General features: G+C 41.5%; 4 protein-coding genes across 4 annotated transcripts; 2 read left to right on the top strand and 2 right to left on the bottom strand.

Annotated features, from left to right (window-relative positions):
- Positions 1–5,323: 5,323 nt before the first annotated feature.
- On the top strand, positions 5,324–22,831 carry LOC131219508 (nuclear pore complex protein NUP133). Its single transcript, XM_058214679.1, has 8 exons — positions 5,324–5,607; positions 9,180–9,304; positions 9,390–11,240; positions 11,803–12,524; positions 13,931–14,089; positions 18,892–19,228; positions 21,521–21,588; positions 21,976–22,831. Exons 1-8 carry the CDS (start codon positions 5,414–5,416, stop codon positions 22,510–22,512), a joined length of 3,993 nt encoding a protein of 1,330 aa, XP_058070662.1. The 5' UTR covers positions 5,324–5,413; the 3' UTR covers positions 22,513–22,831.
- A 3,434-nt stretch (positions 22,832–26,265) lies between these two features.
- Positions 26,266–28,234, top strand: LOC131219509 (chlorophyll a-b binding protein 5, chloroplastic-like). The gene is made up of 2 exons (XM_058214680.1): positions 26,266–26,486; positions 27,452–28,234. The coding sequence occupies exons 1-2, from the start codon at positions 26,341–26,343 to the stop codon at positions 28,101–28,103; spliced, it is 798 nt and encodes a 265-aa protein (XP_058070663.1). The 5' UTR covers positions 26,266–26,340; the 3' UTR covers positions 28,104–28,234.
- Positions 28,235–40,437: 12,203 nt separating this feature from the next.
- Positions 40,438–80,224, bottom strand: LOC131219507 (probable LL-diaminopimelate aminotransferase, chloroplastic). Its single transcript, XM_058214678.1, has 10 exons — positions 80,005–80,224; positions 79,834–79,913; positions 58,834–58,901; positions 56,445–56,561; positions 47,647–47,709; positions 46,660–46,764; positions 46,384–46,434; positions 43,551–43,871; positions 41,774–41,980; positions 40,438–40,968 (listed from the first exon to the last, which is right to left on the bottom strand). Exons 1-10 carry the CDS (start codon positions 80,079–80,081, stop codon positions 40,675–40,677), a joined length of 1,383 nt encoding a protein of 460 aa, XP_058070661.1. The 5' UTR covers positions 80,082–80,224; the 3' UTR covers positions 40,438–40,674.
- A 22,336-nt stretch (positions 80,225–102,560) lies between these two features.
- Positions 102,561–105,700, bottom strand: LOC131219506 (pentatricopeptide repeat-containing protein At1g08070, chloroplastic-like). The gene has a single exon (XM_058214677.1). It carries the CDS (start codon positions 105,525–105,527, stop codon positions 103,563–103,565), a length of 1,965 nt encoding a protein of 654 aa, XP_058070660.1. The 5' UTR covers positions 105,528–105,700; the 3' UTR covers positions 102,561–103,562.
- Between the last annotated feature and the right edge of the window lie 13,426 nt (positions 105,701–119,126).

Genomic DNA, 119,126 nt, shown 5'->3' with positions numbered 1-119,126 from the left:
TGTTTTCCCCTTATCCATGTCCCTGTGACCTCTAATTCAAGGACGCTGATTGCGTACTGACAACATCAGTAGCAAGGTGGCTCTTGATAGTGCTCGGCACCACATGATATATTTGTGTTTTATCCAAGCCGTCCATCTATTTTTTCAAGATCATTATTGAGCATGAGCCTAAAAATGAGGGTCATCCAAATCTCCGAATGGACCACACCACAAGAAAAAAGTGGCAGTTTAATACCCACCATTATAAGCTTCTTGATTAGGTCACGCACACCTGAATGAAGAGAAAATATAAATACCAGCTTAATCCAAAACATTTGTGGCCCCTGAAAAGTTTTTAATGGTGAGTGTTCTATCACCACTCTTTCCTGTGGTGTCGTCTATATGAGATTTAGATCGACCTCATTTTTTAGCTCATGCCATATGATAGCATGGAAAAATGGATGGATAGTGAAGATAGGACACATACATCATGATGGGGGTATGCAGAGTACTGTTAGCAATCCAAGTACCTAATGCAAGAGCAAACATTATAACCAGCATAGTCACAGAGGGGACAGCACAGATACAATCCTGCTATGGTTGGACCAGGAAGGTGAATCATAAATTGACCGTAACTTTTGATTTGGGTATCATTATGGGAGCACAACCTGTCAGTCTTTACAATAATGGGCTATCCTGGTGTGAATTGCGTCTGTCCATTTCGTCATAAAACGCACTGCTTTGCTAAAAACAATGCCCATTTCCAATTCGAAAATGAAAATTTAGGAAAAAATTATTATTTTTAGTAATTTAGATTATTGTAATATTTTCTTAATTTTAGAGTGTGGATTAAACGCCTACAGTTGAAAATTTGGGCTCCACCAATTGAGAGGTTATGATCGAATGGCCCACCTGCGTTGGCCCAACAGACCATGGTCGTGAGCATTGAGATATGGCCACTATCATGATGGTATGTCATGCATTCATAGGTGATAACCACGTAGATGTGGCCCACTATCATGTGATATAGATGGTTCATCTACTGCTCTCATAATCTGTAGGGCTGTCAATGGACCATGCTAGGTTTGTTGGGGCCCTCAAAAATTTTATTTTTCTCTCGCCAACATTGCTATGGAACATCGGCCATGGCCACAGGATTTCCCCTACAGAAAATCCTGTTCGTCCAATCACCTAAGAAGATAATAGTATGGGTCCCACCAAATTAGTGGTTTGGATTGTAAGATGATGGGTCCAACTGTACAGTTGATCTCCCAAGCGATACTCGTCTGGACTTCTGGTGGGACTGAACCCGGATGTGCAAGATCCTGACCATTCATCAGGAAGGCCCCATTATATGCCCTTGTCCAAAAGATCAGGCTGTTCAGTGCTCGCATCAATGCACACATGTGGGCCGCTTAATCAATGTACCGACTTTGTTATGGGCCAGATGTCGTCTGCCATACCACGCGAAGAGGGACGCGCTTTCGCTGGAAGTTCCTGCGCAAGTATGTTGGGTGGGACTCACAGAGAGGTTTATGAGAAATCCACTCCGTCCATCCGTTTTTCGAGATAATTTTAGAACGTGATGAAAAAAATTAGATGTATCCAACCATTAGGTGGAACACACTAGAGAAAACAGTGGGAATTCAGTGAGTACCGTTGATTCATTCTCATGGCCACAAAAGTTTTTTTGTCAGCTGGTGTTTTCACTTCATCCATTGTGAATGACCTTATAAACGGCTTGGATATCATATAAACATCAAGGTGGAGCTCAAGATGGTTTCAACGGTAGGAATTTCTTTTCCCAATTTTCCTTTCGTGTGACTCACCTGAGTTTTTATAACCTCCTAAAATGAGCTAGTAAAACGATGGACGGAATTGATTTCTCACATACATTTCAGTGGCCCCACCTATAAAGTTAGGAGTGCGCACGGTGATGCTCCGTGTGATCATTTTAGGAGAACAGACCAAATTTTAGTAGGATGAGAGACTCCAGTGGGCCGATACTAAAGGAAAAGGTAGTTAGTAAAATTCCTAACATTGAAACCTCCCTGGGTTTGACATTGCTGTTTATGTGCCATCGTTAATAACATCATTTCTACCGGGATGAACTGAAAACACAAATATTAGCATGATTCAAAACTTTTGTTGGCCCACGAATAATTTAATATTTCAACCGTGGACGTTTAATTTTCACATTTTTGGCCCACTTGAGTATTGGATATGGCTCATTTTTAGCATCACATGCTAAAATGAACCCACGAAACGGATGGACGGAGATGATTTCTTACAAACATCACAGTGGGCCCCACCTGGGTTCCTGTGCAGGAACTTCCTTCTATGGCAGGAATTCCGCGTCCGTCCAGCCTGCCCTATAAACAGTCTGACATACATAAAAAATAATAATAATAAATTAATTAAAATTAAAAATTCTCCATTATTTTGATATCCGGGCCGTTCATTAGGCATGCTCCGTTGTGTGCCAGCCTGGTCCAAAATATTGGGCTGATCCCCTTATTAGTTGATGGCTTGGCCTGTATGATTTTTTAGAGCTGGTGTAATTACCCTCGTAAATGGGTAATTATTATTATTTCACTTGTTTGATTTTCAAACGAATTTCTGCTTTACAAACCTGTTTGAAAGAGTTAATTTAAATTTGTGGACCCTAATGTGATATGTATTATATATCCATTCCGTCCATTCATTTTACCAAAATATTTTGAGGCATGATCCGAAAAATGAGACAAATTCAACACTCAAGTGGCCCACAACAAAAGAAATAGTGGCCCCAATAGATTTTTAACAGTAAATTTTCGATTTCATTTTTCCCGTGGTGTGGTCCACCTGAGCTTTGGATATACCTCATTTTTTGGCCATGCCATAAATTCAACTGGCATAATGGATGAACGATGTGGATAATCAACATGCATTGTGGTAAGACCTACAAATATTTTGTACCTTTTTCGGTTTTTATATATAAAAAGAAACCGATCAAATCAAGCATATGGAATAGTGCTGTAAATACTAGGTAAAATAATTATTACCTATTTACTGGGTATTTACTATTGAATTAAAAATTCGAACAAGTAATGTAGTGGCGATTTAGCCTGGTATGGAGTATACCTGGGCTCATTTAAGCCCACATTTTTAATGGTCCAGTCCAACCCATTGAAAATGTTAATTTTACCTAGCCAGGCCTAGCCCGCAACCAGCCATACAGTCATCCATTTGGAATTCGGTGGCCCAATCCATTTAATAATTGAGTCAAATTTTTAGGCCCATGCTAAACCATTTAAATTTTGGATGGTAGACGGGTCCAAGTGAAAAAAAAAAAAAAAAAAACTACCCATTTATTTAACAAGTCCATTTTAGGCATTATAATTGGGTTTTTTTTTTTTTTTTCCATGAATAGCATTTTAATGTATTAAATTCTGATCCAATTTATTACATACAGTTGGATCTCATCTAAGGATTTATAATCTTGCATTTAGGCTAATGGTAATAATTACTTAGCCCAACATATAAACTTCAATGTACTTATCTTAATGGATTGCACTAGACTAACTAGGCGTAGTCACATGGAGGGTGTGACTTGCACTGAGGGGTCATTTGGCATCATATAAATAAAGATAGTAGCAGACCAAGCAATATACTTGCTTTAAGAATTGATAGGCCATTTGAAATCCACATTGATTTCTAATTATTTTCCATTAATTTAACCATAAATTGCAAAAATTAGCTAGATGTGTGATTTAGGTGGGCATACCAACAAAAAACTGAGAAAGATACACTCACCCTTGATTTTTTCAAGGACCAATGTGATGATTATATGAAATTGCACCGAACCATTGGATACGAAGCTAAAATGTAAGCTTATAGACCAAAAATCAGGGCCATCCTCAATTTACATGAGCCACACAAATGGAAATAGTTTTGAGGGTAAGGTCATTGTTTCCCTTCATATGATCTACTTGAATTACAAAGCAATATGATATTTGGGTCTTACAGGTCAAATTAAGCGATACATCTACCGATGCGGGTGGATTTTACAGGAGAATCGTGATAGCAATATCCCACAACATTTTTAAGGCTTAAATGGGTTCATAATGTCTTACATAGAAATGGTCCCGTTGATTTCAAGAATTGGTATGTGCCACTTCAATGTTTACATGAAATCCACCCCGGTCATTAGGCATTCCACTCCGTTTTTATTGTAAGGCATAAAAATCGGCTAGTTCGTGATTCAGGTGGGTCATATAAAGGGGAACCAGCTAGGAGAGGTATCCCATGTCTATTGTTTTCTAATCATATGACTAATCATATGATCTACTGAATTACAATTGAGTTTTGGGCCCTTAGGATTAACATGGAGTGACACACCTTGTGATCGGAGTGGATTTCACGTAAACCTTGCATTAAGCCACCATTAAAAAATTGGTTAAATGAATATCATGCATTGAGAAATGTGTCAACCACAAATTTTAAATTCACATGAGATCCATATGCATAGTGTCAACGCCACCTAGGATTCTAATTCAGGATTTTTTGATAATTATGATTTGAATTATAATTCACATGGAATCTATGTTGCTAAACGATAGGGTGATAGATGTAAAAGATCCATCCATTATATCAAGTGGGCCGCAAATTTTCCCGATGGATCTTAAAAATAATTCAAATCCAACACTTAGGTGACCCACACCATAAGGTATAGTGGAAAGTTATGCCCCAAACCTCTAAATTCACATGCCACACACATGTGAACCACACCACACTGTAAGAAAACAGTGGTGATTGAGCGCAAACCATTAAAAACATTTTAGAGTTATTGACACCTGGTTGCATGCGAGACATCGGGTGCTTTGATGGGTGGGCCACACATGTGAAAGAAATGGATGGAGGACGCGGATTGCCGGTGACGCTCAGTGGCCAGTAGCTACTGGAAAGTGCTATATAGATCCATGTATGTGTTTTATCTTTTCATGTCATTTTAGAGCATGAGACGGGTTAAAATCTAATATATAACACTCCCTAGGAAAATAGGGGTGATTGAGCGCCCACCGTTAAAAACATCTTAAGATGACATAAGTTTTAGTCTTTTAGATGAAGATGATATTTACATTTTCCCTTCATCTACGACCCTAAAATTGTTTTACTACAACGTGGTCCACTTGAGACTTTGGATCTACCTCATCTCGTGCCCTCAAATGACCTGAAAAAAGTGGATGGATGGAGTGGATAAAACAAATACACGGGTCACATGTAGGCACTGCCTTATCAATGGCTCGGACACCGCACGCGTGTGTGACGAGGGCACGTGTGCACTCCACCATTTAAATTTATCCTCCCATAAATCTCTCCTCCCATTTCCCGCACACTCTCTCGCTCTCATAAAAACCCCTCCAAAACCCTCTCCCTTCCTAAATTCGCAGCCATGTTCTCTCCCGCCACAAGAAAACCCCATTCCGTATCTCAAAAAGACAGAAATGCCCCTCACATCTACCCCGATTCCCCGTCAACCCCGCTCGTTGGGCCCCACAGCCACATGGCCGCCGCCGCTTCGATCCCCGACCGTCCAGCCAGCGGCACGCCGGCGCCGTGGGCCTCTCGCCTCTCAGTCCTCGCGAGGTGAGCGTTGTTCGATCATTGGATCGGCTAGGGTTTCATTTTTTTTCGTAATTCTGTTGATTTTGATGTCTTAATTATACTCGACGTTCTTGATTACATGGAGGTTGGATCAGAAAGAGTGAGAGGGAATGTGGATGGAGTAGGATTTGAGATTTGAATTTTAGGGCTTTGGGATTTGTTGGGTTTGTTTTGAGAAAAAAAGAGGAATTATATTATCACCGGGATTGATTCCTTACAGGTGGGGCCATGGTTCAGTGATCCAGGCTGGTAATCTGATGGGTCTCACCCTGGATGGTTGTGCCCAAGCTTTGACCTTTTCCTTTTTCCGTTAGATGCAAACGTTCTTGATTGACTATGTGCACACCACATTGGAATGGTTAGGACTGTCATATGGTGAGATTTTGATGTCGTCCTTTCATGATGGGATTCATTAGATCAACAATGTGGATCACCGAACTTGTATGGATCAGTGCTGGTGAAAGAGAGGAGCATGAGATGTGCTGCTATTATAGAATTGGATTCTGGATTTTTGTGAATTTTCTAAGGATTTTTTCCCCTTGCGGTTAGAGATGTGTTGTTTGAGAACGTCTAGTTCTAGGTCGAAAACGTGGAAACAAGATGAGTGTTGTAAGAGTGAGGGTTTTGAATTGAGGACTTTTGGTGTTTTGTTATTCTTTTCAGGATTTTGGTAGAGGATTCTTGATTTCTACCGGGTACTGTAACAATTATTTGATTTTGCAAAAGAAAGGAGATCCGTGACTAGTAGAGGTGTACATGAGTCGAACCGAGTCGAGCTTGGGACAACTCGACTCGGCTCTGCTCGGTCCTCGAGCCTGACAAGCAGCTCGACTTGGTTCGGTCAATAGTTTGAGCCGAGTTCGAGCCTCTACGGCATTTTCTCAAACACATGGAGTCACCTTCAATTTCTCACGGAATGTAAAGCAACAACATCGGTTTACAGGTATTTCATCAAACACTCAATAGGCAACATAAAAATCAAGATACAAGGGTATTTGTTTCATACCTTCCTGGCCACCAACCGACACTTCATTGAGTCATTTCATCAAACACTTGCTGAGCAACATCAATATCAAAATAACCGAGTCACCGAACTGGTTCGATCCGAGTTTTATTTGAGTTGGGGTTCAATCCGAGTCGAGTCGAGCTTGGGCAAGCTCAAACTCGGCCTGAAATTTTTTCGAGCTAAAAAAAATTAGCTCGACTCGACTTGAACTCAATTTCGAACCGAGTCGAATCGAGCTTTTTCGAGTCGAGTTGAGCGAGCTAACCGAGCTAACTCGGTTCATGTACAGCTCTAGTGACTAGGGTTGTCAACCATCTAGGGATTGATGGGTCAGGGTCCTCTTGAGCCTAGTCCCATAGTACAAGGGCTTGCCTAAGCTTGACATGAGCTTAAAGTGGACCTAAGTATTCTTGGTCTGAGCTTGACGAGAGCTTGAGAAGCGGCCAATTATTCTTGTCTTAACCCAACCCGATTAAGATTTGGGCATGTAAGAATGAGTTGGTTTGGGTCATGTTGTTCAAATCCAAACTCAATTACAATTAATTGAGTTGGGTCGGGTCAAGCCTGGGCTTGATGAATTTCAAGTGGGTTGGGTCAAGCCATAAGGTAATGAGTTATGTGTTGGATTTAGGCTAGAATTCTTCACACGGTTAGTAAATATGTCAGGCTTAGGCTAACCTAACTTGTTACCAACCCTAGATGGCATCATTGATGTGAGATTAGGAGATTTGTTTTATTGATTAGGCATGTCGTTTCCTCAAAAATGCTTTGGTGTAACACTGGACTTCTATGTTTAAGAGATCAAATATATGCTTTACGTCATTGGAGCAGTTTTTGCTTTTATGTTGTTGTCTCCTTGCAAATTTTATTTTTGAAACTTGTGATTTGTTCTTATGAATCATTTTGTTTGGAGATTTCTTATAATTAATGCATACCAAATGAATGATGCTTTTTAGTTGATTCTTCTGGGGATTATTTTATCTCTTGCTATTTTTGAGATGGGTTGATCCAACACTTAATTGGACATTCTATATCTTATTAAACTTCTCTTGGACGTGGTAATTGTTGTTTATGCTGGTAAATACTCCCACTACGATAAACCTGCAAGCATGGTGTGCCATAACGTGTAACGGTGGTTGTTACGACTTATGACCTGTATCACAATGGGTTACAGTTGCCATTGCCATTATGGGGTGTTTGGTTTTCCAATTTTTTTTTTTTTTTAATTATGTATTTATTTATTTTTAAATAATGCAAAGTAAATGAGCCATTATTCATTTCAAGGTGTTTGTTTAAACAAGAATTATGTCTCATAAATTGAGAGACAAATACACTTGTAAGGTAAATAGGTAAAGGAAATTGCAATCATTACAATTTTTTTTTTTCCATTATAAAACTACCATTTTTATAGTGATTTCTGACTAAAACAAACAATGGTTGCAAACTCATCATTGTAGTCAAATATAGGTGATGTCACCATACAATTACAGAAGTAAGTAATTACAGAAGTAAGTAATCATTACCCATTTCCAGCCATTTACCATTGTAATTGGAAAACCAAACATGCCCTTACAGAATACCTTGCCTCAAGACATATATGCTACTTTATTCTTGTTGCTCTCATATGGAGGGCTTTGTACTATGAACTCTAGTCCCAAAGAGGTTCTCACTTGATTGTCACAAACGGAGGCTGGAAAATGATATTAAACATGGAAAATAAAACTAAAAAAAGAAGCAAAGTTAACCTGGGGAAAATAAGCAAGAAAGCATAAATACCCAAAAGAATAGTGAATAATAACTTCCCAGTGCTTGATTAGCTGAAACAACTGTGGCATTGCTGTCTTCTTTCTCTTTCAAGCCTCAAGTGAATTAATGCCGTTGCTTAGAAAAACAATGCCCAAATGCACCAAATGAAAAAAAAAACAATGATATTAGAGAAAAAAGTTAAAATGAAATTGATACGATTTCAACCCTTCTGATCCCAAAGAGGTGGTTGGGAAGTGTTATTTTAGTATTTCGGGGGTTGATAAGCCCACATGCTTTTTTCATTTTCCTCCTATATATGGAAAGTGATAACATTTATTGTCCTGCCATTCACAAAAGGAACTTAGGATCTGGGCTCCCAAGGATTGGAATTGCCTAGACAACACATTAACAAAAATGCTAGGCAAGTGGCTTTTTATTTATTTATATTTTTTTAAACACACCCCGTGGACTCACACCGTAGTGGGATTTCACCACCTATGGGCACTTGAACCCAAGGCCTCGTGTTGGAACTCCTGAGAGTGTTGGAACTCCTGAGAGTCTACTACCGAGGCAAGGACTCGAACCTCCACCAGGTCCCCCCATATGGGCACCTGGACTCGTGACCTCAGTGTTGAAATGCACTCTGTCTACTACTCAGCCATGGGTTGGAACAAACTCCATGTTTACTTGAGATATTTCTGGTCCTGTCTTCATTCGACAATAATGAATCCTTGTATCATTGTTTTTATCGGTATACCTTCTGAGTTCTATGACTAATTATCACGTCTCTTTTCATACCCAGAATTCCTTCTGCGAGAAAAACTGAGAAGGGAGCTGATGCAGATCAAGCACAGCCTGTATATGTTGGAGAGTTTCCCCAAGTAGTCCGTAATGCACAAGACGATTTTCTCCAGAGGAGCGCTCCCAGTTAGTCCAGCTGATCCCGAGAGGTCACATTCTCAGCCTCCGGATAATTCCGTTGAGAAATTAATTATTTCTATTTTGGTGACAGGTGATGCAGGAATCTCTGGTGGCATGGATAAGGGAACATCCCTGTGTTGGATGGTATGTGGAAACCAAGTTTTTATCTGGAGTTATTTGTCACCTGCGGTGTCAAAGAAGTGTGTCGTCCTGGAATTTCCTTCAATTTTGAAAAATGGAGATGCTGCCTCAAAGATCAGGCATGGAAACAGCTGGATGGTCTCTGTTGTCAAATGGGATGGTGCAAGTGGAACCACAGAAAATGTGGTCCGGCAGTGCAACTCTGTAGGCATAGTCATCTGTAACCAGAAAACAAAAGCTGTTGTATATTGGCCTGACATCTACTCAGAAGGTGGGAATATTCCAACTGTCAGCATTCCCTCTTTTGATGAATCGAAAGCGACAGCTTCACCTGGTGTTGAGAAAGCTGCAAACCGTCACCAACAACAAAGCTGGAATGGAAGTAGCACTTTAGTTGAACCTGGCATTTTTAACTCTTTGATTGCTTCTGCAATTCCTGATGCATTACATGAATGTATTGTCCTAGCTTGTCGTTCCAATGGTGAGCTCTGGCAATTTCATTGCAGTCCCTCTGGAATTCATCGGCAGAAAGTTTCTCAGGACATCAGTGTCGCATCTACAAGAGGTAGTGATAATGGGCAACCTCTAATGAATAAAGGGTATGCAAGATCACTTGTTTGGCGTTATCATCAGCTTGTTATCTCAGAGGGATCCAGCCGACAATTCTTTCTGTTGACAGATCACGAGTTACAGTGTTGGAACATCCAACTGATACCTGACATAAATATTTCAAGGCTGTGGTCTCATGAAATAGTTGGTAGTGATGGTGATTTGGGTATTAAGAAGGATCTGGCAGGTCAGAAGCAAGTTTGGCTTCTGGACCTGCAGATAGATGACCGTGGAAAAGAATTTACTGTTCTTGTTGCTACCTTCTGTAAGGATCGAGTAAGCAGTTCAAGCTACATGCAATACTCACTTCTGACAATGCAATATAAATCTGGGTTAAATTTGTCTTCAGAAAATTTTGCGTCAATACATGAAAGGGTTTTGGAGAAAAAGGCTCCCATTCAAGTGATAATTCCGAAAGCAAGAGTGGAAGATGAGGATTTTTTGTTCTCCATGAGACTCCGTGTAGGAGGAAAGCCTTCTGGGTCTGCAATCATACTTTCTGGAGATGGAACTGCCACAGTCGCTAATTATTGGAGAGGTTCGACACGACTCTATCAGTTTGATTTACCTTGGGATGCAGGAAAAGCTCTGGATGCTTCAGTTTTCCCTTCTACAGAAGATAATGAAGAAGGTGCATGGGTTGTACTGACTGAGAAAGCAGGAATATGGGCAATACCTGAAAAGGCAGTTTTACTTGGTGGGGTTGAACCGCCTGAGCGAAGCCTATCGCGTAAAGGGAGTTCAAATGATGGAACTGCAGAAGAAGAGAAAAGAAGTCTGGCATTTGGAAGCAATATTGCTCCTAGAAGGGCTAGCTCTGAGGCATGGGATGCTGGTAATAGACAAAGGGCAGTGTTAACTATTGCACACCGAACTGCTCAAGATGAAGAAGCAGAGGCTCTACTTAGTCGTCTCTTTCATGATTTTCTTTTGTCGGGGCAAGTAGAAGGCTCATTTGAAAAGCTTAAAAATTCTGGAGCATTTGAAAAGGATGGAGAAACAAATGTTTTTGCTCGTACAAGCAAATCTATTGTTGACACATTGGCGAAACACTGGACAACGACCAGAGGAGCTGAGATTGTGGCCCTGGCTGTTGTTTCATCCCAACTTTTGGAGAAGCAGCAGAAGCATCAACGGTTTCTTCAGTTCCTTGCTCTATCCAAGTGCCATGAGGAACTTAGTTCTAGACAGAGTATGTATCTATTGCTTGTGTTTGTGGACCATCTGTGTTTTGTTGTGGTACGCATTACATGCTTATATACTGTAGTTTCCCTTGTTTTGTGCAATTAGACCTAGTTAAAAATCTTAAGCAATATCAACAGATCGATTCTATGTTTCTTATTCTAGGTATTTTCTTATAGTTTTCAAACACGCATTAGTTTTTCTTCGTAATTAATTTTCACTGTGTTTGAAGAACTTTAATTTCCAGAGCACTTAATGGTCTCGTGGAGGGTCCAAGGAATTGTAACTGAGTTTCACATTGTAGCTGATGAGGGACAGCTAAATAATTATTTGTTATTTGAGGATTAGTAGCAACTGTCTGTTAAATGACTGCGATTTGGAGAGGGCTTCTGATGGAAAGTGCCTGTTAAGTTTTTTACTTTGTTTGTGAATGTGAGAGTGGATTAGCTACCGCTCTCGTCTCCGGGAACAATGGCTGAGTTACTGAGTATCCGTATTAGTTTTTAGTAAACGTTTTTTTTTTTTTTTTCTTTCAGTTCATCTCATGCTTAAAATTTGTTTTCCATTATCAGGGCATTCTTTGCAGATTATCATGGAACATGGTGAAAAGCTTGCTGCTATAATCCAACTGAGGGATTTACAGAATATGCCCAGCCAGAATCGGTCGGATGGAAGGGACTCTCCATATTCTAATTCACGAAATGAAATGAGCAGTTCTCTTTGGGACCTGATTCAGATAGTTGGTGAGAAAGCTCGTAGAAACACTGTTCTTCTTATGGATCGAGATAATGCTGAAGTATTCTACAGCAGGGTGTCTGATCTTGAAGAAGTATTCAACTGTTTATCCCATCACCTACCATATATAATCGAGGGAGAACAACCATTTACCGTTCAGATTCAGCGAGCTTTTGAAGTTTCAAATGCATGCACAGCTTTAGTTCGCACTGCGATGCAATACAGAGATGCTCACCAGACTTGGTATCCATCACCTGAGGGCTTAACACCTTGGTACTGCCAATCTGTGGTGCGTTCTGGGCTATGGAGCATAGCTTCTTTCATTCTTCAGCTGCTGAAGGAAGTAACGGAAGTTGATTCATCTGCACAATCAGACTTTTTTCCACATATGGAAGGGTTGGCAGATGTCATACTCGAAGCATATGCTGTTTCTATCACAGCAAAAATTGAACGAGGAGAAGAGCACAAAGCTCTGGCAGAAGAGTACTGGAAAAGGAGGGACACACTTCTTGATTCTCTATATCTACTAATCAAAGGTTTTGTAGAAGCCAGATACCAGGTCAACTTTCGACAACTGTTTAAGATTTTCATACTTCACAAATATTATTTATGTTAATTTCTCTTTATATGCATCTAGGCCTTCAGCTAAGCTCTTTTATTCCATATACCTTTCCTCTTGTGAATGTAATGAAATCAGATAACATAAAAATTCATCAAAGTGGCCTATTTATGTAGAGATTGTGCAGGTCAAACCTTTATAAGACTTATGAATTGGCCTTGTTTAATGATACTTCTACCCAGGTGTTGCACCTACTTCGAATCACCCTTGTACTCACGTTCCTGCTTCCCAGCTCTTTACACTTGCTAACATTTTTAAAAGCTGCTTCCTACTCCCACACCTGAATCTGTTGCTACTTCCATCCGTGCTTCATTCTAAACCATGGAGGCATTCATTTATCGTTGATGACATGAAGTAGCATCCTGTTATGGGCATTGTGCGTATCCATGGAATGTATTGTAGAGAAGTGTCGAGAATTTTAGAGTTGCGTAGAGATCTCGAGAAGGCTGCAGTGTTCTATAGTGAGTTTTGTAGCTACTAGAGTATGAAAATATTTAGAAGAGTTCTAGAGTGATCGTAGTTGTTGGATGAATGCCAAGTGGTTTAACAAATCCAAGCCATTGGTTTTGGGTTTCTAAAGAACTTCTAGGCCTATGTGTGGTGGCAGGGCTTGCCATTTGGGATTTACTCAGCTGTAATCTTCTCTATATGGTGCTGCAATACAAGCCTTCCCATTCCACTCACCCATTCTCTAGAGTTCTCTTGCATCTTAGCAAATACTCGGTGTCTAGCACTTGGTGCAAGTGGCTGTAGGTTGACTTGAGTAATGCTGGGGTGCTGCATGAGTGTCACTTGGGGAAGCATGCTAAGGAGTTGGCAAGTTTGTGATAGTCTGCAGTAAACTCCTAATTTGTACATCTGAATAGCGAAGCTAATGACATTGCCGATACTTTGGTAAGGAAGGTCAGGCACAATCATCCTATTCATGGAAGGAATACTTTTTGGTTTTCCTGCTGTTCACTTTTTATTGGTAACAAGTTACTTCCCTATTATCCATAAAATGGTCAGTGTTTGGCTTCTTTACCTTTCCCAGATGATTGATCAATTTTAGGGAAATGGTGTAAAACATGGTTTCATCTTTCACTGTTTTATTTTTGAGCTGAGATCAAATTCAAACCCTAACCTCAAGGTTGAGCACTGTCCAATTGAACTACAGCCTACAGGCTCAACTCCTAAATTTGATTTGTGTGCTTATATTTGGATGGAACTGCAATTGCAAATTGAAGTGTCAAGTGTTGTAGTTATATAGTTATTCATAAATGAGATTTGTATTACATATTTCATAGACCAAGAAAGCCATTTTGTTTGGTTGCATTACATATAATCTTACCCTTCTAATGTTCCAGGGCTCAGATAAGGATACTGACGTTTATCACCAAATAGAAGCTGATCTTAGAGAGCTGTCTTCACCTTTGCTATCCATTGCTAAGCGACATGAAGGCTACCAAACTTTGTGGAATATATGCTGTGACCTCAATGATACAGGGCTCCTCCGAACCCTTATGGTGTGAATACTTTCTTACCTCTGTGAAATGCATTTCACTTTAGCTTTTAGCATGTAGTAGTGTTTCCTGAATATATTCCGTAGTTTTGTTTCGTATTCCTGTTAAAAGTAAAATATGTCCTTACCTCTCTCTCCCTGTCTCAATAAAAAAAAAAGAAGAAGAAAAAAGGTTAAATATGCATGCTTCATGTGTGTTTCTACAGATGAGATGAGTACAAGATGCAACAATGCAACTAATTTGTTCTTTGTTGTCTTGTAGAAGCTTTAGTGCGTGTTAAAATGCTGTACTAGGTTACTGTTTCTAAACAAGTCATTGGATTATCCTTATTTTAAAATGTATCGATGCCAAAAACTTTTTAACAAGAGAAACAATAACAATGATCCACATTGTTAACTTAGAGGCCCGATGCACATTTCTGATTTAGAGTCACTTAGCTGGCACTTGGCTAAGGAACTCATTGCTTGTCATAAAATGCTTTAACCAGGTAATAGGTAATGGCTGAATACATCAATATTTCACAATGTTCATCCAATTTAGAACTCTGCACAGCAAATTAAAAACTGTACGGCCAGAGCTGTACACAAACAGAGTTAGCTCGTTTAACTCGCTCGACTTGACTCGGAAAAGCTTGACTCAACTCGGCTCGAACTTGAGCTGATTTTTTGAGCTCGAAATAATTTCGAGCCTAGTCCAAGCTAGACTGAGCTCGACTCAACTCAGCTCGGAACTTGGCTCGAACATGACTCGAACTCGAATTGATTTTACTCGGATCGGGTTCACTTAATATAAATGTTTTGTAAATATTTAAATAAATTATATATTATATATCATATATATTAAAAACCCTAGAACCTAAACTTGAACTCAGATCGTAGGCTCAAAAGATCGAGCTCAAGCTTGGCTCGAACTCCGCTCAAGTGGGCCTGGGCTGCTGACCGAGCCGAGCTGGCCAGTCAGGCTCGAGTATCGAGCAGAGCCAAGTTCGAGTTAGGGTAGCCTGCTGGCCGAGCCGAGCTGGCCCGGCTCAGTTAGGCTCGTGTACAGCTCTATGTACGGCTTATTGTTCTGTACACAGAAACATTCAGGTGCCAATATTACTTTGATGACCACCATGAAAGTATCCTAAATCCCACTGATCGCTTGTCTACTATAATGTAGAACTGAGATAAAATCTATTTCACACATGCAAAACATCTGAACATAGTTATGGCAGTTGACTTCTTCATGCGCATTCTAAAGAAACTTCATGCTACAAACATGTTCGTGTGTGTGTGTGTGTGTGTGTGTGTGTGTGTGTGTGTGTGTATAATTTTTTTGAATAGCCCAAAGAAGCAAGTTTCTTTCCCATCTCCCTGTGACACGAGGTTGAAGTTAAGATGTGGACCATCCTCATATTGAACTGGTGGCAAACTAAAGTGGAGTAGGATTTTACTAAAAGAAAAGGAAGACTAAAATTATGGGAAAAGGAGGGAATCCCCAACAAGGTGTTCCAAAATGGTAATGGTGGCCGTAACGGCCACCACCGTTACCGTTATGATACGGGCCGTAATGTCTGTTTTTTATTTTTTGAAAAAACTGTTATTGAACCGTTATGGGGCCATTATGGCCGTTTCAACCCCGTAACGCGTAACGGTTATGACCGTTACGGCCGTTACGTAACTGATTTTGAATACCCTGATCCCCAATCAACAACAACCGTATTCCAAGCCTTGCCAAACCATTAGCTATGTTATTTCCTTCACTTTGGCGATAACAAAAAGAACTTCCCCTGTCTAATTTCCTCCACCCATCTTTTTTAAAAAAAGGTGACGAAAGTATCTTAGAAAACCGAAAGAAAATACAAGGGGAAGGAAGGGATTTCCCGCTGAGATAGCAGGAGAAAAACACGGACTCCCATGAAAAGCAGAAAAAACCGAAGAAGCAACCGAAAAAACGAAAAAAACTAAAGAAAAACAGAACAAACGGCAACAATATCAGATTAGGAATAGGGGTGGACTATGCCCCAAGTTGCTAAGAAGTGCTGAAACTCTCAAGAAGGAAGACTCCGGGGATTTAGAAATGCCAAGGAAGCATCTCCCATTTCTTTCTTCCCACAGCGACCACCAGACTGCCAGCAAACCCATTCTCCAATCTATTGATTGCTGCTTTACCAAATTTGGACCTAGTCAAGCTTTGATCAGATCGACGGTGGAGAAGGGGAAGCACCACGCAATATTGAAGGAACTGAGAAGGGCTGCACAAACTTGGGCTGTGAACGGGCAATGAATAAAAAGATGGTCCACCGATTCCTCATCCGCCATGCAGCAGAGACAGATATTTGTAATGAACATACCCCTCTTTCTCAGACTCCGCCCATCTTGCTAATCACTAAGGATAATTGTTCACAAATGAAGCCCACTTAATCTCATTAGAGGAATCTCCTTGTATGGTGGTGGGTGGCGCTTGTAACCATTTAAGTTCCTTCATACCCCCCACAGAGCCTTCAGCTCAGCCTCAATTAATCCTGCACTCCCGATTGTGTTGGTGAAAGCTTAACAAATCTGATGATACCCCCAATCTCAGTTGGACCGGACTTCCTTTTGAACTGCCGTCTAAATTAGCTTCCACATGCCAATAGATGGAGTTGAAGCCATATGTATTGTTGTGGCTCCTCTGACATGCCCAATAACACCTCCAACTAACTCTCTTCTAAAATTGTCATACGAGACCCCAGTGAACAATTTGCATGCTAAAGCCCTAGTGATGATTCTACAACCTGCTCTTGTTGCCACCTTAGTACCAAATTGGGCGTGAATATTGGGCCATTGGATGCAGCAACTTTTAAAAGACAAAGTTCCACAATGTCTGTACAATTATTTTAAATAATAAAATACTATCTGTTACTATTATAAATCCCAAGAAGAAGAAATGATTTTACACACACAGAGAGAGAGAGAGAGAGAGAGAGAGAGAGAGAGAGAGAGAGAGAGAGAGAGAGAGAGTCATGCGCAGCTTGGGCCGTAGCAAAGAGAGGCAAATCAAGGGAGGAAACTATTTCCTTTTGCCATGGCCCACCAAAGTTTTGGATCAGGGTAAAAGTGGGCCCTAGGAGTTTCATGGGGTACTGCATCACGTGGACCGTTCAAATTTTGGGCTCATATCACGTGAGATGAGTTCTCAAAAAGTTCTCATGAGAGCTTGTGCGCATGTGAGCATTTCACACATATATGTGTCTATATGTGTGTGTGTGTGTGTGTGTGTGTGTGTGTGTGTGTGTATGTATAGATGTGTGCGTGTGTGCACGCGCGCGCGTGTGATTAAACATAAAACAGTAATTTTTTATATGACCTATGCTCGTAACACTTGTGCTGATATAGAACATCTATAGAATAAGATTCCTTGTCTTGTTACCTTGGCCGTTATCAATGCAATGTTGCTTGATCATTTCATCTAGGATTGTCTGGACATAGCTAATGAATCATGCTACTGAAGTTGTTGTCATATTACTTTACATTTACTTTTTGTTACTTTTATCCAATGTTATGCATTGATTTCTTTTGGACATGAAAATGTTTAACATGGATAGAAAAACTTGAATCTACTGGCCCTACAGCCACCCCAGCTTTGGTATTGTCTTTTTGTCGGTAATTCCATGCAAAATGATAGGATTTCCATTCTAAATGGTGAATGGAATTCCAAAGCCATCACTTTGTAGGGGGAACTCACAAAACAACAGCACCGAAGATGTAGTGGTACCAACCCTGCCAAGATCAATGTTGTTGAAATCATAATCATATCGTAAATCATAATAGGTGTCAAATTGTATGAAATCATAAATTATAAGGTTTTTTTTTTTTTTTTTTTTTTTTTTCTGATTTTCATAAAAAAAGGGAAAAATTTGAAAATATATATAATTTGGAAGAATAAAAAACTCATTATTCATCCATTTTCCATCAACATGCAAGAGAAGTAATACATATCATGATATTAGCAATTTAGGCCATGTATGTGGTGAAAAAGTGAAAATTGGTCATAATAGAGTTCAAATCACTCAACCCACTGCCCATTTACATAATTAGACTTATTATCTCATCTTTGAGTATAATTTCCAAAAGAAAACAAAATGTCCAAAAAGTATCCTCTCAACGTTGTCTTTAGATTATTGTCTTCATGTATTTCGGAGCAATATTCCCAAGTAATGTCACTATCCTTCACCATCTTAAATAATCAAAATAATGCCTGAAGAAAATTGTGTAATTGATGTTCTTTCTTACCTCTTTGACTGCAAAATCCCTTTAGGAAAAGTGGAATTCAATTCCGTTGACCGATGAAAATGTTATCTTGATTCTTTGTTTGGGGTTTTTGAATATAAAAAATCCCCAAAATCTCCACTTTCATAAGATGATAGGACATGAATAAGGGTTCATTGTAGTTCATTTTAAATTTGAGGTTGGTGGCTTTTATATGTTTAAAAAGCTAAAGGTAAAATAAAAAAGAATAAGCAAATTCCATCTTTTTCATCGCTCAAAAAAAAATAAAAATTCCGTCTTTTTCTAATGTTTAGGGAATGCGCAAAATATTGTACACAAATTGTACAATTGGATACAATTAATCTACAATTCATGTACAATTTTTATGGAATTAGGATTTGGCCGTGCGATCCATGATTTATATTTATACGATAAAATTTGAATAATGTCCTACGATTTTGATAAGATTGAGTAGTATAAAGATTTTTTAAACCTGCAATTTGACAAGTTTGGTGTCCAAATTATTTCATAATTATCTTTTCTTAACATTTTGAAAATGATTTTATGGTTCAGCATGCGAGCATGGGGCCTACAGGAGGGTTCAGTTATTTTGTGTTTCAGCAATTGTACGAGAAGCGCAACTATGCCAAGCTTCTAAGGCTTGGGGAAGAGTTCCAGGAAGAACTGGCTATCTTTCTAAAGCCACACAGAGATTTGTCATGGCTTCACGACGTATACTTGAACCATTTCTCTGCTGCTTCAGAAACTCTTCATGTCTTGGCTCTTTCTCAAGAAGATTCCTCTGCTTTATTAAATAACGGAGGATCGGACCCTGGCCCTGCCAAACAGGGTTCCTCTCTGGCAGACAGAAGGCATTTTCTTAATCTCTCTAAAATAGCTGCAGTGGCAGGTTTGTTGTTTTTCTCTCCTATTTGTTTTGTTTTTTATTCTCTGCTTTATTTTGTTCTATTACTGTTCTTCTTTTTTTTGTTGGATTTTTTTTTTTTTCTTGAGAGGTCTTTAAACACCTTTTTCTTTTTTCTATTGTTTCACACAGGATATGAATTTGCATTTAGGGCCAGTTTAACATTGAAGGGTTCTTCTACTTCTTCATATATTATATTCTGCATTCGTTGGAAACGCATTCTTCCAATCAACGGAAGTACTTTTAACCTCTGATAATTAAAACTTGAATGGCTTAACACATTCACTTGAGGAAAAACATGCATTTAACTGTAGGATCATTGACACTGTAGTAACTCTGCTGATATGTCAAGTCACAAATCATGTCTAAATCTGATATTTTTTTTTTCTAAGTGTCATTCTTTTAATTCACGGAAGTAGTTTTAACCTCTGATAATTAAAGCTTGAATGGCTCAACCCATTCACTTGAGGAAAAACATGGATTTAGCTGTAGGATCATTGACACTAGCAACTCTGCTGATATGTCAAGTCAATCATATGTCTAAATCAGCTCTTTATATATATATATATATATATATATATATATTGGAAGGGCAACTCAAATTTTTTTAAAGAAGAAAAAGAAAAGGGGAACAAGAAGGATGATGAGAGATCATCCAGCTAATATAAAGAGGAGAAAATCCCCCAATTTCCCTAGAATAGCCTCACTGGACAATCCCCAAACCATTTAGTAGCCTTAGCCCATTCCAATACCAGCCATCTTTGCTTTGAGAAACACTTGCAGCAGAGTAGCGGACTTGTTGTTAGAAGTCCCGTTGTTGCACTCAAGGCAGATAGCCCAAATAATGGCTAAGAATGCGTGACGCTAGCTCATCTTCTTCCTCCCTGACCTCACAAAATGCCACGAGGCTAGGAGGTCCGCCATTTTTTGGGGCATCATTCAAGTAGTGTCCAATAGTGCAAGGAATTTCGCCCAAACCAACATGGTAAATTCACAATAAATGAAAAGTTGGTCCACCGACTCATCATGCAAACTCAAAATGCATCCATTAGTGAGTGTCATATACTGCTTCCTCAGGCGATGGCAAGAATTTTGTTCTTACCCACCAGCGACGTGAAGGCCACTAGGCCCATTACTATAGTAGACCCTGTATATTTCCATACGCGACAAATGGGATCTCTGGCTAGGATTCCTGCATTGCTCATTGACTAATTTACTCCGAAAAGCTATGCTTATTACAAATATCCACTACAAGTCACAAGATTTTCAGGTTCTTGCGAAATTAGAACTGCATGAACTCAGGATATCAATTGGTGGTGCAAATGCAACAACATTGTCATTCTGTGGCGTGTGATTTACATGGAGATTGAATGTTATGGGATTGTCATTTTCAATGAGAATTTGAGTGCTTTTCTTTAATGATTGGGTTGGTATTTTACCTTTTAAAAGTATCATCTTTACTATATACAATGAGGGGAAAATACATAGGCATGAGCAAAAACTTTTAGCCACTTTGTTTTACGGATCACTAAAACTACACATTAAGGATATATGAAAGGTTTTAAGCAAAATATTAGCATTTGTAGGTAATTTGGAGGTGAGCTTTCTGTCAAACCTACCTATTTTTCAGATAGGGGAAACCTTTAATACTTTGGTAGTGCGTGATGGTTGATGCACTGGCATAGAGAAATTGTACACACGGTAGATGAGTAACTTAAATGAACCATTGAAAATTGTTATCTATGGTTTCATGGACTATAAAACTAAAACATTCTACTGATTTGATTATCCAAATAGCCAATTGATTATCCAAGTGAGTTGTGCTCTGAAAGCACCTTATAAGACCATGATCTGAATCAAGGGATTCCAGCATCAATGGTGTGACTTTCTGAATCTTGCTTTGGAATGTATCTGTTATATTAATTTGTGGTGGTTTAGTTATTTTATTCTTGGTCGCTTGATTTATTGCTAAATGGGTACTTTGGTTAGTTGTCAGTATTTAATTAATGACAAAACTTCAATTAACACCATAGGCACCGAAAGTCGGAGCTGCACATTATCTTTCATCATTTGGTGGGAATCTTGCAAGCATTTTAAAATGCATGTTTTCAAGTGCCCATTTTGGAAAGATGTGTTAAGAATCTCACCCACCATTAATTGATGGTGGGAGATATGTGTGGCCCACTCTTGGTGCACAGGGCACACAATCTTTCCCTTGATTATTGCTTTTCCATTTGCTGTAAGGAAAAGTTACTGATGGCATGTGGCATGTAATAGGTAGGGATGCTGGTTTTGAGATGAAGACACGGCGCATAGATGCGGATTTACAGATTCTAAAATTGCAGGTGAGTCATGTTTCTAGAAGGCACGAAAAAGTTGCCCTTGTTTTCCTTGGAGAAAGATACAACCTTTTGAGCCTGAAATACCACATTTTTTTTTGGCCCAGTACTCCATACAGGTGGGGCCCCATCTTTCAGTGGTCCCGAATGTTCATATGGATGAGCAATGCCTGCATTAAAATCCCCCTGTAGGACTGTTGTTGGCCACCCGGTAATTGGTCTGACATGGTCAGTTAAACAAAAGTTAAGAGGCAATGCTTTGTATGCCACAGAAATTTATTGACCAATCAGATGTCTGGGATCATTCAATTGAGGATATTTTTTGTCCATTGCCCATCCAAGGTGTGTGCCTTCATTTTGCATTCTGATATAACATTTACTTCTCACTTGCAGGAAGAGGTTACGAGTCTGTTTCCTGATAATGAAGAAATGCCACTCACGACACAACTGCTCACTCCCACCCAACTGATTGAAATGTGCCTGAAGAGCCAAATCCGAGAGCTTTCCTTGCGGGCATTTGATGTTTTTGCATGGACCAGCTCCTCCTTCCGGAGGTCAAACAAGAGCCTCCTGGAGGAGTGCTGGAAGAATGCTGCTGATCAGGATGACTGGGCAGGCCTCTATGGACAATCAGTGGCAGAAGGGTGGGGTGATGAGGATTCCCTACAGGCTCTGAGAGGAACCATACTCTTCCATGCCTCGAACATGTGCTATGGACTGGAAGCGCAGGTCTTTGAAGGGGGGTTCGATGAGGTGCTGCCGCTGCGGCAAGAAGATGCAGAGAGTCAGATGATGAAGGATATGTGTTCTGTGGAAGCAGTTCTAATGCAGCACAACGATTTCCCAGATGCAGGTAAGCTGATGCTGACTGCGATCATGATGGGTAAGCTCGGAACTGATGGCAAAGCTGAAGATGCCCCCATGGAATGAGATGGTGCTATGCACAATTCTGCTCTGCTTTTGATTTTGTTCATCTTGGCTGGTTCGTTCCATATGGCTTGAAATCCTTGCTTGTAAATGCATGCCCATGCTCGTGATTGAACAGTGGGCTGTGGCCATAGTTGTTAACCCTCCAAGTCTGCGGCTGAGATTCAGCTGACTCTAGGCTACTGATGAGTTTCAGCTGAAGTAGCCACAGGTCGGTTTTGCACAGGCACTTTCATTTCAAACCGCTCGGAGTGGTAAAATTACCGAGGGGAGAAGAATGAGAAAATTTCAGGCAAGGAATCTAAAAACTACTATTTTAAGAGGTGAAAGCTTTGATACTCTGGCAGTGTGATGGTTCATACTCATGCACGCAGCAACTGCACGCATGTCATACATGAACTGAACCATCCATTTTGTGTCACTGCATTATCATTTATCCCCACAAATTACAGTGAGCTGATTCGTAATCAGCTGATTGATGAGATCTTGTGGATGGTGGAAATGACAAACAGTCAAACCGACCCAATTCAACAAATGAATGTCCATTTATAGTCTGATGTTGGCACTCTCTGCTGCTGAAACTGGGTCCCACAATTTGGATGGTTTTAAATTTGAGTCACAATGTGCGATTTCTAAGTTCCATGCATATAAACCATCATAGTATGCCAGCGTGTCAGATGTATGTGTAGCCATTTCTTTCCCGCCAATGCTGCTTGCGTGGAATTTCCCATGTGGGGAAAAGGTGGCCCACCCGATGGTGATAATCTGATATAAAAAAATCAGGCTGATGCACTCATTGGGTGGGTGGGCCATTCCAGTACATCAAGTCATACCATTAAATGTCCATCGATCGGGGGGTCATCCTGCGCCATGAGTGGGTAGGCCTGACTTTCGTAACTGGTAAATATCATGGTATGGTCCACCTGAAAGGATGGGATATTCTACACATGGGTACCTTGGCCACAAAGAAATGGCTGCACATGAAGTTCACATACAGCTGCTGCATGTGATCTTTTGACCCATTTTAGCTGTCTTTAACTTCTACCATTAGAATCTGTTAATGAGAACTGAAATTATTTCTGGGTGACTTAGAGCATGAGGAATACGAATACAGTAGAGCTATCTACACAGTAAATTTGGTTGGTTGTGTATCAATTGGGTTCATCCATCTAATGGGCCCCAGCTTGGATGACCTATGTTTCAAACGCCATACCTATTATTAGGCAGTACTCTGTCTGATTGAACCTCAAAGCAATGGTAGAAAGTGGAAATGGTTAATGGCCAAGTACTCAGTTGGGTGAAAATGGATGGATTTTTTATTTTTTTTATTTATATAAAGATGATCCATCCGGCCCAGTGGACGGATGGACCTGATTGATAAGTTGCCAGACCAACGTGTACTGTGGAGAGATGGCTTTATCATATTCTGGGTTACCCTGATCATTTTACTCATGTGGATCGATTTTTGTGGTCCTATAGGTTCTTCATGGACGGCAGCCAGTGCAAAGTGATTCTAACAGTATAATCCTGACCATTCAAGTAGTGGGCTTAATGAATCTGAACTCTTGGCATTTTTTATTTTGAATTTATGGTTGCATAACCCCAGTTGGATTTGGCAAGATTGCTCCATAAGGATGAGAGTTGTGTGGTCTACCTGAATTTTTGGTTGCATAACACCAGTTGAAATTGTTTGGAGGGTTGATTGTTGTCCTATATACAGTTTTCAATAGTGTGGTCTACCAGAATTTTGGGCCCTAGGTCTAACATGGGGTGATGCACCAGGTGGTTGTTGTCCGTCTGTTTGATGTGGATGCCCTATTGATCTGCTGTATGGAAAATCGAGCCCTTTCTATATTCAAGAATTAGTGAACCGGTGATGCCCACTCTTGATTTTTACATGGCCCACCGTGATATTTACTGACGATTATATGCATAATCCCAATTTAGGTCCAATGCTGACTATTTTATGTATAATCCCAACTTAGGTCCAACACAGGAATCCAAACGCCATGTATTCCATATGGATTCCAGTAATGGTTATTTTTATCCAATTCATACCAAATGTAAGCTAAGCACGTCTGCATTGAGTCATGGGCGGTCCTAAATACAATGGCAATCAGGGATATTAATACTTTTTAAAACATTGAAAAAATAAAAATCAACAGTCATCTTGATTTTGGATTGTTTATGATGGACAACCTAGTAAGCCCTGCTATGGATGTCGTGGCCTACAACTCGAGAATCAAACTGATCAAGCAATCCTACCGACTGATCTAGTATTTAATTCATTTTTGGGTCCATCCATTTGAAAGCAACCAGTAGGGTGGCCAGGATCATAAGAGTGATGCGTTTTCTGAAGTATGGTTCATTGATCTTAGGATCTACTAAATGGATGGTACTGATTGATCATATGGACGATCCGTTCCTTCAAATATATATTTAAAAAAAAAAAAAAAAACTATAATTCCCTTTGAGATTTCTGCACCTTGGCCATTCACATTCTGGTCACTGAATCTGACCACAAAGGCTGGCCTCATGTAGTGGCCAGGTGGACCCGTGGGTTCCACAAAAATAAACGGCTCTGGCTCCAAACTGTGGGCCCAAGGAGCCGGTCTGAGACGAAAATTTTGAATTTCAAACCAGTTTCCAACACCACAAACGAGTGGGGCCCACCCGTAACCCAGTGGGGCCCACTTTTAACATGATTAGGCCCTTATATCAAGACAAGGCCCGAGTCAGTTTTGGGCCTAAAAGATGAGGCGCCCAGGCCTATCTCTTGGGCGTTTGGCCTTAAGCCTATCTGGTTTGACATCACGAGTCGCCTAACTCAGACGAGTCGGGCTGATTCAGCCCTGACTCGGGCGAGTCCTACCTCGTTTTGAGACAGGACGAGTGAGTCTGAGCCTCTTTTAACCATGCTAATAATCGCACATTTCTAGTTTGATACTCTGATAGGGTGTGATGTTCCATACACATGCACAAACGACTTTCCAGGGATATTTTAGGCTATGAAAAAATATATATTTTTTAAACATAAAAAGAAAAAAATGTTTCAACTGTCACCTTATTTTTGGATTGTTTATTATGGACCATCCTAGTGGGCCCTGCTATGGATGGTCGTGGTCTACAACTGGAGAACCGAACTGATCAAGCAATCCTACCAACTGATCTAGTATTTAATTCATTTTTGGGTCCATCCATTTTAAAGCAACTAGTCCAGTGGCTAGGATCGTCAGATTGATGCGTTTTCTGAAGTATGATCCATTGATCTTAGGACCTACTAAATGGATGGTATTGATTGATCATATGGGAATGGATCCGTTCCTTAAAAGAAAAGATTTTTTTTTTTTTTATTTTTTAAATGCCTCTGAGATTTCTGCACCTGGGCCATTCGCAATCTGGCCACTGAATCTGGCCACCAAGGCAGGATGGCCTCATGTAGTGGTCAGGTGGACCCGTGGGTTCCACAAAAATAAACTGCTCTGGCTCCAAACTATGGGCCCAAAGAGCTGGTCTGAGACGAAAATTTTGAATTTAAAACCCAGTTTTCCTACACCACAAACGAGCATGACAAGAGGTGGGTCCCACCACGAGATCTCTCAATGCCACGTGGCAGAATAAGAGGCTATTGGTCTCACATCAACAAATAAGATTGGATATCCGGATTCCGACCAATGGGGGGTGGTCCTGACGTGTCAATATCCTAATCCACTATCATCTATTCATCTCCACCCTGTATTTAAAACACGCATTCCCTTCCACTCTCTCAGCCATCACTCCCACAACCAAAAGAGCAGCAGCAAAGCAGCTTCGAGTCCTTTAGGTCCATTGATGGCGGCCTCAGCGACAATCCAACGGTCAGCATTCGCCGGGCTGACTGCGCTGAAGCCGCAGAATGAGCTCATCAGGAAGGTCGGTACATTCGACGGTCGGATCTCAATGCGCCGGACTGTGAAGAGTGCTCCCCAGAGCATCTGGTAACTAAACTCAACTTCAATTGCTGTTCGTCCAAATACTGGGCTATGGCCCATCAATTCAACGGTCCAGATCAAAGCCCATCTGTGCCAATTTGTTCCTAAGATGGTCATGCTCCCAAGAGGCATGATCCCAGCCTGAGGATATATACAGCATGAACGGCGTGATCTTGCACACATAAGCCCCACCATGATTGATATGGTGGGCCACGCCGCCAACGGACCATCCTGAAAAATCTCTCAGATGGGACAATCGTAAATGTTTGATCGGTCCATATTGATCAAGAAAAGACCAAAAATAGCTGTCTATGATCATCCAATTGCCAGATTTTCTGGAACATGACCCATACAACGTGGGGTCCAGATCTTCCAATCTGTGGGCCCCACTTATTTCCAAAAATCACCTTCCAATTGTTGTGAAATATGTTGGAAATACCGAAAAAATTAAAAAAAGAAAAAAACAGTTAAACAAAATTATTCTTTAAAAAATAAAAATAAAAAATCACAAGGCTGTGCTAGCCTCTCTAAAAAAGGATGACCGATTCAGATCAATAATCTAACTGTTCCCGTAGCCTATAAAACCCAAGCACTCACACTGTAATCATCTCATCTCATATGAGGTTGTTAGGGTACGATTACTTTGCGACAGAATACGCACATGCGAAGTGTGCCAACTAGCGCTACTATAGCCACACTTTCTGCGTGATCCCATCTGCACGGAACACACATCTCCATATATAAACCACATATAAACTGATGGGATAAAAAAAAAAAATTGTACTTTTTCATTTGAAAATTTTGAAAATTGATTTTGAGAAAAATGAAAATTTCAAAGATATTTGATTTTTAAAAACCAAATTTCAATAGCAATAACTGCAACTGAGCTGATTGACACTCTAGGTTATTATAATTTTCACTAATACAAACACTGGGAATCTGATATAACACTAATGGAATCTGATGGATAGGTACGGTCCAGATCGTCCGAAATACTTAGGCCCATTCTCCGAGCAGACTCCATCATATCTGACCGGTGAATTCCCTGGCGACTACGGTTGGGACACTGCAGGCCTTTCAGCAGACCCTGAGACCTTCGCCAAGAACCGTGAACTTGAGGTGATCCACTGCAGGTGGGCCATGCTCGGTGCATTGGGCTGTGTTTTCCCTGAGATCCTTTCCAAGAACGGTGTGAAATTCGGCGAAGCCGTATGGTTTAAGGCCGGGTCCCAGATCTTCTCCGAGGGTGGACTCGATTACCTGGGAAACCCGAATCTCATCCATGCCCAGAGCATCCTAGCCATCTGGGCCTGCCAGGTAGTTCTCATGGGCTTTATTGAGGGATATCGAGTTGGTGGTGGCCCACTCGGTGAGGGTCTGGATGCAATCTATCCTGGTGGAGCATTTGATCCGCTCGGATTGGCCGATGATCCTGAGGCATTTGCTGAATTGAAGGTGAAGGAGATCAAGAACGGACGGTTGGCGATGTTCTCTATGTTTGGATTCTTTGTACAGGCGATCGTGACCGGTAAAGGCCCGATCGAGAACCTTTTTGATCATTTGGCGGATCCTGTGGCTAACAATGCATGGGCCTATGCTACTAATTTCGTTCCAGGGAAGTGATTGGATTTTCATGCTGTTCACAGCTGTATTATGATGGAGGGCTTGGATTTGTTTGGATCTATGGCTGTGGATCTGTAGTTTGATGGGGAAAAATGTAGTTTTACTATAGAATTTTTATCCAAACTACGTGATTGTGTAAGTGTCACTAGCAAGGGTCTGTTTGGATGCACAAACGAAAGAGAAATAATTCATGATTTGTGGGATTTCTACTACTCGGTAGAATTCCCAAAGGGCATGTGAGAGCGTGGAATATTAAGTTGAGAATCAATCGTCCATTAGGTGGGCCACGTCTTTGATTCTACGGCCCAAAATCATGCCAGTTAGGTCAGCATGTGTAACAAAATTTACAAAAGAAATGGACAGATGCAAATGGTATTTATATATAAAAAAAAACCTTCACCTCATCTTTGGACCATAGGGCCATGGAATTTATATTGTGGGGCCCACATGATGGACAACTTACTTAGGTGGGGCCCACCGTGATGTTTGTGAGAAATCCACCATGTCCATCCGTTTTTACAGCTCATGTTAGCAAATGGAACAAAAATTGAGGCCCATGAAGGTTTCAGCAGTGGCGTTTTCCTTCTCACCTTTTATTATGTTGTGGCCCACTTGAGTCTTGGATCCATCTCATTTTTGGGCTCATGTCCTAGAATGAACTGAAAAAACGGATGGATGGGATGGATTTCTAGAAAATATTACAACAAGCCTCACCTGGATGCGGTTATCCTTGGAAGGACTTTTGCAGCTGCGATGTTAGGCGGCGCTGTTTGTGAGAAATCCACCCGTCCATCCGTTTTGTTTTGTCAGATCATTTCAGAACATAGAGACCAAAAATCAGGTGATCCAAAACTCTTAAGGCGTCTATACAGAGTTTCCTACCATTGAAACCTTCGTGGCTCCACTTGATGTTTATATGCCATCCAAACCGTTTTTAAGGTCATTCCTACTGTAAACCTTCGTGGCTCCACTTGATGTTTATATGCCATCCAAAACGTTTTTAAGGTCATTCCTACTGTGATGAAGTGAATATGTGAAAAACTAGCCTGATACTAAAATTTTGTGGCCATAAGAATGTTTCAACGGTGACCACTGATTTCCTACTGTTTCCTCTCTTCTGCCCACTTGAGTTTTAGATCTGCCTCACCACAGGTGGCATGTCCTAAAATGAGCTCGCAAAACAGATGGGTGGGGTGAATTTTTCATGAACATCACAGTGGGCCTCACCTAGTATGGCATTGCAGGAAATTCCGAAGAAGTCTTTTGCGTCCCCACTTAACTTTTGACTCACCCAAAACACAAATCTATCTTCTTTACATTACATTTATCTTTTTGCTTATCTCAGCGTAACGTATTTTAGCCTAGTGCTAGTATATATCATTAATGTTAAGCGTCAGTGTTATAGTACCATCGGACTAGATTAAATGTCCACAACCGATCAACTAAGTTCTTACTTAGGCAATCACACATTTCATTGACCATCCACTTTGATCACCTGTTCTTACAAATGGATCAGGTATTTATCTCTCGTTTATTTATTTCTTTGGTTTATTTTGATACTTTGTTAATTATAATGAGCCACATTTAAATATTAATAAAATCGACATTGTTTAGCCTTCTTTTATTTTTCTCGTCCATATTTATTCTTTTGAGAAAATTTGAATCGCAATTACTGGTGAAAGAAAAGTCTTAAAGCTGTAAGGTAAAAAGAATCCATCAAATAAGACAAACCCTTACTCTTTCACAAATCGCTTGATCGTTGGTCAAAAGAAAAGTCCTAAAAGTCATAAGGTAAAAGGAATCCATCAGATAGGACAAACTCCTACCCTTTCACAAATTGCTTGATCGTTCAAACTCCTACCCTTTCACAAATTGCTTGATCGTTGATCATAACCAACAGATTAAGAAGATAGTTGGATTATGCATCCGGTCTTTAATCAATCAACTCTATCACGCCCGCATATCATAACACATCCATTCTCTTATTTTCTTCACCCACGCACCCCTAAAGTGAGGCAATCTTGATAAATGGATCTTACGACACCTAACAGTGGCACTCATCACGCACGTACGAGAAGACCAACAAGCACCTCATGCAAGTATACTTCCATGTGTGTTTCGCGGGACATATAATAAAGCTAAATTACCTGAAAACTTCGCTAAGCATCGAGTCAGTATGGGGTGGACTCGCCTCCATATTTGCCAAATTGTGATTTGGGGTGCATCCAAATGCACATAATTCTGACATTAAGAGCTGAAATTCCGAGTCAAACCGAGTTTTCAAACCTTGTTTGCTTATCTGAGTTATCATTTTTAACTCATTTGGTGTATTTATCAAGTCGACTTGGCAAGTTTGCCTAATTAACAGCTGGTTTCTTGGTGTTGTCAAATACATAAGTGATCTTTAAGTCCAAACCATGGATCCGATAGGCCACCATGTTGATGTTAGGTCCTTAGCGTACAAATGCAGCAGAATATAGTAGAGTAAAATTTGATCATGAGACCAATCCCAAGAATCATCGCTTGCAATAATATCAATTTTTTACAATATGACAATATATATAAACAGTGCATATCATACCTACACGTGATATGCACAAAGAAGATGTCTGCGATGTTGATCTCTTAAATCAATGAATCTCTCACTGATCTATCCCATTACTGAATAGTCAAGATAGCCCAACGTCTAATCCTCTTATAAGTGCCAAGAGAGACATGTCTCATCCACACAAGTGGACCTCTTTGGGATAATAAAAGAAGATAGTGTCTCTCTCTCTCTCTCTCTCTCTCTCTCTCTCTCTCAAACTCAAACTCTCTTTTTTCTTACACTCATATGTCCCATGGGGTAGGGACGTCTAGTGCTAGCTCTACCTCTCATATGAGATATGATCATATAAATAAGGAGAGATTATGGTTTCAAGGGTGTATTCAGTATGATGCCCGTCAATTTACCTCATTCATAAATATACTTGTGATTCAATCCTCGCATTGTAATGACGTATCTACTAATGATTATATTTCATACTAATTAGAAGTGAACCATTAAATCTGGACTATCAGGTTATCATTATGTATAATAAAAGCAATTTTAACCATTAAAACTAAAATGGTTAAAACATTAATAAAATAAAATAAAATAACTAACATTTAGAGTGTTGGGCTCAATAAAAAAATCACTTGATGAGTCCCTGATTCATCTATATCAAAGCTATAAATATGTTTGTAGGCAAATCAATGAATCCCTTGCTGGCTCGAGTAAGAATCAATTGCTCTTAATAGAGGTACCCAATCATATTCACTTTATTGGCCCTGCATGGACTTCGTATGAATAGCCAAAGCTGACCAGTCAAGATCGTGATCCTTACAAGTCATCAGGTCTAAGGATCAAACCATATTTCATGCATCATCAAGTCATGATATCACGATCATAGTCCAAGCTAATGGGCACTAAATTGTTGACTTAATCTCGATCCACCAATATGAGTGACCAAAATTCTAAACTTAAATCCTTTGTACATGGAACGCTTACACTCTTGTGTAGGGTAGGGGCAAGGGATAAACCGACACCAAGTTAACTTCTGATGGTGGAGACTCTGCTGATGGGGTTTTTCCTGCTCAGTCCAGCAGAGAGACAGTGCAACGGGTTGAAAATTCAAAGTGTTTCACCGCGCTGCTCGACTGGTCGAGTGGGCTACTCAACCGGTCATGGGTGGTGCTCGACCGGTCGAGTGGGGCTCGACTCAAAGTCCATCGACCATCTGATGTATTTTCTCCGAGGTGCTCGACCAGTCGAGGTTACGCAGATTCGTTCCGCGATTTTGTGCGAATTGTGAAATTTTGAGGAGTTTCCTAAACTATAAATAAGGGTGCCTAGGGCTTTTCTATGTAATGTAAGAGGGTTTCCTAAAGCTTTACAAGGGTTTGCTAAAAGGTTTAGGACTCTCAAAGGGGTGTGTGTGTGTGTGTGTGAGAGAGAGAGAGAGAGAGAGAGAGAGAGAGAGAGAGCTTGTGGAAGGGAAGTTATATTCGTGGAGGTGATCTACTATGCAATCAATATCTCAGCGCTTCTACGTCCTTGTAATCGGTGAGATCTCTCCATTTTTCTTTATTTTCTTATTGTTTATCCACTCCTGCGTGACTGAAGAAGGTTTGATCTAAGCGGTGTGTGCTTGTGATCGGTTGTAACGTTCTACTTCATAGTGCATTGTTGATCTGGACGAGGTCCCGTAGTTTTTACCTCTTTGAGGGTTTTCCATGTAAAAATCTTTTGTGTCGTGTGGTTTATGCTTTGATTTATTTCATTGCTTTATTATCCCATAATTCTGGTGTTTTTGGGAGGATAGATTATAAGGTTTTGTGCAACGGCCCCCCAACAAAGTGGTATTAGAGTGCTAGGAGAAGGATCGGTTTTGAATTATGGAGGGTGGCTTATCAAGGATGATCAGCCTCAATGGTTCTAACTGGACCATATGGAAGGCTAAGATGGATGACTTGCTTTATTGCAAGGACTTGTATTCTCCAATTTTAGGCATATCAGCAAAATCCATGGATATGTCTGATGATGATTGGAAGAAGTTGGACCGGAAGGCGGTGGGGTTTATTAGACAATGGTTGGACGATTCTGTATTCCACCATGTGTTTACGGAGACCTCAGCTGTTAGCCTATGGCTGAAACTGCAAGGGCTGTATGAGAGGAAGACAACCGACAATAAGATTTTCCTGATAAGCCGACTTGTGAATCTCAAGTTCAAAGATGGTGGTTCTGTGGCTGAGTACATGAATGAGGTCAGCAATATTTTGAACTAGCTCTCCGCTATGAAGATGATCCTAGATGACGATTACAGGCTTTGCTATTGCTTAGCTCATTGCCTGACAGTTGTGAGACATTAGTGGTGTCTCTAAGTAACTCCACGCCAGACGGAAAGGTATCCATGGAACAGGTAACTAACTGTCTCTTCAATGAAGAGACAATGAGGAAGTCTCATGGGTCTACTCAGCAAGAGGCCCTTGTGACACAAGAATAATGGAGAGGAAATAACAGAAAAGGCAGGAAGGTCCGAGATAAATCAAGGGCAAGTCGAGTATCAGGACGGATGTTGAATACTGGAATTGTGGCAAGAAGGGCCATTATAAGCATGAATGTCATAAGAATAAGAACAAAAAGAAAGAAAAAGAAAAGGAGAAGAAAGATGAATCAAATTCTACTGCGATCGCTTCAGATAGTGACGTTGTATTTACTCTTTCAGCAGATCACGATGTATGTCTCACAACTACGAGTCAAGACACCGACTGAGTAATAGACTCGAGAGCCTCATTTTATGCGACTCCACGCAGAGATTTCTTCACAAGCTACAAGTCAGGTAACTATGGGACCGTGAAGATGAAAAATTCTGGCATATCGAAGATCGCAGGGGTCGGTGCTATTTGTGTGAAGACTGATGTAGGCTGCACATTGGTTCTCAGGAATGTGAGGCATATCCCAGACCTTCGCCTCAACTTGATGTCGACGGGAAGATTGGATGATAATGGCTATGAAAGCCGATTTGTTGGTGAGTGTTGAAAGCTCATCAAGGGTTCATTGATCGCAGCCAAAGGAAAGAAGTGTTGCACCCTTTACAAGGCAAGTGTCAGTGTGTGCAAGAGTGGGTTGAACGCAGCGGAAGATTGAACTATTGACATGTGGCACAGGCGTCTAGGCCACATGAGTGAGAAAAGGGCTTCAGATACTAGCAAAGAAGCGGTTCCTTCCAGACGTAACAGGTGTACCTCTCAAAACCTGCATTAATTGTTTATCAGGGAAACAGCATAGAGTTTCATTTGTTAAATTTGCTTCTCATGTTAATAAAGTGCATGCATTAGATTTGATTTATTTTAATGTTTGTGGTCTTATAAGGACAAAAACCTTGGGTGAGGCATTGTATTTTGTTACTTTTATATATGAGCATCTAGGAGGGTTTGGGTTTATACTTTAAGAAGGTGTGGACTGGACAGATCCATCGTACAGTCATCTCAGGGTGTTTGGATGCAATGCATCAGTTCACGTACTAAAGGACGAAAGGTCCAAGCTCAATATGAAGATCAGGTAGTGTGTGTTCTTGGGGTACGATGATGAAAAGTTCGGTTACAGATTGTGGGATCTGACCGAGAAGAAGCTCGTCAGGAGTAGACATGTAGTATTCTTTGAAGATTAGTGTATAGAGGACATTGGTAAGCCAAAGAATAACCGGCCTAGTTCAGGAGAGCTAGAGAACATGGATCCGGTTATTCCTCCCGTGGTGCCTGATGACGGGGGATTACAGCAAGGTGCAGAGGACGAGGGAGTTTCTACAGAAGATGGACTGGGGGAGAAGCCCCCACATGATCCACCTGTTGAGCTACAGGTGAGGAGGTCATCTAGGGACAAACAGCCGTCCAAGAGATACTCGCTGCATGAGTACATTATGCTCACTGATGGGGGAGGGCCAGGAGATTATTCTGAGGCCCTAGCTGACGAGCATAAGGGGAAGTGGTTGAAAGCTATGCAAGAGGAGATGAAATCCTTGCATAAGTACCACACCTATGATATGGTGAAATTGCCTAAGGGCAAGAAAGCTTTGAGCAACAAGTGGGTGTTCAGAAAGAAGATTGAGCAAAAGAATTCACAAACGAGGTTCAAGGCCAGACTTGTGGTGAAAGGGTTCGGTCAAAGGAAATGTATAAACTTCGAGGAGATATTCTCACCAGTGGTAAAGATGACATCCATACGGGTGTTGCTTGGGTTGACGGCTAGCATGGATCTAGAGATAAAGTAGTTAGATGTTAAAACTGTCTTTCTCCATGGTAACCTGGAATAAGAGATTTACATGCATCAACCAGAGGGGTTCGAAGTCAAGGGCAAGGAGTATATGATATGTAGGTTGAGGAAGAGCATGTATGGGCTAAAACAAGCTCTATGACAATGGTAGAAGAAGTTCGACTCGTTCATGTTACAACATGGGTATGACAGAATGGAATCGGACCACTGTGTGTTCACGCGTAAGTTTTCAGATGGTGATTTCTTAGTTCTGTTGTTATACGACGTTGATGACATGTTCATCATGGGAAAAGACATCAAGAAGATCGACAGGCTGAAACAAGAGTTGGGCAAGTCATTTACGATGAAAGACTTGGGCTCGGCTAAGCAGATCCTAAGAATGGAGATAACCCGTGACAGAAGCAGCATGATGCTTTGACTGTTACAAGAGCGGTATATTGAGAAAGTCCTAAAGCGGTTCAATATGAATGCATCGAAGCCAGTCAGTACTCTATTGAATGGTCACTTCAGATTGAGCGACAAGCAGTGTCCCAAAACGAAGGCAGAGGTGGATGAGATGCAGAAGATACCCTACGCGTCAGCAGTAGGAAGTTTGATGTATGCTATGACGTGTACACGCTCAGACATAGCATATGCGGTTGGTATTGTCAAACAGTATCTTGCCAATCCTGGTAAAGAGCATTGGGTAGCGGTGAAGTGGATACTGAGGTATCTAAGAAGCTCATCAGGTTGAGCCTATGCTATGGTGACGAAAAATCCGTGTTAGAGGGCTACACAGATGCAGATATGACAGGTGACATAGACTCCAGGAAATCTATATCGGGGTTCATGTTCACGTTTGCAGGGGGAGCGGTCTCTTGGCAGAGCAAGCTATATAAGGTCGTAGCATTGTCGACGACAGAGGCCGAATACATTGCGGTCACAGAAGCATGTAAAGAGATGCTTTGGATGAAGAGGTTTTTACAAGAACTTAGCCTGAAGCAGGAGCAGCACATGGTATATTGCGATAGTCAAAGTGCTATATACACTTGAGTAAGAATCTAAGTCAGCATTCTAAGTCAAAACACATAGAGATTCGGTATCACTGGATCAGAGATACTTTGGAATGGAAGATGTTACAGCTTGAGAAGGTCCACACGGACGATAATGAGTCAGACATGATGACTAAGGCTTTGCTCAAGGGTAAGTTTGAGGTTTGTAGAAACCAGACTGGCTTGAAGAAGGTGAATTCCTCCTGAATCGGAAAGGGGGAGATTTTATGGGGTTTTTCCTCCTCAGTTCAAGGGAGAGATAGTGTAGCGTGTTAAAAATTCAAAATGTTTCACCACGCTGCTCGACCGGTCGAGTGGGCTAGTCGACCAATCGTGAGTGGCGCTCGACTGGTAGAGTGGGGCTTGACTCAAAGTCCAACAACCATCTGATGTATTTTCTCCGAAGTGCTCGACCAGTCGAGGGAGGTGCTCGACCGGTCGAGTGGGTCGCTCGACTGGTCAAGGACTCGGCTCGACCAGTTGAGGTTATGCAGATTCGTTTCGCGATTTTGTGCGTATTGCGAAATTTTAATACCCTTTCGCAAGGGATGCGAAAAGGAGTTTCTTAAACTATAAATAGGGGTGCCTAGTGCTTTTCTAGGTAATGCAAAAGGGTTTCTTAAAGCTTTGCAAGGGTTTGCTAAAGGGTTTAGGACTATCAAAGAGGGGTGTGTGTGTGTGTGTGAGAGAGAGAGAGAGAGAGAGAGAGAGAGAGAGAGAGGAAGCTTGTGGAAGGGAGGTTATGCTTGTGGAGGTGATCTACTGTGCAATCAACATCTCAGCGCTTCTACGTCCTCGTGATCAGTGAGACTCTATTTTCTTATTGTTTATCCACTCCTGTGTGAGTGAAGAAGGTTTGATATAAGCGGTATGTGCTTGTGATCGGTTGTAACATTCTACTTCATAGTGGATTGTTGATTTGGACGAGGTCCCGTGGTTTTTACCTCTTTGAGGGTTTTCCACGTAAAAATCTCTTGTGTCGTGTGGTTTATGCTTTGATTTATTTCATTACTTTATTATCTCATAATTCTGGTGTTTTTGGGAGGCTAGATCCTAAGGTTTTGTCCAACGGCCCCCCAACATCTGCATCCTAACCTAAGTCAGTCACCTCACACAAGATGACTGTACATCTCATGAACTGATATCCACCGGTGTGTTACATGCACTTGTGACGATCATGGTGTAATAAGGTACTAAAATCCATGGGCCACAATTCTCACATGTCAATAACCACCATGTTCAATTTCAAGTTCCCAATGACCCTTAGAAAAATCACTCATTAACAAATAAAATGAATGAGAGTAACACTAAATATGTCCAAGGCATATTGCATGTCTAATGTAGGACCCATGATCACTATGGTCAATGACTAAGATCTGCCCAATCACATCAACATGGGTAGTAGATAAGGAAACATATAGTTTTCCAGGACACTAACTCTCATAAATGATGAGCAGTAACCCAATAACAAGAAGACCCAGATCCATGATCTGGTTTTGAATATGGGCCTGGTTTTTCAGATAGGACCACCAACGCATGATGAGCAGTAACCCAAAAACAAGAAGACCCAGATCCATGATCTGGTTTTTCAGATAGGACCATCAACGCATAACCGGAGTTCAGAACATGGATCTGGGTCTTCTTGTTTTTGTGTTCTACTCATCAACATGGTGGCCCATCAGATCCATGGTCTGGTTTTGAATCTGGGCCTGGTTTCTCAGATGGGACCATCAATGCATATCCACAGTCCAGACCATGGATCTGGTGGGCCACCATGTTGACGAGCAATAACCCAAAAACAAAAATTCCCAGATCCATGATCTGGTTTGGAATCTGGGTCTGGTCTTCAGATAGGCAATGAATGCATATCCACAGTCCAGACCATGGAACTGGTGGGCCACCATTGTGATGAGCGATAGCCCCAAAACAAGAAGACCCAGATCCATGGTCTGGTTTTGGATCTGAGCCTGGCTAGATAATTAATTGGATGGGGCATCTACCCAAAGGCCCCACAACTGGGCCCAGCCTGACTTTATTTAACTTGGGTTACTGTCCCATGATAGTTCACCATTTTTTAAACGGTGGTAACTCTTCAACCATACATATAGCAATCACTGAACCAAATTGTAAATGGAACATAAAAAAGAAATTACATTGAAAAGATGATGGTAACCATCAGATTCTGCCCTTTGAATTTGGACCCATTACGTTCAACCGTCCATTTGATAGCCATCAATTGGATGGTTTGCAATTTTAGTTATTTTTTTAATCAGTGTGGTTTCATAAATAACCACCACCCACAAGGTTCCGGCAATTTGGATGGTCCCCATAGCCACACGGGAGTGCCGCATGTGATGAAGATCAATCACCATTATTTCAGAATGGAGGTAAACTATCGTAATTCACTGAAGTTTTGGGGTACTGAATATGCAAGTGGCCCCACATGGTTATTTCAGGGGCTGGGCAATACCGTGTCATGTCCTTACTTCATGGGCTGGTCATGGACATGCATGGGCCCGCCTCTTCTGCACCCTAGTTCAATCTTCTCTTCATCAAAGCTTTCAATGAAATAATAATAACAACATAAACCTCTCCTTCTATGTTTGCTATCTCAGCCGATCCAAATGTCCTGGTAAAAGAGTGTTTCAGCCCCTCTGGGAGGGGAGGAACTTGGTCTCCTCTTCTCAGGAGGAATTTGTCTGATGTTGAAATCCAAAATCTAATGTCTTTGCTCTCCGCTTTGCAAGAAGTTCCTTTACCTACCCCTTCGAAGCCGAAGATCTTGTCTTTGCTCTCCACTTTGCAAGAAGTTCCTTTATCTACCCCTTCGAAGCCGAAAGACAAAATCAGATAGTTGTTGTCACCCTCAGGTAGATTCTTAGTCAAGTCCTTTTACAAGCCTTTATCAGCTTCTTCCTTCTCCGACCCCTGTCACCCCAGCCCTATATGGTTCTATGGAGTGTTGCCAAAGGTGGTTGCCTTCAGATGGCTTGCGGGTAGAATGAGAATTCTTACATTTGACAATCTCAGAAAGCGTGGGATGCAGATTCCAAATGCGTGCCGCTCTGCCTCAAAGTTGAAGAATCGGTGGATCTTCAAATTTTCTTCTGATATCGGGTGGCGCATCTTTAGACTGGCACGGATTTCTTGGGTCATGCCCTACTCAATCGAATAACTTCTGAGAAGCTGGCACACGGAAGCAGGGGAAGCTTTGGGTAAAAGGAAATGGAGGACTATCCTTTTAGTTATCTTTTGGGCCATTTGGATTTGAGCGTAACAACAAATGCTTCAGGAACCTCTCTTCAAATGTGGGTGTTTTCTCTAAAGTTTTAGTTTTGTTATGAGATTGCCCCCTGATTGAGGGGAGTTTCTGCTTTTGGTTTTGTTCTGTTTTGTTTTTCTTGGTCCTTTTGGAGCTCGAGTCCTTGTTTTCAGTTCTCTCTTTGTTTCCTTTGCTGTTGCTCTCTTTTTTGTTAGTATATAGTTATGGTTTCTTTCAATAAAATTTTTCCTTCCAAAAAAAATTTATAATAATAATAAAATCAGAGAATGCTATGGCAACATGCTTGAGAAAGAACAGAAGGTGATGGCACATATGTCAATGTGATACGTGTGAGATTATGGGCCCGAAAAAATCAGATGGGCAAAACATGCACAGTGAATATGAACTCTGGACACCATTATACCAATAAATCTATTATCTTACATGCGAGGGAGGATTGATGAATACGGCCCCTTTATTTAATGACTAGGTCACGTTACTTGACCCTTAGCCTACCTAATGGTTTCTGTTGAGATTTTCTGGAGAGGTTGATTATAGGCTTCAAAAAACAAAACAAAATAAAAATCATAGAAAGTGCTTGTCATTTGACTCAAGTGACTCTGCAATCCACAATCCAACATTGCATGGTTCATAAATCACACTTCTGACAAACCCCAACTGCTTGATCGACCACCATAAAATGAAGGGCTAAAAAAGAAAACGGTCAGGAGTCCAGATTGACCCAGCAAAATCCAATGGTCATGATCAACAGCATATGGGTTCTCCTAGGTAGTCACAGTAAGATTAAGAACCTTAAAAATGAAGGCATGTTATTTATTTATAGAGAACTAATCACCAGTAGACAAGGAAACACAACTTGTGCTACAGTGTACCATCTTTCCTGCAAACATGCCACTTCTGTAGGACATCAGTACCAATGTACCATGAAAATGGTAGGCAATCAATAGAAAAATCATCAGGCCAGTCCAATCATCAGGTGGGCCAAAACCATAGAGGAATCAATAAACAACCAATGGTCTGACTCAACATACTGGTATGGCCCACCCAGTGAGATGATCAGCCTTAATTTCCAGAATGGCAATCATCATGATGGGGCCTACAGTTTTCATGGTACTGATGTCCTACATAAGTGACATGTTGGGAGGCGAAGGTAGTATGGTACAGCAAGTTGTGGTGCTGTTGCCTGTGGGTGATCAGCTCTGTTTTTTCCATCGTCAATACAACCACTGAAATGAAGAACCCTAAAATAATAATCTACCGGACCATCCAGCATCAATTTCTTACGAGCTACTGACAATGTGGTCTCGCTAAAACAGAATAAAAATGTCGATTGAAAAAACAAACTCAATCCTGCAAGTCCTAAGAAATAAAAATATTTTTTAAGGAATCAAATATGGAAATGGCAGGCAGTATAAATAGCATTTTCAAGCAGAACCTGTTTGGATGGCAAGTACTCTGTCAGCCTCACTTGTAGAGTTGCTTCAATCTTCTAGAGGCTTCTAGAACATTCTCCCTGTGACCAAAGGCGCTTACTCGGATGAAACCATCACCTGCAGGTCCGAACCCACTGCCTGGGGTAGTGACAATGTGTGCCTTCTCAAGGATCTCTGCGAACACGTCCCAAGAACTCCGGCCAGGGAAGTGGACCCACACGTATGGCGCGTTCTTCCCTCCGTACACTTTGAAACCGAGGGAGGTGAACGTATCGACTATTATTTGCGTGTTCTCTTTGTAGAAACCAACCACATCACTCATAGCCTGCAAAAGCAAGGTGGCTTTATATAGCATGAAGTAGATGAGAAATGGAAACTTCAAACAGGTCCATGTGTGAGAGATCCAAAGGAGACTCCCAGGTGAGCCCCACTGTGCAACGGCGTTCACCCAAGAATCAAGCTGGTTCAGTCATCTAGTGGACCACAGAAGTATGCCGAATATGTACCATTGGTCAGTACTTTTTGACCATCCATTTCTATTGCATGTTTGGCCCAGCTGTTAAGTGAACTGGCAGTTTTTTTTTTTTTGGCCAGTTCAACTACATAGTGGGGCCAGCCTCATCCAGTGGGCCACACAGGTGTGGAATGGGTACGCTGATCAATACTTTGACTACTCATTTCTGTTGTACATTTGGCCCACATGATGAGTGGACTAAGATATTTTTTTGGTCAGGTCAACTACATGGTGGGGCCTGCCGCCTGCCTCATCTAGTGGACCATGCAAACATGTTGAATGTGTACAGCTGGTTAATACTTTTTGGCTATTCATTTCTGTTGTACATTCAGCACACCTAATGAGCCGACTGGTCAAATTTTTTCAGCCAGGCAACTCATCAGGTGGGGTCACACTTATATAAAAAGAGAGGGGGGGGGGGGGTGTTTGAAGAAACCAACAATCCAAATTTAATGTGCATGCATTGACCCCTGATGATTTGACTGGCCTATTTTTCAGCCAGGCCATCAAGAAGAGGGGCCCGTCTTATGCATCACTCAGGGATCCCATGCATGCGCGTAGATGTGCTTTAGGCTCATCAGGAAAACACTCAAAACCAGCAGCAGTAAAACCTGACCTTAAGGCCCTCAGGAGAAAGGCAAGCTAATCCCCCAGCCTGAGATATGTTGGATGCACCATTGAAGCAAGTACAGACAATGCGGTTGAAGTCCCTGGCGACAGGGAATCCATCTGAGAAGAGGAGATCTTTTGGAACTACAGTCCAACCAAGACGAACTCCTGTGAACCCGGCATATTTTGAAAAAGATGCCGTCTCAAGCGCAACCTGCCACAAAAACAGTTCACATATGAGATAAATCTGTACTTCAGTTTGTATTTGATAGAAAAGTTCCATGGATAGAAACCATCCCAACCAACCAAAGAGTCTGACCATAACAACAAGGTCGGCCTTCGATCTAAACAGGCGTCTTCTTAGCCAAAGACAGCCTATACAAGTTTGAGAATGGAACATTCTTGCATAATATCTGAGTGGGGGCGATATTTGGTGGGATCAGATTAGTCAGACACAAGCGTCATGGAAATATTGTCTAAACTTCACGTATTTCTTTCTAAAGACCCATTCAGATCTATGTGAATACCATAGCAATCATGGTTTCAAGATTCGACGTTTCAAGATTCGACGTCACAGACCAACTTGTCTGGTCTTGAGTCGAGTTGCAGCTCCCCTGAGTTGGGGGTGACTCATGGTATTGAACCGGACAGGTCAACTGAGTCTGGGTCGACTCGAACAAGTAACATCTGACTCCGACAAGTCTTCAATCCAATAGCAATAAATAGCGACTACTGAGAACATATTAAGACCACACTCAGGTCTACCCCCTAGGTCTTTCTTTGTCTACACTCCAATTGATCTCGCGATAGTAGGGCCCATTCAATCTCGTGTGGCCCAAGGCAGATATAATGCTCAAGGGTTTTAAACCCATTTCACCCATGGTTTAAAATAGTACCAAGTATCTTATCACCGATAGGTATTGGTTTTTTGGACAAACAGTACAGCCAATCACCAAGACTAATTGCACCAATGCAGACGATTATGTATGTAGATCATCCGACACAGAACAATAGGTATTGGCTTTGAAACTGGGCCATACGTGCTCCAATACTGACATTTTCATGAGACCTTTCTTTCTTCCTTTCCACGATTTTTGCAGTATCTTCCGACAATGCTCGACTCTTTAGTCATTTAACGTATAGTTGATTGATCTTCAAAATTCAAATATGTACAGACCCACAAAATCTGTAGTTCATGTTCAATACTTCTTCCCGATGTTGATGCATAGGCACTCCGCCCCTTCCAGTTTGAGACAAGATGTGTTTTGCATCAGACCTAAGATTATTTTGCTAAAATTGGCCATTTTTATCATTATATGCTGGAAAGGAAGCATGGTCATAATATCCACTCCTCTTATAATGAAAAATCATTCTCGTCAAAGGTTTCTAAAGTATGGCATTGCAAAATTGAAATGAAATATATTTACATTTGGGCCTGTTTGGGAGCTTGGAAAGTATTTGGGTGGAAAATACTTTCTAAGAAAATGGCATTTTCCAATTTCCCGTGATTGGGAGTTCACTTTTTGGTGGAAACATTTTCCAAGATTGTGTTTTCATAGAAAAGTTCCTAATAATTTTCCAGCCCTCGCTCTATTTTTTACTCTCCAAATGCTTTCCTGGGAAATAACTTTCAAACAAAATGTCACTTGGAGCAGAGAAATTTAAAAATAAATGTAGTCAAAGAAAAAAAGAAAGAAATAAAGAAGGAAAAAAAAAGAAGAAGCAGTAGAATGGTCTCAGTATGTTCTCATACAATCAACATCCGCATGCGTTGTTGTGCTTACCTCTTTTGCTCCAGGAATTTCAAAGATAGACCGTGGGCAGTCATCTGAAATATACATGGCATAAGCAGAATCGTAGACTATGATCGACCCATTGTCTCTTGCAAATTGCACCAACTGCTTCAGCTGATCCCTTGTTGCTGCAGAGCCAGTTGGGTTGTTTGGTGAACAGAAGAAGATGACATCCGCTCGTGAAATTGTCGACAAATCGGGAAAGAAACCATTCTCCGGTGTGCATTTCATGTACTCGATGTTTCCATACTTCTCAATATCTTTGTCGAACAAGTCAGTTTGGCCCATAATAACACTTGAATCTACATATGCCTGTCAATAGAAAAAGAAGCTTTCGAATTTTAAGCTATGTGAAATCAGTACACATTGAGAATCCCTGTGCACATTGGCAGTGGTCAGCAATCCCAATACATTCGAAATGGGATTCCTGCACGTTTCTAAAAATATAGGCATGCACCCATCTTCAATGTGTATAAGGATTCAAGCCCTCCATCAATGGACGATGGGAAATTTTGGAGCACAATCTCCTGCATAACATCAAGAACAGTTATCTTTTCCCAAGAAATCAAGACAGAGGAGTTAAAGATCCTCCTACAGGTGCAAGATTCAGTAGATTTGGAACCACGGTTTAGTGATCCAAACCCATGATATGATATGTCCTCCGAAGGATGAGGGATGCCCAAGAAATCACAAACAGTGGAGATTCATAACACTTTGACTATTGGCACACAAGTAGAGGGTTATGGGGAAACAAGAAAGTACAGCAAATGCCAACATTCAACAAGAAATAGTCCAACAATCAAAGGTTAGCAATTTTGATCAGGGTGATTTTCGGTAATCTCCTATCTAATGTGGGAGCCATTGATTGATGATATGGATCACCAAACCATGGCCCCAAATGTAGAAAATTGTACAAGGAAGCAAACTGTACATTTTTTCTTTCAATAAGCAGGACCATATAGTTCCTCATTAGTATAATCACCTGTCCCAACTCCTAACTATTTGGCAAGATATTAAGTGTAGCGGAAAATTGAAGCAGGAGGTGGAAGACATTTCAAAGCGTTATTTGAATCTCCAAGAGCTGAACACATTGTGGAAAGGTAATTATGGAGAAATATGGATCATTGGAAGAGGGATGGTTTCCAGGCATGGATAATGAGCAACAGGATTCATCTGTTTGGGATGGTATAAGCAAAATGGGAAAGACCTATACAGGCAGCAATAGGTGCATTGCTCTCATAGTTGGGAGAGAATTTGCGAAGGGTATTAGATTCCCGATTGGAGGAGAGGATAGAGTACAGTTTTGAAAGGATGCTTGGTTGGAAGATACTCCTTTAGAGCTCTATCCTACTAGGAATTATTCGAGGTATCCTTTGATAAGGATGCAAAGATTTATGAATGCTATGAAATGGTGGGACCTCCATGGTATGGGATGTTAGATTGAAGAGAAACCTCAACGATACGGACATGGAGCAGCTCGAATCTTCTAAACAAGTTGAATGACATGCATGTTGATCTCTCAGCTGAAGATAGGAGTGGAAATGGACGACAAGCGGAATGTTTTTGGTAAATTCCTTTTTCAGAGTGTTGACAGAGAAAGGGAGAGCATTTCACCTCCGTCCGCAAAAGTTTGGAGAGCACTGGTCCCACCAAGGATAAAAGGTATTTCTATGGCAAATAAAATTCTCACGTTAGACAACCTGAAGAAGGAAAACATAGCGCTGCTGAAAAGGTGTATAATGTGTGAATATGAGGAAGAAGCGGTTAATCACTTTTCCACTGCTCGATGGCTCGGAGGTGTGAGCATTCTTTCTTTCTGTACTTGGAGTTGCTTGGCATTTAACACTCAATAGGGAATATCTGGATAGAAGTGCCACTCAAGGATCAGAGAGAAACTCTCTAGAAGAAGAGTATTTTTGGAATCATTTGGGGGCTTTGGAGAGAAACAAAAGTTTTTTCAGACAAGAAGACATCGCCTGGAAGCATTTGGAGAGTGATCCTGGACAAGGTGATTAATTGGGCACTTGTAAAAGACGAGTTTCGAGGATGTTCCAAGGGTAGCCTCCTGGATATGAGGAATATATGATCGGGGAGGAGCGGATGGAAATTCCACATTCTTCCTATCCTGGTTGCGGTTTTCTTCTTCTTTTTTAAAAAAAAAAGAAAAAGAAAAATCTTTGTTTGTGTATTCTGTAGGGATGGGCCCAGGTTTTTGAGCGACAAGAGGGTCACTTCTGAGCTGGGCCTGTTCTTATCGCTCTGTAATCATTGCTATTATGAAAGGTGTAGCAGAAAATTCTTCTATGTTGATATGTGGACTGGTTCCCAGAAAGTAGAATTGGGAGGTTGATTCAGGGCCTTTGAAGCTCATTACAGATTAATTCTACAAGGCTTAGTAACCGAATGCTCCCTTGTCCCGAGTGACTCGAATGACTTGCCTAATAGCCTTGCTAGAGGAGTGAGGAGAGGGTCGCTTGCTATTGAGTAGCGTTGCTGTGGCAGTTTCTTTCGTTTTAGCCTGGTTAATCTCCACATTAGGGATTGGGCACCTTAAGAAGCTGTTTGTAGTTTTTTTTTTCCTTCTGTTTTGTTTCTTTTTCAGCCTGTTTGATCCTGAATAAATTGCAGTAACTTTCAAAAAATAATTAAAAATAAAATAAAATAAAAATAAAAATAAAAACAAATCTTAGCCATCTTCATTAAATTAAAAACAAAAAAAAAAACAAAAAACAAAAAACAAAAAAAAAAACAAAAAAAAAAAAAAAACAAAAAACAAAAAAACAAAAAACAAAAAAAACAAAAACAAAAGGCTGGTAAACATTACCGGATATGAAGGATCTTGCACAGCTATCTTCACCTTAGACCCAAAAAGGAGCTGCCACATAAGGGAAGCAGATGCAAGTGTCAGACTATCTTGACAGGGTAACCGATAATCCCTATCCAATTCAAGCAAGCTGGCTACATCCCTTACTAGCTACTATAAAAGTTAAAGATTCAGATAAAACTCTCAGGCAATTACAGATCACCAATATTTGCTTCCATTACAGAATTTTGAACAAAAAACAACAAGATAAACCAAGGGACAGATAGTGAGACAAACCTGAAGACGGGAAATGTCACATTTTGCACCGTCTGAGACAAATATGTCAGTTTCTTCAATACCAAGGTCCCTGTAATACGTAGCTGCTATCGCAGCCCTCAATTTCTGCACAAGAATAAACAATAATCTAATCATAGTTATATTAGTTATAGTAAAAACTGTAGCTGGGAAAGCTCCAAATACTTTGACAAAGCTATCATTCCAACAAAATGGTTGCATGCCATTTTAGAAAAGAAACGAAGCAGACAGTTTAGCTATTCAACTGATTTCTATAAATAAATCATTTTCTAATCAAAAAGCTTCAAGCAAACTCCAAATGAAAAGACAAATGGCATCTCTCTGCAAGTTATTTTTGTCATATGTAACGACTCAATCGAAGACTCTCAATCGTGACCAACTCAATGTCAGCAACCCAAACTGCACGGCCCACTAAACACAACAAGTACACTGAACTTTCCCTCCATGATTCAGGCCTTCCACCTATCGGGGACTGAGTTCACGAACTTTCTTAATAAATCCATGCTCCGAGTATTATACAACACTCAACTGGGAGGTGCATCTTTTGTTCAATCCAGCAAGTGCACAGGTGGGACCCAGGTTTAGGTAACCCAACTCATTGATCTAGTGGGCCCTACCATGATCCTATCCATCTGATGAAAATGGGAAGTTAAATCTATGGTCCACATTTAACAGGGGCAAGACCAGAAGGTAGGATCATCTAATGGGGGAATCTTGGGTCCACAAGGGGCTGACCATATGAATGATTTGCATCACGAGAGATGGGCTTCAAATGTACACTTCTTGGGCCAAAAAACTTGATCAAGCATTGTGTATTTACTCATATACAACATTAACAGACAGTATACCTGAAACAAAACAAGGTATATTTACCACACAAGCACTTAACTAAAATTTATCCATCTTGAGTCATCTGTGAAACTCCAAAGTTGTAACATAACCAGCAAAGCATGAAAAAGGGAAACGCACCTTCTCACCTTGCTCTGCTCCATAACCACTGTAACCCTCTACTGTTGACAATGCATTTGCCCTCTGCAAAAAAGAAAACAATAAAACATCATCAAAAGCTCATTTAAATTGAATGTTTCCACTAATTGAGATTGTTCATAGTCAGAATTTCAGCATCGAATAGATCTGAGACCTCTTATTAATTTTTTACATGCCAAATTTTCAGTGTCGATTAGATCTGAGACATCTTATTAAAGCTTCTCTCATGTACTTTCAGGACTAAACAATTCAAATTTATAGTGATCATGCCAATAGGATTCACCAACTCCTTTACCAAGTTCAAGAAGCAGGACTTGGAACATCAATGATTTCTTGACAAAGCAGATGGGAAACGGAAGTCCGACTTATTTCAGAGCCATGAAGTCAAGTAAAAAACTATAACAAATGCGCTCGATAGAAAGTTAGGCTACTACTTTCAGATGGAACTAAAAACCACAGATGCCATTCGATTTTAATGTCTTGTTTTCTTATCATTCAACTAAAAACTTGATTTTATCTCTCTTTCTTAAATAATAACTGAATTTTATTAAAATTGAAAAAGCAAGACAGCTTAAACAAGGGGGAAGGATGAGCGAATAGTGAGAGACCATCTCGTTACTTCCTCTTTCATAAGAGCAATGGCAATTCAATCGCATTCCTTAGCATACAAGAAAAGATCACATTAAAGCAACATGCAAGAGCATTTTATCTCATATTTATGAAAGTAATACTGCATATACCCGGCTCCAAGGAAAAACCATTTGATGAAATTACAGGAGCTTCCTTCAACCACCATTAACCTGGAGAAAGATTTAGCAGAAAGCCCAGGAAAGAGAAAGCCTCTTGCTTCAGTAGCAATGACAACACCGCCTGGCCCAGAAAAGGAGATGAAAATACCACCTCCGTTGTTTCTCAAAACACCTCCAATCACATCATCATCATCATCGTCATCATCATCACCTAACCCTCATCCCAATTAATTAGGGTCAGCTACACGAATCATACTCTGCCATGCTGCTCTATCAAGGGTTTTTACCTTCAGTTAGACCACAGGTCATCAAGTCTTTTCTTACTACCTCCATCCCCTGGCCCTTTTAGAGCCTTCAACTTGTACCAGCCCACTCCTAACTGGTGCAGTTCTTGGTTTCTATTGAACATGACTAAACCATCTAAGTCCAATTCTCTCATCTTGTTACCTATTGGTGCTATTAAGTTCCTTCAAATGCATTCATTTGCAATTCTATCCTTCATCATCTTGCCACTCATCCATCTCAACATCCTCATTTCAGCTACACCCATCTTATGAACATGTTGTTCCTTAACTGCCCAACATTTTGTCCCATAAAGCATGGCTGACCATATAGCTTTCGTATAAAATTTTCCTTTTAGTTTGAGAGGTATATGGCGATCAAATAAATTTCCAAAGGCACATCTCCATTTCTTCCACCCAACTTGAATTCTATGGCAACATCCTTCTCAATCTCTCCACTCTCATGAATTATTGACCCAAGGTATTGAAAGTGGTCATTTTCAAAAACTCCTTTTTCAACAATCATTTAGACTCTAAATCACCTCTCCATAAATCTAGCTTTGTGTTTACACCCTCCCTCATCTTGTCAATCAAAAGTCAAAACTATGTCATTTGCAAACAACATAAACCATGGGATCTCTTCCTGCAAATGCCTCATTAGCTTATCCATAACCAATTCAAAAAGGTACATGCTCCATTCTGACCCCTAGTGCATGCCTTCGTTAATTGGGAACCCACTCATCTCTCTATTAACAGTCCACACTTTTCTTTCCACTCCCTCATACACATCCTTAATCATGTCAGTATATCCTCTTGAAACTCCTTTCCCAACACCAACCAAATTAACTCTCTAGGGACCATATCATATACTTATCTAAGTTAATAAAGACCACGTGGAGATCCCTCCTCCTCTCTCTATATTTCTCCATCAATTGTTTACATAAGAAAATAGCTTCGGTGGTAGACCTCCCAAGTATGAAACCAAATTGATTTTCTGATGCATTCATCTCATGCCTTAGTCTTTGCTCAATCACTCCGTCCCAAAGTTTCAGAGTATGTGACTCATAAGTTTAATCCCACGATAGTTAGTGCAGCCGTTTCCTTTATTCTTATAAATAGGTACCACAGTACTTTTCCTCCATTCATCTGTCATTTTCTTCGATCTTATAATCTTACTAAACAACTTTGTCAATCAAAATAACCCAATATCTCCCATACACTTCCAAACCTCTATTGATATACAATTTGATCCAAGGGCCTTTCCTCTTTTCATTTTTCTCAAAGCTTCTTTCGCTTTAGATATTCTAATCCTACGAACGTATCCATGGCCTCCGACATCATTTGAGTCTATGGTTTCTTCTCTCTATGCACTTAAGAGTGGTCCTCTAACAAGTTCTAAAAATGGCTTTTCAACCTTTCATTGATCTCATTGTCCTTTACTAGTACCCTCTACTCTAGCTATCGCTCTTAGTGCATCTAACATGATCCAAGTCCCTACCCTTCCTCTCTCATTTTTTACAAGTTCGAAGAAATCTTTCTCACCTACCCTTGTACCCCATCTATTATAAAGATCATCATAAGCCTTAAGTTTAGCCTCACTTGCTAATTCTTCTTCAACATTTCGCTTCGCTTCTTCCATTGAATTATTTCTAAATAACATCGTTTTCTCTCCTTTTAGCTCCACCACCTACTTTTTGGATGCTTATTAATTTCAATCCATTTCTTTTATTTCTTAATTTACATTCATAACCATTGACCTATGTTGCAAGTGAAACTCTCTCCTAATATAACCTTGCAATCCTTACATATTGATCTTTCTATTTTCCCAAGTTTTAAAATAAAATAAAATAAAAAGGAATCTATTTGGCTTGTATATATCCACTTTTAAAAGTTATTAAATGTTCATTTCTCATTTGAAAGTATGTGTTTGCTAGAGCTAGATTGTATGTCATAGCAACATCAAGGATAGCATCCCCATTTCATTTCTTCTCCCAAAACCATATCATCCATGTATGCTCTCATATCATCTACTTTCTTTTCCTACATGACCATTTAAGTCTCCTACAACTATCCTCTTGCTGTTGGGAATTCCTTGCATTCTGGCCTAAATCACTCACAAAGCAACCATCAAAGTAAAGCTTCCAGATTTTATGTATCTAATATGATCAGGAATGTCTTTATTGCGTCTCCACTAACAAAATGAACTCTTACATTAGATTAAAAAAGAAGCAAAACATTAATAGAGCAGTTATATAAAAATCATTTTTTTATGATATTTTCCATAAATATCATCCTCATTTGTGAACCTTCAGAGTTTGGACCATTTTTTCCTTTTCTTTTTTCTTCTTTGAGAAATGATGCAATATTATTAACAAGTTGATGCAATATCGTCTTTCACCTATCTCCTTAATACCGCCTATGCTACCCGAACCCAAACCCTTTTACCCTTTACCCGATCTCAATTCAGCTATCTTTCATCATTCAGACAACTCTCTCACCCACTTTCGCATTACGCCTCCTTCTCAACCCACCCTTCCAGCAACATCTCAACCCTTCTGACATGGGAGACAACATGTCCAGAACCGATGATCTCGATAGCCGATTCTCTAAGTCCCAACCTTACTCTTCGATCCCCTCATCCCCTACCACCTCCCTCCCTCAATCTCGAGACTGGACTGATCTGGGTCCCATTACCCTTTTCTAGGAAGCCTTACCGGACGATGTGATAGACGCAGAGCCCTTGCAGATGCGCTTAGACGACCATCATCATCAGCAAAACACTATAGATCTAGCCTCCACACAAGAAAAAAAAGCAAAGAAGAGCTATATGAATCAATACACAACAAAAAATGGATCACGGATGCGGTCGGCTGCGTTGGAAGATCGCTTGGTTTATCTTTCGGGGAAAGAATTGAAGATTACATCACCCTGTTTAAATGTATCGAAAGCAAAGGAAGACCCCTCCCTCCCCCCAAAACCCCTTCTAAATAGGTCCGTAGATCTTCCAGTAACAGGGAACTCCTAAGTTTACAACTGAGCCCAGGCCTCCTGGCTGCCTCCAGCGTAAGACTAGGCCGGAAAGGAATTCAGGGAAGCTCTGTATTCCAATGAGAATCCTTTCCTGGAATGTAAGGGGGGTGGGTTCGAAGCAGAAAAGGTGTTTGATTAAGGAGTCCATTCGCAGAAAAGATCCGGACGTTGTATGTCTCCAGGAGACCAAAGTTCCTTCATTCAAAGATCGGCTGATGGCTTCCTTACGGAACTCCAGAGATGCGAAATGGGTATCCCTGAATGCTTCAGGCTCGTCGGGAGGCATTCTAATTGCCTGGAAATCATCAAAATGGGAAGCTATATCATCCTCTTCAGGGACTTTTTCGGTGCATGTCATGCTAAAAAATAAGTCCTTTAAGTTCTGTGGACTTATTTGTGTGGTGTATAGCCCAAATGATGATTGCCTCAGATATGATTTTTGGGATGAATTGTCTAGTATCAGGCAATCATTTTCTGGCCCTTGTTGTTTTGCAGGAGACTTCAATGTCATTCGTTTTGCCGAGGAACACTCCTGTAAAAGGAAAGTCTCTTCTTCTATGCTGGCCTTCTCAAATTGGATCCAAGCCTAGGAGTTGGTTGATCTCCCCCTTTCTGGGGCCGGATTTACTTGGTCGAACTGCCGCAAATCTCAAATTCAGTCGCGCTTGGATAGATTCCTCCTGTCCACAGACTGGTTAGAGGCTTTCCCTTTGGCGTCCCAGCTGGTCCTTCCTAGAACAACCTCAGACCATAACCCGATCCTCCTTACCCTAGAAGAGTTGAATTGGGGTCCTAAACCCTTTAGATCTAATGCTGCTTCGCTCGGGATGCACGGATTTCATCAGAAAATTGTGGAATGGTGGTCCACCAGTCAGATGGACGGTTTTGCAGGCCACAGACTGTTATGCAAGCTCAGATATATCAAAGAACAACTCAAAATCTGGAAGGAAAGTGAGATCAGGAAACGGGAGACTGATATGGAGGCGGTGTTCTCGGAACTTCAGCGAATCGACGCTGAAGCCGAAGGTGGTCCCTTATCTTCTGATGTGCTGTCCCGTCGCATCCAAATCATTCAAGCTATTTCTGCCAGGGCATTGGAGGATGAAATATCTTGGAAACTAAAATCAAGGGTTAGATGGCTCTCTGAGGGAGATAAAAATACCAGATATTTCCATAGCCTAGCTAACATGCATGCCAGAGCCAAAGCCACCCACGGTATCTCTATTGATGGTAATCAGATTGATGATAGACAGCAGATTGTAGGACAGGCTATCTCTCATTTCCATTCTCTCCTTTCTGCTGAAGTCTGGACCAGACCTACGCTTGACGGGATCGTTTTCAAATCTCTTGAGGAGGTAGAAGTCAATCTGTTGGAAGATCGTTTCTCAGCAGCCATTGATTCGATGAGGGGCGATAAATCTCTGGGCCCTGACGGGTTCCCAATGCTTTTCTTCCAAACACTTTGAGACACCATCTGACATGATGTCATGGATTTTTTGCACAAATTTTATCTCAAGGGAAAACTATTCAAAGGCCTTGGAGGATCATTCATCACTCTTATCCCCAAGGTGGCCGGTGCTAGTTCCTTTTCAGAATTTCGGCCTATCAGCCTGATAGCGGGCCCATACAAAATCCTGGCTAAAATATTGTCGATCGGACTCTCTAGAGTTATGGAGACTCTCATTTCCAAGACCCAGTGTGCTTTCATCAGAGGACGACAAATCGTCGACTGCGCCCTGATAGCCAACGAATGTCTTCACACTTATATCAAAACTGGTCTGAGAAGCATTTTTTGTAAGCTGGATATAGAAAAGGCTTATGATCACGTGGAGTGGGGCTTTCTTGACTAGATGTTGAGCCGTATGGGATTTGGAAACCGATGGAGGGGATGGATCAAAGCGTGCGTTGGCTTGGCTTATTTCTCTATTCTGATCAATGGCACTCCTCACGGATTCTTTAAAAGCTCCAGAGGGATTTGTCAAGGTGACCCCCTATCCCTGCTCCTATTTCTTCTGGTTGGCAAGGCCCTCTCGCAGATGTTGCTTAGGGGTCAGGAGGCAGGAATTCTCAAAGGAATATCTATGCCAGGTGTCTCAACCCCGGTCACCCATATTCAGTTTGCTGATGATACGCTAATCATATTCGAAGCAGATCCAACGTATATTGACAACCTTCGCACATCTCTGCACTGCTTTGAAGTTGTATCGGGCTGAGAGTAAACATGTCCAAATCCAAAATTTTCGGCATTAACATTGCAAAATCTTCTCTTTCCTCATTTGCTGCTAACCTTGGTTGTTCTGCTGCTTCTTTCCCAACCACCTTCGTCAGCCTTCCTCTCGCCATTGGCCCCCCTCCTAAATCCATGTGGGACAAGGTTGTCAACAATTTTCAGAAGCATTTGGCCAGATGGAAGTGCCGATACCTATCAATGGGTGGACGCATGACCCTCATTAAATCTGCTCTCTCTAACCTCCCTTTATATTTCATGTTGCTTCTTCGGTGTCTTCCATCGATCATTCGTCAGATTGACAAACTGCGCAGAGATTTTTTATGGTGTGGGAAAGATAGCTAGAACAAAATTCATCTCCTAGACTGGCACGATGTTTGCAAACATTTTGAGGATGGGGGCGCCAACATCAGAAATCTAAAGATTATGAATCTCGCTCTCCTTGGGAAGTGGACTTCGAGATTGGGGACTGAAAATGATGCTCTTTAGAACTCGATTATCAAAGGTAAATACGGCACTTCTCATGGAGGTTGGTGGACCAATGACTCCTCAGCTTACAGGGCATCTCACATCTGGAAAGGGATCCTGCGATCCAAGAAACCGATGACAGACAATATCAGCTTTGAGCTCGGAAACAAGGTAGCCATCAGATTTTGGGAAGATAAGTGGGTTGGCGATGAGCCCCTCAATCTCAGGTTTCCAAGCGTTTACCGTCTTGCCCCTCTTAAAAACATTATAGTGGATACGTGCTACGAAATTTCTGATGGCAACGTCATCTGGGAAGTTAAGTGCGTCAGAAATTTACATGATAAGGAAATAGTGGAATAGGCTGGATTGCTTAAATGCATCTCCAATATGGCCCCTGATCAAGCTTCTCATGACAATCTGATTTGGTCCCTTGACAAATCCAGCTCTTTTTCGGTGAAAACTTTTTATTCCTCTCTCCACCCCTCCCAATGCAGCAGCCCATGCTTCCCCCTTTATTTGGAAATACCCTGTCCCTCCCAAATATATCTGCTTTGGCTGGCTGGTTGGTAAACATAGGATCCTCACAGTTGACAACCTGAGGAAGAGGGGCATGCCTATTGTCAATATTTGCCTTTGCTGCATGCAGAATGAGGAATCGGTAAACCATCTTCTCCTCCATTGTCCATTCATTTCTCAAATCTAGTGGGAATTCTTCAGGAAGTTCAACATCATCGGCTGTATTCTGGAAACTACCTCAACTATGCTAATTTCGTGGCATGGATTCAAGTTGGGCAAGAAAAGATCTCATATTTGGCGTATAGCGCTCTTTGCAATTTGGTGGGCTGTTTGGGAGGAAAGGAATAATAGATGTTTCAATGATAAGCATTCCTCGGTTCAATCTGTGTGGGCTAGGGCAAAAAAGTTAGTCATAGAATGGGTGGCTATTGTTAATGGGCTTCAAGAATTTGATCTTTTATTTCTAGGTTTTTAGTTGTCTTTCTTTTCTTCTGCTATCTCAGCAGCTTCTTTGTTTGTCTTTTCCCCCTTTTTTAATATATTCTCGTTGCCTTTAAAAAAAGAAAAAAAGAAAAAAAGACTACAATACAAAAATACGAAGGGGCCCGGCTCGGGCCCCACCCAACCAACCCTAGCAAGTACAAACAAAGGAGCTCATTCCCTGACAAATGAAGCAACCCAACACACTTCCACTTCTGAATCCCTACTCCAGAAACATTGATTGTTTCTTTTGATCTGGATAGGCCCACAGAAGAGCGAGCAACGAAAGCCTCCACCTTGCATTCCCAAGAGAACCACCGCCACTTGCATGCCACGATCGAAATAAACCTTCAATCATGTCAGGCATTACCCAACTCACTTTTGCTGATTTAAGAATGCCAAACCATACGACCCAGGCAAAAGGACAATGGATAAAAAGATAATCGACAGATTCCTCCGCTTCCATGCATAGAAGATAGGCATTGGGTAGCACCACGGATCTTTTACACATATCATGAGTGACCCATAAGAAAAAAGTTCCACCTTCGGCAAATTAAACACAAATTTTTAAACACTATTCTAAATAGATGAAGGCTGAAGATGGATTGTTGACAAATATGAGCATTGATTTCTAACTGCCCATTGTTGGGTTTTTACTCTCTATTTCCAAGTCAGGTTTATAGGAAGCTCTCATTCATTTCCATCATTTGATTTACTTCTCATGTAGAAATTCAACCTTTATCTCAGAAAAATGCATATCGGTTTTCAAATTTGTCCATTTTCTAATTTTATCATATCATAAGATTGTTTTTCATATTGCTTTCTGCCAATCTCGTTATGGTAGAAAATATTGTTGTTAAGAATACCAGCAGTATTAACACTTCTACACCGCAAACTTGGACAAAGAAATAGGCCTTCAAATTTTGTTTAACAAGACTTGAACAAATAAATAAATATGGCTCTTGTGGAATTTTCTTTTGAGACAGAAGGTAAGAATTCTATTATCCAAAAAAAAGAAAATAGCATTACCATTGCCATGGCAGATGTTATAACTTCTGGAATGGGTTCAGTCGTGTCACCAATTCCAAGGCTTATGACCTGTGCATCTGGGTACTTCAGCAGGTGTGCAGACCTCCTTCTGGCAATCTAATTGCACAAAAAGGAGAGGTGAGAATAGAGTTTACCTAAACCACAAAGAAAAATCCAAACCGAAAGAATTTAGCAATTTGAACCTCCTAAGATAAAGATAAATAACAGGGAAACTCTCTGTAGAGCCCTTATTTTCTTCTTCTTCTTTCTGAAAGGTTATCTTTTGTTAAATCTTCATGGTTTATCATGAAAGCTAACAGGTAAAAAGAACTGCATGGAACCACGTTGAAGCCACCCCACGTTCTTACCTCTTTTTCATCAATTGTTCTGCCCTCAATTGTTTTAGCAGCATATTAATAGATTCTTTACCTCAGATATAATGGTAGTTTGTGGATCATCATGGTCATCATATATGTCTAATCCCAATTAACTAGGGTCGGCTAGATGGATCCTGTCGTGCCATTCCACTCAATCGAGGACCTGGTAGTCTTTGGATGTAGAGCCAGAGGTTGGTAGGACTCGAGCAAACAAGGTTTGATGTGAATTTGGAGCAGCACAGAAAATGGAATCTGCATAAAGAAGACTTCCATTTTCTGGCTTTCTCTACCTGAAATCCCAAGTGGGACATATCAAAGGAGTTCAGAAACATACCTCACTTCCAATACAGCTGTTTGAGGTGAGGGATTTGGGCAGAGATTTGTGAAATCCATGGATTTCAAATCGCCCTTTTTTTTTGTTGTTGGGATTGATTTGGGGCAAATCCAAATCCCACAAAAAAAAAAATAATAATAATAAAGAATTGGCAGATCCTCAAAATGAAAGACTTAAAAAAAAAATTAAAAATTAAAATTTAAAAAAAAATTAAAAATAAAATAAAATTGTTACAATAAAATGTTGTATCATTGCAATAAATGCTCCCCAATCCATGGATTTCTTGTTTGATTCCCAAACAGTGGAATTTAGAATTGTCAAATCCAAATCTAATGTGAATCCATGATTTTGAGAAGTTCATGGATTTGCCAAATTCACATGCTCATTTCCTTGATCCCAAACGGGCCTAAGACAAACCAATTTTTTTTGGCAGATTAGACAAGAACATTCAGGAATGGGGAATAAGTTCCCTATACAAAGAGCATGTCAGCCCCACATCCTCTCTAGCCAGTATATCAGCTACATCATTAGCCCCCCTACTCATATGGATATGAAATGTTTTTTTTGTAGTTCAATGCCCAAGGCCATGAGTCTCATTACAAACAAAGGAGAGCTTCCAAGGCTTGGATGCTCACTCAAAAATCATCTAATAATGTCTAAGGAATATGTTTCCACAATCAAGGGATTGAGAAAAAACCCTTGATGTGCATTCTTTACCCCTTAACTAAGAGGTAAAGGCTCAGTACCACCACCCTCCTCTTTCCCACTAGATCAAAGAAAACCCTTACTCGATGCTAACCCCAAGTGCAAGCCTACAGCAATTGGGAACTCACTTGTCTCTCCACTAGTGAACCTCACATTTACTGCCTGTATGAGGGAGCAGTAACCAATGTGAGGCCAGGTTCACAATATTGACTTTGTATTGGCCAATATGGCCGTATTGATTCCAATCGGCATGATATCAGAGGCGATATGGGTCCGTAAAGGACTGTGTCAAACAAAAAAGTCTTGTATCGGCCCGTATTGACCAATATAGGGCATCTCCGCAGTGATATTTGTACAGCATCTCGGTCGCAACCGATACACATAAATGTCACATTTTTCTCACTATTTTCCCCTTCTTTTCCTTCTCCTTTTGATTTTCTTCTTTAGGATTCTTTTCGAAGATCAAAACAAGAGATTTGGGCTCAAACAGAAGAATCAAACACCCAGTGGCTCATTTGAGGGAAATAAATAAAAAAAGAGGGCGGGGTGTTAAAAATCTTCTGTAATCATGCCAAGTCAAATGCTAACCTCAAATCAATCAAATCATGCTTAATTTCTGTTTGATTTGGGGATATTTGTGGAATTTTTTATTCTCATTGTTTTTCTTTCCAAAAAAATTCAGCAATTTTCTTACTTCTTTAATTTTTTTATGTCAGTTACATGATTATAATTTATGTCAGTATAGGCCTGTATTCAATTATAATTTATGTCAGTCACATGATTATGTCTAGCTCCTTCAATCCCCAAAATTCAAAGCATTTTCTCGTCATCATGCAGTCCAACATTTGCACTGTTCTTCCATGCTAACATTTGTTCAAACAATAGCCCAAAGTCATAATATTCAAATACATTGAGGAAAAATAGGTGGTAGTTGTTATATCATATCAAAGAATTTTAAGTCAAACTTACTGACCTCAGGGAATAGATAACCAGCTTGAAGTTTTGCCATGTTTCCGTTGCGAGAGACCTTCGTCTTGTAAACTTCACAACACAGCAGATCGCATTCATTGTTATCGATACTATAGAACATCTATGATCAAATCCTTTACTATGAAATACAGATTTCTACAAATAATTGCAAAAAGTACGAAAGCAAGAAAGATGTCAAAGAGAGTAACTTAGTTTTCCCAAATGCAAACATGCTTATGAACAAGAAAAAAGAAGCAATTTAGCTTTAGCCAGGACCAGGCCAAAAGGCAAAGTTAATATAGCATTGGGAATATTCAAGTACCCAAAGATTTGTAATATAAAAAAAACTAATATCCATCATCCTTGTGTTTGGATGAGTGCAACAGTAAGGGGTACAGAATGCTTGAACAACACAACCAACATCAAGAAGGGACGCATGCCGGGCAAGGACTAGGGCTGTCAATGGGTTGGAACTTGGATCCTGGAATACCTGTATAGGTACCTGCCCAAGGGGGCCATGTTCATGTGAAGGTACTACATGTGATGTACCAGACCCAAATTCAATCGTTCAGGAGCCCTTCAGGACAACATTAAAAAAGCTTGCAGGAAACTGCCATAATAAAATCATAGTGGAGGCCATAAAAACACCTAGAAATGCTAGCCGATGTCAGGAGAAGTTAGATTAGAGGGTATAATAGCAGCATTAAAATTCTACTTTATTTTCAAATCATGTCATTGCCAACAGGAAAGATATACTGGAGCGTCCTTTGTCTACTCATTCGATGTCTAAAATGCAAACATGCATGTGCATCAGGATGTGTGTCCCCATGAGGTCCACATGCAATGATTTTTTAATAATCAGGACCATCCGTCCTCTGGGTGCTATTTTGAACAACCTAAATTCAATAATCATGCCAACAGAATAGAACTTACCATTGATTTGAGGAGTTGAATACATGCCCTTGAAGATATGAGCCCTTGAACAGAGTCACAATCATCTAAACGGAGCATCATTCAGAGTATGGACAGTTCTGATAATCCGACCATGTTTACATGTAGGCCCAATGTACAACACACCCTATTGATCATGAGTCGCTACATAGGCAAAACAAAACCATCACCCACCATCAGTTTACTTGCTTCTCATGCTCTCTTACATCGTTTTTATTATAAAATTGGAGAGAAATGTTCACATCCAATGCTTTCTTTCCCTTCAATATGTCACTTGTGTAGACCATGGTACAAATTTAGATAGAAGGCAACATTATATAAAAATTTGTACCAACAAAGAGAATTGGAGGAGGCTTGAGTTTCAAACTATTAGAGAGGACACAATCGATTTCCTTGAGAGGCTGATTGAGGAGGTGAAGGAGGCAATAGATCAATTAGGGCCCAACAAAGACCCAAGGTCCAGGTGGCTATCTTATTGCCTCGAAGGCATTACAAGAAGAGATCAAGGGGGGTGTGATGAACTTTTTGTCGGAAATTTATGAAAGGGGAAGAATTGCAAAGGACATTGGTGTGTCCTCATTGTAGAAAGAAGCCTCGAATCTAACTGAGATTAGACCCATTGGCTAATCGGGACTTCCTATAAGATATCTAGGCTTCTTAGTATCCTTGATGCGATCATCTCTCATTCTCGAGGCACATTTGTAAGGGGGTACAGATCCTAAATTGAGTGTAGTGGCCTGTGAATGCATCCAATGCGAGTGTGCAACAGTCGAATGTTCCATATAAATTGATCTAGATCAGGTGTTTGATAATGTGAAAAGGGATTCTTGGATTATATATTTAGGAGACTGGGGTTTGGGGTTCGTTGGAGAGGCTAAATAAAGAATGCATTAGGACCCATAACTCATTATCTCCACTCCTCTTTGTGGTTTTGGCAGAGCCAATTTGGAATGGTGTGGCTGACGTCATCTTTTGTTGCTAAGTCAATGGAATCATGGTCAGGTGACCCTAGAGGAGGAAAGGGTGGAATGAGTAGACAAATAAAGAAAAAGAAATCAAGAGAAGGGAGAGAAGAGGAGAGACCGCTAGGAAAACAAGAGTCGTGTATTGCTTGCTCTAAAGACCACACGTGCGCGCATTAATTTGAAGAAAATGTTACAATGCTCCGCTGGGGTACATAACAAACATACACACAATCACATATACTTCCACTCCCACTCAAGCTGGAACATGTATATTGATCATGCCCAGCTTGGAATACATACAAAGATAATGGAGATCATGAGCATGGATCATTGCTCCCCCTCAGACACAACATGGTAGGATATAGATTGTAGCTTGAACTTCCTATATCCGTTGAACTTTCTCTTCAAGTACACGGCCATAACAAAACTTGACAACAATCGAGTCAATAACTTGTCATCCACATGCAAATTCTCTCGCAAATTGAGCGTGCATCACGTGCAACACTCGAGAGAACACATACAATATCGTGTGGGGACTTGTTTACATGACGTGCAACATAAAGTGAGGGTGCATCATGTGCAATTACACTCACAACAAACAAAAAGGTGGATGGACACACACACCATAAACATGCCTGATAGAGGAAGAGAAGATGAACAGAGAAGGAAAGATCCACCACTTATAAAGAAACTCCCATGAAGATTGAATGAAGCATTTCACAGAACACCTTGTGTGTGCAGGATACTTCCAGGCACGATACAAAACTTTAACTTCGTAATCATCATCATTATATCAAATTATGAAGAAAGAGAGAAAATCCAGCAAAAAACCAAAGAACAAGGGCCAACGGCACCAATATCTCGCAAAAGATGTCGTCGTACAACCAAAACTTGACGAAGCTTCATGATACCTGTTATTGGTGATTGCTCTTGATAAATAGCACATTCCCCATGTGGAACAACTGCCTGAAACTCCTTCAGAAAAACACTACAGCATAAAGGGCGAAATCTAGACTTTTTCAATATTTCTTCATTTTATGTAGAAACACCACAAAAACTACTCCAAACTACGCAGAAACATCGTTATTATTCTTTTAAAATCCAAATCTACCAGATCCTACACTTTCTGCTCCAAAAAGAACTACTAGCCATACACTCTGACGTCATTCATACGTACAGACAACGTTAGCAGTGGGGCCCACAGTAGAGAAGGATTTGATGAGGATAATGTGAAGAAGAGATGAGAATATTGAGAGAGGAGGAGGAGGAGAGTTTGGGAGAGATGATGTGTTAGGCTTGCTTGCCCTAACACATAATATTTTATTATGATAAAGCATATAGTACACTGCAGGGGAATAGGGAAGTGTGCACATGCACTTACACTAAAAGGACACACAATAAATACAATACACTAGCATTCTCTATACTCCCCCTCAAGTTAGAGCATAGATGTTGATCATGCCCAACTTGTCACGAACACGATGAAGAGCATCTCGACTCAAGGACTTTGTAAGAACATCAGCAAGTTGATCCCCAGATCGAACAAAAGGAGTGACAATTTCCTTAAAAGCGACTTTCTCCCGAATAAAGTGACAGTCAACCTCAATATGCTTGGTTCGCTCGTGAAAAACTGGGTTACGAGCAATATGGATGGCCGCTTGATTGTCACAGTGAAGAGGAATAGGACCCGAAGGAGGATAGCCAAGTTCTTCAAGAAGATTGCGAAGCTACACAAGTTTACATGTCGCATGAGCCATAGCACGATATTCAGCTTCAGCCGAGGACCGGGCAACAACTGGCTGCTTTTTGCTCTTCCAGGTTATAAGATTGCCACCTAGTAAGGTACAGAAGCCGGATGTAGAGCGGCGATCAAAAGTACTACCTGCACAATCAGCATCGGAATAGCCAGAAAGATGAAGATGACCATGTAACTGAAAGTAGAGGCCAAGACCCGGGGCTGATTTTAAATACCGAAGTATGCGGTAGACAGCCGTGAGATGAGAAGTACAGGGAGCTTGCATGAATTGGCTAACAACCCCCACTGCAAATGAGAGATCTGGGCGAGTAATAGTCAGGTAAATAAGCCGGCCTATAAGTCGTCGATACATCTCGGGATCAGTAAGGAGAGTACCATCATCTGGTCGAAGCTTCTGTGAAGTATCCATGGGAGTGGTAGCAGGCTTGCATCCTAACATGCCGGTCTCCATGAGAAGATCGAGCACATATTTTTGTTGTGACAAGACCAATTTGGATGATGAGCGAGCAACTTCAATTCCGAGGAAGTAGCGAAGAGGACCAAGATCCTTGATTTCAAACTTGGTCTTTAAAAAATCTTTGACCTCCCTCATTCCAGCAGAATCACTACCGGACAAAACAATATCATCCACATAGACAATGAGAACCATGATGCCCGTCAATCGACGACATATAAAGAGAGAATGATCAGCATGACTACGAACAAAGCCAAACTCCAAGAGAGCCTGACTAAATTTTTCGAACCATGCACGTGGAGATTGTTTGAGTCCATAAAGAGCCTTCTTCAACCGACATACAAGTGTAGGGTTGTGAGAAGCAACAAAGCCAGGAGGTTGATGCATGTAAACTTCCTCTGTAAGATCCCTATAGAGAAATGCATTCTTAACATCAAGTTGAAATAAGGGCCATGATAAATTAACGGCCAAGGAGAGCACAACATGAATTGAATTAAGCTTAGCCACTGGAGAAAATGTCTCGAAGTAATCCACACCATGAGTCTGGGTGTAACCTTTAGCAACAAGACGGGCTTTATAGCGATCAATTGAGCCATCTGGAAGAAACTTGATTGTATAAACCCATCGACAGCCAACAGGCTTATGGCCTACAGGAAGTGGCACAGGATCCCAGGTATGATTCTTCTCAAGAGCAGACATTTCTTCCATCATTGCCTTTGTCCAATCAGGACTCTGAAGAGCATGTGCGAGAGATCTAGGAATAGTCTGTGATAAAAGGGAAGCTGCAAACGACTGAAAAGACGGTGAAAGATGATCATATGAAACGAAATTACTAATGGGGTGTTGAGTACAAGATCGTGACCCTTTGCGCAAGGCAATGGGAAGATCTAAACTCGAGTTAGGAGAGTCACCTGAACCAACATCCAAAGTAAGCGGAAGGGTAGATGACTGAGCTTGTGAAGATTTATCTCGACGCTGATACACCCGCAGAGGCTTAGGCTCACCCATATCACCAACAGGATGCTGAATAGAGGGGAGAGGAGTTTTCCCATGATCACTAGTGGAAAGAGGATAAGAGTCATACTCCCCGGATCGGCCTAGAGCTGACAGAGGGATCGGCCTGGAGAGGAGAAAAAAGACAGATCCTCAAAGAAGGTGACATCGGTAGAGACATATTTCTTACGAGTCAATGAGTCAAAGCATTTATAACCTTTCTGACTCCGAGTATACCCTATAAAGACACATTTAATCGCCCTAGGACTAAGTTTATCATTACTCCCATCCAAAATTTGAACAAAGCATGTACAACCAAAAACTTTAGGTGGTAGAAGAAATGGATTATCATGAGGATACAATATAGTAAATGAAGATTTATAAGACAGAATACGTGAGGGTATACGATTAATAAGAAAAGTAGCAGTTAAAAGAGCATCACCCCAAAAATGTTTGGGTAAATACATACTAAGTAGAAGGGTGCGAGCAACTTCAAGAAGATGACGATTCTTTCGTTCTGCAATACCATTTTGTTGAGTGCGAGCACATGACGTCCTAGATAAAATACCACGTTCCGGCAAGAAGGACAGAAAGGCAGTAGACATGTATTCTCCCCCATTATCAGAATAGAGGGATTTGATGGAACAATGAAATTGAGTGCACACTTCATAATAAAACACTTTAAAAGCATCAAACACTTCACTTTTAGATTTCAAAAGATAAATCCAAGTCATGCGGGAATAATCATCAATAAATGTAACAAAATATCTAAATCCAAAAGTCGAGGTAACCGGAGCTGGTCCCCAAACATCCGAGTGAACCAGAAGAAAAAGGTTGAGATTTCCTCCCAGAAGAGCTAGGAGGAAATGTAACACGATGAAGTTTAGACAATTCACAAATATCACAGTATAATGGTTTAGTGACAGGTAAGGAGGGAAACAAAAGTCTCAATCTAGCAATGGATGGGTGGCCTACGCGACAATGTCACCGAGTCATGGACTCTTGATCTAGAGAAAAGGTACTAGAAGCAGCAACAGGTGTATCATCGAGAAGATAAACGCCTCCTCGCTCATGCCCCCCACCAATCACTCTCTTCGTCTGTAGGTCCTGAAACAAACAATAAGAAGGAAAGAAGGTGATTGAACAATTGAGTGATTTAGTAAGAGAGCTAACAGACAATAAGTTTAATGGAAAACGAGGCACATGCAATACGGAGGACAGACAAGGAAGAAGAGAGAAGGATGAAACCAATCCCAGAGATGGGAGATTGGGTTCCATCTGCGACTGTGACATACTGAGTGGGAGAAGAAGAAGAATAAGAAGAAAAGAATTGCAACTTACCAGTCATATGGGAGGAAACTCCAGAGTCGATGATCCAGGAGGTAGGAGAGGATGACGCAAGAAAGGCGGTACCTGACTGGGCCGAAGCTGCGTGAGAAGGCTCAGGAATATCCCGAACGTGAAGCCGCATAAGGGCATCATATGCCGCCCGAGAAATAATAAGAGACTCCCTTGAAGTAGACTGCTCAGCTGTCGGGGTGGAAGACTGTCTCAGAAGCAACAGAAGCAGCGGCATACGTAGGACGACCATGTAGCTGCTAGCAATAATCAATAGTGTGATTAGTTCCACCGCAATGTGAATAAATGCGGGAACCATCACGTCCTCGTCCACGTCCATCACGACCACGAAGACTACGGCCGCCGCGACTGCGATCTCCCTCGCGGCCTCTACCACGACCACCAAAACCAGAAATGTGCCCTGAGCTCAAGGATGGTGCCCGAAGACCAAGGGAGGACTGATCGCCAACAAGATGTGCCGAACGCTCGGGTGGCACAAATGAATGAGAAGGAAGAGTAGAGATCATAGCACGCTGACACATGGCATAGACTGTCGTCAATGGGGGAAGAGGATCCTGAATAACAACCTGATTGCGAACGTGAAGATAATCAAAACTCAACCCAGCGAGGAACTGCATGATACGAGTATCATCCTGTTGCTTATGAGCATGTTCATGATCCTCTTTACATTTGGAAGGAAGAGGCTGATATATATCCAACTCATCCCACATACCCCGAAGCATCGAATAATAGTCTTTTAAGGATCTGGAGTTTTGTTGAAACCGACCAATTTCTTGAATAAGCTGGAATACCCGTGAAAAATTCTGAGATTCCGAGAACATATCATGAAGCGTATCCCAAATGCCTTTAGCCGAGGATAAAAACATCACTGAGTGGCTAATCGAGGAATCCATGCTATTCAACAACCATGCAATAACTTGATAATTCTCCTTTGTCCAAGACTTGTAGGTAACATCTGTAGAGCTTGGAGAATCATCCAAAATATACGACAACTTGTCACAGGCTCCTAAAAATACTTTTACAGATTGTGCCCATTGAAGATAGTTGTCACCATTCAACTTAATGGAGGTAATCTGCAAGGGGTTGGATTCAAGAGACCCTATGCCAAGAGATGATGGCCCTTTGTCAGCCATAATAGAGTCCAAGAGAAATAAACCTATGCCAAGAGACCCCCTATGCCAAGAAAGATTGATTCAAACAACTCTATCTCACTCAATCCTTTAACATAACAAGAGATAAACCTCAAACAAATATCAATCATCCAAAATACCATGAAACGCAGTCAAATAGGGCCTGACCGAGTGAAAAACGGCCTAGCCGCACGCCTATTTGAGGTTAAAAACCTCTCAAACATTGATCTTAAGTAAAAAAATCCACCATGGATAGCTTGGGAGGAAGATTTCAGTCCATCTTGAGCAAAGAAACCGAAGAAAAGCTTACCGATTTGAGGTAGATCGAAGAAAAACGGAATCTGGAACCGATTTTCGAATTTCTCTATTTCGCTCAAAATACCATGAAATGAGGTCCAATAAATTCTGAAAAAATCATGACAAATCTTCTAAAATTAAGATCTATCAAACCCCTAAACTTTTAGTTCAAACAGAGCTCATGCGTCCGTACAACGTTGACGTCAGCAAGGTGACGTGTCGCCTCTCAACCTGTTGGATGCGGAATGCCTGGAACTTTGCTCTGATACCAAGTAGAGAAGGATTTGATGAGGATAATGTGAAGAAGAGATGAGAATATTGAGAGAGAAGGAGGAGGAGAGTTTGGGAGAGATGATGTGTTAGGCTTGCTTGCCCTAACACATAATATTTTATTATGATAAAGCATATAGTACACTGCAGGGGAATAGGGAAGTGTGCACATGCACTTACACTAAAAGGACACACAATAAATACAATACACTAGCATTCTCTATACCCACTACCGCAGGTTGCGGTCATGTCCCTGATCGGATGCTCTAATGCCAAGTACACAAATAAAGAAAAAGAAATCAGGAAAAGGGAGAAAAGAAAGAAAGGGGAGAAGAGGAGAGACAACTAGGGCAACGAGAGCCAACACACACACATTAATTTGATGGAATTTTTACAGTGCTCCACTGGGGCGCGCATGTGCGCGCACACACACACAATTACATATACTTCCACAGAATGTTGTGGAACCTTTGCTTCTTAGCGGACACAGACACATGCACACACATTCTGTGGAACCTTTGCTTCTTAGCAGACACACATACACACACACACACAAAAAATTACATATACTTCCACAGAATGTTGTGGAACATTTGCTTCTTAGCGGTTCTATGGTCAGTATGGAAGGAAAAGGTTCTATGGTTAGTATGAAAGGAAAGAAACAATGCGAAATCAACAGCATGTCCGAATTTACTACCCAAGTGATCGGTAAAGTTGGAGGTTATGTTAATTCTAGGGAGAGGCCTTCAAAGGATTTTTCATGGTGCAAAGGGTTTTTACTGGAAATGGGTCATTGTAATATGGGTTTGTTCGAGTTACATTCTTTGCCCATTTGGACATTTTGGTTCTAATAAAATATTTCACCGATAAATTTTCTTTTTAAAAGAGAGAGAGAGAGAGAGAGAGAGAGAGAGAGAGAGAGAGAGAGAGAGAGAGAGAGAGAGAGAGAGATGCAACACCTTGTGGACCAAGGAGCTCTAATCTGGTAAGAGTGCCTTAACCTTCCCTAACATGAACTATTAGTCAATTATGATTCTTGTTTTAGGCTTTTAGCTTATCTTAACAATCACCCCCCTACAACCACATGCATCATGGAGTAACATTGTAACCAGAAACAAGGCCCTATGATTGGCTCATCCTCCTTGCCATATCTGAGACAACCCCCATCTGGATTTCCTATATTGAAAGCCGAAATCGAAAGACAAACCCCCAAGTCAAGTACAAGTTCCCGAATGCTGCATTTAATAAGAATAACAACCAAGCCCATGCTCCACATGCCCATCAAGCTAGCAAGAGCAGTCTATCACTCAGGCTTTATTCTAGGCCCACATGTCCATCTATAAAACACTTTTTAGGCCGAATCAATAAATGGGTTGGAAGGTGATGCGGGTTGGATGGGGCCCAAGATCCATGGGCAAGGCTCAAGCCCCACAATTGGCTCATCAATAAAGGGGTCCAAGCCTTCTGATTAGGCAGCTAGTTATGCAATAATCAATCAGTCGAGTCATCTTAAATGCATTCATGCCCCTTATGCACCTCTTGTACTTTTTCTTTTTTTATAATGAGTCATTGGTTGTCAATGACATTATGAACCTACCTACTTTGTAGGTCTAAGGAGCCAATTTAAGGGCCTTTCATGAGTAGTCTTAGGCACCTTTGAATTGAATCAAGTTCCTAGAATTGTGCTCTTCTACTTTGTTTGTGTTCTCATTGAAGGTGCCTACATTTGGGCTGATCCTTCCCATCAGCCAGCTGCACCAATTTAGTTAGAGAGGGTACCAACAGCTGGGTTAAAGTCCCGAATCAACAACAACCTCGTTATTTTGTTTCCAGGTTGTTTAATCATAAAATTCTGCATCTTTTCATTTAGTTTCTTTATTGCATCCATCCCTCCTACCCCCATTCATCTTCTTCTTCTTCTTTTTTTCCATTTTGTTTCTTTTCAAAAGTCTAATTGACAGGGGGAGTTCCTAAATTGTGCTCTTTTACTTTGTTTGTGTTCTCATTGAAGGTTCCTACATTTGGGCTGATCCTTCCCATCAGCAAGTTGCACCAATTTGGTTAGAGAGTGGGTTCAAACAGCTGGGTCAAAGTCCCGAATCAACAACAACCTCGTTATTTTGTTTCCAGGTTGTTTAATCATAAAATTCTGCATCTTTTCATTTATTTTCTTTATTGCATCCATCCCTACTAACCCCATTCATCTTCTTCTTTTTTATTCCTTCTTGTTTCTTTTCTTTTACAAAGCCCAAAAGTCCAATTGACAAGGGGAGACTTTGCCAAAATTTTGGCAGACATCTACCCTTCCATTCCATCCCATTAAAAACCCCCAAAATCAGCCCTATTCCGGTCCATTAAAACATCCAAAAATCAGCCCTAATCCAGCCCATTAAAACCCCCAAAATCAACCATATTTCAGCCCACTAAACCCCCAAAATCAGCCCCATTCCAGCTCATTAAAACACCCAAAAATCAGCCTTATTCCATCCCATTAGACGCCCAAAAATCAACAATATTCCGGTCCAAATCCAGTACCCATTACAACCCATTAAAGTCCACAATCCCAAACCATTAACAGTCCGAATATAGCCTGTGTTTAAAATCTCATTTCATAAACAATCTTTTGTTCTTTAAAAAAATAAAAAAATAAAAAACCACCCTATATTTTGTACATTGCTTTGCTGATATCAACCCCCAAGACGATGTCTACCCGTAATGGTCACATCAACCAACGGAGGCTTTTCCGATCAACAGTGAGACAATTGCACTGGTCCTCGGGAGTCTGTTTATGACTTCATGCAACGACTCTTTGCAGAAAGAGCCCATCGTGCCTCAATAGAGACATCTAAGAAAGATGATATCACCAAGAAAGTGCGAGTTAAAGTTCCGGACTTCACGGATTATCTTGATGCAAAGGCTTTTTGTCGATTGGATTACAATGCTTGAAGATTACTTTACATGATAAGACATGGACGATATCCAACGAATGGCCTTTGTCAATGTCAATCTAAAGGGCCCAACAAAAATCAGGTGGCAAAGCATTGATGATAACAATCTTATCATGGGTCGTCCTGCTATCAGCAAGTGGGCTGACACGAGAGAGAAGCTGGAAACTAAGTATTTGCCTTCAGATTATATAGATACTCTACTCCAAGAGCTTCTTGGGTTTAACCAGTAAACCTCTTTGGTAGATGACTACATTGAAAAGTTCAATGAGCTTTCTGTTTGTTGTAAGCTTGCAGAGACAGACCACATAACAACTGCTATTAGAGCATGGTTACGCCAAGATATCCAGCGCGAGATGGTCATATATGATTTCAAGTTAGTCAATGATGTTCACCAGCGAGCTCGACAAGTTAAATAGCAGCCAATGTTCGAAAAATCGGTAGCGCGTTACGAATCGCACCCTTAGGATACGGATATGTATCGGTTATTACATGGGATATATCGGTTGTATCGCATAATGTGTCGATGTTGTTGGAAACATGGGGAAACATTGGAAAATTGGTTGAATTTTTTAATGAAACTTCAGTGATTGTTAAAAAAAGACATTACAAAAAACAAGTGCACATAATAGGTTTTCTTTGTATGGGGTCCTAATCTATGCACTGTCTAACTAAATTGATGCAAGTATATTAAAAGTCTATTCATATAATTTATAACTGTAGGAAGACGCATGAAAACACAATCAATACATTCAAAAGCAAAAGAAGAATCACTACATCGGTTTACATATATGTTTGATTTTATGTCTGGACACAAAAATTGCAACCGATTTGCGAGAAATTGGAAATTTTTTATTTTTTTAAATTTTTGGCAACTCGGCCCATCTCCCCCAAATCTCGAAATCAAGCTCCCAGTCCATGATTTTTCATGCAAAACATGAAAAATCATGGATTTTTAACAATTTGACACTAATTTAACACAACTTACAAAAAAATAATTTTTTTAAAAAGGGATCGAAAATCGAAAATGCTCACCAGATTGAACATGTGGGATATATCCCACTACTTGTGTGTTTTGTATCGCACAGGTGGGATACAAGATATATCGTGGGATATATCAGCCGATATTGTCGATACTTAAAACACTTACAGTAGCTACGGCAGCACACTCTCCAACGCTTTGGCTCTCCAACCGAGAAACCTTCTACAAGGAAAAGTTTGGATCCACATCTTAATTCAACTATACCACAAGACTACCGATCAATTCCCTACCCTTTTTAGCCATACCCACATATGCAAACTCTGCTTGTAGGGGTGTACATCGAGTCAAACCGAGTCGAGCTGGCCTCAACTTGGCTCAACCACTAGCTGACCTCAACTCAAACTCGGCTCGGTTCGGTCCTCGAGCTTAACTAGCCAGCTTAGCTCGGTTCGGTCAGTAGCTTGGACCAGTTCGAGCTGAGTTTGCCTGTGCGGCATTCCACAAACACCTAGACTGCACCTTCAAAATCCCACTGTATGGGAAATAACAGCAATGGTTTTCAAGGTATTTTATCAAACACTTTCTAAGCAACATAAAAACGAAGAAAAAAGGCTATTTATTTCATGTACATACCTTCCTTGCCACTAGCCACACCTCGTTGAGTCATTTATCAAACACTTGGTGAGCAACATCAATATCAAAGTAACTGAGTCACCGAACCAATTCGATCCGAGTTCGATTCGAGTTGGATTCAATCCGAGTCGAGTCGAGCTGGGGTCAACTCGAACTCGGCTCAAACTCATTCTCGAGCTCAAAAAATCAGCTCGACTCGGCTCGAACTCAGCTTCGAACCGAGTTGAATCGAGCTTTTTCGAGTCGAGCCGAGCGAGCTAACCGAGCTAGCTAGGTTCGTGTACACCCCTATCTGCTTGTAAGGCAACCACAAACTTTGCAGCACCCTCCACTGCAGAATTCATACAAAAAACAACCAGCGGAGCAGGAACATAACACCAGAGGGGGAGTTCCTAATCTGAATCCTCCCCTTGGATGAGAACAGTAGGATTTTGATTGTTACTGTTGCAGCGGACCATTATTTTTTGTACGCGGGTAAAGTGTCAAGGTAGATTATGTAACATGACCATTGATGGCAGTAGTTCATTGAATGTCGACTCTCAAGAGGTGATTGATAAGCTTAAATTGCCAATTGAAAGATATTCAAAACCATATAAGGTTGCATGGGTCAATGAGACTACCATCCCCATGACTCAAAGGTGTTTGGTATTCTTTAAAATCAGCATCTATAAGGACGATATTTGGTGACATAATTTTGATAAATGTCACTCAAATCCTTCTCAGTCAACCTTGGCTCTTTGATCAAAAGATACAAAGTGACGGTGAGGCTAACACGCAAACTTTCTTATGGCGAGGTCATCGGATCTACCTTTGTCCATTGCAGCCTATGTCACCTCCTTCGTCTACACCCCCATCGTTGACATTAGTTGTTCTCCCTAACTCTCATGTTTTTAGCATGCGAAAGTTTGAGAAAGAGAACAAGGAGAAAGGTGTAATAATGCAGGGGCGTTTTCACACCAGGCTCGAGTGGGGTTGCCTATGAGATGTAGAGGCACACCCGGGGTGGGTGGCCCGTGTGAGGCGGGTCCCACCCGTGTGAGGTGGTACCCATGTGATTTGGGGCCCACGAGGGGGGGTTCGGTTGAGGTTCTAACCCATTAGATGTTGGGCCTAGGCTACGAGATAAAAGGATTAATTCGTCATGCTCTATCAGTTCGAGCTTTTAGAGCAAGTGGTTAATTGTCATGCATCAAAGTGGTATCCTAGCAGGAAGTCTCGTTTTCGAGACTCCTCACCGAGGGTGATTAATGCAAGGGCATTTTCACACTGAGCCTAAGTGAGGTTGCTTGTGAGATGTAGGGGCACACTTGGGGTAGGCGGCCCATGTGAAGAGGGTGGCTCAAGTGAGGCGGTACCCATGTGATTTGGGGCCCACGAGGGGAGCTCGGCCGAGGTCCTAACCCATGACATGTAAGACTTGGGCTATGAGATAAAGTGATTAATTCGTCATGCTTTATCAGTTCGAGCTTTTAGAGCTAAGTGGTTAATTGTCCTACATCACGTAATGTTCGCTCCAGTCACAAAATAAGTGCAAGAGCCTATAACTGATCAGGATGAACCCATTCCTAATGAAGATAAATCCACGCCCCATGACTTTTAAGATTTGGTCCCTGATGATCTGCCAAAGGAGTTGCCTTTGCTGCGGGATATCCAACATGTCATAAATTTGGTTCCTCTACCCATAGAGTCGAAACCAAATGCAAAAGCTAATGACTTCCTCCACCACATGCAATAGGTGCATGCAAATAATGAAAGTTATAAGCAACATGTAGATACAATATGTCGTTTTGTCAAACTTACAAAAAGTGACATGGTTAAGGCCTGTATTCGTCCTAAATGGTTACTCTCCGGATCCTTGAAGAAGCTTTGTCTTCGCAATGCAAGACGTTCAAAATCATAAAGAAGATCAATGTTAATGCTTATGTTTTAGATCTTCCACTAGATTTACCTATTAGTCCTACTTTCAATGTGGAAGATTTTTTTCATCTATCGTAGGTACCATTGTTGAGGGTCAAATATTGCATATTAGACCCCTGTTAATTTTATGAACATGATACTGTTTAACACCCTATTTTAATCATGTTTCTATCGCAAGGTGAATTTAGGAGCCTGGACTGAAAACAGGTGCTAAAGGTATGGATTTGATGCTCAAGAGTCATCAAGGCAAGGGACGGATCTTAGAGGACCGAGATCGAAGAATTTATATGCCAAAAATCCGAGAAAATCAAGTGATCAACGATAAAGAAGCCTGAAAGTCATCCTGAATGCAAGATCACAGGGTTCCCACCATCCGTTTGGCTCGAAACTTTATATCTGGCCCGAGAACCTTAAATTAACCGTACACGTCGAAACTCAACCCTTGGATCCCTGTGGAAGTGGCCCAACAGACAGATCAACCCATAAATCATCGAGTTGGGGCCCACCTGATGTCTGGATATGCTTCAATTTTGGTCTCAACCCCTTAAATTAGATGAGGTGGTCGAAGTAGATTTCTCATGAACATCACGATGGACCCCACATTCAATTGTGCATGTGCACAGCACATGCGCACTCGACGTGCACTGGAAGTGAAGTTGGGTCAAACCGACTTTGACCCGACTCCAAGCTCTCTTACGCATAGCGTCCGCACAGACCGGACGCTATGATGTGTAGTGGCCCACCACAGTGAACCACCTCGATGATCGGAACCGTCCATTAACTCTGGGGGGTGGCCATGACCCTCGCCAAGGTTTCCTTTCAGCCCCATGCACATGTACACACGTGGATCGCTGGAAAACGCAGGATGAATGGCGAGGTGATTTGATACAGTGGACCGCACCAAAACTCGACCAAAACCACTCTTTTCCGACCGAAATTTCCCCAGGAATCCAATGAACGAGGTGGATTTCTCCAAAAACATCACTGTGGGGCCCACCGAGCATCTCAGCGCATGTTCTTTCACACCATACGCACGTCCAGTTTTTCCGGACGTTGCGAGACGTTGTATGGCCTAGATGATGGTCGGATCTTTGATCTGAACCGTCCAACAACTTGGGAGGGGGGTCTTTACCCCAACCATGTAGCCAAAATCGATTCTTGGACCGTCCACCGGCCGAAAAGTCACTCCAAACGCAAGTTGAGTTGCGTTTTCACTGTGCAACATGCATGTGCTGCATCCAGCACCAACTTTCAGCCCTCTAAACCGTCCCTGGTGCCTATATAAAGGAGAAGAGAAGAGAGAGAAGACATCTCTGGGATGTGGAGCACAAGTGAAAGCAAGAGAAGGAGAGAGAGGGTGGACAGCCGGCGCACAAAGGAGTCTTCTTCGCCGTTTCTTCTTCGGTTCTTCTTCCTTTTAATGTTTTTCCTGAGATTTTAGTTTGATCATGACCATGATTGGCTAAACCTCTTAGCTAGGGCTAAGAGGTGAAGCTTGTAGCATGATGGATTGTTTTCTACAGCTTTGATTCATACTATGTTGAACTCTCTTTGATTATAATTAGATTATATGGAATATTCATAGTTTTTAATGGTTTGTTGTGACTTAAATTACAATGGATTTGCGATATCTTTGAGTATTTTCCATGCGTGTATAGAAGTTATGGTCGTAGGAACCTTGTTGGTCACCATCGTCTCGTGGACATGGTTGGATGATGGAATCCTTCCCTCCGTTCATAACTCTCTCAGATTGGATATGGATCGGTTAAATTATGTTGTTTACTTTGTCTCATGGGCATGGTTTTGTGATGAAATCAATTCTAATTATCATACCTCTCATCTCTTGAAAGCTAAATCAAAGGAAGTTCAGAATTGGTTTTTAATGGAATATCTTCCAACTGGATGAAGATGGGACTCTGATTCCAGTTGTGTTCTTGAATCAAGCATAGATCTCCCTGATTGCTACAACTACAAGTGGATCCTTGGCACCCTATTTTCCCACCTTTGAATTTTACAAGTTTTAGTTTAATATTTCATCATTGTTCTCTTAAATTTCACTGATTTAGATTACATCTTAGTCTAGTTCTAGTTCGAGTTACTTTCAGAATACGTACAAGGATCAGTCCCTATTGATTCGACCTCAGTCTTACCGAGATTATTACTACATCGCAACCCTATACTTGGGGTGGTGAACAACCATAATTTCGACCATTTTGCCACATACAGATACAATCATTTATATTCTTAATGACCAGATCGTCTCTGCATGCCAAGGTGGTTGCCAAAAGTTTTTTGTCCAATGGCAAGAACGACCACTTTCTGATACTACATTGACCACAGCTACAGACTTTCAACATCTAAATCCTGACCTCTATGAGCAATATCAGACCACAAACTCGCCAAATTTGAGTTCTTTCATGCCGGGGAGAACTAATGCAGGCTAGCTGGGGCCCAAGATCCATGCGTCAAGCCCAAGCCTATTAGGCCTGAGGCCAAGCCCCACAACCAGCCCATCAATAAAGGGGTCCAAGCATCCTACATTATTAACTTATCTTCTCTGTACGTCTAAGAAGCCTATTTAAGGGTCTTTCATGAGTAGTCTTAAGGCACATTTAAATAGAATCAAGTTTCTAAAATCATTCTCTTCTACTCTATTTTTGTTCTCATTGAAAGTGCCTATGTTTGGGTGGATCCTCCCCATCAGCCGGCTACGCCACCTAGGCCCAAGCCCAGGCCCACATTCAACAAATATATATATATATATTAATAATAAGCTATGGTCATCATCAGGTTGGTACTGGCTCATCATCATCATAGGTCGATATTCTACTCGTTGATTGTAATCAATCTATGTTATAGAACTATTAGATAGCGCCTAATTGTAATCAACCTTTGTAACAGTCTATTACATTGTGTTTGTGAGAGTTTTGCACTCGTTGCCAGTCTTAAGCCTGGGTAAAGGATGGTTGCATTAGGTTGGCAGCCGGTGTCAAACTTGTACCATAACTTCTATCATGAAGCCAAGCCGATACTGCCCAATATTGACCAGACTCTAGGCTGGTTTGTGTTTGTCACCGGCTAGCAATTGTGGCAGGCCCAAGTCTTATTCTTAAGCCTAATATATTAGGGTTGGCCCTAGCTTGGTCCTAGTTCCCTAAGCACGGCATGCTGTCAAGGTCGTTATGTAAAGGTAATAATGACAACCGTTATACGTTATGGGGTCGTAACAGCCATTATAGAAAAATGACCCATAACTGCCATTACGGCCCTCATAACAGCCCGTTACGCCCCCCTTAAAAGCCATAACAGCCCCATAATGATTTATTACAATGCAGATACAAGTTTTTTGAATTTTTCTATTCAATAAAAAAAAAGACGTGGTTGTGGGTTTGCTCCCTATAGGTGTGGGTTCGATTCCCCTCATTGACTTTACCCAATACACGTGGTTGTGGGTGATTGCGTGTATCCGCAGGGATTAGTCTCACTTCAAAAGAGGTGGGGACACCCTGTGGCTTCAAAAAATAATAAATAATAAATAAATAAATAAGAGACCATAATAGTTGTTCAGGTCCATATCGTAAAGGTAACAGTGGTGGCCGTTATGGCCACCGTTACTGTTACGGAATACCTTGTACCTGACCCTGGCAAGTAAGAAAAAGATTTAAATGATTAAAGCCTTAAAATTATTCATTCCAATAAATTTTTTTTAAAAAAAAATTATCCTCCATCTACAACAAGTCACACCATATAAACAGTCTGGATCATCGAAACATGACCCGAATCCAACCAGTGTCTTTGAAATACACATGTATGGTGAATGAGAATCGATAACAAGTGTTTTTAAACTGCCCATACTTTTTGTACAATGGTAGCACACTTGATCATTCTATTGGGTCAGCCCTGGCCAACAACAGGCCTAGATTTCAAGCCCAAGCCCAGGCCCAGCCCTTGGGCCCAGTTTAGGGTTTCCAAGCCCTGATTGTACAGGGTTGGACCGCCCGTCCCATTGACAGCCCTGCTGATTAAGGGCCTGTTTGGATGCCTGTAAGTTGGGTAAGTGGGAAGTTACTTACAGGTAAGTCACTTACAGGTGGTGTTTGGGGGAGAAAAATCACCTGTAAGTAACTTACAACCTGTAAGTCACTTACAGGCAAATCTACCAAAAAACTGCAGGGGGATGGGAGTGGGAAGTCACTTCCCAGTAAGTCGCTTACAGGCTCAACGGTCAGATTTTTAAAAAGAGGGGAAGAGGGAGAAACGCACCAACCCACCAAATCTCTCTCCGTCTCTGCAATCTCTCGCTGCAGTTACTGCCTTCCATCTCTTCTCCTCCTAAAACGGTAGGGTTTCATCTCCCTTTTTTTCTCCTTTGAAAACGGGAGTGGTTTGACGTTACTCTATAAGGCACGCTGGCATTCATTATAGTGCATAAAAAATGAATCATATCGAAAGGATCATCTGGACCATACCACAAATAGAGGTGGGCATCGAGCCGAGTCGAGTCGAGGTGGGCCAAGCTTGGCTTGGCTTGTCCATGATGTACTCGAGTTCGAGCTTGGCCTCGAGCTCAACATTGAAGCTTGGCTTGTTTGCCAAAGCTGTCGAGTCGAGTTCGAGTCGAGCTAGTGGTTTGAGTCGAGTCGAGTTTACCTCGAGTCGAGCTCGAGCTTGTTGGGTGAGAGAGTAATGGATTCTGTTCTTGATCCTCCTCCATTGATGAAAAATTCAAAAATCTTAAGAGAATCAAAGCAAAACTCGATGAAAAAACCAAACAAAGCTTCGAATCGGATGAGGAAACCTGTAAGAACCGATTTGTTCTTGATCTTTTTCCACCAGTAAAAATCCAAGTACTAGAAAAGAAACAGAACAGAACACAGATCAGAAATCCAAGTAAAGAGCTCTAGCCAATCAGATCATTGGATTTTCTTGAAGCTCTAACAAATCTGAGAAAAACCCATCTCGAATTTCTTGAGTTTCTCGCCTAAGAAGTAGATCTCAAGAGATTGAAATCATACTATTGTGGAGCTGAAATGAAAACTGGTGGTGGTGGTCGGGGCTAGCGTGTGGTTGACAGTGGGCAAAGAAAGAGAAGAAAGGGAAAGGGAAGGGGGTGCGTGCGGTCGGGTAAAGACTTTAGGGTTTGTTTTTTATTTTTTTATTTTTAAGTTTAAACTTAAAACTTATATATATATATATATATATATATATATATATATATATATATATAATATTTAATATATTTATTAATCGAGCCGAGTCGAGCTCGAGTTGAGTTCGAGTTCGAGTCGAGTTGAAACGCCCCCGGTCAAACATGGCTTGAACTCAACTCAAGCTTCAAATAATTAGCTTGACTCAGTTTGAATCGGCCATTCAAGCTGAGTCAATCCCAATTGACTCGAGCCGAGTTAAGCGAGTTTTTCGAGCTAGCTTGACTCGTGACCAGCCCTACTCCCAACAGACCATGTGATGCAGCATCCCATGAAACCGTCAGGGACTCTGGCCTGTGGTTGGTGATCCTGTAGATCGTTTATCTGGTTGGTCTCACTGTGGCCTGTGGTTGGTGATCCTGTGATGTACTCGCAGTGTTGGTGAATCTCTTAGATTGCATAGTTAGAATGCAAGTAATTTAACGATCTACATCAGTGTTTGTGTATCTCTTAGATCCTAAGCATCAAACTCCTCATTAGAGAATGAGAAAAACTTTGATGATAGAGTGGGATTGATGATGCGCTGGCCCTTGGAAATTACATCAGATTGCACAGTTGGAATGCAAGTAATTTAATTACTAGATTTTCTATTAATGTTTTAAAGTTTATTCTCAACGCTTAAATTGAGTTATTACTCCATATTATAGATTTTTCGAATTCGTGGGCCCACTTTTATAGCCCACTTGATGATTGTTTTAGCTTAATAATTATCTCAAATATTCATCTTGATGGGCTTAACAAAATAACACATTTGATCCCATGTTTTTTTATATGATTATAACATTTTAGAACGATTCCCCAATCTAAGATATGCTCGATGTGAATATACAGCTTTCTACCTGTAAGTAACTTACAGGTTATCCAAACAGAAAAAGTAACTTACCTGTAAGTGACTTACAACTTACATCCAAACAGGTTACCTGTAAGTAACTTTCACCTGTAAGTCACTTACAACTTAAAAGAACTTGCAGGCATCCAAACAGGCCCTAATGAACAGCACGGGCCTGGTTTTACGGCCCTGTCACTCAAAAAGACCGGTTCGAGCCGGGCCGGCAAGCATCTGTAATCGCCAGAACTACGCATTTCATATTTTCATGTATATACATGCATCTAAGAACGCATACATACACTACAAGAAGCCGTACCAGAGGTTTCAGTAGGCTGCATGACCACGCATTTGCATGTGCCGCGGCTCCTCCACGGGACCGAAACCCTCGGCGTCCGGCTGCGAGGAAACGAGACGAGAAATTGGGTTCCATCCAACGAGAAAATGACGAAAAAATAGGAGTTTGAGAAGGGAAAGAACGGAAAGAAACCTGGAATTTAAGGTGGTTTGGCCCAGAAACGACGACGATGATGAAGGGATGGTGGCCGACAGCTGAAAGAGCGACATCTGTCCTAGATCAGGCCCGATATGCTGCCCGATATTTTCAAACGATAAATAGGCGATATAACGGGAAGAGCTGTAGCGGCTTGCTTCCTTTATGCAGAAATGGAGGTTTTGGGGGAGTGACAGCTGAGGAGTTGGAAAGGGCTACTGCGTTTCGAGGAAATGAGGAAAACTTTTATGCTCTGGCAGAGTATGGCGGATTATACGCAGGCACTTAAATTTGAATACGTGGCACATAGGTAATTAAAATAAACTGTCCGATTTGTGGGTCCCACTTCAGATGTATCATGAACCAAAAATTAGATGTATTTGACGGATTGTGGACATTAACCTTACGGTTGATATGAAAAAGATCCAATGGTTCTTTTTCAACAAACAAGTGTCCATGAATCGATGGTTAGGATTGTTAAACTAATCTGATTTTGGGAACATCACTTAGATACTGTGGGTTCCACAAATTCCCGGCTTAATTTGAGACAGTATATATGCAACGTGTACAAATTCTGAGTGCACGTGTATCAAGTGTCACAAGTAACTGGAGTATCGTATAACTCAACGCATTGGTTTCCAACAAAAGTCTTGCTGATTGTGTACAAGTCAACATCATTTCTTAAGATGTGGTGTCTCAATTTCTAGACACTTGACACTGTTGTTAGAAATCAGGACCGTAAAAATTCGTGTCTTTGATGACACACGGCTCATGCTGATTTGTAGGTGGGATTGAAAACTAGGTTTTCTGGCTGTCTGTTTGAGCAGATTGGACGGTCGTGTTAAATTGATCAGGGTATTTCTTTTTTCAAATATTAGTTTATTCGCGAGATTTATGTGATTTGTACGGTGTAGATTGACATGAGTGAATAGATATTGTACGATGATGGGATCACAAAACTAATAAACTGGTGGTTAACTCTTACCCTACAATTACTTACTTAGAAAACCCTAATCACGACACCGATTTCCTGCACAGGCCTTTTGAAGAAAGTTCCTGCGTTGGGAACCTAGGTGGGGCCCATCCTGATGTTTGTGAGAAATCCAACCCGTCTATCCATTTTTAGAGATCATTTTTGGACTTGAGATTAAAAATGCAGCGGAACTCAAGTGGTAACATGAGATTAAACAGTGGAGATTGAACGACCACCGTTGAAACACACGTATGGACACAATATTTTTGTATCAGGATAATTAATTTTTAGTTTTCAGTTAATCCCAGTGGGAGTGACCTTATGAACGGTTTGGATGACATATAAACATCAAGGTGGAGCCCAGGAAGGTTTCTACGGTAGACATTTCTTTTCTCAAATTTCCCTCTCTTGTCGCCCACTTGAGTCTTGGATTCACATCAATTTTCACTGTATTTACTAAAATGAGTTAGGAAAATGAATGGACGGGGTGGATTTCTCAGAAACATAACGGTGGGCCCAACATAGCATCCCAGTGCAGGAACTTCCTGGAAATGCGTCCCCTGGTCGCTAACAAGCGAAGGGCGTGCAATGCGCATCTTTTCTTTTCTTTTTTCTTTTTTAATTTTTTGATAATAGTAACACCTCCCACTGGTTTATGACAATTGTAAAAACCTCCCTCTAATCGGGATTATTTCATGTACCCCCTCTAAGTTACATATTCACTCACATGGTTTGTTAGCAACTATATCTTTTAAAAATTGATCATTTTATCCTAATCACATAGGCAACTAGTTGAAGACACTAAACCCTATTCTGTTATCAAACTCATTCAACATGTTTATTCCTTCACAAAAATGCAAAAGTCCAAATTAGGCTAATCCAACCATCATGAGGCCCGTGACATAGACTTAACGGGATTTTATGTAAGTATGGCCCACCTAATCATTGAATTAAGTTGATTTTTGGAGGGACTTGATAGATGTATTTGATACCATTTATTGGTAAAAGTGAGGCTTCACATTCAGGTAAAAACAAACCCTTAATATGGAGTTTGATGTTAATTAGTGTACATTTCTTTGGTGTTTTTAATAGATGGGAGGTATTTGCAATAATTCAAACTTGATGAAAGTTAATTACAATTTTCAGAAACTAGAGGATAGTGTTTATAATTAGGGGTGTACAAGAACCGAGCTAGCTCAGTTCGCTCGCTCGACTCGAACTTGAGTTCGAACCGAGTCGAGCTGATTTTTGGAGCTTGAAAACAAGTTCAAGCTTGCTCCAGCTCGACCCGACTCGGATCGAATCCAACTCAAACTCGGTTTGACTCGACTCGACTCGGTGCAAGGGTATATATACCCTTTTATAAAAAACCCTACTACTCTAACCCATTCCCCTTACCCGCACGACCGGTGCCCCTAAACCCTAACCCATTTCCCTTGCTGCCCGGCACCCCTAATCTCTACTACTCCTCCTTTTCCTCCCTCTCTCTCTCTAGTCTCTCCCTCCTCTCCGGCTCGCCCTGTCCAGCACGCCCCTAATCTTCTTTTCGAGTTTTGATTTTCTAGACAATGGATGGAGAGAGAGAGAGAGAGAGAGAGAGAGAGAGAGAGAGAGAGACCTGCTGAAAACGAAGGGGATTTCTCCAAGCGAGATTTACAGATGGAAGCATCATATCCAAGAGGTAAAGACCGTTGGTGACGATTCTTCCACAATCGTCTTTCCGCTTGCAGATCTTGATCTTCTCGATGATCTTCGCAACATTAGCTAGAAGATTCCGCTCTGAAACGCTCGTGCAAGAAACCAAGCTCTGTAAGATCAAGAGGGAAATTTAAAAAAGTTTTTAATTTCTTGTTGTACCGAAAATCGATGGATAATAGGATTCGAGGATTTCAATGATCTTGATCGAACTCGACTCGAACTCGGCTCAAAAGCTTGAAAGCTCAAAGCTGGCTCGAACTGGTCCGATTGCTGACTAGGTCGAGCCGAGCTAGAGATGTTGGCTCGGTCACCGAGCTGAGCCGAGTTCGGGCTGGGTGTGCATGGTGACCGAGCCGAGCCGAGCTGAGACCAGCTCAACTCGGTTCGGCTCGATGTACACCCCTGTTTATAATTATCCCACCCTCCCTTCTCCTTACATGTTTAATAATTCCTTATTTTAAGTATCATTAGATAACTCCTACTCTTTTTTATAGTTAATCATGAAATGTTGCGGGTTAACTTCCATCAAAGTTAATTGTAAAAATAATTACCAATTGTTAACAGTATGAAATGACACTTTTATGACACTTTTGTCCTTAGTTTTGTTGAAAGAAAGAAAAAATTTGTTTTGCTCCAATACAAACATGAATTTATCAATAATTTAAATCACATTGCCATGTATGGCTTGAAATTATGCCATCTAGACCACATCATCGTGTTAAGTATACATTATAAGTAGTGGGATCTCACATGAAACCGTATAAACTTTTCATGTGCTACCTTAAACAAAATAATAATTTCTCTTACCTCTATAAAATAAGAATACAAGCGACCTATCATGTGATAGGCGATCAGCAATCCCTTTAACAATCGACTTCTCTTTTATATTATATTCCTTAAGAATGCTACTAATCACTGCAAAATCATTGCATGGAAGTTCCATGGAGCCTTCCTTGTGTGGTAAAAATGGGGACTGCATATTAACACTGCTAGTAGCTACTTGTTATTGGATGGCACTCTATGGGCCCCACCATGATGTATGTGCTTTATCCATTCTGTTCATCCATTTTTCCAACTCATTTTCAGGGCATAAGTCAAAATTGAGGTAGCTCCAAATCTCAGGTGGGATCGAATGCTCACCATTAACAACTTCTTGTGGGCTACAACAATTTTATCCAACAATATTTTTGTTCTCCCTTCATCCATATATGTGACCTAATCAACGAGTTGGATAGCAAATAAGCATTACAATGGGCCCTATGAAGTTTTTTAATGGTATGAGTTCAATCACCGTTGTTTTTTTCTGTCATGTGACCCACCTAGATTTGGATTGGCCTCATTTTTTGACCTATGCCCTAAAATAATGATTCAAATCTGATTGATGGCATGGATGAAACACATATATCATTGTGGGGCCCAAACCACTATTCAAAGAGAGGCGTTATTATTGGCATTGTCAATAAGTAGGGTTGTACACAAACCGAGTTAGCTCGGTTAGCTTGCTCAACTTGACTAGAAAAGGCTCAGTTCGAAACTGAGTTCAAGCAGAATCGAGTTGATTTTTTAAGCTCGAAAAAATTTCGAACCGAGTTCAAGCTTACCCGAGCTCAACTCGACTTGGATCGAACCCAACTCGAATCGAACTTCGATCGAACCAGTTCGGTGACTCGGTTACTTTGATATTGATGTTGCTCACCAAGTATTTGATGAAATGACTCAACAAAGTGTGGCTGGTGGCAAGGAAGGTATGTATATGAAACAAATACCCTTTTTTCTTTGATTTTTATGTTGCTTACAAGGTGTTTGATAAAATACCTGTACAACTACTGCTATTGTTTTACAAACAGTGAGATTTTGAAGGTGCAATCCATGTGTTTGTGAAAATGCTACACAAGGGAACTCGGCTCGATCTTGGCTTGAACTCTGCCTGAACTGGCCCAATCTGTTAACCGAGCCGAGTTGGCTAGTCAGGCTTAAGGACCGAGGCGAGCCAAGTTCAAGCTAGGGTCAGCAAGTGGCCGAGCCGAGTTGAGTTGTGCCAAGCTCGACTCGGTTTGACTCATGTACACCTCTATCAATAAGCAATTCATGTCCTACTATAAGGGCGTTGTGGGATATAATAGTCCACATGCCTCTTTTCTTTGTTGGGGAATAAGGGCCAATGCACTTTTATTGTAGCCTATGTCACGCCCCAAACTCGGGAACCGGGCTCACAAAATTCCCGATCGCCGAATCTGGCGCCGACAGCCTCCGTAGAACCCCATTCTCGGCTCCCAGCGCCCATTCGCCAGGTTCCGATCCTGGGATGCTACAAGGAGGATTTTTAACATCCGTTTGATTCGTAATAAGCATAACCAAAGGCATAACCCACAAACAACAACCAAAAACTCCATCACATTTCCACTATAATCAAAAACTTTACAAGTACAATGAGCATAAGGGAAATACAATGAATATAGACTAAAACTCCAAAAGAAGATCAGCCACGCGTCCAAGCCTCAGCGCTGCTGCGATCCAACGTCACCTGCACGCAACGGTCGTGCATAAGCTTATAGAAAGCTTAGAGGGTGGTGAAAGTGTATGCTCAAGGTGATAATGTAGTCATGCAGTATCAGAGTAATGCGGAACATGCTGATGAATGCTAAGAATCTCATTAGCCGTACCAAGGCCATGCAGTGCAAAGAATGATGTCGGCCATACCAAGGCCATGCAATGCAAAATGCAAGTCAAGCATACAAATCCTCATCTAAGTCCACATGTCAATACGGCTCAAATCTGGAATATCACCGGGGTCTAGTACACTCTAAGCCAGATTGCCGCCCCATCGCGCGCAATAAGGTGAGTGGAAAAGACCTCACTATCCGCCTGCCAATATCGGGCTCGGCTCGTCAATAGCGGACCCATTCCTCGAGCCGGTCAGACTCAGCCTAGCATTGCCCCCTACTCTCGGGCGGGTAAGGCCGCACCCCTTCCAACCGACCACGACACGGTGGAAAGCGCAACCGTCTGGTAATCGGCAATCGGCGCTCATGCATCCACTCGGCTAAACGTTGGAGCAACCTCCGGTACCATAAGGGTTTAGGGACTTTCACCCAAGGATATCTATCGCACCCCATGTAGAACAGATTTCCAGATCAATCCTCGCCAACCACGATGCGTCTGGAGGCTATGGCCCCGATGTCGCTAGGGCGTACAAAGGACAATATCACACAATGCAAATGCATGAATCACACTATCCATCATGCAGCAATCTCGCGCATATCGTGCGCTCATGTAGGGCAACACCCCTGTACGGAGCCCCTAGACAATCTCCGAAGGCTATTCTATGATCAGTCATTTCTCATATCAAGCATACGTATGATGCATATGATCATGAATCATGGAATTAAATATGTTATATGGGGTGGATAATGCTCATAATGAAGACGGGCCTAGACGGCCTACATATTACACGTATGGGCCTATCAGTGGGCCCAAGGGAAAGTCATAATGCGGACATTTAACCACACTACACTTACAATGTGGACGTCAAAACAACATTGCTCGCAAGGCACGATTGCCACAAATATCATTTCATAAGTTATTTTGGGATCACACATTGCAATGGACCTTAGGTGCATCCATTGGGCCCTTAAATACATCAAATTAGCCAAGTCATATGGGCCTTATATTCATTAAGTGGGCCACACCAATGGGCCTTATGTACATTGCAATGGCTATAACCCGGGGGCTTCAGAACATATCAAATAGGCCTAAGCTTATGGGCCTTACACGTGTCAAATGGGCCTCGACAGCTGGGCTCCATATGTACATCAAATGGGTCTACTCACCTGGGCCTTATATGTATCAAATGGGCCTCACCAATTGGGCCCCATGTGCACATCAAATGGGCCTCAACTCATTGGCCCCATTACATCAAATGGGCCTCGACAGTTGGGCCTTACATCTATATCAAGGTGGGCCTCAATCACAGGCCACAACAAACTAAGGTGGGCCTCCCACCAATATTATATCAAACATGATATAATATAACATATATATATACACACATGCATACACCACACGCACGCACACACACGCATGCACCCACCCACAGACGCACGCGCACGCGCACACACCCAGTGGGCTCCACCGTCCAGGCGGACGGTGGAGGTAAAACACATACATCACTGTGGGCTCCATGTGGGGCCCACCATAATGTTTATATGTCATCCAAACCCTTAATAAGGTCAAGCAGACCTAGATGAAGGGTGATAAAAAGTTTCACCTTGATCCAAGATTTCTGTGGGCCCAAAAAGGGTTTCAAAGGTAAATGTTCAATCCCACGGTTTCATACGGTGTGGGCCACCTGCGTCTTGGTGGGCCCACGTCAGGTAGGGGCCCACCATATGAACGGTTTAGATAGCATATAATCATCAAGGTGGGGCCCACGGCTACAGCCGTGAGAAGCTGTCCGGTCGCCCGTCGCCCGAGCGCAGGTGCGCAGGCAGCGCCTGACACAGCAGCAATAGCTGCTGAGATCTTTTTTTTTTTTTTTTGATTTCTATTTTATTGAGGATCTTACTGGTGGGGTCCATATCCAGGCCATCCACTCCATCCAATGGCCTTCCATGGCCCTAGACAAGTTAAACGAGCCCAATATTGGACCTGTTTCGGTGCATAAAAACAATAGGGAAGGTTTTAATGGTAAGGACCACCATTTGCTACGGTATGGCCCGCCTGAAAGTCTGATGGATCCCATCTTTCAGGTCAACGGCTAAAAAGAGCTTGGGAAGGGAATGGATGGTGTGGATTTAATACATGCATCAAGGTGGGGTCTACACAAGTGAGCCATCCCAAACCTAGCTAAAATTTAGCTTTCCCATGTAACGTCCAGCGTCCCTGGACGCTGGACTCTGCAAATATACTAGAGGTGGGCCTTGCTTATGTGGGCCACCTCATGGGGGATGGTGTGTATACTACACACAAGGTGGGCCCCATTCGTAGGTGAGTTGGATGGAATTCATACCCTATGGTGGGGTCCATTCAAGTGGGCCACATAACCTCATTAACATAAAAATAAAAATAAAAATAAAACAATTAAAATAAAAAGGGAGAGAGATAGAGAGTGAGACCGTGTGATGGAGGGACCCCGGCACTATGGGCCCTCCCTTGCACTAAATCATACATCAAGTGGGTCCCATTTTATGTGGCCCATTAAAAATTAAATCCAACGGTGGAGATCCCTTCTCCACCAAATTAAACGGTCTAGATGACCCTAAACATACAAGAAAATAAACATCATGATGGGGTCCATGGAGAATGGCCCCATCATGGAATGATCATGATGATCCAAGTGGGCCATCGGCCACATCTTAGGGTCCAAAGTGAGATCCAAACCATTGATCGGTTGGCCTCACTTGGCCCACCTTAAAAACATCAAAAACTACCCTATAAAACACCCACCGCTTGATCTTCTTGCTCCCTTGGCTTCCTTAGCTCCTTGTGCTACTCTTAGATGGAGGAAGATGGGAAATGGATGGTTGAGATGAGAGATGAAGGGGTGGGAAAGGTGGACCTCACAAATAAAATTTTCTCACCATGGGAAGACCATACGTATGGGACTTGCTATGGGAGAGTTTGAATGAGAGAGAGACTTGTAAGGGAGAGAGAGAGAGGGAGTGAGATAGGGTGATGGAGTGATGGGGGATGGTTTGGGTTGAAAATGGCAAAAAGAGGTATAGTTGTTGTTGAAATTTGGAAAAGAGGAGTGGTGAGGTGGAAAGAATGGTGGACTTTTGTAAAAGGTGGTGATGGGTTGATGTACTTGAGGTATGGGGTGCTTTGATGGTTGATTGATGGGACTAATTGTAGAGATTCCCTCGAAATCCGCAACGCGCGGTGTTTCTTCGGAATAAACGCTGATCGGCATCTTCTTGCCTGGGTATCGGTTTGGTGCGCAAGTCACGGCGTTGGAACCGCGGCGACGACGCGGTCGCTATGATATAACCTTCGGACCGAGCCGACGTCGGTGCGCGGGACCTGACTTAGGATCATGCGCAAATACCGAATACGGTGCGAAGGTTGCCGAAATTTGACCGGAAGGATCACGGAAGCTAACGGAACAGTACGGATTAGGACACGGGTCTTACAGCTCTCCCCTCCTAATAGAAATTTCGTCCTCGAAATTTACACAATTATCGAAACTAGGCAGAACTCAAGAGGGAGAAGAAACATAACATCACTATATAAAATCAAAGATAACATACAACATGCAACACAATCAATCATCAAAAAGATGGGGATAACGCTCTCGAATCTCAGCCTCACGCTCCCAAGAAGCCTCCTCAACAGAATGGTGACCCCACTGAACCTTCACCAACGGAATGACCTTGGTCCGGAGGACCTGTTCCTTCCGATCAAGGATACGGACTGGCTGCTCAATATAGGAAGCGTCCTCACGAACCTCTAACGGCTGCCAATCGATAACAGGAACGATGTCTGACCCACACTTCCTCAACATGGAGACATGAAAAACGTTGTGGACGTCAGACAACTAGATAGCAAGGCAAGACAATAGGCCACAGCACCAACGCGCCCAGTGATCTTGAAAGGTCCTATGAATCTCGGGGCAAGCTTGCCCTTCGCTCCAAATCGAACTATGCCCTTCATGGGCGAGACCTTGAGATACACATGGTCCCCTACATCAAACTCTAAGGGACGACGCCGACGATCAGCAAAACTCTTCTGCCGGCTCTGAGCTGTGCGCATCCTCTGCCTGATGATATCAATAGCCTCTGACGTCTCCTGCACAAGCTCGGGACCTAAAAAATACCACTCTCCAACCTCGGTCTAACAACTCGGTGATCTCCATGGTCTGCCATATAGCGCCTCAAAAGGAGCCATGCCGATGGTCGCCTGATAGCTATTTATGCAAACTCACCCAATCGCAGATGCTCATCCCATACCCCGAAATCAATCGCGCAGCGAAGCATATCCTCAAGGATCCGGTTGACCCTCTCGGCACGGCCATCGGTCTGGGATGGTACGCGGTCCGAGCCGCAAATCAGAACCCATCGCTCTCTGGAAGCTCCCCAAATCGAGACGTGAACCTCGGGTCTCGGTCGAAATGATCGAGACGAACGCCATGCCGTCTCACAATATCCTCAATGAATAATCTCGCAAGCCGGTCCCAAAGGCCAAGTCGCACGTATCGCAATAAAATGTGCCGACTTTGAAGATCGATGACAACCCGGATGGCGTCATGACCGGCCGAGTCCTCGGCAAGCCCATAATAAAATCTGCCGACACGTGCTCCCACTTCCACATCGGGACACTCAACCGCTGCAATAGGGGGTCTCCGATGATCGGCCTTGACACGCCGCACGTGTCACACTCGGCCACAAAGCCGGCGATCTGGCGCTTCATCCCGCCCAAAATATTGTCGCCTCATGTCATGGTACATCTTCGTCGAGCTAGGATGGATAGAAAACCGCGATCGATGTGCCTCGGTCATAAGATCTCGGCGTAGCTCAGAATATCCGGACACATAATCGGCCTCAAGCGAAGTCCACCATCCGTACTCAATCCGCAATCTCGACTCTCGAGATGCGCCTGCTCGGTAATCCGTACGACTATGCACTGCGAGCCTCGATCACCCTTGCGACAAGAGAGGGTTGAATCGACAAGCTCGATAATTGCACAAAGAAGACTGCAAGCCAAACTCAAAGTCGTACTGCTATATCCTCGAGCATCCGCCACTCCCGAATCATCATATGCGCCACCAGTCCTCGTGGCTGACGGCCGAGGGCATCCGCCACCACGTTCGCCTTACCGGGTGGTACGGAGGTCGAAATCATAGTCCTTCAGAGCTCCATCCAACGCCCGCCTCATATTCAAGTCAATCTGGGTGAATATATAGCGAAGGCTCTTATGATCGAAAAGAGCTCGAACCTAACCCCGTAGAGATAGTGTCTCCACACCTTCGGTGCGAAAAGACAGCTGCAGCCAACTCTAAATCATGCGTGGGGTAGTTCGGCTCATGACCTTGAGGTGGCGAGACGCGAAGGCTATAGGCCTACCATGCTGCATCAGGACAACACCTAAACCAATACTTGAGACATCGGTAAATACAATAAATTCATCACTCCCAGAGGGAAGAGTAAGGACAGGAGCGGACGTCAGACGGTCATTCAGCTCCTCGAATGTCTGCTCACATGAGTCAATTCAAACAAAATCTGCGCCTTTCTGAGTCAACTTAGTCAATGGGGCTGCAATACGGGAGAAACCCTCAATGAAACGCCGATAGTTTCCCGTTAAACCAAGAAAACTACGGATCTTGGACTCAGTCGTGGGCTGGCCCCACTGACGCACTACCTCAACCTTCGAGGGGTCCACTGCGACACCCACCCTCATCGCTACTTGACCGAGGAACTTCACCTCCTCCTGCTAAAACTCGCACTTCTCCAGCCTTGTATACAGCTGGATGCGCGGAGGGTCCGCAATGTAACCTCCAAATGCTGCTCATGCTCTTCACGAGTCCTCGAATAAATCAGGAATGTCGCCGATGAAGACTACAACAAACCGATCGAGATACGGACGGAAGACCTCGCTTCATCAATCGCATGAATATCGTGGCGCATTGGTCATCAAAGGACATGACCAAACTCGAAATGACCATAACGCGCCTCACGAATGTCGTCTCTAATGTCCTCCTCTCGACCGAATCGATGATAACCTAACGCAAGTCAATCTTCGAAAAGAACTGCACCGCACTTGATCGAACAAATCATCAATCCTCGAGCGGGTACTTGTTCTTGATCGTGACCTTGTTGAGCTCGCGGTAATCTACGCAGAGCCTCAACGAACCATCCTTCTTCTTCACGAAGAGTACCGGCGCTCCCCACGGCGAACTGCTCGGACGAATAAAGCCTAACTCACGCAACTCGTCCAACTGCTTCTGCAGTTGAAATAGGCGCAGTACCGAGATCAATCTGAAACTCGGTGAGTCGACGAGGCGGTAATCCCGGAATCTCCTGAAACACATCGGGAAAATCACAAACCACAGGCAACTGGTCGACGCTCACCGCTAAGGGCTCCTCTATGGCACACGACATCAAACAAGACAACAGCTCTCCTCGGGCTCAAGAATGAATCGAACTGCGGCAAGCCGTATACAAAACGTGATGCCCTCGCGAACAATCCAATATGGCGTGATACTCGGCAAGCCAATCCATGCCCGTGATGACATCGAACTCGGACATAGGCAAAGCAAACAGGTTGCCGGTAAAAACATATCCCCAACCACGGGGCAAGACAAGCAAAATCGGCCCAACACTGCGGTCTTCCCAAGGGAGTCGACATCGTCAACCCCTCATGAGCGACTCCAACGGCAAACCATCCAATCGGCAAAAACTCTCGGCCACGAAAGAATGCGATGCACCGTAATCAAACAACACACGTGCAATGCATGCGAATATCAGAAGTATACCCTCAACGACTCCTCCGGATCGAGGATCTGCGGGCCGCATAGAATCGAGCTCGAGCCGGGGGAGGTGCTCGCCCTCTCGAGCGTGCTCTGCCGCTGGCTGCTCGAGGCGGTGGCCGTGCCCTCTGCGCTGCGCCTCGAGGCCGGGTGCCAGCCCTCGAGGTGGTCTCGGTGGAGGCGGTGCCGCCGCCTGTGGGGGCCTCTCGGCCTGTGGGGGTCTCTGCGCGTCTGCGGTGGTGGAGGCTGTGGACCTCTCTCGCTGCCTGGGCGAGACACTCCCACATACGGTGTCTGCCGCACCGCACCTAAAACAAGTGCCGATGAACCCTCAGAGGTGGTGCTCGAGGTGCTGCCGGGTGCTAGGCGAGCTGTGCGCCTCTGCGGTGGTCGACCTCGCTGGGTATCACCGGAAGGAGCTCGCCTCTTCCAGGCCCTCCTCGACCGCGATCGATCGAGAACTGTCCCACTCAACCTCAAAAATCGGGCCTTCCGCACCACTTCCTCGAAGGTAGGGAGCTCATGCCCAATAACACGGCCTCGAAGACCGTAACGCAAGCCGCCAACCGGCGGGCTCTCCGCTCCTCATCATCCACTAAGTAAGGTGCAAATCGGGACGCTACAAAACGAGCGGCATATGAGCCACTCATATCGCCCCGCACCAAGGCCTCAAACTCCAATGCTCGCTGACGTCGGATGTGATCGGAAAAACACTTGGTCAAACCGATCCACAAAATCCTCCCAAGTCCAAACAAAATCGGGCTGAGCCACGTCCACCATGCTCAACCTCACCATGGAGAAGAAATACGGCTAATCGAACTCGCGCTCGGTCGCGCATCCCATCGTCTCAAATATCTTCTCTACGTCGCGCGCCATCTCTCGGCCACTGTCGGGTCTGGCTCACTGGAAATGCCGGGGATCGAGGCGTCGGAACTCTCGAAGGAGGGCACTCGAGCGCTCTGCTCTCTGTCTTTGGAGAAACGATCGGGATCCCGCCTCAAGTGCGGCCGTCACAGCCTGCAGCATCTGCTGTAACTGGGAAGCACTCACAGATACGGTAGGCTCAGCACCGGTCTCTGGTGGAGGAGCAGGGATCGTAGGTGGTAGTGCGGGAGCCGCAGGTGGTGGAGCCGGAGTCGATCGGGTCACTCTCCTGCGCGCCATGTCCTACAGGAAAGAGCGAAGGTGCCTAATCAACCTTGAAAACTCTCGGAGGCACACTCGCTAAGGGTCGGTAATAAAAGATCGCTAGGCTTCCCGAACTTAGGACTTAAATCATTCATAGCAGACATGTAATGTTGTTTTTGGTTATTCCCGAGTTATGCTCTGATACCAACTTCTCACGCCCAAACTCGGAACCGGCTCACAAAATTCCCGATCGCCGAATCTGCGCCGACAGCCTCCGTAGAACCCCATTCTCGGCTCCCGCCCCCATACGAGGTTCCGATCCCGGGATGCTACAAGGAGGATTTTTAACATCCGTTTGATTCGTAATAAGCATAACCAAAGGCATAACCCACAAACAACAACCAAAAACTCCATCACATTTCCACTATAATCAAAAACTTTACAAGTACAATGAGCATAAGGGAAATACAATGAATATAGACTAAAACTCCAAAAGAAGATCAGCCACGCGTCCAAGCCTCGCTGCGATCCAACGTCACCCGCACGCAACGGTCGTGCATAAGCTTATAAAGCTTAGAGGGTGGTGAAAGTGTATGCTCAAGGTGATAATGTATCAGGGTAATGCGGAACATGCTGATGAATGCTAAGAATCTCATTAGCCGTACCAAGGCCATGCGGTGCAAAGAATGATGTCGGCCATACCAAGGCCATGCAATGCAAAATGCAAGTCAAGCATACAAATCCTCATCTAAGTCCACATGTCAATACGGCTCAAATCTGGAATATCACCGGGGTCTAGTACACTCTAAGCCAGATTGCCGCCCCATCGCGCGCAATAAGGTGAGTGGAAAAGACCTCACTATCCGCCTGCCAATATCGGGCTCGGCTCGTCAATAGCGGACCCATTCCTCGAGCCGGTCAGACTAGCATTGCCCCCTACTCTCGGGCGGGTAAGGCCGCACCCCCTTCCAACCGACCACGACACAGTGGAAAGCGCAACCGTCTGGTAATCGGCAATCAGCGCTCATGCATCCACTCGGTCTAGACGTTGAAGCAACCTCCTGGTACCATAAGGGTTTAGGGACTTTCACCCAAGGATATCTATCGCACCCCATGTAGAACAGTATTTCCGGTATCCAATCCTGCCAACCACGATGCGTCTGTGGAGGCTATGGCCCTGATGTCGCTAGGGCGTACAGTGACAATATCACACAATGCAAATGCATGAATCACACTATCCAGTCATACAGCAATCCTGCGCATATCGTGCGCTCCTGTACGGGAGCCCCTAAACAATCTGCCTGAAGGCTATGCTATAATCAGTCATTTCTCATATCAAGCATACGTATGATGCATATGATCATGAATCATGGAATTAAATATGTTATATGGGGTGGATAATGCTCATAATGAAGACGGGCCTAGACGGCCTACATATTACACGTATGGGCCTATCAGTGGGCCCAAGGGAAAGTCATAATGCGGACATTTAACCACACTACACTTACAATGTGGACGTCAAACCAACATTGCTCCCAAGGCACGACTGCTACAAATACCATTTCATAAGTTATTTTGGGGATCACACATTGCAATGGACCTTAGGTGCATCCATTGGGCCCTTAAATACATCAAATTAGCCAAGTCATATGGGCCTTATATTCATTAAGTGGGCCACACCAATGGGCCTTATGTACATTGCAATGGCTATAACCCGGGGGCTTCAGAACATATCAAATAGGCCTAAGCTTATGGGCCTTACACGTGTCAAATGGGCCTCGACAGCTGGGCTCCATATGTACATCAAATGGGTCTACTCACCTGGGCCTTATATGTATCAAATGGGCCTCACCAATTGGGCCCCATGTGCACATCAAATGGGCCTCAACTCATTGGCCCCATTACATCAAATGGGCCTCGACAGCTGGGCCTTACATCTATATCAAGGTGGGCCTCAATCACAGGCCACAACAAACTAAGGTGGGCCTCCCACCAATATTATATCAAACATGATATAATATAACATATATATATACACACATGCATACACCACACGCACGCACACACACGCATGCACCCACCCACAGACGCACGCGCACGCGCACACACCCAGTGGGCTCCACCGTCCAGGCGGACGGTGGAGGTAAAACACATACATCACTGTGGGCTCCATGTGGGGCCCACCATAATGTTTATATGTCATCCAAACCCTTAATAAGGTCAAGCAGACCTAGATGAAGGGTGATAAAAAGTTTCACCTTGATCCAAGATTTCTGTGGGCCCAAAAAGGGTTTCAAAGGTAAATGTTCAATCCCACGGTTTCATACGGTGTGGGCCACCTGCGTCTTGGATCAAGCTGATTTTTGGGGTGGGCCCACGTCAGGTAGGGGCCCACCATATGAACGGTTTAGTTGGAGATTTGGGGTGTTCTGTTGCATGCTTCAGACGTAGGCACATTCATGGCAATAACTTCCTGCATTGGCACCATTCTTGGAAGTGGACTCCGAGATCCTTTTTTTTTTTTTTTGAAAGGTTACTCAAAGATTGCATGTACTGAAGAAATTGAAGTCGATCCAATGGCCTTCCATGGCCCTAGACAAGTTAAACGAGCCCAATATTGGACCTGTTTCGGTGCATAAAAACAATAGGGAAGGTTTTAATGGTAAGGACCACCATTTGCTACGGTATGGCCCGCCTGAAAGTTTGATGGATCCCATCTTTCAGGTCAACGGCTAAAAAGAGCTTGGGAAGGGAATGGATGGTGTGGATTTAATACATGCATCAAGGTGGGGTCTACACAAGTGAGCCATCCCAAACCTAGCTAAAATTTAGCTTTCCCATGTAACGTCCAGCGTCCCTGGACGCTGGACTCTGCAAATATACTAGAGGTGGGCCTTGCTTATGTGGGCCACCTCATGGGGGATGGTGTGTATACTACACACAAGGTGGGCCCCATTCGTAGGTGAGTTGGATGGAATTCATACCCTATGGTGGGGTCCATTCAAGTGGGCCACATAACCTCATTAACATAAAAATAAAAATAAAAATAAAACAATTAAAATAAAAAGGGAGAGAGATAGAGAGTGAGACCGTGTGATGGAGGGACCCCGGCACTATGGGCCCTCCCTTGCACTAAATCATACATCAAGTGGGTCCCATTTTATGTGGCCCATTAAAAATTAAATCCAACGGTGGAGATCCCTTCTCCACCAAATTAAACGGTCTAGATGACCCTAAACATACAAGAAAATAAACATCATGATGGGGTCCATGGAGAATGGCCCCATCATGGAATGATCATGATGATCCAAGTGGGCCATCGGCCACATCTTAGGGTCCAAAGTGAGATCCAAACCATTGATCGGTTGGCCTCACTCGGCCCAACTTAAAAGCATCAAAATCTACCCTATAAAACACCCACCGCTTGATCTTCTTGCTCCCTTGGCTTCCTTAGCTCCTTGTGCTACTCTTAGATGGAGGAAGATGGGAAATGGATGGTTGAGATGAGAGATGAAGGGGTGGGAAAGGTGGACCTCACAAATAAAATTTTCTCACCATGGGAAGACCATACGTATGGGACTTGCTATGGGAGAGTTTGAATGAGAGAGAGACTTGTAAGGGAGAGAGAGAGAGGGAGTGAGATAGGGTGATGGAGTGATGGGGGATGGTTTGGGTTGAAAATGGCAAAAAGAGGTATGGTTGTTGTTGAAATTTGGAAAAGAGGAGTGGTGAGGTGGAAAGAATGGTGGACTTTTGTAAAAGGTGGTGATGGGTTGATGTACTTGAGGTATGGGGTGCTTTGATGGTTGATTGATGGGACTAATTGTAGAGATTCCCTCGAAATCCGCAACGCGCGGTGTTTCTTCGGAATAAACGCTGATCGGCATCTTCTTGCCTGGGTATCGGTTTGGTGCGCAAGTCACGGCGTTGGAACCGCGGCGACGACGCGGTCGCTATGATATAACCTTCGGACCGAGCCGACGTCGGTGCGCGGGACCTGGCTTAGGATCATGCACAAATACCGAATACGGTGCGAAGGTTGCCGAAATTTGACCGGAAGGATCACGGAAGCTAACGGAACAGTACGGATTAGGACACGGGTCTTACAGCTTAGTATTTGGATTATCAAAAAGATCCATCAAGAGGGTTATCGTCATGAATGGTTGATGAATTAATGACTCTCGTTGTCAATTAGGGCTTGTTTGTGTTTACACCCATTTTTGGTATACTAACATAGACCAATAAGAAGTCGCCACATGTCAACACTATGAGTTTATTGTTGGTAAAATCATTATCACACTTGAAGATATCTTTTGTTGGTCTTTGTTCAGCGATACGAATTTCGTTATTAATGCGGTGGCACAAAACCATATGTGTGCTTTTATAAGAGTGAAACACAGGATGCCACATGGATATAATTATCATACCATTTTAATGAGCATTGTATCCAACACATTTATAAAAGACCTACGGAGGAAAAGAATCTTATTGCAAATCTGGTGATAATACACTCAGTAAAGTTGTTTCTTACAATTATTCTAAAGTGAGAGATCTTCCTAGAAACATTCAAATAGCAATGATCACGAATATTTCGAATATTAGAAGATCATATATACCAATATTCGAATATATTGGTTGCAACACGAACCCAAATCAGGAGAGGATCAACACTAATAGATGCAATCGATATTTGTGCATTGGTAGTTTGGTCCCACTAGTTCTATGATTAGAAGGGAGTGAGATAGTTGAAAGATGGATAGCATTGATCGGGTTATTCAAATGCAATAATTACCTAATCGATTTAAGATCAGGATGAAGTGTGGAGATGGCTCTGATTGTCCAAATCTAAATGCGGTGTGGTCTTAAAAGTCTTCAATACGAGAACAACTATGTAAAAGTGGAGATCTGAACCAATGGTTTCAGATTTATAGAGATCTCCCTATTCAGATTGCAAGTTGTTTATGCGGAAGATCCTATATCAATAAGGAAACCTAATGAGGGTTTTTTCACCTCCACGACGTATAAAAGGGGCGCATGATGAAGAGCTCGAGGTCCATGCCAAACACAATCTATCTCTTTCACATTTATCTTAGCATAATTTAGTCTTAACATATATCACCATTGTCCAGCGTCGTCGCTACAGTACCATAAGATTAGATTAAATGTCTACAACCCTACATTGTTGGATTCCAATCAACTAAGTCCTTAGAAGATCAATATTTCTAGTCACATCCTGCTGATCACTTGCCTCAATCATCTGTTATTTATTTATTTCTCTAGTTTATTTGTTACTCTGTCCATTTTAATAAGCCTTAGTCATACATTAACAAAACCAACATTGTTTTTGCATTTTTATTTATTTGTTCATTTTTAATCTTTTGAGACATACATTGGCTACAATTATTAGCGATAGAATAAGTCCTTAGACACAAGACAAAAATATTCTATCAAGGACTCACCCCTATCATTTTGTAAATCGTTTGATCATTGATTACAATCAATGATTGTCTCGACAATTGAATTTTCAAATTTGGTCTTACTCAATCATCTCATGATGGTGGCACCATCGTCCAATCAAACATTGAGTCGAGTATGACTCTAGCATGCCTGCACTTCATAATCGTACATGAAATTTAAATACATGCTCTCAATCACATATATGGCCCTGTATTTGAGAATTGCGCAAACATTTTAGATGGAATGCAAGCTAGTAAATGTAACCAATCTACATTGACATGACAATTGCACCTGTTTGGGAAGTAATATATGTTGAAATGAAGTGTTCGCATTTACTTTTCCCTCCACAATGATAGAATTCAACATTTTTTTTTCTTTTTCAAATTTCTTTGAAAAATGATCGCCGCTTTGGAGGCAAAAAGGTTTTCCTTTATGGGATTGCAATCTAGAGATTAATATGCAAGGAAAAAACATTCTCCCTAACTTTTTTTTTTTTTTCCAGCAAAACAAATAGATACAAATTGTTTGCTCCCCCTATCATTGATGCTAGTTCAACTCTTACTTATGTTACATTTTTTCCCTTGTATTGAGGTTTACCTTATATATATATATATATATATATATATATATATATATATATATATATATATATATATATATATATATATATATATAGAGTCATGCTCCCCTGCGCACCTACGCACGTGCGCACCTTTGCACACGTGTCATGGGTGTCTAATCTGAACGGTCCATGTGATGCGGAATCCCATGAAACCCCTTGCAATAAATTTTCACCCTAATATAAAATTCTGGTGGGCCATAGCAAAGAGAAATGCAAATCAAGGGAGGAAACTGTTTTCATTTTTCATGGCCCATCAAAGTTTTAGATCAAAGTAAAACTTGGTCCTGGGGGGTTTCACGAGGTGCTGCTTCACATGAACGGTTCAGATTTTGGATCCACATCACGTATGATGGGTTCTCAAAAAAGTTCGTATGTAGTACGTACGAACCAGTTCGCAGGTGAGCGTTTTCCTATATATATATATATATATATATATATATATATATATATATATATATATATATATATATATATATATATATATATATATTATACACACACATGCAATATCTAATGAGTATAACCCTTGACCACTCATGTTTCTAAGTACCATGAGAGTCTGTTTGGTTCACCAATTACAAAGGTGAAGTAAATGAAATATGCAATGATTACAGATTACTTGTCTCCCGACAATATTTGCATTTGATTGTTAATTTTCGTGTTTGATTTATCGATAATAAAATCTTAATAATAATATTTTTACATTAATTTAATGTCAAATCATCATCAAAATATATTGAAGTCACTATTTGAATTTTAAGATTTTCACGGCTACAATGATTACAAATTCCTTTGTTTGACAATTCATGTGTTTGGTTTAGCACCGGTTAAATTATAATAATGATACATTTCATTTACATCATTAGGATAACCGACAAAACAAACAAACCCTAAATGTAATAGATGGACATATGAGATTCTCTAGTCAATAACTATTGTTGTGCATAATTAAATATGTTAGATGGATGGTCCAAAACATCCTAATAGAAAGACTCATGGGACCCACTAGATGGAGTTCGCACATTGCATCTTACCAAATACTCTTTGTGGTAAATAAATAATAAATAAATAATGTGAGATGAAAACTTTAAAGGGATACCGATTGTGTGGACATCCATGTGAAATTCACTATGTTCATCATTTTTGTCGGTTTATATTAGGACAAACATGAAAATTAGGCCTATACAAAACTCAAGTGGGCTACATCACAGATTAAAAGCAAGGATACGGATGCCACCATTGAAATTTGCATGGGTCAGTTTTGGATCACTATTGTATCCAGGTTTTTCCTTTTCTCATTGAGAATAATCTTGTGAATGAGTTGGATCCCATGTGGGCCCTAAGAAGGTTTCGATGGTGGACATCTCCACTCCCACTGTGTTTACTTGGTGTATACCACTTGACTTTTGGATGGACTTGATTTCTGAGCACAGAAATAAGCTTGCAAAAATGATGGATGGAGCAGATCTCACACAAACATCATGTTACGGCTTACACACTGGGTACTTTTTGTTGCATGTGTCCCTCTAAAGATTCATCTCCTACTAAATGCAACATGATACATAGTCACATGTTGTGTTAAACTGCAAATCAAGCATATGGCCGTAGCATTGCTCAAGAAGTAAAAAAACCATTCAAACTTCACCCAAATAGACAATGAAGTTATAATCCATGGAGTTCGTCTTGCTTCCGTCGCCACTCGCGATCAGCATTTGTTACACCATTGACTCATATGCTGACACAGTAAGATGATCGGAACCGTCCATCTACTAGAGTCTCCACCATGTAGGATATCTAAAGAAACTTAAATAATTAATTGACCACAACATCACTCAAATATGATGCATTGGTTTTCTATGGGTTCAACAGGGAGCAATATGGACCGTTAGATCAAATTAGATTGGTTGAGATTTGAACCATTAGATCGAGCACACGATTATGAATGGTTAATTGGTGTGATAGTTTTTACAGGACCATTGAATTCTAGTATGGTTGCTGGAAGCTACTTAGCAAACTCCATTCTTGAACTCTGTACTTTTAAGGAAAAAAACTTGGATGGGCACAAAAAAGAAAAGAAAAAATTCTTTTTCTGGGCAAACCGAATTAACTATGTTTTTTCTTCAATAAAACATGTTTTATTTAAAAAAAATACATGGAGGCAATCTAAAAAAATAGAAATTGGTGATCCCTACTTATCGATAAAATTGAATGGAAGGTCCAATTGTTTAATAGATATGGATAAATTTATATGAAGATTGCTTGAAAAGGAAGGATTTGACAAAGGCAAAGAACACCATTCGGCTATATATATAATTCATACATATCGACATTATTATTAATTTAATTAAAAGTTCTTATTTTAATCTTATTTATATATGGGATGTAGGCATATGCAGCCTTATTTTCACCCCATTTTTCAGAAAGGCCCAACCATATTAAACCCGAACTTTTCATCCTCAGAATTTTTGGTGTTTTCAGTTTTTCATTGTATACATATAGACCATTCTTTTTTCTTCTTTTTTTTTTCTTTTTTCGAAAGGCAACAACATTTATTAAAATGCTTGCAAAAAGCGAGAACAGAAAATAAAAGGCATTATATGCCAAACATAAGACAGAAATCAGCAGCTATGTCTGCATTTACAGATCCCACCCAACCCCTGGCAAGAAACTTGATTTTGCTAATAACAGCCCCTACAGTAGGGACCATTCAAACATGAACATTTCTTGTAATATTATTTTTTGCCATTTTGCTAACTATGAGTAAATATAGAGAACCACTTAAAAGGTGCATGAAGAGGTGTGTGACTGTTAGAGGGATCGAGCAAGTCACACACCTCTTAAAGATGGACAGATCACAAGACATTCTCTTAAAGCCAATGTTCTCTGGCAGCCAAGACATAAGATGGACAGAACATTGTTGGAAGCTTGCTTTTGTTTTTATTATCTCCCAAGGACCAAGCATTTCATTCAATCGCAACAGCAAGGTGAATGAGACTTCATACTCACTTTGCAGAAGAGAGAGCAACGATGATTGATATTTTCCTTGATGTAATGCTTTTCTTTCTATTTCAATAAAATTGTTATTCATACTAAAACTAGTATGCTAAATGCTAATACCCAAGTTGTCCAAACCTCAAAATCTCTATACGCATGGCACGTGTGTGTGGGATCCTGACCGTCCATGCATGTGGAAAAAAATCCAACCGGTTGGGTAACCTCAAATATATCCAAACTCAAAACAATCTGTAAATTATGTTACATAAGAGCTGAATTGAATAACAACGTAGAATAAAGGCTTAGTTTGAGAAAGTGGTTTGGAGACTTGGGAGAGAGAAAAGAGGCTTAGAAACTTTGAATTAAGTGGTCTCGGAATTGTCCATGGCTGGTTTATATAGACAATGTTCTTCGTATCCTCTTCCACTACAAGGCTGCCAGAGAACAAAGATGGACAGATTACAAGACATTCTCTTAAAGCCATGGTCTAACCCATATCCAAATCTGCCAACTCGATTGGGCCACGAAAGATCTCACAAATCCACATTGCCCTGGATGGCAGCTCCCATACCTGAAGGACCCATATTCCCAAAAGACGATCCATCAAAATTGAGCTTCCAGCATCTAGGGAGGACACACCTCCACAGAAATTGTTTCATTATCTCTCATCAAATTGGTCACTGAAACCCCACCAAAGTTCTTTCAAGCAAGAGTCAAACACAACATAAAAGCCAGATTTTATCTATCAGAAGCACTCTTATTTTTCTCCTTCAAGATCTGCCAAAGCACGGCGAATGGAATTGATCCCCAACAACCCTTACTCTCTATTTAAAAGGACCAACTTGAAAGATTCTGGCTGTCAAACCTTGAAAATCCCAATTCATTGCGGAGAGAGAAGAAGAAACGATATACAATCATTGCCATGTATAATAGATGGACGAATGTGCATACGTTTCTTCCTCCTTGCACACAAAGCACAATTTGGAATTGCCATCATATGCTTTCACTTCTTCAAATGGCTGAAAGTAAGCATCTTGTTTGCTACTATCGTCCAACAAAACTTCGCTCTAGGAGGAATCGCTTTACCCCAGACAGAATCAAATAGGCTTTTTCTCATCATTGGTACCTATAATAACATTAGAACCTGATGGAGAACTTGAATTAAATACAAACTAGCATCTGTCATCATTTGGTTGGTGGATCATTATCTAGCCCTTCTTTTACCAGTAGTCCCCACAGGAGCAAAACCCACCAGAAAAATGATGGAAACGGTTTCGATCCCTAACAATAATCAGACGATCGTAAATTATGGAAAGAAGCTTGATGGCTGAATGACAATCATTGCATACTCGAAGATTCTTCACAACTCGAATAGGGGATTGAGGAGCGGTGCTCAGAAGTCCAAAAGCAATTGCTAGTTTCTCACTATGATGGGCAAGCAAATCCTCTTTTGCTTGCTCATCCACGTCTTGCAAAACTAAAGACGTCATTGGTTTGAATCCAGTGTGAATTAGTCGATCAGTCATCTCAGCTAACATGCCATAGATTTCCTCAGTCTTGGGGTGTGACTTGTCACCTGCAACGAACTCATGAACAGCACCGTCAACTTCGATCGAACTACTTCCTGGGACCTTCTGAATGCTATTGCCTCTCATCATTTTTCTAGCATTTGCAACCTTGTCCCACCGCTTGCCCTGGGCATATATGTTCGATAAAAGCACATAATGCCCATCTACATGAGGCTCCAATTCAAGGAGATTGATTATAGCCTCTTCTGCTAATTCTACATTTTTATGGATTTTACATCCGCCAAGTAGCGCCCTCCACACAACAGCATCTGGCGCAAATGGCATACTTCTAATGAGCTCTCTAGCCTCTTGAAGGCAGCCTGCTCGACCCAAAAGATCAACCATACATCCATAGTGTTCAATCTTAGGGCTAACACCATACTGATCATTCATGGATGAAAAATACGTTCGGCCCCTATTAACAAGACCAACATGGCCACAGGCACTTAGCACTCCCACAAATGTAATGTCATTTGGTTGAATTCCTTCTGATATCATCTTAGAGAAAAGATCAAGAGCAAACTCTCCGTATCCGTGGAATGCAAGCCCCATGATCATGGCACTCCAATTAAGAACATCCTTCACATTCATGCTATTAAAGATTTTAAGTGAATTCTCGATATCCCCACACTTCGCATACATGTCTACAAGAGAGGTTGCAAGCTTCACATCTACTTCAATCCCACTTCTTTCTATAAAGTCATGTACCATCTTGCCTATGGTTAATGCGCCCACGTCGCCACATGCAGACAAAACGCTAACCATAGTGACCCCATCTGGAACGACTTTTGATAATTGCATCTCCCGAAACAGCCTCAATGCTTCAGTAGATTGCCTACTTCTGGCATAAGCTGTTATCATCGAGCTCCAAGAAACCAAATCTCTTCCACAACTTCTATCAAACAATTGTCTTGCAGTGCCTAGATCACCACTTGTGGCATAACCATGAATCATGATGTTCCAAGAAACCAAATCCCTGTCAGGCATCATATTGAACAGCTGGCGTGCGGATCCAATGTCCCCAAACCTAACATACTCTGCTAACAAAACATTGTATGATACTAAATCACACTCAGGCATTTCATCAAACACGCTCCTTGCAAGCTTTATATCCCCCACTTTTGCATACATTTCCATCATGGCTGTCTGCACGAACAAATCCGATCCGAACCCAAGTTTCAAAACATGGGTATGAATATTCTCCCCCATTCTTACATCGATAGATCTTCCACAAGCCTGAAGAGCAAGCGAAAGGCTGAAACTATCGACAACCATCCCTTCCTGAAGTCTCATACGGCAAAAAAGAGAAACGGATTCTTGTGGGTCTTGCGCATTCAAATAAGCGCGGATCATGGTGTTCCAAATGAAGGCATCAGGGGATGAGATGCCGTCAAAGATCGAGCGTGCGTAGGATAAGGTTACCGGCGAGGGGTTCAAGGAAGAGCAGCGGCGCAAGAGCTTGGCGAGGACGAAAGGATTGTGGTGGAGGGAGGTTTTGATAATGAGGGCGTGGATTTGGAGGAGATGGCAGAGATTGGTGGAGTCTTGGAGGAGAGAAATGGCCTTTCGAGAGAGGTATTTGGTGTGAGGAAGAAGGAAAGGAGATGTGAATGGCATCGTTAGGAAACATTTCAATTCTTTTAAAAGTTTAAACGTTTGCAGTTCTAACGGCTACAGAATGTTTTTGGCGGGTTCTGATTTAGCGACAACGAAAGAAGCCTAACACGAGCGCAATACACGTGCCAGTATACACGTGTGCGACCAGGTAAGGGACGGTCGAAATTCCATCGGGTGGAATTTCCATATCCACACCGTCCATCCTTTTTTCCATATCATTTTAGGACATGAGCCTAAAATTAAATTAGATCCAAATCTCAGGTGGACCATTATAGAGGTTATATCATATTTGAGCAACCGATGGATAGAGTATATCATACGCATGGGAACTATTTTGAAACGACATCGGATAGATTGCATACTAAGTTACTCAGGACACACTTATCGTACTGAGTAAACTCTGTTGGGACCATTCTGAATTAATGTGGTTTATCCACACCGTCCATCCGTTTTTCCAAATTATTTTAGAGGTTGACCCAAAAATAGAAGCTTATCTAAAGATCAAGTGGACCATGCCACAGGAAACAGTAGAAATAATGATTTTCACTGTTGAAACCTTGCTAGGTCCCACAGTGATGTTTATTTGTCATCTAAACTTCTAATAAGATCACAAAAACATGGATGAATGGAAAAAAACAAATATAAGATCGATTGAAAACTTCTATGGCCCCAAGAAATTTCCATCGGTAGACATTCAATTCACACTTTTTCCGTGGTGTGGTTCATTTTAGATTTTTATATGCTCTCAGGATAACCACTGAAATCATCTGATAAAATGTACGGACGGATTGGATATAATACATAAATCATAGTGGAACCCACGGAGTTTTCTCAGTACCCAATCTGCCTCCTTTTGACACATGCATAGCATGTAAACGGGGGACACAGCGAAAGGTACGCTGGGAACCCAGGTAGGCCCACTGAGATGTTTGTGAGACATCTATTCTGTCCATCTATTTTATGAGTTCATTTTACAGAATGAGGGAAAAAATGACGGGATCCCATGCTCAAGTAGGCTAAAAAACCCATCCACAGTTTAAATATTCCTGGGGCTAAGAGAAGTTTGGAATCATGCTAATATTTGTGTTTTCAATTCATCCTAGAACTAGGAATGTCGTTATAAGTTATGGATGGCATTTAAACGTCACCGTCTACTCCAAAAAGGTTTGACAGCAGGAATTTCCCTAACCTACTGCCCACTTGAGTCTTCCATCCTCCTCACTTTAGGACTTAAGTCAGAAAATGAGCTCACAAAATTAATGGACAAAGTGGATTCCTCACAAACATTATTTCCCTTATCTTAATACCTAATGGTGCTACACGTAAACTTCATTGAATGCATTTACTTCTTATTTTACCGTTCCTTGGTTTGCCATGCATCCATCCATCTTAATATCTTCATTTCAGCTACGCATTGTATAAACATGTTCTCTAATTACCCAACATTTTGTCTAATGTAGAGAATGCCATGAATTTATTGTTGACACAGTAGGACTGAAAGAAGCCTGAATGGAAACCGGCCTAATTCCTCGAATTTGAGCCCAATTCTATGTACGTGGGGCATGACATAATTGGACCTCGGGCACATTTGAATAATTTTTTTTAATTCCAAATAGGGAGAAATTGTTATTCCGAGTACAAACTATAATTAGCCATCACTTTTTATCTGAGTATCGTTATGAGACGCATGACCTAAAATTCCAAAGTAAAGGGTACATACCCAACTTAAAACTTATTTTTAAAAAATAAGTTTTTTAATTTTCTGAAACTACGATTTTGAGTTGGAAGTAGTATTTTCTCATGAAACGGAGCCACATGACCAGCTTACAAGAGTTGGTTGGCCCCAAATGACCTGCTCTAGTCAAAATTCATAGGTCATGCATCTTGTAACAATACCCGTATCAAAAGTTATAGTTGATTTATGATTCACACTTTGAATAACAATTTCTCCCTATGCGGAATAAATTTCTTTGATCCAAACTTGCTTGGGGCCCAGTTATGTCATATCTTACATAAGACTAGGCCCGGATTTGATAGACTAGGTCCACTTCCATTCGGGCTTCTTTCGGTCAATCTATCCCAAGAATAGCTCTCTGCCCCGCTCTACAAACATCTACTTTGTTTAGTTTGATTAATTCTAAAGCTTTTAGAGTCTAAAACATTCATCCATTGTTCTACCTAAAAATAAAACTTATTCTTTGTATTTATTATTATTTTAAAATTTTTATGGTAGTGGAGAATAATCCTGTAGTTGATGCTTTGGCCACTCATGCAAAAGATATAAATAACATAATGCTTTCCCTAGCTCGGATTATCTTTCTACAAAAGCTAAGCTTCTTATGTGTTGGATAAAGCAAGAACTCATCAACTAGGAGTGGCAACCGATTAGACTTAGGCCGGGTTGGAGTTGGCTTGAGCTTGACCAATTTACTAAACAAGGTAAGAATTCCAACTTGAACCTGACCAGCAACACATTACCCTAGGATCTGACCTAGCCCATTTAAATTTCATCAAGCCCAAGCTTGCCCCAAGCTGACCCATTTAATTGTAATTGGTTGGGCTTAACTGACTTGACTCAACCTAGCATTCCACACCTGGGTTCAAAATGAGAAGATGGGCCTAAAGTGATGTAAAGTGGGTCATGGATAATTTCATGGCTAAGATGGACCAGAAAAGGCCCGATTAGAGATGGAGAAGATCCGGACTATCAAAACTTTAAACAGATTATCTCGCAAACTGGAATGAGTTATTGGATGTAAAATATATGATTTTGGGATAGGACGAGCTACTTTAGCCACCTAACCTTGCTATGCTAGATTACGCAAGCCGGATTTGTGAAATACCATCAAATCGACGGTGGTTTCCCTATTTTAATTCCATTTTTACTATAAATAATAAGTTTTAATTTGATTATAACTCTTCATCCATTGGGCTTTAGGAGTGGCGCCCAACATGAAAAGTGCTTAGAATAATTAGGAGAACAGCATGGTGAATCCAAATAGGACACTTCCTATTTTTGGCCAAAAACCTTATGCACTAGCAGACAACATGACTGTCTATAAATAGTAGTTTACTATTTATAGAAAGTCGTGATTTCTAAGAGTTTTAGTTGTAGTTTGCTTCCGAAATTTCTTTCATTGCTTAGTATCTCTATTTAAAGAGTTGTAGACTTGTTTATTTTATTCATAAATCAATTTCAAATTTTATTGAATTTATTTTCTATTTTTCTTGTTCTTTCCTCGTGGATTCGAGAAGTCTTCATGAGAAGTCCAAAGAAGTTCCATGAATTCAGAACAGTTATCCCCTTGAGGAAGACGGTGCTTGACCTCACGTCCTTCCCTGCATCATAAAGGTTATGCCAAACTCTTGCTCAACTAGTGGATGCATCCTAAGGTATACTTATCATCTGTAAATTTGTTTTAGGTTGGATTAGGTAGGTTTAATGTAACGTCTCGAAAAAGTTCGTACAAAGGCCCGATTACCACCTCAGGCAGAAATCTTATAAACCGCATTCTATAAAAATTAGACGAAAATTAATTAAGTACTAAACTGAATTAATTGGTGGATTACCTTAAACCACTATCTATGCAGATGGCAAGACCCAAAACTATCAAAAGCAATGACTCAACACTACTTAATAACCTAAGAGAAATCCCAAAAACCAGTTGCTCTCGGGAGCACATTGAAACTCTGTATCAAACTTGGACCGCATGTCGAAAGTCCGATGACTGCGAAACTATAGGACTATGACCGTCTTATTGGGCTTGACAATCATCGCGGGAACTGAGCCCAAATAGTATTCAGAAACGCACAACTTGAGCCCTGAGCAAAGTGTGTGAGAAACGCGAATATCTTTAGAAAAAGTAATGAAACTTAAGTAAATTGGGTCGTTCGTTTACAGGTGAAATTGAAGACTTCAAACCGTCAGATTCTGACCAAACTTCACCTGTGGATCAGAGAAATTTTTCTGCACATATCCGTATACTTGTGGCCCCGATCGAGTAACAACGACCGTTGATCTGATACTGGTTCTCCATGGTCGATCCGCTAATCCGATCGAACCGAAATCATAACCTGACTTAGATTCATCCGTCGAGCTTTAGGAGTTGCGCCCAACGTGAAAAGAGCTTAAAATAATTAGGAGAACGGTTTGGTGAAGCCAAATAGGACACTTACTATTTTTGGCCAAAAACCTTTCGCACTAGTAGACATCATGACCGTCTACTATTTATAGTAAGTCGCGAATTCTAGGAGTTTTAGTTGTAGTTTGATTCTGATTTCTTTCCCATTTCTTGGTACCCCTATTTAAAGGGTTGTGAACTCGTTTTTATTGATTTATTAATCAATTTCGAATTTATTAGAATTTATTTCTATTTTCTACTTTCTTTCCTCATGGATTCGAGAAGTCTCTGTGAGGAGTCGAGAGAAGTTCCGTGGATTTGGAATAGTTATCCTCTTGAGGAAGACGGTGCTCGACCTCACGTCCTCCCCTGCATCAAAATGGGATGCTCACCACTCTCCATTAAAGATTGGTAGTCCATGAGGAATGACAAAAGTTACAGTTTCTCCGATGACTGCAAAATCAAACACAGTTGTGCAAGCTCAGTCATCACACCTATAACTACACAATGTAAATCACATTCTTGATAAACAAAAAACTAGTGCTTGATCATGGTCATCATTGAGGAAAGTAATGACAAATGAAAACATGCAGATTCAAAGCAGAGGTAGCATATTTTGCTGAAGTTGAGAGTTTTGTGGATACTGCTTCATCTATTTTATACTGCATTTGTAGTGCATACCATATAATGTTATCTTTTTTTGAAAGGTACTGATTTATTAGGCCACAAAAGCAGAAAGAAAAGGAAACAAAATGAGAGAACTGAGAATATACAAGCAAAGAAAAAAGGAAAGAAAAAACAACCAAGCCAATTAAGGCACCCACTCCCTTAGATACTGCTGAACTTTACAAATAACCCCCAAAGACGAGCCGCTTCTGTTATGGAAGCAGCGGGCATTTCTCTCTCCCCAAAGACATGCTGCTTCTATTATATGCTGAACTATACCATATAATGTCATCTAAAATTACAAATCAAAACAGCATGAATTGGACGACCACCAATGAAACTTTGTAGGGCCACGAAAGTTCTATATGAGAATGATATTTTTGTCTATAATTTATTTGAGTGGTGATAGTCCTATGAACAGTTTGGATAACTGAGATGACCTATAAACATCATGGTCGGCTCAAAGAATGTATCAGGATTAAACGTTTGTGTTCCCATACACATACTCATGAGTTTTCAATCTGACTGATTTTCTAATCTTTTCCTACTGTTGTATTGATTCTGAACCATAAAAATAAATAATAATTGATGATAAACTGGAAAAAATCTTGAAAGTGCAAACCCATACACGTCCTTGTCGACATGACTATATAGCCTCAATCATTCACCAAAAGAAAAGAATAAATGATACCTTGGGCATGCACTGACGTTATCCAGCACTCCCACATGCACATTCACGTGGCAAACACGAAGAAAAACAAATCTACAAAGAAAAGACAACTTTCGGCATGCACAAACATGGTCCTGCACTCCCACATGCACGTTCACATGGCAAACATGAAGAAAAACGCATCTATAAACAAAATTCCTTCAGAAAAAGGAGATCAAAAGAAGCAAACCATCTCATAATGAGAATTGAGAAATTGTCATGATAGAAATTTCTAAAAAGATAAAAAAAAAAGACCAACAAAACCAGACAACAGAACTGAACATGAATGACAATTTATCGTGAATATGAATTAAACACCAAAGATAAATCAGATGATGCATTCCAAAACTTTCAGAGATCAGAATGCTATCCCACTTTTGTAAATATAGTGGGATTAAAAAAACAAAAGAAGAAAGAATGGAAAAGAAAGAAACCAACTACAGATCTTACTAGTATATCTTATTTTGATCTAAAAAATAGAGGATTTGCATATGGATGACAGGTTTGACGTCTCAAATAAAACATTTTTTTTTTTCAAAAAGTGAAAAAGAGAAAGAAATTTCCTTTCAACACTATTAAATGCGTCAGACTTTCTAAAGGTCCTTAACAGCCATTTCATACGATTTTGACTTTGCTTATTTAAAACATGCAGAACCCAAGCAGATAGAAGATATACAGTGCATAATTCAAAAAGCTCTCTTTTGCTTACAACCAAGAGTGCACCCGATCTGTTGTTTGTGATTTAAGGGATTCACGACAGGAGATTTTTTGCCTGTAAATTAGATCTAGAGTTCATGATTTGATGCAAAAGCTTTCAACTGTTCTTGTTGTAATTACTGATGGAAATCTGCTTACAGTAGAATAGTTTTGATTTCAAGGTTTACATCTGTCCATGGACTGGTAGAGCTCTTATGGCAGAACGGACAGGTGGTCTTGAATGTTTCATGCAGATTCGAATGGCTAGGAGCACCATACAAACCGATGGAGTTGCTAAAGTCCGACTAGGCAACAACTAGAAAATCTCCACCATGGGCGATTGATTCTTGGTATGATAGGATCGAGGCATGTACCATGTTCCGTCAACCATTTGTGTGTTGACCATAGTGGAGGCAAGACAGCGACAACCAAACTCTCTTTGCAATTCCATGTTTCATGTCCAACTTGAAACTATGAGAATTGCTGTTTGGGTTAGCTCCACTTGGGCCATTTTCTCTTTATTGAATTGAGTTGTTACGAATTTTGTGAATAGGATTCTTATTAAACAATCGTGTGAATTATTTTTTGAATGACTATCAGGTGTAAGATTCAAAAATAAAAATAAAAATTGACAATATTTCAAAATTTTTTATTTTCAGATATTTTAGCGACGAACCAAATCCATCGCTTATTTCGAACAAGTTGAAATTCAACGATGGATCTTATTTTAATGATGACAGGTGAACTTTCCAATTTGTGATGGATTTTATCTGTCGTTATTTGTCTTAAAAGACCCAGTAAACAGCGACGGACAAAATTCGTTGTTTATTTGGTTTTATGACGGATTTCGTCCGTCGCAAATTCACGATTTGGGCATAGATATATATCATGTGTGAACTCAAGTTAAACTAGCTTAAATTGTAGAAGCTACTGTATATGATTCACTGTCCGAAAATCATATTTGTGAAACAATCATAACCTCTGATTTGTGGACATCTGTTGGATATTTTTCATTTCAACTGCCCAATATATGTCCACCAATCCGATAGCCAGATAGCAAAATGAGTGTAAATTTTTTTATTCATGTATGGGAATCATAATTTGAATTGATTGTATTCTAAGTTTGCAAGGATCTAGCTCCATGGATTAGCGCCAAACAAACTCTGTTTCAACGCTAAGATCAAATAATGTACCATTGTACACATGGACTAAAAATGAAAACTGACTTACACTTGGATTTTAGAGAGTAATTATTACATTCATACACAATCACTAATGCATGATAGAAAAAAAGGTCAAATTTAAAGGTTCACCTTCTATCTAAACAAGACCTTATACATATCATTTTCATGATTATTCTTAAATTCATATATTTAAACACGGGTTTTAAGAGTGATATCTATAAACATGAAGTGGCTCAACTAATGAATGCAGTTGATGTCACATACACTCTAGGGCAACCCCTCAGAGCTAAGGTGTTGCAGGTACTTGATGTTAACATACCTTCACTTCCTAAAACATGTATTGTAAAGGATTCCATGGTGGCCTCTTGTGGGGCTCTAGTCTGGAAAGTTGGAGCGAGGGGCTTGCAAAGGTTTGAGGGGGCAGGGTGACATGCTCTTTTGGTTTGTTACAGCTGCTTCATCATTGTTGTAGTATGCAGTTGTGGGGATCTGTAGCTCATTTTGGTAGAATCCATGTAAGGCCCGTATCCTAATTCGTACCGTTCCGTAGACTCCTGCGATCTTCCCCGTCGAATTCCGGCAATCCGTGACCTATAATCGACGTTTGCACACGATCCTAAGTCGTATCCCGTAGATCTGAGTCGGTTCAATCTGAGACTTGTACTATTGCGATCGCACCGTTGCTGCTCTTGCACACCGATTCGATACCCTAGCCAGGAGATGTGGGCCCGCATATATCTCGAAGAAACTTCGCGCATTTATGAATTAAAGAGAATCTCTACAACCCATCCCATCAATCAATCAATCAATCAATTAATCAATCAAAGTACACAACCCATGCTTTCTTTCTCCCCAAGTGAAGCAACCTACCCAAAGTCAACTCTCAAGTCAAGTACATCTATCAACTTACGTCCATCACTCACAACCATCACCTCTCTCTTACAACCACCCTTTCTCTCTCTTTTTCTCTTCACATTTTTCAAGCAACCAAGAGGTGCACGTCCAAGCACTTCCAAGAGAGAAAAGTATGTTCTGTGTGGCCCACTTCCTATCCCAAGATCCATCATCGTAGCTCTTCAATTCTCATCATCTTCCATCAAAGTGAGACACAAGAAGTTTGGTATTCCATCAAACCAAGAAGATTGAACGGTGGGTGTTTTATAGGCCTAAATTTCATATTTTGATGATGGGCCAAGTGGGGCCTACCGATTGATGGTATGGATCTCGCTTTGGACCCTATATGTGGCCGACGGCCCACCATGATTCACATGATCATTCCATGATGGGGCTATTGTCTATGGACTCCATTATGATGTTTACTTTTATAAGTTTGAAAGAGGTCATCTAGACCTTCCATTTTGATGGATAAGGAATCTCCACCATTGATTTTGATTTGCTGGGCCCACATGTATTGGGACCCACTTGATATATGATTGAATGTATGGAAGGGGAGGACTCATAGTGGCAGAGCCCTCCATCATCACATCTCTCTCTCTCTCTCTCTCTCTCTCTCTCTCTCTCTCTCCTTCCTTTATTTTGTGGCCTACATGATGAGTGTATGTGATATCTAGACCGTCCATCCAACGGACCACATGGCTGTCCAAACATGGGGACCAACCCACCTTGCTACATTTTTTGTTTGAAGGGCCCAGATAATGGGAAAATACAAATATAGGTGGACCCCAACATGGCTAGATGGGCAGCCCAGAACTTGCTGGACGTCTGCTGTCCAGACCATCCAGCAAGGTCTGGACGTTACTCAAAATGAAAACAAAAATATTAGCTTGATTCAAAAGCTTTGGGTGGGCCGCTCATGCAGGGCCCACCTTGATGTATGAATATAATCCACGCCGTCCATCCTATTTCTCAGCCCATTTTAGGCGTTGAGCCGAAAAATGAAGCCAATCCGATTATCTGGCGGGCCATAGCATAGAAAATAGTAATTTTTAGTGTTAAAATCGATTAGGGGCCACTTTAATTTTTCTACATGCCGAAACATGCTGAATATTGGGCTCTTTTAGACTTTCTTGAGCCATAAAATTCAATGGGTGGAGTGGGTCCACTTGAAGCGGGCCCCACCTAGGAAAAACCGCAGAAAAATAAAAATAAAAGCAAAAAAAAAGGTGCAGCAGGCGTTGCTGCTGCTTGTCTAGAGGACACTGCAGCAGTGTCCTCCAATGCCCGTAGGCCCCACTGTGATGTGTGTGGAACGTCACACCGTGCATTTGGTGGGCCCCCCTTTTGTTGTGGGGCACCCCAAAAATCTGCCGTATGTGGCAGCTCAGGTGGCCCACGTCATAGGAAATAGTGATGGTTGAACGTCTACCATTGAAACCCTGTTTGGGTCACAGAAGCTTTGGATCGTTATGAAATTTGTTTTTCCTCTTTATCCGGGTCTGTGTGACCCTATCAACAGATTGGATGGAAGATCAACATTATGGTGGGTCCCACGTGAGACACACTGATGTATATATTGTATTTCACACCTTCTATCAGTGTTGATCCCACTATGAGGTATGTGCTTTATCTATGCCGTCTATCTCTATAGGGCCCGCTGATGCTTGTGTTGCATCTAAACCGTCCAACCATTTTGAAAGATAATTTTAAGGCTTGTGATAAAAGAAAAATGAGACAGATCTAGGATCAGGTGGACCACATTACAAGAAACAGTGGGTTTGAACGTCTACCATTAAACCCTTATGCTTCAAAGTTTGGACTAATATGATATTTGTTTTTCTTCTAAATCCAGGTATTTGTGACCATATGAATAGGTTGGATGAGAAATAAACCCTATGATGGGGCCCACTGGGATTTAACCGTGGAAATCATTATCACCACGGTTAGATATGGTATGATCCGGTTGATCATTTGATATGCTTCATTATATATATATATATATATATATATATATATATATATATATATATATATATATATATATATATATATATATATATATATATATTGAATTCTAAAAATAGATGAGTTGGGTTCGGCCCATTCAACTCGGCCTATTTGATTCAGCCCATTAATTCGGCCCATATGATAAGGCCCGATGTGATATATGAGGCCCGTTGTTGAGGCCCACCTTGATATATATGAGGCCCATGTGATGCGGCCCATTTGATGTATTTGAGGCCCATGGGTTGAGGCCCAATGAGATGTATATAAGGTCCATTGCAATGTGTGATTCCAGTACCATAGTTTGTGTAATGATGTTTATGACGAACCATGCCTGAGAGCAACGATGTTTGATGTCTACATTTAAGTATTATGTTGGTTAAATGTCCGCATTGTAACTCTCCATAGGGTCCATTGATAGGCCCATGCTTGTTGTGTGTAGGTCATCTAGGCCCATCTTCATTGTGAGGATAGTTCATCACCTTATAACATGCTTAATATAACTCCATGATTCATGCCCATACGCATCATCTGCATGCTTGATATGAGGAGTGACTGATCATAGCATATGTCATTAGACAGATTATTCATGAGACTCACGGATAGGAGTTACCCACAGGAGCGCGTGGTACACGCAAGATTGCTGCATAACTGGACGATGTGACTCATGCATCTCGCATATGTGTGACATGATCATTGTACGCCCTAGCGACATCAGGGCCGTGGTCTCCACAGGCACATCGTGGATGGCCAGATTGGATACTGAAAATATTGGCTCTAGCATTGTGGGAACATAAGATGTCCTTGGGTGAAAATTTCAGAACATTTTTGGTACCAGGAGATGCTCCAACGTCTCCACCGAGTGGATACACGAGCGCCCTAGTGCCGAATATCAGTAGGCCGCGTTTCCCACTGTGTCGTGGTCTGTTGGAAGGGGGTGTGGCCTTATCCGCCCGAGTGAGGTGGTTGTAAGTTAGGATGAGTTTAACCAGCTCACAAATGAGTCCGCTATCGACGAGCAGGGTAGGCATTGGCAGACTACTGGTCAGGCGGATAGTGTGGTCTCTTCCACTCGTTGGGCTGCGCGATTAGGGAGGCGGCAGTCAGTGTGGAGTGTACTAGACTCCAGTGATATCCCAAAGGGGAACTATACTGATATATGTACTTGATGAGGACTGACATGCTTGTATTGCATCTCGCATATGACATTCGACTACGTAGGCCTCACATCGCATGGCCTTGGTATGGCCGATAGCATTTCATGCCTTGCATCGCATAGCCTTGGTACGACTGATAGTATTCATGAACTTACCGGCATATTTTCACATTACTCTGATACTGCATACTTGGCACTTGCTTTACTCACACACTTACACCACCCTCTAAGCTTTTGTAAGCTTATGCACGACCGTTGCGTGCAGGTGACGTTGGATTGCAGCAGCGCTGAGGCAGGAGCGCGCATCAGATTATTTTGGAGCCTTTTGATCACCTTGTATTTCTCTTTCCTCATTGTACTTAAAATTTTTGATATAGTGGATATGTGGTGATGTTGTTTTGTGACTTGGTTATGCTTGTGGTTATGCTCCATTAAAAAAAAATTTCATACTGAAAATCCTCCTTGTATGATCCAAGGATCAGAATCTGGCGTATGAGTGCCGAGAGCCGAGAATGGGGCACTACGGACGTTGCCAGCGCTGTATTCGGTGATCAGAAATTTTGTGAGCCCGTTTTCCGAGTTTGGGGCGTAACAATCCATCTTGTTCCTTCTGCAATTTTGAGATTCTTCAATGCTCGATTCTCATAAATGAATAGAGTATTTTCTAAGATTACAGGATCATTGCGAGCGAGCAGGTTCAAATACATGACTTGATAGGAAGTCCATCCAACATGTGAAGAATAATATCACTGTCATTCACAAGTACAGTGCAGGTAGTAAGTTTATTGGCTAAGATTTTAATCTTTTGGAGACGTGCATGAAGGATGTACATTTTTTTTCATAGTTTTGAGTTGTTTCTTGAGTTGTAAGAGATGACGACTCAAAAGCAATACATATTGTTGTTTGAGATCATCCCAAATGACTTTGGAAGTTGGTAATCCAAAAATGTATGGAAAGATTATGAGAGAGTTGACTTAATTCATGTGAGGAGATTCTCATCTTGAATAGTTAATTCCGCATGCTATGGATTGATAGTGGTGGAGAGATTGCTATCAACATCTTGTAGAAACTTAGAGGACATATTATATTCCATTGTTAAAACACAATAAGTTGTGATCTCATTGAAATTTTAAATTTTAAATTAGGGTGAGGATGTTACAACCATTTTAACTATTTTCTTTGAAATTTTAAATTTTAAATTTTAATCTATATAAAATTTTGAATTATTACAAAATATTTATATCGGCTGCTATAACACTAACATTAGTAATGACGGGAAGAAGGAATACAAGTAGTTAGTTTATGGCGGTGGAATTTCTCTGTGTGACTGTTGTAGTGTAAGATTAACTCATGGGTTGAAAGTGGGGCAGTCGTCCCATCAACATCAACACCATTAATATAAAGCAACACATGTCCAGTGACGTAGAGCACGTCACGGACAGTTTCATGGCCAAGATGGACCAAAAAAGGCCCGATCGGAGACGAAGATGATCCGGACCATCAAAACTTAAAATTGACGCATCTCACAAACCGGAATGAGCTATCACACGTATCATATATGATTTTGGGGTAGGACAAGCTAGTTTAGCCACCCAACCTTGCTATGCTGGTTGAGCACGCCGAATTTGTGAAATACCATCAGATCGACCGTCAAATTCCTATTTTAATTTCGTTTTTACTATTTATAGTTAGTTTTAGTTTGATTATAACTCTTCATCTGTTGGGCTTTAGGAGTTGTGCCCAACATTAAAAGTGCTTAGAATAATTAGAAGAACAGCATGGTAAAGGCATATAAGATATTTATTATTTTTGGCCGAAAACCATGCGCACTAGTAGGAATCATGACTGTCTATAAATAGTAAAACAGTAAGTTTACTATTTATAGTAAGTCGCGATTTCTAGGAGTTTTGGTTGTAGTTTAAATCTGAAACTTCTTCCATGGCTTAGTATCCCTATTTAAAGGGGTGTAAACTCGTTAATTCATTCACAATCAATTTATGAATTTTCTAGAATATTATTTCTATTTTCTTGCTTTTTTCCTCGTGGATTCGAGCAGTTTCGGTGAGGAGTTCAAAGAAGCTTCGTGGATTCGAAGTAGTTATCCTTGAGGAAGATGGTGATTGACCTCATCACGTTAATCCCCATGTCAACCAGGGACACGTTTCT

This window comes from Magnolia sinica, chromosome 11 (genome assembly GCF_029962835.1).
Source record: "Magnolia sinica isolate HGM2019 chromosome 11, MsV1, whole genome shotgun sequence".
In the NCBI taxonomy this organism is placed as follows: Eukaryota; Viridiplantae; Streptophyta; class Magnoliopsida; order Magnoliales; family Magnoliaceae; genus Magnolia; species Magnolia sinica.
The sequence above is the reverse complement of the archived record's forward strand: the minus strand, read 5'-3'. Positions and strand labels throughout refer to the sequence as shown.

What these genes read in the sequence shown, in the direction of transcription:
- LOC131219506 (XM_058214677.1), bottom strand. Translation starts at nt 105,527, where the DNA reads ATGCCATTCACATCTCCTTTCCTTCTTCCTCACACCAAATACCTCTCT.
- LOC131219509 (XM_058214680.1), top strand. Translation starts at nt 26,341, where the DNA reads ATGGCGGCCTCAGCGACAATCCAACGGTCAGCATTCGCCGGGCTGACT. An exon ending in AGTGCTCCCCAGAGCATCTG is followed by an intron (nt 26,487 to 27,451) that starts GTAACTAAACTC and finishes TCTGATGGATAG; the next exon opens with GTACGGTCCAGATCGTCCGA.
- LOC131219508 (XM_058214679.1), top strand. Translation starts at nt 5,414, where the DNA reads ATGTTCTCTCCCGCCACAAGAAAACCCCATTCCGTATCTCAAAAAGAC. An exon ending in CGCCTCTCAGTCCTCGCGAG is followed by an intron (nt 5,608 to 9,179) that starts GTGAGCGTTGTT and finishes TTTCATACCCAG; the next exon opens with AATTCCTTCTGCGAGAAAAA. An exon ending in TACAGATTCTAAAATTGCAG is followed by an intron (nt 21,589 to 21,975) that starts GTGAGTCATGTT and finishes TCTCACTTGCAG; the next exon opens with GAAGAGGTTACGAGTCTGTT.
- LOC131219507 (XM_058214678.1), bottom strand. Translation starts at nt 80,081, where the DNA reads ATGTCGCTCTTTCAGCTGTCGGCCACCATCCCTTCATCATCGTCGTCG. An exon ending in GCAGCCTACTGAAACCTCTG is followed by an intron (nt 58,902 to 79,833) that starts GTACGGCTTCTT and finishes TGTGTTGTGAAG; the next exon opens with TTTACAAGACGAAGGTCTCT. An exon ending in TTTCTCCTGAGGGCCTTAAG is followed by an intron (nt 40,969 to 41,773) that starts GTCAGGTTTTAC and finishes TTGCTTTTGCAG; the next exon opens with GCTATGAGTGATGTGGTTGG.